Source organism: Nuphar pumila, chromosome 7, assembly GCF_984573655.1.
Source record: "Nuphar pumila chromosome 7, dmNupPumi1.hap1.1, whole genome shotgun sequence".
Lineage (NCBI taxonomy): Eukaryota > Viridiplantae > Streptophyta > Magnoliopsida > Nymphaeales > Nymphaeaceae > Nuphar > Nuphar pumila.
Genome location: NC_143255.1, coordinates 10424949 through 10569127, shown reverse-complemented (window position 1 = coordinate 10569127; position 144179 = coordinate 10424949). Strand labels below are relative to the sequence as shown.

Here is a 144179-nt window from a genome sequence, read left to right as displayed (position 1 = left end):
GGTGTAGTGTAGTCAATCAGTACAAATCTGACCAAGACTATATGTCTTTGATAGATGCATCTAGCCCAATGTTGTCAAATTCGTATCAGACATCCAATTGGTAGGCCAACGATTAAGTGAAGATCATGCGATTCCGACTCAGGCATGAAATCAATCTAAATCGGCCTACTTTTAACCAGCAGTTTACATGTGCCATAAAAATATAAAAACAATATTACAAAATATTAAAAACTATTTTTCAGCATTTTTTGATTTAATTGAAAAAATCCGAATTGGGCCAGCTGTGAATCGATTTTACACCAATCAGGCCGATTTGCAATGATACTGACAACATTGATCGAGCGAGAGTGGTTTCAGGGAGCGGGTATATGCCACGGCTATACGCGTACCAGCTTGCCACATGTATCATTTTTTATGATGGAAAATGGGGAGAATTCATCCCCATTTTGCCCTTTTTACATTTAAAAAAAATGAGAAACTCTCTCAGTTGATTTAATGTAACCGATCGGTTCCCTGCTAGCTGGTATTCTGGCAATGCACTCAAAGCGATTCTCGCCACCGAATTTTCTGGTAGGAAGAGCCTCTCAGAGAGGAGGACACCATAGGTAGCGATGGGTAGTACAAGACGTAGTATGTTGGTCATACATGACCATAGTGGTCTAGTTTCATGCATGGTTTCATGCGTTGAGGGGAGAGGTGGGCTGACTCTCTCTCCAATGCTTGAAACCGCCGGATAGAGCGCTTTATTTAAATGAAACACATTTGAATGTTCTTCATTTCGATAAGCACTTGGTGAAACTGTTTACCGATTTTCTTTCCTTAGAGAGAAAATTGATAGGTCTCAAAAAGCTGGGTAACAGCGATCCAGAAGGGTGAAACCACCAACATATATCTCTCCCTTATAAGGGAGAAGGTTCACTCAAAATCACATACGAAAAGTGAAAGAGCATACCCTTTCCTGAAGAAGGCCTATTATGACCATACCTCTTTGCTCTTCTTTCCTCCATCTATACATTTAAGGTACTCAGATCCCTTCAGTGGTATCAGAGCACATGTTCTTATTGTGTGCAGTCCTCCTCCACCTCACTATTCGGAGTCGTCGATCATCGATTACTATTTGACGCTCAAAGCATCAATGATCACCAAAAAACAAGCATGAGAAAGGTTAGTGCTTGTCTGTTCTTTTGGAAGGATTGTTTTTTATGCACCTAACCAAGTCTGGTCAGATTTTCAACCTTAAACAGTGGAAATTCAGCAGTTTGACAACACATAAAAAAAATAATGGGTATTTTTCATTAACCGTATCATTTTTTTTAAGTTTGATAGGTCACCAAATTTCGGCAACCTACCCCACTAAAATAAAATAAAATAAAATAAAATAGCAAGCCCCTGCAACAAAACCCTGTGGATTTTTTTTTACATTGCTTTAAAAAAAATAAAAATAAAAAGAAGGAAGAACACATACCCTAGATCGAGGTTTGCGTTAAGTCGCTAAAGGGACATCGAAAAAGAAAAACCAATGACCCCTAAAGTTAAAAACCTCCATTTTTTTGTTGTCCCCTGAGAAAAAAAAGTGGTTTGCTTCCTTTTTCATTTTGATTAACAAGAAAAGTTTTTTTTTTTTGCAAAGGGTCGCGAGTATCCGACGACCTCTCTTCATTGATTTTTTTTTTTTTTGAAAAAAGGGGGTTTTGCAGAGGGTCGTTGGTATCCATCAACCTCTGTAATATCATGTGTTTTTTTTTTATACTATGTTAAGTTCTAAAATTTCAAAAAAATTAGTTGTGTTATAGAAAAAATGATAACTACTCAATATTATGTGGCGTTAATTGAATCTTTGTCCGGCCCAAGTCTCATTGGCCTTTAAAATCAAGTAAAATTCAAGCAAAAATTAGGTTAAATTCAAGCAAAATTCGGAGGCAAAATGCAAGTTATACATCATTATATGTGCCTCAAAATTCTAAATTCAATAATATTTTATTTTCCTAAATTTCGGCTACGGTTGACCCAAAAATTGCTTTCTTTAACAAAAGCCTATCTCGATGGGATCGGGTCTGGGTTGGATTGGACTGGATCTGATCCGTATGAGCTAAGATAATACACATCTGGACTTAGTCGAAGACCCATATTAATTAGGATCTGATCCAGTTCAAGATTCATATGGATATGGGATATGGATTTGGATCTTGGATCCATATCCAATTTCAAAATTCAGGTCCAATAAAATTAAATTTTTAAATTCAGTATAAGGGTTTAATTTAAGGAAATTTAAAGTTAAAAAGGTTCTCAGAGGGGTAAGACACCCTCTATTTTTTTAGATATTTATTAGTTAACAAATAATTAACAATTAATTAATTAATATTAATATTAACAAATAATTAATATTAAATTAATATTAATTTTTAGATATTAAATTAATATTTATTTCAGTCATATATGGTAGTTACCAAATAGTTGGGGTCTCTAGAAAAGCCCAATTTGGTTGAGTAAAAAAAAGTAAGTAAAGAAAAAGGTAAATAAATAAAAAAGTGAAAAAAGTCAACAAAAGGAAATTTGAAAGGGAGGGTTGGAGATAGAGTCTCATATGGGAAAACTCTATCTCCCTACCCATATGGGAATCTAGGGGGGGGGGGAGGTCACCCTCTAGAGCCCCCCCTCTATTACAAAAACTCAAAAAAAAGAGAGAGAGGGAGAGGCAAAGAAAAAGAGAGAGAAGGAAAAATTGTGGGAGAGGAGAAAGAGAGAAAAAAGAGAAGAAGGAGAAGAAGATCATCTTCCTCTCTGATCGTTCGATCATTTTCAAACTTCAACAAAGGTACGGGTTTCTCTCTCAATTCGAATGGAAAGAACTAGCGTAAATTTCATGTAATGTTTTTGATGGATAGGAAGAAGAAGAAAAAAGGAAAAAACAAAAATCTGACACATATATATATATATATATATATATATATATATGTGTGTGTGTGTGTGTGTGTGTGTGATTACCTTTCTTTTTCAGTCACTATATATATACATATATGCATATGTGCGTATATATATAATGATAAATCAGTCAATAAATTTTACTTTGACATGTGAATACTGTTTCAATTTATGTGCATCAGTCTCACTGTTCACAAGGACAAATCTGTCCCACCATGTGTGAAGATAGATCTGGACAGATCTGCTAACTACAATGGTGGACAGATCTGCTGAGCATTGCAGATGCGCAAATCTGGTCCAAATCTACGAATCTAAATGACAATATAAGTATGCTCAAATGGTCCCCTTTTCCCAAGCCCGTCGCTGTAAATTTTTATCAGGTCATTTGTGTTTTATTCATGTATAAATATATATGTACATGAATACATATATATGTATTTGTGTACATGAATCAACCCTCCTTTTGAAAATCACAGACATGATTTGGGGTTAGATCTGACCCAAACAAGGAATGTTGCAGTATATATATATGTGTATGTGTGTGTGTACGCGTGTGTGTGTGGATTTCGAATTCCTTTTTAGATATTTGTATAGTTTCTGCTATGCATATTCAGATCTGATATATATAGAGTCTTTGCTTTTTATATTTTGCTTTTTAATTAAATAGGCATATTTAGATTCAATACATATGCAGTTTTGTATGAAGTCCGAACTTCAAATTATGTGACAACTTTTCAAACAGTCACAAGACTGTTTTCTGGACTGTCAAACAATTATTTTTGCACTGTCAAATGACTAGTTATCGGACTGTCAAATGGCTGAATTTCATACTGTTATAAGTCTAATGTTCGGATTGTTATAAATATGATGTTTTGGACTATTATAAATCTAAAAATCGGACTGTTATAAGTCTGATTTTTGGATTCTTATAAGCCTGGATTTTTGGACAGCCATATGACTATTATTTGAGACTATATATATGACAGTTTTTCAGATTGTCATATAATTGTTTATTGGACTAACATATGTCTGTTTTTTGGACTGTCATATGCTTGTTTGTATATAACTGATGTGCTTTATAAAGTGTCACTAAGTTCATGATATTATGTGACTATTATGCTTTATTAGGTATAACTGAAAGGCATGCCGCATACAATTGTTCATGTTTATTAAATGTCACCAAATAATTATGTTAGATATGACTACTTATGTTTATAAAGTGTTACGGGAAATCATATTATATAAGATTGGTTCATACTTTATAGTGTGTCACTAACATACATATTCGTGTGATAGTATGCACACTTTTATTGGACTGCCATGCTTTATGAGTGTTATAAAAATATATGTCATGTGATTGATTATACATGCTTCTATGTGATTGTTCCTGTGTTCTAAAATGTCACCAAAAAAATTTTATGTTTTAGTGTTGTAAAGAATCATCACATACAAGCAAAAAATGAACTAAGACTTTATATGGTCATCAGATGAGTCAAGATTGTTTTGTCTAAGCCTAGCCGATTGCCAATAGAGTCTTAGTGTTGTTCCATGTGTGGGCAGCATAGCCTCAGAATTGGTACTCATATTTTGAATCCTGAGCATGCCCGAATTTGGAAAAAATGTTGTTGTTTACATATATTCGTGAAATCTAACATTATGTTGGTATAAATATACATATTATGAACATAAGAATTTTGAAATTGTATTGTTATTGCATTAACATGATCATGTGCATGTTTGAATGTTATGCATAAAATGAATCATGAAAAATGCATGTTGTAAGCATTTGTTTATATGCAGATATAATTTGTTTTACATATACATTCATATTGTGTGTGATTGAATTTTCATGTGTGGACATGTTGAATGATCACATAGTTACATGTTCAATATGGTTTTTGCATGAGGTGTATCAGTGGTTTGAATGTGAACCACTTTAGGCCATATGGGTCACGAGCACGTGTTGCTCTAAGTCATATTATATGCATTGTAAAATCCATTTGAAACTTAGTTTTTATTTTTGAATTAATCGCATTGTTGAATTTTTGTAACAAGCCAAGGTCCCGTGTTGTGTTTTGCATATTGATTTGCAAAACCAATCTTTTGTAAAGAATTTGTCTTTTGATAAAAAGATAAAAGAGATAAAATAATGTAATTAATGTTGTTCTTCCTAGATATCCCTTTCACAATGTAAAAATCCTGAATGGTAGTTTTGGAGAACCGTGAAGATACTAAAACTTCATGTGTTATTGTACCCCTGAACCCGATATGGTGATTCACCTCTCAGCTACGATTTTAGGGAGTTTCTATCACTTTGCCTAGGGGTGGTGTATAGACACAGTTGTTGTTATATGTATACCAAGAAAGTGGCATCTGTGGATGTTGATTTTTTTGTTGTCCCAACATTAAATATTGATTTCTAATATTTCGTTGGATGGTATTGATTTTTTATATCAGTCAAGGGCCAAGTGTGAAACCTAGTAATAAAATACAAATTTGTGTATTAAGCTACAACTAAGAACCTATATTCAACTTCGAGAATTGTTGTGCCCATTTTGAGTATTCACGGATTTTAAAGAAAAGTGAAACTAAATTTGTGTCCATTTAATAGGGACATGAATATAAAAGAAAACTCTTATAATAATTTAATAAGCTACGCATGCATATACACTGATATCATGCATATTTATTATTCTGCATTAGTTCATGCAATTTTACTTATTTATTTCCCTATTAGCTATTGTTATGCATAATATTTAATCTTGAATTCCTGAATAGCTATTCAGTTGTGAGAATGCTATAGTTATGTTTCTCTAAAAATATTGTATGAATTTGATTTATTCCTTTCCTATTTGGATCTTTAGAGGAATTCCTATGCAAGATCTTGATTTTGACCTTGTGCCCTTTATGTTTTTCACAGACTATGAAGCCCAATGATGAGAACATCTTCTATATGGAGCTTACGAGCCTGCATTACTACTTTTTGATATTTTTTTTGTGACAACGTGGCTCCATTATTATTGACATTTATTTGATTATGTTCTTAAACTTTAATTATTGATGAATAAAGTTAATTAGTTGAATGTTGGGTTAATGTAGCATCCCTTATGGTTTGGATTGTGTTATGTCTGTAAGGCCCCAAATCTCTGGGTATGGTTTTCGTAATTTTTTTAAAAAAATCACTTTTCAATGGGGATGAGTTGGGGTTGTTACAACCTCTCTTCACTGAAAAAAAAAGCAAAACCGAAAAAAAGTTTTTATAGAGGGTCACAAGTATTTGACGACCTCTCTTCACTGAAAAAAAAAGGTTTTTGCAGAAGGTCGCCAGTATCATGATTTCTCTTCACTGAAAAAGGTTTTTTTTTTTTTTGCAGAGGGTCACCGATATTCAATGACCTCTCTTCACTAAAAAGAAAACAAAAACAAAAAAAACAAAACTGTAAAAAGAGGCAGATTGCCTATAAATTTTTTTCCTTCTTTTTCATCGTTGACTCATCATCACTGATGTTGTCATTTGTGTTTTTCTGGCTACCCAACCGACAAGCCGAATGGGCTGCCTGTAGAAGTAGATTAAACCCTCATCGCCCTTTGATGGAGAAAAAAATTGCAGACCTTCACAGACCTGATTTTTTTTCTCTCAAAGTCTCTGTTTCTCGAAGGATCAAATGGTTTTATACAGATTAGTACATAAAATTACTTAATCGTCCCTGATCTTTTCTGATAATATCGGTCAAGTCCTTGCTTGGTTCATTTACATTTTAGCCTTTGTTCTTTTATGTTATTGCCTGTTATATTTTGCTGCAATAAAGTTACATTCTGTCCCTATTATTTTTATATTTTTGATGTCTATATCCCTCACTTTACAAAAAAGGTCCTTAATTTTTGGTAATTTATAATAAAAAAAATCTGAACTCTGACATATATCCAAAATGATCTTATATTTTTTATGTTTTGCAGAAAACCCCTTAGTTTTTTTTAAAGTCCTATTTTGGGGGTTTTGTTTTTTTTCTCTTCAGTACTCACCTCTGACTTTTCTAAAATTATAGAAAAGTACTCAGAGTTTGTAGTTTACGTCATTGATTTTTGTTTTAGTTGAAATAAGAAGAAATTGTTTGTCTTCTTCTATTTTTTTTTTGGTATTTGCATAAAAAAATAAGTTTGATATCATAAATTTACTAATTTTGAACATGATATTTTATGAGTTCATGGATAATATTGTTTTATTTATCTTTTTGTTGAATGTTACAACATATCTTTATCATGTTTTTCCATAATAAAATACTTAAATTTAAAAAAATTGACTAGTAGAGTTTGTGCAAATGAATTGGCCACAACTGATAAATTAAATGGAATCAATTTTCATATTTGGAAGAGGAAGATTCCTCTCATTTTGACATTAGAGGCCATCGATAATGCCCTGACTATTGAAATGAGAGATCTGGTGACAAAACTACCGAGGTAGACAAAACTGATTTTCTCAACTATAAAAGTGATAACATGTTGTCTAGAACCCTTATGCTCACTTACATAGATGACGATCTAATTAAGGCGTTCGAAAATTACCCTACAACAAAGTCTATGTTTGATGTTATTTCAAAAAAAAATTATACCACCTTTGAAACTCACATTCAATTGCTCTTAAAGCAATATAATTTATGTCAGATGAAAGAAATTGACAATATAGTTAATCACGTGAACAAAATGCTAGTAATAGCAAAAGAATTGACAATTGTTGAGAATGTGATTGTTGATCGATGTAGATATCCACTATTTTGCATAGTCTCCCATCTTTATGGAAGATGGTGCAAACTGCTGTTAAACTGAACTTGAAAAATCCAACCTTGGAAGAGATTCCTCCTCAACTTAAAACTGAGTAACGACATATGCAAGAAGACAAGAAAAGTGAATTACATTTCACAAAAGATGCTCCAAACCACAATGATAGCCTTTCTAGACACCCATATTTTAAGACAGTTTTTTAAAGGTAATGACAAATTTGATAAGAGTAAATGTCTAAGATTTTACAAGCCGCAAGAGCTGCCTCCCAAATAAATTGCTTCAAGTGTTGAAATCTCGAACACTTGGAATCAGGCAAACAATAATAATAGTAGGAACAACAAAAATAGCTAGCAAAATGGCAGGCATAATATAATTTGTGTGATATCGAAATGCACTTATGTAGACCAAGTTCTTTTTTGGATGGTGGGTGGACTCTGGGGTGACATGTCATATAGCCATGAGCAAGAAAGAGATGGTGTATATGAACAAGTATAAAGCCGGTGACTATCGGCTGTACATGGGAAACATGTATTCTGATGTTATGGGTGTTGGGATTTATCGTATTAAAACTTTTAGAAATAATATTTGGTTGTCAAATGTCTTGTTTGTACCGTTCATGAGACATAATCTAGTATCAGTTTTGGCATTAGTTGCAAAGAGTTTTGAAGTTAGATTTTTATTAGAAAAGGTTATTATGGGAAAACATAGTCGAGTCCTATTTGATGTGGTCTTTGATAAACAATATGGTCTGTTCAAAATTTATGATTCTTAGATGAATAAAATTCATTCGATTTTTGCTTATATTGACAATGTCTTTAATGTGGATGTAAATGTCTGACACCAAAAACTTAGATATGTTAATTTATAGAAAATGAAGAAACTTGTTAAACTAAATCTAATACCTGACTTTAATGAATCTTTGTTTCACATATGTGAATCTTGTATTTATGAAAAAATGACAAGAAAACCGTTATCATATAATGCAATTAGAGCATCTGAATTATTGAAAATCATACACATTAACATTTGTGATCCTTTTAAGACTCAAACTCATAAATGAATGAAATATTTTATATCTTTTATTGATGACTTTTCACAATATAGTTATGTATACCTTATAACTTATAAATTAGAGTAAATTTGTCATTCTCTCACTATATGTAGGTGATATTCTTTTGACTGAAAACAACAATGATATGATTGTCAAAACTAAGTCATGGCTAAATTCTTAATTTACGATGAAAGACATAGGTGAGACATCCTATATTCTTGGAATTAAAATCACTTGATATAGAAATTCTAAACTTTTAAGTATGAGTAAAGAAAGGTATATAAATCATATACTTAAGAAATTTAAAATAAGTGATAGCAAGCTTGTTAGAACACGTGGTAAAAGATATCAAATTGAGTAAGAATAATAGTCCTGGTGATGGACAAGAAAGACTGAATGTCCCTTATGCACAAGTTGTTAGAAGCTTGATGTATATTATGTTATGCACAAGGTCTAATATTAGATGTTTTGTTAGCCTCATTAGTCGATACCAAAGTAATCCTGGTTGGCCTCACTAGCAAGCAGTAAAAAAAATATTTTAATATTTAAAATGGACTATAAACTTGAAATTATGTTTTCAAGATGATGCTTTAGAATTAACTAGATGTTCTGATATTGTCTTTGCAAGCAGCAGAGATGATAGTAAGTTCACTTCTAAATATGTTTTATTTTTCTCGGAGGAAGAACAATTTTCTAGTCTTGTAAGAAATAAGGCTGCATAGCTTAACATACTTAGAAAGCAAAATATATTGCATACAATGCAACAACCACAATTATTGTTTGGATAAGTCGCTTCATTAATGATTTGAAGCAGGATATAACCAATGGGGCAGTTCAAATTTATTGTGATAACTAAGTTGCCATCTCTTTTATGAAGAGTAGAGCGAATAATTATAAAAGTAAACATATAATGGTAAAATATCATTATATTCATGACATGATTGAAAGAAATAAAATCAAAGTCAGTTACTTACCTACATCTGATATGATTGTTGATCCCTTAACAAAGGACATATTAGAAAAAATATTCTTGAAACATGTATCTTGTATATTTGGCTGGATGAGTAGGTAAAGAATATAGCTCATTCTAGAAACATTGACGCAAGTGAAATGCTCAAATAGTGGGAGGTAAAATCATGCATCGTGATTATTCTCACATGGCCAAGTGAGAGATGTTGTTCATACATGATCATAGTGGCCATGTTTCATGTACAGTTTCATGCATTGAGAATATAAGTGGGCTCACTCTCTCTCCAATGACTGAAACTGCCCAATAGAGAGTCTTATCCAAATTAAGCACATTTAAATGTGCTCATTTGGATAAGCACTTGGTGAATTTGTTTAATGATTTTCTCTCCTTAAAGAAAAAATCGATAAGTCACAAAAAATTGGGTAAAGGGAGTGAAGCCACCAGCATATATTTTTCCCTTATAAGAGAGAGGACTCACTCAGAAACACATACAAAAAGTGAGTGCAGACCCCTTCCTAAAGAAGGCTTGTTACGACTATACCTTTCTGTTCTTCTTTCCTTTATTTTCGCACATCAGGTACTTAGATCCCTTCATATACTACAACAAAGCAGTAGATTAGCAGTCTCCTGAAACTTGTTGGTGGATCCAATGGCACTTGGGGTTGGCGCAGCCGATGAGGCGGGTGGAGGAGTTGGACTTGGGGATGAAGGAGGGCACTCCGACATCAACGAAGGGGCAGTTTTGGCACCGAAAGTTGTGGGTGCAAGGGAACTAGACGAGATTGCTCCCCATGTCGACAACAAAGGAGATGGGATGAAGAGGGGTGTCAAACATTAGGGTGAGGTAGTACTCACTGGAGCTGCATGAGGCCATCAGAGCAGTCACCTCTAAGGCGCCATCAAACAGGATGGGCTTGGGCAGGTGTTAGTGATGCTTTACGTAGTGGGCTCGGGCGATGGAGGAGGTCGCAAGCTCGGAGAGCTTGGCTTAATGTTTCGGGTGTATTGCCAGGGGGCAGGTTATATGTTCCCCCTGAAACACGCACTATCGCCACATGTAGCTACAGTGCGTATTTCGGGGTCCTGACTGAGCATCGTGTGGCGCTTAGTCGGGTGTACGATCACACTTTACATCCTGCAGGCGGGTGTACGGCATGACCGTACACCCGACTGAGCGCCACGCAACGCTCAGTTGGGACCCCAAAACATGTGCGTGTTCTGGGGAGAACACGCAACACCCTCTCCATTGCCAGAATATCGTCTGACAGGGACCAGTCCGGTGGGTCCTAAGAGAGTTTTTCATTTTTTTTTAAATGTGAAAAGGGCAAAATATGAATGAATTATCTCCATTTTTTCATTTAAAAAATGGTACATGTGGCGAGCTGGTACATGTCATGGCATATATCCTCTCTCTGGAGTCGCTCTCTTGATCTAGCGGCCTCAAACTCGACTTGAATCTCACCAAATCTTGGGCTTAATTTTAGGTAAACTGCAAAAGCTGCCTTATGAGATCAATTCAAGAAAATGTGCCATGGTGTATGTTGTTTGTTGATGATATTGTTTTGATTGATGAGTCTAGAGCCGGGGTTAATGCTAAGTTAGAATTATGGAGACAGACATTAAAAGCAAGAGGTTTTAAGTTGAGTAAGAGTAAGACAAAATACATGGAATGTCGGTTTAGTAAGCAACGAAGTAGTGATGAGAGTGTAGTGAAGCTTGGTGAGCAAGAAATACCGGTGAATAATTGTTTCAAATATTTGAGATCTATCATTCAAAAGTATGAAGAAATTGATAGAGATGTAAATCATAGGATAAAGGTTGGGTGGATGAAATGCAAAAGTGCAACTGGAGTGTTGTGCGATCGTAGAATGTTATTGCGGTTGAAGGAAAAGTTTTATAGGACGACTATTAGACCCGCTTTACTATATGGTACAGAATGTTGGGCTGCCAAGAGACATCATATTCAAAAAATGAGTGTAGCTAAGATGCGGATGCTTAGATGGATATGTGGAAATACAATAAAAGATAAGATTCGGAACGAGGAGATACGTAAGAAGGTAGGCGTTGCACCCATTGAAAATAAGATGAGAGAGAATCATTTACGGTGGTTTGAACATATTCGGCGAAGGCCTAATGATGCTCCAGTTAGAAGGATGGAGAAATGGGAAAATATATTAGTTAAAAGAGGTCGGGGTAGGCCTAGGAAGACATGGATGGAGGTGATAGAAAAGGATTTGAATGCTTTGAACCTCACCGAGGACATGGCATTGGATAGAAATGATTGGAGGAGAAGGATTCATGTGGAAGACCCAGAATGATTTTCTTTTTTGGTTCATATCGCCGACCCCAATTGTTTTGGGATGAAAGCGTAGTTGTTGTTGTTGTTGCAAAAGCTGCCTTAACATGTCCCTGGATTTTATACACCATCTGGTTTTTACTTGTTCTGCCACTTAATCCTAAAATTACTTAGATTTTCCTTTTGTTGATAAATGATTCACCAAATTGTTTATGGTGAAAAAGGTACCTTATAAGCATTTTATTGTTTGCAATGGCAAGAAAACTCATGCCAAACTCTTTTGTTTTTTAGTCTTACCCTTTTAATTCAGTATTTGACTGTGCCCTCGAGGACACTGCTTGGGCTTATCTCAGAAAAAAGCTCCTAATCCCGAGTCAAGACTACGTTTTATTCATGCCCTCACGTTTGGCATCGTTGCCTCATAATCCCTCCTGTACAAGCACACAGATTCACACTGATGACAGCCACATAAGCTCAGCTAGACCACCTATGTTTCTGTTTCACAAAGTTGTGACTCCTTTCAGACACCCACTACGGTGGTGGAATAATTGTGGCTCTTTCTCTCTCTGCAGAGAAAAAGAAAGCATTAAAAATAATTAAAGTTTACAAGAAAGGATACAACATAAAGCTAGGCAGCAGGAACCAGCTCTCTCTCTCATGTGTGGGTGTGTGTGCACTGTCCTGCAGTGGTCTGACATCTGGACACAAGCAGAAAAAATGGAGTTTGAACAAGAACCAACTAAGTTAAAAGGCCAAAGATGGAAATGCCAGTAATTTTCAGGCAGCATTCTTTTTTCACTCACATGCTTAGCAGGTCTGTGGTACTGAAAATCACAGTTGGAAAAGCACTGTCCTGAGTTTTAGGTTCAGAGTTAATGGTAGAAGAAATCAAATTAGTGAGACAAGGATTGGTTTCTTTTCTCTTGCTTCCCCACTTCATTTAATGGCTGATCCCAGAAGTGAAATGATGGTGGTGGAGGGATTAGGAGGGAAGAGGATCAGAGAGTACAGGAAAGGCAATTGGACACTTAATGAAACATTGGTTTTGATAGAAGCCAAAAAGATGGATGATGAGAAAAGGATGAGGGGTGGAGAGAGAGAAAGGAAGCAACCAACAGAGCTCAGATGGAAGTGTGTGGAGAACTACTGTTGGAAGAAGGGTTGCTTTAGGAGTCAGAACCAATGCAATGATAAGTGGGATAACTTGCTGAGGGACTACAAAAAGGTGAGGGAGTATGAACTGAGGCTTGTGCAGGGACAGGTCTCTTATTGGGTGATGGAAAGGCATGAGAGGAGAGAGAGGAACCTGCCCAGCAATCTCTTGCCTCAGATTTATGAGGCCTTAGTTGATGTGGTGGGGAAAGGATCCAACATTCCAAGAACTGATCAGCGGTTGCCAGGCATGACTGTTGCTGTGGATAACCAAGTTGGCAGTAGCAGTTTTCAGGCCTTGACATATGGAATAGAGCATCACCACCTTCCAATTTCAAATCCATCACTGCCAACTCTTTCACATGGCCTGCCACCACCTTTGTTAGGTTCTCTCTCTCATATGTTTGGATTCAATGGCATTTTCTTTTTCCTGAGGGACTTGGATTTAATGGTTATTGTTGTGTTGATTATGAACTATTGTGTTAAATTGAAGAAAGTTGATGGGGGGTGCACGTTATTGTGTTATTTCACTGTGAGTTGCTTTTTTTATTTACTAGATCTTTTACTTTTTGTGTGAGAGTTTGGCTTCAACTTCTCCTAATCTCTTTACTGCAAAATGGGTTTCCTTTTCCCACCGACTTTCTGAGAGTTGAGTTGGTTCTTTCTGGTTTCGCAGACATTTCCTTGATGCATATGCTCTCTCTCTCTCTCTCTCTCTCTCTCTCTCTCTCTCTCTCTCTCTCTCTCTCTCGTGACTACTTTATCTTTTCAAAATGGAGGTGATCATTTTTTGCTTATTTCCTTTATCTTTTCAAAATGGAGGTGATCATTTTTGCTTATTTCTTTGTTTTTATAATTGATGCATTTTAGTAATCCAGCTAGTTTCATGGCTATGCTCTCTCTCTCTCTCTGTGTGTGTGTGTGGCTGTTTTGCTCTTATGTTTCTCTTTTGTTTCTCTCCCATCCAATATTCTGTTGGATGTATTTTGGTAATGTTGAATGATGAATGTTCTCTCTCTCTCTCTTGATGGAATGTTTTCCATAAGAACGTAATTTTTCGTTACTGTTGGATTGATGCTATTCATAATGTGTGCCATCTTATTCTTATATGTACACATGATTTTCGCCATCTCGCAAGGATTTTTTACATGCCTAATTGTGATTTTCATTAAATGGGGCCTATCGTTGGGTAGTTTAATATGGGCCTTTGTCTTAACCAAGTTAAGTTAATTATATGCTACTACTTGTAATGCTATCAATTAAATGTCATTGTTTATTTTTAGTATTGATACATGCTTTCTTATGCTACATTGGAGATGTGTGATCGCTCAGATTTTGATGGAAGTGAGCATTCAAACTCCCCTTCAAAGAAGAGAAAAGCTCAAGAAAAGATTGAGAACAATGCATTGGACACATTAAGCTCTGCCATCTCCAGGAGTGCTTCTATGTTTGCAGACACACTTTTGGCATGTGAAGAGAAGGAGGGGAAGAGGCAGAGGGATCTCATGCACTTGGAAGAAAGAAAGCTGAAGCTTAAGGAAGCCAACACAGAGGTCAGCAGACAAGGGATCAATGGCCTCGTAGGGGCTCTCACCAAGCTTGCAAATTCGTTCCATGCATTAATGCCACAAAAGAAACCTGCCGTATAAGGGCACCGGGCATGGTTCTTTAAGAGAATAATCCACTTGTTCTGAAAAAAAAATGGTGTTTTTGGAATTGAATTGGACTCGACAGTGTTTTTATTAATGCAGCCATCTCTCTCTCTCTCTCTCTCTCTCTCTCTCTCTCTCTCTCTCTCTCTCTCTATATATATATATATATATATATATATATATATATATATATATATATATATATATATATAATATATATCACAGTTTGAAGTCTAGGTTTTTGGGGTGTTTTTCAAATCTGATCGTTCAGCATGGTCAATTTTCTGGAAAACGACATTTGGCTCTTGTTTTTTCATAAAAAAAATGTGAATTTTTTACCTTCAATATTTATAAAGTTTCTAGACTGTCGCTTTTCAAACCTTATAAAAACGTACCCATGTGTTTGAACGGGATGATCCAAGAGTCCATTCTTATAAAGTTAAGCGTGTAGAACACATCTATATGGTCAGATTTGAGAAAAATATGAAAAAAAAAACTTCAGAAGCCCCGATAGACCAGCAATAGGCATGGACCGGTGTATTTATATATTGTGTCTTGCAATTGAATTTGGTTTAGACTGTGTTCTTAATCTCTCTCTCTCTCTCTTCGGTAATTGAAGTATGAATTGTATTGCAATTTGACTTGATGATTCATGTGGCAATGTGTCATCCAAGATACTGAGGATGCATTGATCTTCTGAAGTCATAGTTCACTGCCTCTTTCTTTTCTCCTTAGGTCTTGAGGGGGTACCGTCAATGAGGTCCTAAAGAAGCAATCAGAAAATGATTTTGTGTGTGTATATATTCCGGTAATGATGGGGACTATTTACATCTGCTTCTGCTTTTTAACTTTGTGTCTGATTTTGAAAAGCTGCACTTGGGTGCATGATTTCTCAGGTGAACTGGTGCACACTAAACAAGAAAGGCCACCCCAAAGAGCACCTATTTTGCTCAGTAGGGAGATTGACGTTACACTGACACCATGGGTTCTATTAATAGCATGATAGCCGTCCATCTCCCCCGAAAGCAGATGCCTCAATGGAGAGCAGTTACCGTTATATTATACATGACAATATATTTCATCACCACCGCACATCTCACTTGATGGAGAAGTGAATAGGGCTCACTCTCACACATCTCACGGTTTCTAAGTGAGATGTGCAGTGAAGTTTGAATATAACCATCTATTTTTTAATTATTTTTTCGAAAGGCAAGCTGAGGTTAGGCAGATCCCAAACCATTTATACAACTATACCATTGGGTTTTGAACCTGCAATATCCCAACACAAGGTGACTTGGACTAGCTGCTCCTACCAGATAAGCGGAGCCCCTTGGTCAAGTACAAGATAACTATAACTGCTTTTGCTTCAATGTCAAATGTCAAGATAACTGTTACTTCTCGTGTTTTTTCTAAATATGTAATATAAATTTAATTCTTACACTAAAAATCATAAAATTTAAGAACAGTAAATTTTAACTTAGTTTTTATTGGCTTCTAGTTCAATTTTCATATCACTTTCTTTTTATTCTCATTTCTCTTACAAATCGATTCTTCACGTCTTGCTTCCTATAAATTTCAAAATGGCTTGCTTCTTGTATGTATGGTTTACTGCTTCGCTCTCTACACTGTCAACCTTGGACAGGACGCAGTCAATTTTGTGGATCCTTGCGTCCTGCGTATCAAACACAGTCGTATATGATGGTCTGACAACTGCCCATCTCCCAAGAGGCAGATTGTCTTAATGACAGATGGATGGCGATAAATTCACCAGTGCACTAGATTGTCACCTGATTCCGGCATTGCAATTAAGACAAAACAAATGATTTTTGCATGTTAGGCTGAAAGCTTGCAGCCACCCAATTCTTCATGTGATCTGTCTCTTGAGCAGGGCTATCCACTGTCGGATCTTGTCTAACTTTTCTGGATCCAATCCAACAAGAGTGGACTAGGGATCTGAATTCCAGTCAAGCAACATAGTTCTCACTAAACCAATCACATTATAGTGCATTTTCAGGATATAAAACTGGTATTCCTTGGATGTTGGATATGGTCCCATTATCTGATCCGACCAGATGCAGATCTGAGTAAGGATCCTAATTTTCGGACCCTGATCCAACTTGAGTCCGACCCGTTTATACTGGCAGTAATTTCTCCTCTAACTACAGTATTTAGAATAACCTTTGCTTTTGTCGTATTCTTCTCAGCAATTGACCACCGTAGATCTTGGTTGATATGGACTCTACGGTCCGTACCGAATGATTTTTTTGTTTAAAATAATAACTAGGAAGGAATTAAATTGGATCGATCATCATGTTCGGAATACGACAAAAAGATGCCACGAAAATGAAATTCTTAATATACCCTTTGATTCCCTAAAATGATAAAATTGACCGTAGCACTGGCTCACAGTCTAAATCAGTATGCTTACATGGGTCAAGCGGATTCAGGTGCGTTACATCGTGAAAACAATGAAGTAGACTTGCCAAAATGGACCTTGGGCTCCAGCATTTTAGTCCGATTCACTAGGGCTAAATGGCTAGACATGAGTAAAGTATAATTAATTGACAGGAGATAATATGAGCTCAATGTCAAATCCTAATGTCGCAGTGGACATGGTCTCTTTCTTTTGAAACACTGATCGTATCATCAATGAAATCCTTCTTGAAGCAGTAGGCATTTCTAATAAAAAAAATGATTGCAACAAAATTGATGTGTTTTTTGAAAATCTTACAATTTTTTAAAATTTGCTCATCTAAAACCCTAACTTTTTTTTACTCTAAAAGAACCTTTTTTTACCTTTCACATGTGAATTTCCTCTAGATATAAGATATTTTCTCTCAAATATTCAAATATGTGAATTTCTTTATTTATTTATGAATTCTCTCATGCATTTATGAATTTTCTCTCAAAATATGAGAATATCAAATGTCCTCCCAAATATGTGAATGGTATACTGTATTTTATAATTTTCTCTCCAAATATGTGCTTTGAAGCGGCACTAAAGGCATTAACGGTGCTTCTAAAGTATCGCTAAAAGCCCATCACACTTTTGAAGTGTCGCTAAATGCTTATCATGCTTTTGAAGTATCGCTAAAAGATTTAGTAATATTTTTGAAGTGTTGTTAAATGCTCATCATGCTTTTAAAGTGTCAATTTTTTTCAACAAACTCCTTTTGCTAAAAATGACATAAGGAGCATAAGCAGGAGGATGTTCACAAATGTGTAAGAACATTCGTGTGTAAAGGTCAAGATATTCACAAATGTAAAAGCATATAGAATGACATTCACAGATGTGTAAGAACATTCACGTGTGAAGGTTAGGACATTCACAAATATGAAAGCATGCAAGAGGACATTCGTAAATGTATGAGAGGAAATTTGTAAATACAAGAGAAAATTTGCATGTTTGGATATTTGAAAGAGAAGTTCACATATCAGAGAAAATCCGCATGTGCGAGAGTGAAAACATGCTTTTACAATAAAAAATTTATGGTTATAGACAAGGGCATATTTTAAAAAATTAAAGTTTTTTCAAAAAATACATTATTTTTGTTGTACAATAATATTTTTTTTATACACTAACACTGATGACTGTCTCTCAAGCACCAATGCCTTCGTCTATCACCCAAATTTCTTGATACACAGCATTAAGTACTTGAATTTGAGAACTTGTGATAAATTAGTCACACATTGACCAAGCACCAAGTAGTTCACTTGGAACATAGAAACAATCGCGTATGTCGGACATCTTTGTGGACCCAAGATGAACTCATTTGATAGGACCCACTTTCATATAAACATGGATCACAAAGTCTTGATAATGAAAGGACCACTTAACAAGATAATTCCTATCGATAGTAAATTTGTATGTATTAGGTATAAACAGCAAATAGGGTAAGAGAGCATTCAAAAGACATGTAACGATCAACGTAGGATGACCCACTTGATATTTTGGCGCTATCATTATAAAGAAGAGATTTAGATTTTAGTTCCTTCATTTTTTGGTGAAATATTGAATCAAGTGAAGTGTCTAAAAGGTTTCAAATCTTTCTTTTTTATTGCACCGGGCATTGAGAAGGAAAGACGCTTTCAGAGGCGAAAGGCTATGGGGAGATACTGTGTGTAATCCATGGATCTTTCATCGGAAAACCGTATCCAAGCTCCATGGTTAGTCTTTGCTATTTGAACTTTTCAAACTTAACGAACTGAAACATCTAAGTAGCTCAGGAAGAGAAATCAATTGAGACAATGTTAATAGCGGCAAGCAAGAGCGCATTAGGGGAGAAAAAGAAAGGCGAAGACCACTTCAGTAGTGTGAAGCAAAGCATTGAAATAGTTCTTGTTTCATCCTATGTTAGCAATGCAGAATGTAGCCTTCTACTACTATGGATAGACCGAGCTACGCGAAGGTGTGAAGCAATGAAGCTTCATAGACAAAGCACATTTTGTGCGTAAGCACTACACTCACAGCAGTGTAGGGTAGCACAAGCTACTCAGTGTAACAAGTAGGTTTTATTCGATTTGTTGTGGATTGGATGATAGGAAAATCATTGGTCCTATGAAAAGGTTATAAGATCTGGCCAAAGAAGGTGACAGTTCTATAGATTCATTTTCATGGTTTGATCCTTCCCAGTAAAATGCAGTGTGTTTGAATAATGATTGCTTTTACGCGAGAAAAGAGACCACCCTCTAAGCCTAAGTATTCCTCAATGATCGATAGCGTGCAAGTACTGTGAGGGAAAGGTGAAAGGAACCCTATGACGAAAGTGCAATAGAGAACCTAAGATTTGATGCAAACAATCAGTCAAAGGTGCGAAGTTCAGATAGGCACACTCACTCTAATGGCGTATATTTTGCATGATGGGTCAACGAGGAAATAGGAACAACGGCTTAAGCCATTAGGTATAGGCGCTTTTTAGAAGTTGTAGATGATAGTTGTTCCTATTTGACCCGAAATTGATTGATCTAGCCATGAGTTGGTTGAAGAGAACTCTAACAGGCTTTGGAGGACCGAACCCACGTATGTGGCAAAATACAAGGATGACTTGTGGCTAGTGGTGGAAGGCTAACCAAGATCGGGTATAGCTAGTTTTTTGCAAAATCTATTTCAGTAGAAAGTATGATGTTGATGGCGAGGTAGAGCACTCAATGGGCTAGGGTGCTCCTGTTAGAATTGTCCAAATATGATGTGATTCAAGGCAGAGCAGGGCACTCTCCAAACTTGGTCAAGAGGGCGAACGGGATGCTTGGGGCAATTTTGTCATTTAATGAAAATAAGGATTATATCCGTCTCTCTTTCCTGTGGGAAAGGTTTGATTGTCCTTTACCAATTCTGACGTCTGATGTGGGGACAAATACTTCTAACGGATCATCTTGGTTTTTGTTTTTTGTTCTCTGACAGATCTGAGCGTTTGACCAACCTTTGACCTGTACCACCGTGATGTCGCTTTCCATTTCAGCCTGAACACATCATAACCGTCCAATTCTCCCCTCTGATGATGGACCGGATCTCGTGAAAAAACTACCAACACGTCCCTATCTTGGAACCTGTCAAATGGATTGGATATGCCTGACCCTACCCATAAAATTACTTTTAACCCAATTTATGATTTGAGAGAGAGAGAGAGAGATTTCAGTAAAAAAGCAACGTTTCATATGATGGTGTAAACGGATCTTTCAGTAGTTTTTAGACAAATTTTCAAATAAGCAGCAAAGTTTTTATTCTATGTCACAATGACACGGCACAAAGGACATACATTCTGGGGGTTTGGAAGAGAGAAAACTTTCATAGGAAAAGAAAGTTTTGCCTATCAGAGTTTTTGATATAGAAGTTTTTCAAAAAAAAAGTTTTTTTGCTTGTTTGTTTAACATGAGAAAAACAGAGTGTGAAAATGTAAAAAAATAAGAGAGGAGAATGGTGGGTGATAGTGAGATGGATGGTGGTGGCGGTAGTGAGATGGTGGTGGGAGTGTAAAAATAAATTTTCTTTTGGTAGGAAACATTCCTCCACCCCTCTCTCATGGAGGAATGTTTGCTATCAAAAAGTGTACTTTTTAGAAAAAGTTTTTCAATGAAAAAATCTCTCATTTGAAAGGGTCAAAATTTTGTATGGATTTTTTATTTTGCATCACTTTTCCTAATTTTTCTTGCTTCCAAAAGTGCCCTAAAGATAAGATATATAAGAAGATGCGAGGATAAATTGGAGTATCACTTAGACATAGTTTTGATCTTATTCAATCAATCCACTAGTATTCCATTTTTCAAAATATCTCACGTTAAGACATTAACCACGTGAGATGACTCACTGAATTAGCTATTTTTTGTTTTGGATCTTCCAAACCATTCATTCAGGAGATCCAGACCCATTTTTCTGATCCTTGTAAAATGATGTCCTATTATTCCATTTATCACAGATCCAAACAGTAGAACCCTTAAATCTTTGTTGAGGTAACATGTTCGACAAGGCATGAGTTCTAGTACCATAAGTGTGCTCATAAAAACAACCACTAATTTGATCCCTTCCCTTACAGTATCAGTCATGGTCTTACAAACTCTACTGATGCTGCCAACAAATCCGCTTCAATCCTGCTGGATCAGTCTTTTAAGATCTTTGGTCTTTACACGGACCAGATGAAAAAAAAAATTGATCACTTCTTAAGGATTCATTAAGAATGATTTTGATTTAGCTTATGCCCTATTAAAAAGCCTTTTATGAGAGTGTGTGACTTGAAATATTGATTACAGATATATTATCAGCTACATTGGAATTCATAAATAAATGTATTTGGTTTTCATTCATTGCACCCCTGCGAAGCAAGAGGATAAACTAATGAATGGAGGAGGCAACTTTGAAATCATCTACCTTACACTCACCCCCCCAGCATATGCTTAGAATTACATATGGTAGATTGATATGTACTATAACAGCTAAAGAGACTGCCCTAATTGTAGGTGTTATCCCCCTTGCATAAGCCGAAGCTGATGGCTCCTTGGGGTCGAGGGGTGCGCCCAGGGTTACACTCCTCTGGGGTGGTTTCCCCGTCCTTATGAAAAAAAAAATTGTATGAAATAATTGACAAGGAGCAAATGAATCCTTACTTTTGCTACCACTTGCTGTTTATATCTATCTCCCCTTCCCTTCCATCAACTAATTTAATGGTTGATTCTTGGTGGTGGTACTGAGCAAAAATCAACCATTTATATTATGAATTCTCGCATTTTCTATGCATTCTTTTTTTGATTGAATGGAATGAATGAACAAATGTTAGATTAAACTATATCAAATCTGGACCATTCATTTTTATCATAATTAGTATCACTTTATTATCGACATAGGGATAATTTTTTTATCATACCAATCAAATTGCTCATATTTGTTTTGGCCAAAACTTCTGTCCTGACATACAGTAAAGAACCATAGGCAGTCAAGTGAAATCCAATCTACAAACAAATTTGATGCTTCGTACTGCCAAGAAATCATTCGCGAGACATAAAACGGGAGGTCATAAGTGTTTATACCATAAAATCAGGTTTCGATGGGATACAAAAACAACAATTAATCTCCTCTCTACATTAGACAACGATTGATGTTTATTAGGACCATTTGATTTGATTAGTTCTTGATGGAATGATTTTTTGTAAACAGATGCCACAATTGGTGGATTGACAACTAGTTTCTGTATGTTGGTAGATATCATTACCGCTAGAAGAAAAACTACCTGGAGAGGACTTGTCTAATGAATAGGCTCCGACTACTAAAATGTTACTGTCGAGGCTGTTATGTCCATCAGTTCACACAGAGTCCTAGTTGCGCTGGCTTTGCCTGTCGTATTTTAGGGTGCCTGTCTTGGCAGCCTAAAATTTTGTGTGCTTTCCCCTTTGCCCTAGGGAGTACCCATGAGATTTGAACATAGACAGCCTGCCTAGCAGCTTAGGCGCAATCCCATTAGGCCAAACCCCTTTGGGGCAACTTGAAATGCTAAATTAACCAATTTACCCCTATAAAGTAACTACAGCCCATTTCAATTTCAACCTTTTGATTCACATCATTGTCTTGCTTCCCTTGTATTAAGCAGTAAAACTGATCGACAAATAAAAAACCATGTATTTCTCTAGCAAAAATAATTACATGTTGGTACGTACAGAGGTAGAAAATTAAATTTATATAAGCATAAGTAAAATTATAAATGCATTCTTATAGGGGTATCATGATGATTTTGGCTTCATAATCAACACTAACTCAAGATTAAACCATGGGTGGTACAGAAATGGGATATTTGATTAAAGGTGGCAAATTTTGAAGGATATTTGGATGAAAAATTATCATATTGTAGGGCTAATTTGACACGTTTCTCGAAATGCCTTACAAATTTTTATATTTTTTCATGTCCAAAATCACAAATATTTGGGTTTAAAAAGACCTTTTTACCTTTCACACTTGCAAACTTCTTATATATATATATATATATATATATATATATATATATATATATATATATATATATATATATATATATATATATATATATATATATATATGTATATATATATATGTGATTTTTTTTTTGCAGAATCATTTTTCTTCTTAGATCTATATTTCTTTGATCCGACATCATAAACTTATATTTTTATAGTTGTTGAAAAGTTGAGACACAGAACTATAACTTTCATGTTTTGAGTTAGAACCGAAAACCCTTTTAAGGTTTTTATTTTTTATTTTTTAAAACCAGAATAGAAACATGTTATACAGACTGAAACAACCTAAAATCTATTTTTAGATGATGTTTCAACTCATAAAATAAAGGATTCCATAAAAATATAAAAAAGAAAAAAGAAACTAAACAAAAATACATGTTCAACAACACCTGATTTACTAGAAAATAATGAACGTGTGTTGAGATAAAACTCCAACAACGTTCCTAAAACAAGAGATAGATAGGCATGGTTGCACCTTTTCTATATGTTCTATGATATTTTCTGGCTACTTGCATAAAAAATTTAGAAAAACAATAAAAAGAAAAAAGACGGATAGGATGATAGCTTTTCAATGCCACCAAAATTACTTTGTTCTGATGAGTGGTTGGAGAAAAACATCCTCTAAAAGATTGACTATTCAATATAGGCAAGGATGAAGAAGTTTGCATAAAATGAGGAAGTTCGCATAAAGTATATGCGAGGATGAGGAAGTCTACATAAAATATACGTGAGGATGAGAAAGTCTGGATAAAATATACACATAAAATGAGGCAGTCTATATTAAAATAAGTGTGAACGTCCTGTTAAACTCAAACCTCAAAACTTTGCAAATATCTGACAAAGTTTGCATATACCTCATAAGTTCACATAAAAATAGGTGCAAACATCATATTAAACTTAGAAAATCATATGTTTAGGAGAAAAATCACATATATAAGAAGAACTCCACAAATATTTAGGAAAAAAATGCATGTATAGAAGGAACTTCACATATATTTAAAAGAAAATCACAAATTTAAGAGGGACTCCGCATATATATAGGAGAAAAACCACATATATTTAAGAGGAAAATTGCATATATATTTTCCATAGAACACTTTGTTCTCGTATTTGTATCTATTTGATCCAACGTCTAAATCCTATGTTTTTATAGTCGTCGAAAAGCTAAGACACTAGCCTATAATTTTTTTGTTTTGAGTTAGAGTCGAAAACTCCTCCAAGATATCTGTTTTTGAGTTCCAAAACTAGAATAAAACCATGTTTTGCAGACTAGAACAGTTGAACTGTCTATCTTCTAGAGAACGTTTCTCTCTAACCGCTTATCAGATCAAGGTGATCTTAGTAGAATTGAAAATCTAACGTTCTCAATTTTCAACACAGGTGGTCAAAAAATAGCATAGAACATATAAAAAAGATGCAATTGCGTCTGTTCCAGAGTGTGCTTCTATTCTGGTTTTGGAACTCAGAAACGAGAACCCTAGAGGGGTTTTCGGTTCTGACCCAAAACAGAAAAGTTATAGGTCTCTATCTCAGCTTTTCAAAAACTATAAAAATACAAGTTTTTGACATCAGATCGAAGAGATATAGACCTGAAAATAGAGATTGTTGTACATAAAACAATCACATTTGAAAGAAAATTTGCTATATTTAAGAAGTCGACGTGTGGAGGGTAAAAAAAACTTTTTAAAACTGAATATTTGTGATTTTGGACATGAGAGAATAACAAAAATCATGAGGCATTTCGAGAAATGTGTCATATTAGCCATACAATACGATCATTTTCCAATATTTGAAAAATGAAAAAACTGTGTAGATATAATAAATAGGACCAAAAGTTTGATGGGCATTTGTAAATTATCCTGTTTTTTGGACCAAGAAACCTGATGGGATCTGGACATGGGTCTGCCAAATGGATCCGATAGGCTTATCTAGTCATGTCAGAAGAATTTGGGTTACAAGTCCAATTAATATCAGACTTGTGTCTTTGGAACCCTCATCCCAGCTAAATGAGTTTGACTGGATATGGATTTGCCCAAGTGGGTCCTATGGGTTTATCAGTCAAGTTCAATCAAAATGTAGTTTTTAATGATTCCATTTAGTCCGTCAGTGGTAAAACAACTTCTAAAATTGTTGATTTTCTGCCAATTTCCCCAAATCCCAGAATTGAAAAGGTTTTTTTGAGAGAATATGAAGCGTTGGGTGTAAGGATGTCTACGAGTCATATATTATCTGACATCCGACCTGAATCTGAATCCAATTAATCAGATCTAGTAGACAAAGTATTTGATTAATAATCGGATCTGATTTTGATATTGGATTTTGCATCCAAATTCAAGTCTCGGTCTGACTAAGATCCAAATCAAGGTTGTTAAATGCGATGAGGCGAGGCGTTGAGCCTGCGCTTCGCCTCTGAGGCGTACGCCTCTCACAACTGGTATGAAAGTGAAGCGGTGGGAGGGGAGGCAGGGAGCGGCGGTGGAGCAGCTGGCCGGCATGTGGTGGTGGATCCACCGGCACTTGGGGTTAGCACAGCCGACGAATCGGGCGGAGGAGGAAGACTTGGGTATGAAGGAGGGGGTTCTGATCCTCTGGAGGTTGATGAGGGGCAATTTGCGCATCACAGCATGCCTCAGTACCTTGAGCGTGCGCCTCGCCTCTGAGGTGTACGCTTCAGGTACTGAGGCGTACGCCTCTCACAACACTGATCCAAATCTGACTAGAAATCGAATCTGAATACAAGTAAATGTTGGATTTTAAGTTAGTAGGATCCAAATTTGGTTTTAGTTGATCCCGTCCAACTATAAATCCAATCTGAATCTGATTAAGTCAGATCCAATTAGGTAAGACTTGGTATTGCATAGATCTGACCTGAGTCCGACCCATTTACATCCTTATTTGGGTGGAAAAAATGCAATTCCAAAAAAGATCAAAGGAAGCATTGTACGGCACAACTGCGACATAAATTCTATTGCAAAAACGCCACATTTTTAAGATTTGAAGGAGGCTGTTAAAAATACCATAACGATGAATCAGGTCATTACCCAGTTAGACCCCATCTAAACTGGTCCCAACTAGTAGGGATGTAAATGGGTCGGATTTAGCCATTACCGAATCCGACATAATCGGATTCGGATTCAGAGTCAGATGGGATCAGACAAAACCGAATACAGATCCAACTAGCTTAAAATCTGATATATGTAGTCTGATTAGGACTCAGATGCAAAACTCTATACCAAATCCAGATCTGATTATTAATAGGCTCTGAGTTTTGTTACTGAATCTGACTATTCAAGTTGGATATCAGATTACATCTGACCCATTTGACATCCTTGGTCCAAAATAGACAAGACCCATTTGACCAGGAGCTCTGTTGCCGTTCTTTTGCAAGCCCTACCCCCGGATTAATGAAGGAGCTTAGATCCTGGATTAGGACAATTATGAAACTTGACGGAAAACAAATTTCCTTTATGGAGTCGATACGAAACAATTGCAAGGTTGGAACATAATCACAAATCTATGTTGTCAGAAGAAACATCAACAAGGTATTTTCAAATTTTGGTTTTTCTTGGGAAAATCTTAAAGAACACACACACACACAGGAGTATCTTTGAATAGCATAAATGGTATGCATGTCATGTCTACCACACATTCGCCCTTGAAATTACATATCTCTCTCTCTCTCTCTCTGACCGTACGGATGTGGCCTCCATGATTGAAAACTTATAAACAGACTCGGATTACCTTTCTTTGTGCATAGTCAGGATTGTACAAGGATCAAAGTATCAATGCTTTTGAAATTTCTAAGCTATAAAATTCTACACACAAAACCTTTGTTACAAGAGCGTAGGTTTTCAATAATAAATATCACATCCGTACAGTCAGATTTGCCAATATACATATCTAAATATGATTTTTGAAAGTGAGGGCAGGTGGCAGGACCATTTAGTGCGAGGCCCATCCCCCTTCTCATAATGTAAAATATTTATCCAGTTACCTCCTTCCAAGGAATGGAAATTCTAGAAAAGAGACACAAAACTTAATATGTGCAGACGCCAATGAGGATTTCCGTTTTCAAGTACAAACAAATACACGTTTATTTCACCAAAAAAATGGTGAGAAAATGGCCCGCTTTGGTATGAAGATAGGCATTTTCCCACCATGTTTGAGTGCACCCCATCATTTTGGTAGGAAACAATTTGTTTCCTATCAAAACGGCTACATGCATCCCCGTGGAAAGCAGTTTCCCACCATGTTTGAGTGCACCCCATCATTTTGGTAGGAAACAATTTGTTTCCTATCAAAACGGCTACATGCATCCCCGTGGGAAGCAGTTTACCACAAGTTCATGGGATCCTTCGAAGAGTGCGTTCTTTCTTGCAAGTTGAAAGGCACTTCCCTTCTCAGCCCTTGAAACAAACAGGCTCGAACATAAGCTTGACAGAAGTTAGGAAAGGACGCCATCAGTTGTATATGAGAGAAGCCATTTGTTGGAGGGAAAATGAGGGAAACGTATTGAAAGCCGGCTGAACCTACCATTAGAAACATATCCTTGGAAACAAAGGAAAACAAAATTGATATCTTTAGATTGATCAAGGCAGAAAAAGGAAAACAAAATTGATATACAGACCTAATAAAGGATTCCTTCGCAGATGCTTTAAAATGTTTTCTCAGTATGTAAAATAGGCTAACCTTCATACTTCGAGCAGCTAGGAGATTGAAAAAGTAATCTTCACATTCTTGATGACTGTTAAACATCAAATCCTTTACCATCACCTCTTGCCCTCTTGAGCTTCCTTCCTTCTCTGACTTCAGCAGATTTTCCAAGTGACGAAGTTACTTCAACAACTTTCTCTGTTGCACCTTTAGGACTGCTTGAAGACCCACTAACATTAAAATCTTTGATATCAATACTTGCCTTATTCAGCTTGCTTCCTTTCCTCTGTGAAGCAAATTTTCCAATTGAAACAAAAGCAACTTTTTGTTTTGCATCTGTTTTTGGATCCAAAGAACGACTTGTAGATGAATTTACTGCAGAAACAGTTCCTTTAGAAGCAGACTCATTCCTAACAGGATGTTCACCTATTAACCGCACCTTATCTTCCTCCTTTTCAGTAAAATTATCTGACAAAATAATACCTGATTGAAGATCATATTCAACCTTATTATATAGCTCGTTTCTGATAAGGGAAGGCTGATTGTCTGCATGGTGATCCACTGTCGCATTCTCACAACCAAATCTGTCCTCTGAACCTGGAAATGAAATTGGACCGATCTTCCAAAAATCAAAACTGCATAGCCTTTTTAATTAAAAAATAGACTAAATCCTACTAAATGGAGAACCAACAATATCAGGTTGCACACAAGCTAGCATCACAATGCTAATTGCAACATAAAAAACAATGTTCATTGTGTGATGCACCGCTGCAGGTTGGTTTCAAGGACAGAGAAACGTAGTAGGAAAACTTCGCTATGCCAAAATTTAGGATTAGGATGAAATATATAGAATTTCATTATTCTTATACATTATACATCTATGTAGGGTTGCTGAAACAATACTCATATCTTAAACTTCTTAGCATCTCATAGTCGCTACCAGATTAAATCTTCCAAATATTACTAAATTAAAATCCTTCTTTATCTCCTCCCTAAGTCATATCTTTGGAATATCTTGGTGAATTAGACTCTTTTTCTCTCTTTTGTTCACATCTTTTTCTTTTTTTGAATTAGAAGTGACTCATCATAGAGACCAAATTTGCTTTTATGGATATTTTAGATCTTCTCTATTTTAAGGAAAACAGGAAGACTGATGAAATTGTTCATAACTTCCTTTGGAGACGAAATAAAGCTTTGAAAACAGAAGATAGAAATTTGTAATTTGTAATTCCTATAGTCATGTCCACAGATTTACCCACATACCACAGAGATAGAAATTCATAATTCAAAAGAGAAGAATAAAGCTTTGAAAACAAACGGTGTGGCTTCTTTTCCATGACATGTGGTGGACTCGTTTCTAAAAGCAAAGTACAAACTAGAGTTGTCAGTCGGGGAAACAGGAACGGAAAGTGATTCGGGAAGCAGAAGCGGGAAGCGAGGCACTTCTAAAATTTTAGGAAGCGAGGGACAACTTAGAAGCAAACCAGAAATCATCTCCGAAGCGAGAAGAGAAGCGAACCAAAAGCGACCTAGAAAGCGACTTAGAAAGTGAGGGGGAAGCAAAAAAAGAAAAGAAAAAAACAAGAAAAAAAGAAGGGGAAGCGAGCTTCCCATCAATGGGAAAGTGTGCTTCCCATTTAGGGGAAGTATGTTTCCCCTAAATGGGAAGTGTGCTTCCCAAATTTTTTTGGCGCTTTCCAGCACGTTTCGGAAGCACCACGTTTTGCACTTCCGAAACGCGCTTCCGGTAACCCTGGTACAAACTAATTGGATGGCAATATATGTAAATGGAGAATCATAGGAGGAAAAATAATTCTGGGCTATAGACAAATTGTTCAAATATTTAATCAAATTTAAATAACTGATTCAAGTGCAGACTGACAATTCGGACCTTACCGCATTCTAAGGGCATCATTGTGGACCTACTTAAGGAAAGATTCCCATCATTAATTAGTGTTTTCCAGGTTTAAGGATAATGGCTGAGGATAGCTGGAAGGAGTATACCAGCTGAAAAATTACCTTAAGAATGGATCTTAGTGAATGTCAGTTTAGCAAATGGATTGATGCAATGAAGCTGCTGTAATCTTGTAAACTGAGTATAAGCTGTGACTGGCTTGGTTGAAGAAGTTCCAATTCAGACTTTCAAAACTATCAAGTCATGTTATAGGGCATCATCAGAAACTGGGATTCCAGCCTTTCCAAGGAAGCGACTTGGGAGTCTGGCCCTTCTCCTACACTACAGCAGTTATTTCTCCTGGATGATAATCATTAAATCAATGTCCTACATAAATGAAAAAGAGTGTGGCAGAGGTTTCTCGCTGGGAGCTCCATATATGACTGTGATCAAGAGGTCTATTACTCATTTATTTTGAGCATGTCTTTCTTCAAAGCTACGTCACATAGGTGCGGGTGCAGATATGAGTGCGGATGCGGCACTTTAAAAAAACTTGGGTGCAGGGGTGTGGGGGAGGGTATATATATATATATATATATATATTTTTTTTTAAATTTTAAGTTAACACTAATGAAATAAAAACAATTATCATATCATCAATTCATCATGCCATAAATCAAATTAATAATCTACCATTGCTATTCTTCATCAATAAAAAATAACACCACACAGGTGCGGACGTGTGTGTGTGTGTGTGTGTGTGTGTGTGTGTGTGTTTATATATATACACGTGTATGTGTATGCATTTATGTATTTATGTATTTATATATATACTATAAATAAAATTGGAATTTGTTAGGGCTAACTGAATCTACTTTTGGATAGAAATGGACCTCAGTGTGGTTGACTTCACCTGACACAAAGGACGCCGTGTCCAAGTGTCGCACCCGCATGGGTGCGGGCACGACGCGGGTGTGGTGCGTTGTTAGAAGAGTCCGTGTTACATAGCTTCAAAGTGTATGGTTAAATTAAGACTTACCAAACTCTTGTTCAACCATTGGAAGCCTCATCTGACATTTTGGGTGAAACTTACAAGGAAAAACCAGTTTCTAGTGTAGTGTTGGTGGATGTTTCAGGCTTGACAGCGGTTCTGCTAGAGTATATGGTTTTTGAGGATTGTTCAAGTGTCTTCACTGTATTACACTGGAGGGTTCATGGGCTTGAAATTGTATTTGGCAATCTCAATCAGATCTGTGATGGACCGGATTACATAGAGTGGGTCCTTTTGAGTGCTAAGAGTGCATCATTTTGTTTACTTTTGGAGACATTATTTCTCTTTTATTTCAGGAAAACATAAAGACTGTACTAGTTTTATGTGTTTATTTTTATAGCGAATGCAGTATATCTCTTCATTATAAAAGGACAGGAGAGTGAGCAAAAAAATGTGCTTTTCAAGCTTTGTCAAGGAGAGCAAAATCCCCTAGTACATATTAATTCACATACAGACAAGTTTACCTTGGAAGGTACACTAAATACAAAAACATTCCTCAAAACAGGCATGAATGAAATAGAAAACGGAGCAAATGTTTGAAATATCAAAAGTATAAACAACCTACTAAACAAGGACAGGCCAAAAGGCCCAAAACAGTTGGTAGTTTTTGTGTACCCATTCTTGGATGGTTCACAGCAGCAATAAGCATACTGTACAAGTTGAGATCCCTCATATGACTTTTGAAACAGAAAAATGAAACTCAAACACTTCAAAAATGCAGAATAACTAAACATCTTGGCACAGATTTAAGAAACTGCAATTAACAGGGACACTCATTACATTATGCTCTTCTTTTGAACTTGCAAGTACCATAATATTTCAAATATCACCAAAATTAAAACAAGAATAACTGGTGCTTTTCACAAACATGATCATATACAAGATTTTCATGAACAAGAATATCCATGATCATTGCAATCAAACCAAACCAATGGACCATTAGTACACATTCAAATACAGCATCCACCGCAGTTTTGCAACAAGTTTTGTAAATGAATGAAATTCCACATTCAAATCAACCAAGAAATGATCAATACAGGAAAGGACTCCCATAGAACAGTATAATTGGGACAAATATAACAGAAGACAATTTTTTTTATTATATGAAACAACTGCTAGTAGCAACACTAATAATAAACTATTGACCCAATTTAACCTTATCAAGTGTTACTTGGAGACTACCTTCAACTAACGTGCCCATGGTTTCATAGTGTATGTTGGATGCACCATGAAAATTTTCTCTTCCACTACTAGGTTCCTCGTCAGGGCTTTTCCACATGCTTCTATTGGGTCTCTCAAGCAAGCAGAACTTGTCACCTTCCCAAATACATTGCAGTGTAAGATAATCCTCATTTGCCGAATAGAAGTCTCGGAAGACCTACAAAACATGTAATTAAATGAAGAAAAGAGAAGAATGGCATCTTGAAAATATAATAGACAAATCTAATATATCATAGAAAGCAAAAGCTGAAAAAGTATTCACTGTGAAAAACACCATATTTCCATTGGTACTAGCATATACCAATGAACACACCAAATTCAGTTTGGATGTGGGCATTATCAGCCCTATATATATATATATATATATATATATATAGAGAGAGAGAGAGAGAGAGAGAGAATTAGCTTTTTACTCAACCAGAGTCGGGTGTTGGAAAAGATAGCCTAATGTCCAACTCAACATCCTTTACCACATGGTCAGTAAAGCATATCTCATGGAAAATGCATTTCCATTGAATCCAAAATTGAAGTGTTGCATGCAAATGGATTTATAATGTTAGGTTAGCACTTCATGACATCCTTAGTTCTCCAATTGAACATCCTTTACCACAGTTGGTAAAGAATAACTCGTGGAAAATGCATTTCCATGGAATCCAAATTGAAGTGTTTCATGCAAATGGATTGGTAACAACAGGTTAGCACTTCATGAAATCCTTAGCAATTAGGCTATCTAATCTAGAGTAGTTCCATTCATGTTTTTTCTGTTACACATAAAGGTGGCGGAATGGTAATTTGACAGTGGCGAGAGTGGAGAAGTGGAGAGTTTAGGGTGGCGATAGTGGTGGCATTTGAAGGTATAGCAGGTAATGATGATGGTGACATTGGTAATGGTGAACACATTGATCTCATGTTCTCAAATGTAGGGTAAAAGAAGTGTATTATGAAAAGGAATGGAGAAAATTTCACCCAAGATGAAGATTGTGCTGATAATCTATTCCTGTAAAAGTCACAAGAATAGAATTTGTTCCACAAAGGGCAAAGTGTGGGCAAATGTAAGGCACATTCAAATAGGGGATAGTCAAACAATCAAACAACGGAAGAGTGCAGAATTGAGTTACAGTTGACTTCTAAGAGAACTTTTAATAAGCATGTAAAAAGGTAGGAACTGTTGAGGATTCTTTTTTATAAGAATTCACTGAAAAATTCTCAAAGTTCTAAATAAGGGGGATGGTCAAACAATGGAAAAGTGCAGAATGAGTTACATTTGACTATACGAGAAACATTGCATAAGCATGTAAAAAGGTAGAACCTGTTGAAATTTCGCTTTTACTATAACTTTTGAAATTTTCTCACAGTAAAAAAAATACATTTTAAAAGAACTTAAGTTTCAGAAACCATCCAAATACAGTTCATGTAGAAAATCAGTTTGAGGCATATGACATCACCAAAAAAAGGAAAGTTTACTTCTTTTCAATTTGAATATATTGTAAATATCCTGTCATCATTTCAAGTTATCAAGCATGCTAAGTTGCTAACATGCAAGATTTTGCAAAAGGTCATGACCACCATATTATTGACCTAATTACAAAATAACAATAATAAAGCTTTTCTTAAAGCTCATCATAGAAGCATCTTTGTGGAGTCAGCTTTTTAAGTTCCAGGGTAAAGAGTCCTCGTCTAGCCTTGTGAAACTCTAACTTTCCAGCCAACTTAACACTAAGATATATAAAAGATTCCTGGTGCTATTTCACAAATTAGCCTAGAATTTAGGAAATCAAACTTTAGAATCAATCTAAAACTTGAAAAATTATAAAAGCTTACTATTTCACCTGGTGGTCAAATGAAGACTACGAGTACACAACAGGACTTGGTTGAACCTACTTTAACCCTTGTATTTGGTTTAAGTTTTGTTAGGACTCAGGGTGGGCTTGTTAAATTGTATAGGTATATACGCATGTATATACATATATACTTATTTTTTAACTGATTTGTATATCTAATAGGTTATGCCCAATAGGGGCATTTTGGTCTTTTTATTATTATGTAATAGGTAGTGCCTATTAGGTGCATTTTTGTACATTTATTTTTTTCTTTTTATTTTTGTATTTTACTCTTTTGTTCTAGCCATTGGGACTAGCCCAACAGCTAGTTGGCTAGCCCCTCTTGTGTTTTGTATTGCCTCTATAAATATGGGATCTCTCCCATATTATTGTTATGCTTTTCTTAAGCATTATTTATGAATAAATCCATATTTTTTATGTTGTTTTGGTCTCTTGTGTTGGGAGTGTATTTGGAACTGTTGTATTTGCCCTTAAGTGGCTTGTGTATTGTCCCTTGGTGGACTAGTGCTTCCACACATTATTGTGTTTCTTGATTGCCCTTAGTGACCTTAACATTGTACTCTCTCTTGTTTCATTACATGGTATCAGAGCCATAGGCTCTTGAGATCCTATTGTACTTTAACGAAGCGCGTGGTTGCGGTAAAGAAGAGGTCTCCTTCAAATATTAGCTCTTTCCTCTAAAAAATGGCCGAGAAGGAACCCATGATGATGATCACCTTTAAACTCAATGACACAAACTACCTTATGTGGGCTGCAGCCATAGAGAATCACCTCAAAGGAAATAAGCTTTGGGGGTATGTGAGTGGCACTTCTTGTGAGCCACAACTCATACTTACTAAGAAAGAAGAAGATCTTAAGGATACCATTAACTAACTTATGGAGACTCTTCAACAATTCCTTAAATCATCTTCAACTCAATGTCCACATCTTCTCCTCCCGGTACGTGTTTATTGGATACTTGATTTTGGTGCCTCCTTTAGCATGACACCCTTGGATTCCCTTCTACCTGAATGCACTAAACCTTTTTATCTCTCTTGTGTTTCTACCACGGATGGAATCAATTTAGAAATTAAGGCCCTGTTTGGAATCTCGACGTCCATGGTAGCTGGGGAAGGAGGTACGGAATCCACAAATCTAGTGGATTTGATATTTCTCACCTGCTTGTTTGGGAGCACCATCAAAATTCAGGCAAGCACTTACCCAAATCCATTTTGAAGTTGTTTGGGAGGACGTGTGAAATTCATAGTTGCCTTTTCAAATATCAGTTTCCAAACATATATGAGAATATAATATTTTTCTTTTTTGAGAGGTTAAAGGAACGGACCATAAAAAAAATATGGAATATCAAAAAAATAGAAAATAGGAAAACAACAAAAAATATAAAACAGAAAAAAGAAAACAAAATAAATAGATTTAAAAAAAAACATAAAAACAACAAGAAATATAAATCAGAAAAAAAGAAATTAAATTTTCAGAAATAGAATATCAAGAAAATAAAAAACAAAAAAACAGATTTTAAAAATGGAATCTCAAAAAAATATAAAACAGAAAAACAATAAAAAATATAAAACTGAAAAAATTAGATTTTCAGAAATAGAATCTCAAAAAATATAAAACAGAAAATAAAAATACATGTTTTTTTATGATAAACAACCGATAAAAACATAAATATCGCGTCCAAAACATGATGTTTATGTTTCTAATGAAAAAATAATAAAAAATTGAAAATATGCTAGAAAATACCATTTTTAACTTTTAAGTAATTTCTTGTGATAGGGTTTTCATAGCAATTACACTGTGATTTCTTGCATAATTTTGAAATTTAATAATATATTTGAAATGACTAGAAAAACTATAATGTTCTTGAGAAAATAAATATTTTGAAAATTATGATTTTAACCTTAAGTAAATGTTTTTATTATACCATTTTATCTATTGGCATTATAATATTTGGTAGGGCCATTGTGTAATTGCAGTTTTTTTTTACGTTGGCTTTACTCCAAAATGTAATCATGGCAGTCAGTCTTATCATCTCTTCATAATTACAGTTTTAACATTAAAAATAATTTTAATAAGCTCATTTTAATCCACTTGCATTAGATTGTTGGCTGGGCAAATATGTAATTGCAACTTTTTATATTGCCATTCAACGGAGAGATTATGATGACAAATTATTCATTTGATTTTTTTTTTATTTTCTCAAAAAAAGAACAAATAACTCTTGCTTGGTTGCTCTCATTCACTATTCACCTTCTCTGAGCAAGGTGGGAGTCCCCATCGTGGTCTTTATCTTCACTTTGATCTTTACACTCTCTTTTCCTATTCTCCATCAACTTCTTACCACTCTTCTTCTCATTCTTTTCTTTTTTTTCATTTTTACTTTTGCAGACTCATAGGAGGCCCCTTATAGTCAGATCTTGACCACTAGTGGTGGCTTGGTGGGTGATGATTAACGAGCACAGCCTTGGCTGCATAGGCCAAGGTCTCTCTCTCTCTCTCTCTCTCTCTCTCTCTCTCTCTCTCTCTCTCTCTCTCTTCTTTTTTTTCTTCCTCTTTTTTCGTCGCCCTTTGACCAGCAAAATGGGTTGAGAACAAGAGAGGAAAGAGAGAGGCTGGCATGGATAGAGAAGTTTAAACTCCAAGGAATTAAGAAGTCATATAGCACTTTCTCTCTATAGCAATTGAGGGAGGTCTTCATTGTTCTTCATTTTCACAAGTTGGGGTTTTATCATCAAGGGTTTAGACGGTGAGGAGATTGGTAGGTGGAGATTTGAGACATGGTGAGTATTTATCTTGGTGGTTCTGCTCTTGAGCTATAGTGGCTCTATTATGTGCTTAAATGAAGAAGGGTTGGCCCTTTAGGCATTAAAAAACTCCATTAATGATGACCCACATAACGCTACCAGCAATTGGGATTCATCCCACGAGACTCCATGCTCATGGAATGGTGTGACATGCAGAGAAGACAAAGTGGTCTCTCTCAGCATACTAAAGAAGAAGCTCATGGGTTCTTTGCCATCCACTCTGGGCTCTCTAGGCTTCCTTAGGCTGAGTCTTTAGTGTGGTAGATGGGGAGGGTGTCGGAGGCAGCCGAGCCCACTGTAGGGAGTGGAATCGGCATAGGAGTTGTCGACTACCACCTCCCGATGGTGGTAGCCAAAGCGTGGAACTGGTGTCGGCAAATGCCACGCCAATTCCACGATTTACATTTTTTTGCCTCCGTCCTAAACGGAGGAAAACATGTGGATTGCACGAATTCACTCTGGCGCACATGAATCCACTCTGACACCGAGATTCCAAACAGGGCCTAAAAGCATTGAAACTTTTAAAAATATTTCAAAAGATTTTCAATTTCCTAAAGTTAGAGTTGTTCTCAAACTTAATTTAAACTTATTTTTCGTTTCTCAAATTTCAGATTATGGGTATAAGGTCTCCTTATCATCTAAAAAGTGTTGGGTGCAGTATCGTCAATTAGGGAAGCCAATTGGGGAAAGCCATAGGATGGGAGATCACTACTACCTAGATTTTCTTCATATCCCTAAAGAATTTTTTTATAATTTTATAAAAGAAAAATATATTGATTTATTGCACAAAAGATTGGGTCATCCAAATGTATCTAAATTCTCTCTTTTTCCTTTTTTGAAGGATTCTTGTATTAAAAAAGAATTCATATGTAATGATTGTATTCTTGAAAAAATGAAATTTATTCTGTTTGGTTCTAAAACCTGTTTCCCAAAAACCTTTTGAACTTGTGCATTCAAATGTATGGGCACCGGCTCCCGTCATATCAAAAGGAGGTTTCTCTTATTATGTTGTGATTATTGATGACTACACTAGATATATTTGGATTTATTTTCTTAGGCTAAAATATGAAGTATTTTCATCTTTTAAAGAATTTCATAAGCTTGTGAAAAATCAATTTCAAACAAATATTGTCATTTTTCGATCAAACTCAGAAAGAGAGCACTTACCCAATGATTTCAAAAATTATTTGAAAGAAAATTAAATTACCCATCAAAGATCTTTTCCAAACACTCCACAACAAAATGGTTTGCCCAAGAGAAAACATCATCATATCATTAAAACCACGAGAACTTAGATTATTTCAAAAAACTTTTGGGCCGGAGGTACACTAACGGTAGTGTATCTTATAAATTGTATGCCTTCATCTTCTTTACAAAACATCATCACAATTGAAAAACCCTACCAAACCACTCCCGAATTAAGCAAATTAAGAGTTATTTTATGTAAAGGTTTTATACTTATTGAAAGAAAGGATAAGCTCCGCCCTAAAGCCATTGAAAGTGTGTTTCTTGGTTACGCAGAAAACGAAAAAAGGATATTGTTGTTACGATTTGAAAATTGACATTATATGTTTTAAGAAATATAAATTTTCTTGAAAAGAAAAATGGTTTTCGTATAGAAAAGCCTAAGGATGACACCGAGTATTCTTTGTTATTTGATTTGTTACCAAAGAATGATGAAATTATGCATATTGGTGATTCTAGTGATTTGTTAAATGGTGAAATATCGGTTCATGATATTCAAACCTATTCTAGAAGAACGTATGAGAATTCTTCATGTGCACTTGATAGATATACTCAAAACCAATCATGTGAAGAACCTATTATTAAAAAATCCAATCGGCCTTCTAGGCCTCCTGATAGATTTGTATCCTATGAGTCTTTTTCACCTACGTATAGAGTTTGTCTTATGTCTATTCAGTCATTTCATGAGCATTCCTCCTACAATGAGGTCAAAGTTATTTTTGAATGGGTAGATGTCATGAACATAGAATTAGGAGCCCTAGAAAAAGCAAAAACTTGAAAAATACAATCTCTACCCATAGAAAAAAAAACTATAGAATGTAGATGGGTTTATAAGATTAAGACAAAAGGGGACGGGTCCTTAGAAAGATATAAGGCCAGGTTAGTGGCCAAAGATTACTCTAAAAAATATGGTATTGATTACGAGGAAACATTCGCACCCGTAGCACCTATGACTAATGTAATGACTCTTATTGCCTTAGCATTTATTATGAAATGGTATGTCTATCAACTAGATGTTAAGAATGTTTTCTTGAATGGTGACCTAAATGAGGAAGTGTATATATAAAATTGTATATATATATACTTTTTTTTATTTGGTTTGACTTAGTCAACCTAAGTTGACTCAGCCTCCAATGGTTAGATTTCTAGCCATTGGATGGCTAGAAATCTAGTTGTTGGAGAGGTCTCTCTCCTTCTTTCTTTTGTCCCTCTCTCTTTCTTTTTGTTTTCTTTTCTCTCCCTCTTGTGTATATAAATAGGGGTTCTCCCCTCTTTGTAATGTATGCATTTTGCATACTTACGTGATTCAATAAAATACTAATTTTTATATTGTAAGCCTTCTTGTGTGTACCCTTTTGTGGGTATTGTGAGTGTGTTCCTTAGAGAACACTTTTGTATTTGTTCACTCGTTATTAGTGAACACTTTGGTTTGTGATTGAAGGTTTCTTGCATCTTTACATGGTATCAGAGCTTGGTGTGGTGCGTGCTATTTGGTGATCCACTTCAAGAGTTCATATGATTGTGTCACTCTTTTGAATATTGGCTTGGTTCATTTTTCAAGTGCTCGTTGAGATCATTGGATTGTGTGCTTATTCTCTTCTATATCTCTTTCTCTTTCTCTACCATCTTTTTCTATTTTAAAAATGGATGACAAAGAAAGTATCATCATCATGACCTTTAAACTTAGTTATACCAAATATGTAACATGGTCTTCTATTATGAAGCACCACATTTGGGAGAAATACCAAGGTAGAAAACGAAAAGGAAGTTCCTCTTTCAAATGAAGAAAAGACAAAAGCTATAACTAGTGTAAATAATGAAGAATGGGACATGTCTTGACTCATTAATAGTGTGGATATCAAGAAATGCTCAAGTCTTGCAAAGTTTGAGCATGCTAACAAAGCATGAGAATACCTTAAAAATATGTATTCCCTTAAAAATGTTGCACATGTGTGCAATTTATTAGATAAATTTTGGATTATGACCCAAGGAGAGAAAAGTATTAGAAAATACTACAATAAGTTATCCAAGCTTTGGGAAAAGTTGACTCTTCTTGAGCCAAAATAAGATTCTCCCGAGGATATTGAACTTTGTCAAAACAAATTGATGCAGAGCACCATTTATAAATGGTTTGAGAACCGAAATTGAGTCTACCAAATCGGCTCCCCTTCATAGAGGAAATTTTTTCTCTATAATAGATACCATTAAGGAGTTGAGTGTGGAAGAAAATCGTCTAAAGAGACGTATTACCAAGAATTAAGATGATTTTGTTTTGGCCGTTTATAGGCCGGGATCTTACACGAGTGCGTATAAACCACCACACTTTGGGAGACAATTTGTCATTAGTATCATGAACCGGGGCATATTAAACCTGTGCCCTAAGCTAATAAGAAGGGAGGACAAGAGCTACAAGAAAAAGAAGGCTACAGTTGAAACCCCCCAAGAGACTAAGGAGACGGCTACGATTGACAACTCTCAAGACACATCCATTGAAATAGCCAAATCCCTATCTCAATTAGTTGAAGTTCTTCAACCTCTTCTTAGAGCTACAAGAAAAAGAATGTGACAAGTTAAAAAAACCAAAGAGACTAAGGAGACGGCTATGATTGACAACTCTCAAGACACATCCATTGGAATAGCCAAATCCCTATCTCAATTAGTTAAAGCTCTTCAACCTCTTCTTAGAAGATTGTCCTCTTCAATCGGAATCACAATCTCATCCTACTCTAACCCCGATAAATTTCCTTGACTTCATTATTCTGGTACATCTTTTCACATGACCCCAAGTCATGATATTTTATTCAAATGTCATAACAACTCAAGTGTATCAAAAGTTTTTATGGCCGATGGTACATCTCTTGAAATCGAAAGAATAGGAAATTTTGAAAAAGATCTTTCAAACTCAAAAAGGTTCTTTATCCCAAAAAATAGATACATTCCTAAGTTAAATTTAAATCTTTTATCTATCTCTCAAATATCCGATTATGGTTAAATGAATGTTTGATTCAGAATCGTCAGTCAGGGAAGCTGATTGGGCAAGGCCATAGATAAAGATGTCTCTATTGTATGGATGTTTTAGAGATACCCAAACACTTCTTATTGTAATGTCCAAAATTTCGATTTAAATTTATGGCATAGAGGATTAGGACATCCAAATGTATCTAAAACCCAATATTTTTTAAATTTAGAAAAAAATTGCAATATTAATGATTTCACATGTGAAGAAGACTTTGTTCTTGGAAAAATAAAGAGAATACCATTCAATGATAAAATATTTATTTCTACTTGACCTCTTGAGTTGGTTTATTTGGATGTTTGGGGTCCTACGCCAATTTTGTCTAAAGGTGGATATGCATATTATATTATATTTGTGGATGACTTTACTGTAATGAAAAGAGGCGGAAGCACCAATAGGGCAAAAGTCACTCTTTAAGAGTGACTACAAGAGCCAAGAACACAAATACCAAATGTGCACACACAAAAACTTCAAGAATATAGAAAATGACTTAAAGTCATAAGTTGGATTTATTGAAGAAAGGAAGAGAGGGGTGTAAAAACCCATACCATTACAAGGGGGAACCTCCTCCTTTTATAAAGGAGGAGAGCACTTTAGAGGGACCATAAAGGGGGCTCCCTTCTAGTCATTGGGAGCCCCAACGGTCATAAATATGATTGTTGGGGTCCCAACGACTAGATGGGTGGGGCCCCTTTATGGTTCCAAAAAGCAAAAAACAGAAATAAAAAAGGAAAAAGAAAAAGGGGAAAAAAGAAAGAAAAGTAAAAAACAAAAATTACATATGGAATTACCAAAACACCCCTATCGGGTTTTTGGTTTATACAAAACAGGAAAAAGCTATATAATTATGTATATATACATATATATACGTATATATACTTATATATATATACTAATGTATATATATATAAGTATATGTATATATATATATTTATATATACATAATTTAACATGCCCCCTCAAACTTTACGGGGAAAAGACCGAAAGTTTGCCAAGAAGAAACATGAATCGTGGAGTTGGGAGCGCCTTGGTGAAGAAGTCAGCTAGTTGATACTCTGAAGTGACATATGGCAATGTGATGGTCCCTTTGAGATATTCGTCTCGAACATAATGACAATCCATTTCGATATGCTTGGTCCGCTCATGAAAGGTGTGATTGCTGGCAATGTATATCGCACTCGTGTTATCACAACAGAGCTTGGTGGGAGTGGAAATGAGAACGCCCATATCACCAAGAAGACTTTTGAGCCACACAATCTCCATAGTTGTCATTGCCATAGCCCGATATTCAGCTTCAGTAGATGATAAGGAGACCTTCTGCTGCTTCTTGCATCTCCACGAGATAAGAGATTCACCTAAAAAAATGCAAAGACCCGTAATTGAGATCCGATCATTGGGATTTCCTCCCCATTCAGCATCAGTAAAAGCAGTCAATTAAAGAGATGAGGAAGAGGATAAGAAGAGTCCCTTGGATATGGTATTTTTGATATATCGCACAATTCTCATTACGGCCGCCATATGAACTGTAGTAGGAGCGTGCTGAAATTGGCTCGCTGCATGAACCGCATGAGCTATGTCTGGACGTGTGATGGATAGATAGATGAGAGATCCAATTAATTGACGGTAGGGGGTTGGATCTTCAAGAAGAACACCATCTTCAAGTCTTAGTTTCGCATTGATAACTTCAGGAGTCTCCACTTTCTTTTCATCAGATATTCCTGATTTGGTACAAATTTCTGCAGCTAACTTCATTTGAGATAAGATGTACCCACGCGCTGAACAATCCACTTCAATTCCTAAAAAATATCTCAAATAACCAAGGTCAGACATATCAAAAGTATCTTTTAACATAGACTTAACATCATTTACTCCCTTTTTGTCATTCCCAGTGATGATCATATCATCAACATACAGCAGAAGCATAATAATGGAGTCACCTGTCCTTTTGACAAAAAGAGCAGTGTCAGTATAACAAGAAGAAAAACCTAAATTGATTAATACATTACTAAACCTGTCATACCAAGCTTTAGGAGCTTGCTTAAGTCCATATAAAGCCTTTTTTAATTTTAAAACTTTTCCATTTAAATTCATACCTAGAGGTGGTTCCATATAAACTTCTTCATTTAAATTACCATTCAAGAAGGTATTTTTAACATCAAGTTGAAAAATGGGTCATTTTTTAACAGAAGCTATAGCAATAAGGGCTCGAACACTAGTCATTCGAGCAACTGGGGCAAAAGTTTCATCATAGTCTACCCCATACTCTTGGGCATAACCTTTGGCTACCAACCTAGCCTTATATCTTTCTAATAAACCATCACTCTTAGTTTTACTTTAAACACTCATCTACATCCAATGGGTTTCTTGCCATTGGGAGGATCAATGATTTCACAAGTTTGTGCATTTTTAAGGGCATTAAGTTCAAGCTCCATAGCTTCATTCCAATGAGCATATTGTTTAGCATCATTGTAATGAGATGGTTCATGAAAGGAGTGAAGAGCAAGAAGACATGCTCGATAATTGGGGGAAAAAGAGTCATAAGAAACAAATCTATTTGGAATCTTAGGAATGCGATTTGATCTTCTTTGAAAGGTTCTTCTATCGACTCACTTTGAGAAAATCTTTCAAGGGCACAAGGAGGATTTCTTTCATTCCTTCTAGAGTAGACTTGTATTTGTCTTGAAGCATTTTCTTCTAAGTTTTGGTCATTATTTGGATGTTCAATAAGATCTTCATTAAGAGGTTCATTAGGATCAATATGATCATCTATGATGTTTTCTTGAGGTAACAAGTCAAATAAAAAGGAATAGTCAATATTTTCATTTGGTTGATGCGAAAAACCATTTTCTTCTTCGAGGAATGTGACATCTTTTGAGATGTAAAGTTTATTCTTAATTATGTCAAAACATCGATATCCTTTTTGTTTTTCGCCATATCCCAAAAAAAAGCATTCAATAGCCCTAGGAGAAAGTTTATCATTTTTGTGAGTTAAAACAAAACATTTACATCCAAAAATTCTTAATCTTTTATAATCGGGAGACATATTGTAAAGTTTTTCAAATGGAGAAAGATTTTTCAAAGAGGATGAAGGGATTCTATTGATGAGATATGTTGAAGTTAGAACCGCTTCGGCCCAAAAGGATTTTGGGATATTTTTTGAAATCAATAATGTTCTTGTAGTTTCTATTATGTGCCTATGCTTTCTTTCCGCAAGACCATTTTGTTGCGGAGTGTTGGGACAAGAACGTTGATGACAAATTCCATTTTCTTTTAAATAATTTTGAAAATCATTACACATATATTCACCTCCCGAATCGGACCTAAGAATAGATAGATTTCCCAAAAATTGATTTTTAACCATTGCATGAAATTCTTTAAAGAAAGAGAAAACTTCAGATTTGCGAGGAAGTATATCCACGTAAATCTAGTGAAGTCATCAATAAAGACCACATAATACGAAAAACCTCCTTTAGATAAAATTGGGGAAGGTCCCCATACATCGGAATGAACAAGCTCAAATGGCCGAGTGGTAAAATAACTTCTTTGAGGAAACGGAGTAGCTTTAGATTTCCCAAAAATGTAATCTTTACAAGTCATGCGATTGTCTTTACAAGTATTGTTCAAAAAAAGAAAGAGAGACATTTTTACAAAATTTGGATGACCAAGTCTCTCATGCCAAATTCCAATACTTTTGTCTTTAACAAGATTGCAAGATGACTTAGATGGAAGCGTCAAAAAGTCCATAAAATAGAGATCACCCCTTCTATGGCCTTGCCCAATCAGCTTCCCTGACTGGAGATCCTGCACGATGCAATCTTTAGGTGAAAAAGAGACTTGGCATCCATGGTCGGTGATTTGGGAAACGGAAAAGAGATTTAAATTAATTTTTGGAACAACTCTTACTTTAGGAACAAAAAAGTTTTGAGAATTTTTGAAGTCAAGTGTTCCAATACTTTCAATTTTTAATGACGTTCCATCGGCCGTTGAAACATAGGAGGACATGGGTTCGGAAAAAACATTTGAAAGAGAGTTTTTATGAGATGTCATATGAAAAGAAGCACCAAAATCTAGTATCCACATACCTGGAGGTGATGAAGAGTAGGCGATGGCGGCTCCGGATGTTGAAGGAGAAAACTTGAGAAGGTGTTGGAGAACTTCGGAGATATGATTAAGAGTTTCTTTGATATCTCCTTCTTTGGTACTTTCTTCCTTCTTTGGAGAATTTTCTCCAACCGCGGCAACCTTTCCTTTAAGCTTTGGACAAACCGGTCTAATGTGCCCTGGTTCATTACAATAGTGGCATATGATTCCCTTTCTAGGCCCATTGATATTTTTGTTAAAGTGGGGAGGTTTATATGCTTTAACATTTGATTCGGGCCTATTAACGGCCAAAACCTCATCATTCCTAATGCTTAAGCCAAGTCGAGTTTCTTCTTGACATACCTCGGCAAGAGCATCTTCAATAGGTAGGGCTTTGCTTCTATGGAGAAGAGATGCCCTCACTTGTTCAAATTCCGGGCGAAGTCCATGAAGGAATTGAAAAAAGTGCTCCTTTTCAATTTGTTCCCTTCTAAGTTCAATATCTTGTGGAGCAACCCATTTGGGCTCAAGAAGGGCAAGCTCATCCCAAAGAGGGGTTAGAGAGCTAAAATAGTCCCGGACACTCATATCCATTTGTTTGGTGGAACGAATTTTTTCTTGACAAAAGAATTGCAGAGCAAGATCCTTTTGGGTATACATACCCTTAAGGAAAAACCAAGCCTCATTGCCCCTTCTAAACTTGGCAATATTAGCACAATTTTTAAGATCTACATTGTTCATAAACCATGCCAAAATTTTGGCATGGTTACTTTTCCAATCCTCGATTTTGGATTGATGTTCATTAATGGCTTTGATGCACTCATCGCTATCTAAAGCCTTTTCAACTTCATTTTCAATTTTGGTAAGAACAAGAGAGGGTTCGGGAGTAGTTCCCATAACAAAGCCCCAAAGTTTCTTACCTCTTAGATGATTTTTCATAGCGGAGGCCCACATGAGATAGTTGGACCCATTTAGCTTGAAAGAGAGCTCCACTTTAGAGTCACGTTCCATCGGCACCAAATTTACTTTCTTTCTTCAAAACTTTGAAAGGCACGCTTTCCAAGATGACAAAAGAGAAGCCCAATCACCAACCAAGCTCTGATACCATGTAATGAAAAGAGGCGGAAGCACCAATAGGGCAAAAGTCACTCTTTAAGAGTGACTACAAGAGCCAAGAACACAAATACCAAATGTGCACACACAAAAACTTCAAGAATATAGAAAATGACTTAAAGTCATAAGTTGGATTTATTGAAGAAAGGAAGAGAGGGGTGTAAAAACCCATACCATTACAAGGGGGAACCTCCTCCTTTTATAGAGGAGGAGAGCACTTTAGAGGGACCATAAAGGGGGCTCCCTTCTAGTCGTTGGGAGCCCCAACGGTCATAAATATGACTGTTGGGGCCCCAACGACTAGATGGGTGGGGCCCCTTTATGGTTCCAAAAAGCAAAAAACAGAAATAAAAAAAGAAAAAGAAAAAGGGGAAAAAAGAAAGAAAAGTAAAAAACAAAAATTACATATGGAATTACCAAAACACCCCTATCGGGTTTTTGGTTTATACAAAACAGGAAAAAGCTATATAATTATGTATATATACATATATACGTATATATACTTATATATATATATATATATACTAATGTATATATATATAAGTATATGTATATATATATTTATATATACATAATTTAACATTTACTAGATATACTTGGATTTACTTCCTTAAGCATAAATATGAAGTTTTTTCTCACTTTCAAAACTTTCATAAATTGGTTAAAAATATGTTTGAAAATAAAACTTCTATATTTTGTACTGATTCAAGGGAAATAAATTTATCAAAGGAATTTAAAAATTATTTTAACTTAAATGGCATCACACACCAAAGATCTTGTCCACACACACCACAACAAAAAGGCCTACCTGAAAGAAAACATAGGCACAACATTGAAACTTCAAGAACTTTGCTTATTGCTAGTCATGTGCCTAAAGTTTTCTAGGCAGAAGTCGTCTTGACTATTGTTTATCTTCTAAAAAGAATGTCATCCTCTTCTTTACAAAATATTTCACCTGTTGAAAAACTTTTTAGACTTACTCCTGATTATTCAAGATAATGAGTATTTGGTTGCAAATGTTTTATCTTAACCAATATGAATGATAAATTTTCTCCTAGGGCTATCCCTTGTGCCTTTTTTGGCTATGTCGATAATCAAAAGGGATACAGGTGTTATGATTCTAAAAATAAAAAATATAACCTTTTTGGAATAGAATTTTTCTTTTGATAAAGATCAACCTAAGTAACTGAATATTCTTTTTTGTTTGATCCTGTTTCAAAACAAGATGATGATTGTGACTCAGATTGTATGATTTTGAGTATGTTATTGAATCAAGAGATATTAAATCTCTTGATGAATTGTCTCATGATGATCAAACCTGCATTCAATATTCTAGACGAGGAAACCAACATCATTCATGTGCACTTGAAATGTTTTCTAATTTTATTGAAGATGCACTGCAAACTGGGAAATCATCTAGAGTATTAAAACACCCATCAAAATTTGTATTCTATGACTCTTTTTCCTCTAAATACTAAGCATGCATAGCCGTAATTCATTCATATGTTGAACCCTCCTCTTATGCTCAGGCCAAAAAACACTTTGAATGGGTTAAAGCTATAAGGGTTAGAAGCGTTGGAAAAGGCTCAAACTTGGTCTATTCAAAATCTTTTACATGGAAAGAAACTCATAGGTTATAGGTGGGTATATAAGATTAAAACTAAGAGTGATGGGACCCTTGAAGGATATAAAGTTAAGCTACTTGTCAAAGGATATTCGCAAGAATATGCCATAGATTATGAAGAAACTTTTGCACCTGTTGCCCGCATGACCACAGTTAGAACCCTTAATGAGTTGCTTCAATTAAAAAATGGTTCATATATCAAATGGATGTTAAAAATGTTTTTCTAAACAGAAAACTCATAGAAAAAGTTTACATGGAGGCACCTTCTGATACGTGCATTCCTTAAGAAAAGTCCCTTCGCCTACAAAAAGCATTATATGGGTTAAAGCAAGCACTCAAATCTTGGTATGATAGATTTAGCAAAGTTATGCTTGATATTGACTTTAGATTTTGTTTAACTGACACTGCTTTGTTTGTTAAAGATTCTGATGTAGGTATCGTCATTTTGCTTTTTTATGCTGATGATATGATAATCACTGGAGGTGACAAACAAGGAGTTCAAAATATTAAAAAAATTCTTAAAACTAATTTTGAAATGACTGACAAGATTTTTATGATACTTTTCAGGTATAGAAGTTGCTTATTCTCCTAGAGGGTATTTATTATCTCAACCTAAGTTTGCTTCTTATATTATTCTCAGGTCTGAAATCACGGATGACAAGAAGGTTGACACTCCAAAAGAAAGTGACAAATGTCAAGATGAAAATCGTCGATGGAGAGCCTCTGGATGATCCAACCCCTTATCAACAACTTATTGGAGCCTTTTCTTGTCAATTATTATACCTGATATAACACATGTACACACACCTAGTCAATTTCAGCACACTCCTACATCCGTTCACATGAGAGTTGTTTTGTGTATTATTAGATATCTTAAGAATTTTATTTCTAGAGGCCTTTTCATGTCCTCCGCATCTGCATTGGATTTACTTGCATATATTGATGAAGATTTGGGAGGTGATCCTAACAATAGGCACTCAACCACAGGTTTCTGTGTTTTCTTAGGTGAATCCTTAATCTTATGGAGGTGCAAAAAGCAACAGAAAGTCTCTCTTTCCTTAACTAAAGTCAAGTACTGTCATGACCACAATCCCAATGGAGGTGGTTTGGCTAAGAAGATTGCTAAGTGATACGGGAATCCAGATTCAAGGAGCTTTGAATATGTGTTGCAACAATAAGAGTGTTATCTACATTGTCAACAACCATACTTTTCACGAAAGAACAAAGCCTATCAAAATGGATTGCCACTATGTGCGAGAGGAATATCTTCAAGGGATCATTGATATGCCATACGTCACACCAGAGTACTAATTGCCAGATTTCTTCACCAAACCTCTCTTCTCTTAGGTTTCACTTCCTTTTAGGTAAACTTTCAATCATTATACCATAAGTTTGAGGGAGAGTGTTAAATTGTATGTATGTATATATATATATATATATATATATTTCATGTATATATTTATTTATCTATTTATGTATATATAATAATATATACGTATATACATATATGTATTTATATATAAATATATATATATAGACTTTTTTTCTTTTTTTCTTTTTTTCTTTCTTTATTTTTTCTTTGGTTTGACTTAGGTTGACTAAGCCTCCAACGGCTAGATTTCTAGCCATTGGACCTAGTCCAACAGCTAGAAATCTAACCGTTGGAGAGGTCTTTCTCCCACTTTCTTTTATCTCTCTCTCTTTCTTTTTGTCTTCTTTTCTCTCCCTCTAGTGTATATAAATAGGGGTTCTCTCCTCTTTGTAATATATGCTTTTTGCATAATTATGTGATAAATAAAATACTATTTTTTATATTGTGAGACTTCTTGTGTGTGCCCCTTTGTGGGTGTTGTGAGTGTATTCCTTAGAGAACACTTATGTGTTTGTTCACTTGTTATTAGTGAACACTTTGGTTCATGATTGAAGGCTTCTTGCATCTTTACACATGGATCCTCCTCTTGGTCTTAAGATTCGAGAGAAAAAAAGTTATTCGTTTAAGAAAAGTTTTATATGGGCTTAAGGAAGCCCCCAAAACTTGGTATGATAGATTTAGCAAAGTTATTTTGAATTTGGGTTATAAATCTTGTTATACTAAATTTGTGTTTTTTGTCAAAGATACAGGTTATAATGTTGTCATTCTTTTATTGTACGTGGATGATACAATCATCACAGAAAGTGACAAAAAGTGAGTTGATGAAATTAAAATAATTCTTAAAAAACATTGGCATGTTCGATCTTGGTTACTTGAGATATTTTTTAAGTATTGAAGTGACTTACTATCCCAGAGGATATATTTTGTCTCAAATTAAGCAGACATATATTATTGCTAAATCAGGAATATCATATGACAAAAAAGTAGATATGCCAGAGGTTGTCAATGTGAAATTAAGACTGAAAGATGGAACTCTTCTTGAAGATCCAACACCATATCAACAACTAATCGGATCTCTAACTTGTCCATTACAAAACCGAACATTGCTAATGTTGTTCATTCAGCAAGTCAATTTCAGCATACACCAGTGCATATGAGTGTCATTTTGAGGATAGTCAAACACAACAGAAATACTATATCCAAAGGGATTTTCTTATCATCCTCTTCTCCTTTAGAGTTAATTGCTTATACTTGATGCAGATTAAGGAAAAAATCCTAATGATAGAATCTCCACTACTGGATTTTGTGTGTGTTTAAGACTTTAATATCTTGAAGGTGAAAAAAGCAACAGGTCTTATTATCGTCAACGAAAGCTGAATATCGTGTTATGACAACAACAATTATAAAGATTATTTAGATGAAAAGTCTTTTCAAAGATATAGGAGTCGTCATCTCTAGTCCTTTGAAGATGTTATGCAACAAGAGTGATATCTACATTACTAGCAACCACACCTTCCATGAACGAACAAAGCATATAGAGATAGGTTGTCACTATGTTAGAGAAGAATACTTGAGAGGAACAATTGAATTGCCCTACGTGACGTTCGAATGTTAGTTGGTAGACTTTTTTCACTAAGGACTTACCTTCACCTCGTTTTATCTCTTCTTGGCAAACTTTCAGTTATCACACCGTAAGTTTAAGGAGTGTTAAATTCTATAGGTATATACGCATGTATATATATATATATGTGTGTGTGTGTGTGTGTGTGTGTGTGTGTGTGTGTGTGTGTGTGTGTGTGTGTACTTATTTTTTAACTGATTTGCATATGTAATAGGTTATGCCCATTAGGAGAATGTTGGTCTTTTTACTATTATGTAATAGGTGGTGCCCATTAGGGGCATTTTTGAACATTTATTTTTTTTCTTTTTCTTTTTTTATTTTACTCCTTTGTTCTAGCCGTTGGGACTAGTCCCAACAGCTAGTTGGTTAGCCCCTCTTGTGTTGTGTATTGCCTATAAATATGGGATCTCTCCCATATTATTGTTATGCTTTTCTTAAGCATTATTTGTGAATAAATCCATTTTTTTATGTTGTTTTGCTCTCTTCTGCTTGCCCATTAGTGGCTAGTGTATTTGAAACTCTTGTATTTGCCCTTAAGTCACTTGTGTAATGTCCCTTGGTGGACTAGTGCTTGTTCACATTATTGTGTTTCTTGATTGCCCTCTTATTTCATTACAGGCCCTGAGCAAGACAAAAGCAAAACACCTTATAGAATCTAAATACAGCCGATATGTATATGAATGTAAGCTTAGATAGATAAACTCAAACTAAATGAATTGATCATATAGTAGGTGAGGATCCAAGTGGGTATTAGCTGAAACCAGACCAAACTTATTCCTAGATCTATATATAGGTTGGGTTTAACTTTAATCCACATAAGTTCATCTACCAAGGTACCTTCTTTTGGTTATACACATTTAATCAGTAAGAAAGGTAAAAAGGAAAAAGAAAACCTAAAATACATCACCTATATCACCCTTCTAATTAACAATTTGCAGTTGTTGAATCTAAATAATTCATGTGTGTGTGTGTGTGTATAACAGAATATCATGGTTGTTCCACCCATTAATTTTACTATTATTGAAAACTTTGCCCCCGGAATCATGACTTGCACAAGAGTGAGAGACAGAAAATAATAGGTATCAGTCAGCCAAACCGAATGTCCATCTTCGTTCTTGGCTGGGCATCCCTTACATAATGCGGGGGTTTCAACTTGAGTTAAATGCCATTGTACATTGATGCATTTTACAACAATGACCATTGTGCAAAAAATGATAAATACACCGCGGGAGACTTCTAGTCTTAACACTCTCCTATCAAACCGTGCATAGGTAAGAACAAGCTACGGGCAGTTTCTTCTTCAAAAACAGTAATTGAATGGTGGTCAACATCTTGGAGAACAAATTGAACACTTGGTCTTCTCCCCTAGTAAACAATGGTTGCTACTCTTTCTTGAATAAAGTGTTGGTCCAGTTCCATGTATTTTGTCTTTCCATGTTGCATTAGATTAGTAGATGTAGCCATTGACTTCTTTTGTCACAGTATAAGAGTGACCTCTCAATATCCTAAAGGACTGCACTTAAAAGATGGCATATCTATAAAAATCCTGCTATCGCTGCTGCTATTGCTTGATATTCATCCTTCTTGCTTGAGTATGCTACTATTCTTTGCCTCATACTGGATCAAGATATTAAATGAGTTCCCAAGAATACTCCATATCCTGTAACTAACCTTCTGGTGATGGGATCACTTTCCCAATTCAGATCAGAAGATGTTGCCACAAAGAAATTCAGGCTGCTTGCTCATTGGTTATAAACCAAACTCTCAATTATAGTTCCTTTTGTGTATCTAAGAATTCTTAAAACTGTGTCCATATGACTACCTAAATAATGCATAAATGTGAGACCTAATTTACAACATAAACCAAGTTATGTCTATAAAAGGTTAGATATTTCAAGGCCCAGATCAAGCTCTAAAACTTTCTTGGTTCTTCTTGTATAGGGTCATTGACTTGACTCATGTTCAATTAAGTGTTTAATGCAATGAAAATCTTTACTGGTTTACAATCAATCATACCAATGTGATTGAGAAGATCTAGTGCACATTTATGTTGTAATAATACCAATGTGTCCTAATCAACTTCAACTCCTAGGAAATATCTTAGGGAATCTGTCTTTCTTGTGAAGCTTATGATTAAGAATTTGCTTCAACTATGTAATTTTTCTTGAGTTATTTAATTTCCCCTAATAACAATGTTATTAACATAGAGACTGTGTTGATGCCAAATATATCATAATGACCTACAACCACTTCTTTTGGTACAGGGGAAATGTTCAAAATAGCAATTCAAATAGGTTTTACAATTTGATGCCCCTTTCTTACATATCCTAGGCCTTCTGCTAATGTTAGAAAATCAAATAGGTTTTATGATCCAATGTCTACTGCTTCATTATATATATATATATATATATATATATATATATATATACAATAAAACAAACCATAAAGCCATATAATAACTGCTCAAATATGATGTGAATGTGAGAAATTTTGCTAAAATACTAAAAATTAGAAGAAAAAAAACAACAATCACTACCAATCAACAAGTGCAATGATGTTATCAAGTAGTGTATCTTTTACTTGATACGTGAGTTCCAAAGTATAACCAAATTAATGTGGTACTTGGAGATAATTTTATAGAAATAATCATTAAACCTTGACTCCTTCATGAGTAAGCTGAAAGGACTGCGGTTTCTTGGCAAGAACGGACACCATGTTAAATACAGAAACGATATCAAGTAGTATCTGTTAAAAATTAAAACACAAATACTAAGTCAATATGTAATATTTACAGAAAAGGAAACAAAAGAATTCTCCATGGAACACCATTCATGAAATATTAAATTTATTAACCATGAACCTATAAGCACTACTAGAGGGAAAAACCTGCGAGCATAGAACATGACTTTCAAACATGATTAATCCTCATTAAAGGTGCAGCTGGGTCAAATCCGAAATGGATATCCGACCAAACTGAAGGTATTTTGGGCAGATATGCTATTTTGTTTTACAAATGAGCCAGATTTAGAACGAATAATGTAAGGTTTAGCTGGATCTGAGGACGAGGTCAGAACTAAATCTGAATCGACTCATTTTGTCTATTTCACATGAAAACCAACATACTTTAACCATTTTTACAGATTCAGTATCAAAGGGGGTCAGGTCATATCCAGATCCAAAATTCTACCATGTGTTCTTAGTCGGATTCAGATCTGAAACCAAACCTACTCATTGAAGGATCCACTGTTGGGTCAACCCTGACCCAACCCATATCCAGCCTGCTTGTGACTTAATCCTCGTGCTCAAAACAAAAAACATTAAAAAAGGGAAAGGAAAACATTATTTAATCCAACTTCATTTCACCAGTGATGAGAAATAAATAAAAGATATGGTACGAGCCTGTCATGCTTTTGTAACATATCCTGCACAGGAAGAATATTATATAATAAATGTGCAAAATTCGTTGCAGGCTAATTCATGAAAAAGAATTCACCTGATAGCAGTTGCCTATCTTACTCGTAAATGAACTAGTAAGGCTTTTCCTAACCCCAGCTTGACATGCAAAGCAAACAAAGTAAAGAACTGAAGCAATGTTTTCAAAAAAAAAAATGAGCTCTGATCACTTTCACTGCATAAACTAGTTGACAATTCTGATCTGCATGCAGATCAGAGTAGAGGTCTACCAAAATTGAAACTAGAAACCAGTCTCCACATTAAGTTGTGCTATAAAGATTTAGTTTCTAATTTTTTTAAATGAGTTTCAAAATTTATTTAATCAAATTAGGGAAATTCAAAGCAATATAATCATTTTCCTCGTCAAACATTTCTTAACTGAAGAACAAAACATCTAAATAGGCAAGAAAAAGATTCAACGAGATAATTGCTAATTTTTGAAGTTATCAAGTAGTTAATTACTCTTTTGGATAGAAAAGAATAACTTTTATTCTATGTCACAGGGATTCGGCTAGAAGGGTGCCGCACCCGCGTCGACGCGACTCGACGTGGGTGCGGGTGAGGTCAACCCGATCCTGGGTGCGTTGACCGCACCCAGGATCATTTAGGTCCATTTTTTTTTGGATTTTTTCTTTTAAAAAAAAAATTGCCCTATGAAATGGGCTGCGGAATTTTTTTTAAAAAAAATTCTGCTGAAAGCTGCTTGCTGCTGCTGTTGTTTTATAAAGGGGCACTTTTAAAACCATCTAAAATTGAAGAGCCTTTTCAATCCAGATCCTTCTTTTTCGTAAAGGATTTTCTATGTCCATAATAAATGATAATGATGGTGGTAGCCTTGCTGGCTATTAGTATTCACTGTTCTCCTGACGAGATGGGTGCTCTAGTTGTAGCCTTGTATAGACCTCTCTTTTCCACATGTCCAATCCAATAAATTTCTTTTAGCTGTCGTGCAGCTGTATATAAAATGAAATTTGAAGAATCCTATGGTGTGGCAGTGGAGTCGTAGGCCTCATGAAGACTCTCTCTCCAACAAACCACATCAAACCTTGCGCTTATATTTTTTTTCGTGAAGACCAGGGAGTTTCAGACATGATTGAATCATGACAGTCAGCAGAACGCAGCAGGCTGGGTCGATCAGATTGCCAATCCTTTCGTTTCATCAATTTTGTCCCGTTGCCTCAAAGTACACAACAAGCAGAATGTGGGTAACGAGTCTTCAAACAAACACACCAGCAAAAAAAATTGGACCCCTGACCCACGTCGGGGGAACCACCGGACCCCCTTATATATATATATATATATATATATATATATATATATATATATATATATATATATATATATATATATATATATAAATATAATTTTTTTTTTGCCCCTGCCACACCGCCGCACCCGGGTTTTTTGGAAGTGCCGAATCCCCGCACCCGCACCCATGTGACATAGCTTTTATTATTTAAACTTTAATATGAGAGAAGGTATTAATAACCTCAATAAAAGTGGATACTAAAGTTTTCAACAATTTCCTGGCTTAAACATTAACAAATAAACATAAAACAAAATCATTGAATAATAATTCATGAAATATGAATATTTGTCAAAATTTTAACAGCAATTTTGTTTAACAACTTTGACTCAAAAATGCTTAAATTTAGGTTTCATCATAAATGAGAAAATAAAGTATGTAATCTTACACATCTTATAGATCAAAATTTGTATCAACCAAATACTTGAACAATAAAACCCTATATCTGAAAGATGATTATACATGACATAAAAGGTAAATTTCTGCCATGAAACTATTGTAAGGTAGTCAACTTGTTTTGGGTTTGAAATATTCAAATTTAAATTTACTCATAAAAAAAACAAAGTTCAAGATCTTTAAGTCTAATGAAACAAATTTCACCTCAATCATATGTTATAAGTAGCAAGGCTTGACCTCTGAAAGTATACCATATCAGTTAAGGCTATAAGCTTCCATTTGATTTTTGGCACTATGCTCGACTTTTCCAATTCTTGCTTATGATTTGTCATTAAATTACGTAGAAAAAAAAATGTCCACTGGACTTTTATGAGGAAAAAAAAGCACGGTAGATGGAGGTCCATCAACTAGCTTTATCATAATTTAACCGAACACGAGCTTAGTAGCTAAAATCCTGCCTAGTAGTTAAAAATCCCCCATAGGCTGCCTAGGTGACCTACACGCAATCCTACTGCCTAGGAGCACCTAAATTCCAAGGTGAGTGCCTAAGCGAGAGGGCACCAAGGTTGGTATTTTATATTCGGTTTTTTTATATTGTTTATGTTGAAAACATTATATTCATGTTTTTGTTTTTTTATATTGTTGTTTTAGAAAAATAATGGCTAGACCAAATAAATCTTAAAAAACAAATTTGTAACTAGTAACTACTTAGCATCATGAAAATTATGGCTAGACATATAGCCCTCATTGCAGCGAGAACCATGAGTAAATATGTATCTTGGATCACCTAATACCATGTCGTGATTAATTCAGCCATAATTAGCATTGACAAAAGCTCACACTTGATTTGTCCATTCAAGTTGTACCAAATACTTGTAATGAAATGGAGGTCGTCCACAATTGCCCTTGAAACACTCAAAAGAAGTGTCTAAAAGACACTTTAAGCAAAGCCCTTAAAAAGGGTAAAATAGGAACAACACACACATAAATAAATAAATTTTATTTATGTAAAAAGATGCTTGAAAAGCATTACAAGAAGTGAGTTTACAAGAGGGGCTGCACCCCTATTTATACAAGAGCTATTGGGAGAGCTCATAAGGAGCTCTCCCTTCTAATCGTTGGACTAGTTCCAACGACTAGCTTTTTGGTTAAGTTCCAAGTGGAACTTAACCAAACTAGTTATTATCTAGTTCGATACAACACATGCGCGAGGCCTGTGTTGCTTTAGCTCTTATGTCAGCTAACAGTCTTCGAAGCTAAACAATCTCCATTGTGGTAGTTGTCATGGCTCTATATTCGGCTTCAGTGGAGGAAAGAGAAACCTTCTGCTGCTTCTTGCACCTCCACGATATAAGAGATTCACCTAAAAATAGATAAAAACCAATGGTTGAGTGCCTATTATTAGGATTACCTCCCCAATCAGCATCTGTATAAGCAATTAAATCTAAAGATGATGATGCGGACAAAAAGAGTCCTCGTGAAAGAGAATTCTTTAAATATCTAATAATGCGTAAGACTGCTCCCATGTGAACAGAGGTGGGGAGCATGTTGAAATTGACTAGCCGTGTGAATGACATGTGCAATGTTTGGCCGAGTGATAGAAAGGTAGGAAAGAGCTCCAGCAAGTTGTCTAAATGGAGTAGGATCTTCAAGTCGTTCTCCATCATCAATTTTCATCTTAACATTAACTACTTCTGGAGTATCTACTTTCTTTTCATCTGAGATGTCAGCTCTGCAAACAATGTCAAAAGCAAATTTAGATTAAGATATCAAATACCCTTTAGGCGAATAAGCAACTTCTATTCCTAGAAAATATCGTAATAGTCCTATGTCAGACAACTCAAAATGAGTTTTAAGAAGAGTTTTGATATTAGCAACTCCCTGTTTGTCACCTCCAGTGATGATCATATCATCTACATAAAGAAGAAGAATGATGATACCTGCATCAGATTGCTTAATAAACAAGGAAGTGTCAGTCAAACAAGAACGAAAACAAATATCAGTCATAACATGACTAAACCTGTCATACCAGGCTTTTGGTGCCTGTTTAAGACCATAAAGCGCTTTCTCAAGACGAAGAATTTTACCCTTAGGAAGACTAATACCAGGAGGAGCTTTCATGCACACCTCTTCAACAAGACTCATATTTAAGAAGGCATTTTTAACGTCCATTTGAAATATAGGTCATTTCTTAATAGAGGCTAAGGCAATTAAAGTTCGAACTGTGGTCATTCGAGCCACAGGAGAAAAAGTTTCTTCGTAATCAATGTCATACTGTTGAGCATAGCCTTTGGCTACAAGTCATGCCTTAGATCTTTCAAGGGTCCCATCACTTTTGGTTTTGACTTTATAAACCCATCAACAACCTATAAGTTTCTTTCCAAGAGGTAGATCTTGCATGGACAAGTATTAGTTTTTTCTAAAGCATTTAGCTCTAATTTCATAGCTTTAATCCATTCTGCATGATTTTTGGCTTCAAGATATGAGGAAGGTTCAACATATGATTGAATTAAAGCAAGAGTTGCCCTATATGAGGGAGAAAAGGATTCATAAGATACAAACTTCCCGGGGGGTCTAGAGATTCTAGAAGTTCTACAAGGAAGAGCTTCAGAGAATCTTTCTAACACACATGGGGGGCGTTGCTCTCCAATTCTTCGTCTTGAATACTGAAGACTATCATCCCTACTAGTTTGATCTTCAATATCATGTTCATAGCTAGTAGGGCTTTGATCATTGTCAATATTATATTCAAAATTGTCTTCATCGGATTTGGAAGTTAAGTCAATTAAAAAGGAATATTCAGTAATATCCTTGGATTTTTCACTTTCAAAAAAAAAATTTTTTTCAAGGAAGGTCACATTCCTTGACACATATAACTTATTATTTTGAACATCGTAACATCTATACCCTTTTTGGTTTTCGACATATCCTAAAAAGGCACATGGAATAGCACGAGGAGAAAATTTGTCGTTTTTGTCTGTAAATACAAAACATTTGCAACCAAATACTCTTAGTCTGGAGTAATTTGGAGCTAAGGTATAAAGTTTTTCAATCGGAGATATGTTTTCTAAAGAAGAAGATGGCATTCGATTTATGAGATAAGTAGCAGTTAAAGTTGCTTCAGCCCAAAACCCTTTTGGCACTTGGCTTGCTATTAGCAATGTCCGAGTGGTCTCCATAATGGAGTGATCTCCATAATGGAGTGGTCTCCATAATGTGACGATGTTTGCGTTCTGCAAGACCATTCTGTTGCGGGATATTTGGGCAAGATCGTTAATGAATAATGCCATAAGAATTAAGATAGTTTTTAAATTCTCCAGACATAAATTCTCACTTTGAATCAGTGTGAAAATGGAAACATTACTTTGAAATTTGTTTGTGACCATTTTATGAAATATTTGAAAGTGAGTAAAAACTTCGGATTTATGTTTAAGAAAATAAATCCAAGTATGTCTAGTAAAATCATCTACAAAAATGACATAATATATGAAACCACCTTTAGAAATCACTGGTGCGAGTCCCCAAACATCTGAATGTATTAACTCAAGAGGTTTTGAAGAGACAAAAGTTCTACTTGAGAAAAGTAATCTTTTCATTTTTTCAATAATGCAATCTTTACAAGCAAAATTTCCAGATTTACAAAACTTTCCCAAACTTGAAAAATATTGGATTTTAGACATATGAGGATGGCCAAGTCTTCTGTGCCATAAGTGTGTTTCCAATTTCTGATCATTTAAGCAAAAAGCATTCTTGGGTAGTTCCAAAAAATCCATGTAATATAGTCCTCCTTCTCTATGGCCTTCCCCAATCAACTTCCTTGACTGGCGATCATGTATCCAGCAACCATCAGAAGAGAAGGATATATTACATCCATAATCAGAAATTTGAGAAACAGATAAGAGATTCAAATTGAGTTTTGGGATATATCTAACTTATGAAACACAAAAAGTTTTGGTTTTTTCAAAACACCCAACTCCCTTTATTTCAAGAGATGTTCCATCTGCTGTAAAGACTTTTGAAATACTTGAGTTATTTTTAAAACATTCGGATAAGCATTTATAATGTGGGGTCATATAAAATGAGGCGCTAGAATCTAAAAGCCAAGGAAAGTTACCTGGACCGAAAACAGATGCAACTGCCGCTCCAATTGAGGCTTCAGCGGAAGAAGAGGCTGAAGAATCCCCATAAGTTGAGCCATAGAAACAGGTGCATCTTGGTCTTTTGAATTAAATGCAACCTTCTTTTCATCTTTTTTCTTTAATTTTGGACATTGAGGCCTATAGTACCCCGGTTCATGACAGTGATGACAAATCACTTTTCTTTTATCAAACTCGCCATTTTGCCTCCCAAAATGAGGTGGCCTGTAGGTGCGAGTATGATTCTCAGGCCTAGACACAGCTAGGACGGAATCATCATCAGCTTTAGAGGAACCTTTCCGGAGACGATTTTCCTCCATTGTTAATTCTTTAATAGTTTCAACAATGAAAGGGATTTTTCCCCGATGAAGAAGGGCTGATTGGGTGGTTTCAAATTCAGGCCTTAATCCAGTTATAAACTGATAAAAGTGTCCAGCATCTAGTTGCTTTTGGCAAAGTTCGATGTCTTCGGCACAATGTCACTTTGGTTCTAAGAGAGAAAGTTCGTCCCAAAGTTCTGACAACCCATTGTAGTATTCACGAATTGTTTTATCTCCTTGGTTCATTATTCGAACCTTTTCTTGGAGGTTGCACACATGTGCAATATCTTTAAGTGAATACATATTTTTAAGGTATTCCCATGCCTTATCGGCATGATCAAACTTGGCAAGACTTGAGCACTTTTTAATGTCAACGCTATTGATAAGCCATGACATTATTTTTGCATGAGCCATTCTCCACTCTTTCTATTTTTTCTCATAAGAGGCTAGGGCCTTGATTTTCTCCTCTTCTAATAGAGTAACCTCTTTATCTCCCTCTTTTTTGGTAAGAGATAGTTTAGGTTTCGAATCGAAACCATCCACAATCCCCCAAAGACCCTTTCCCCATATATGGTACTTCATGATTGAAGCCCATGTTACATAGTTCGTATCACTTAATTTCATGGGAATGATGGTGACTTTATCATTGTCATCCATCGATTACAAGGGGAGAGAAAGAATAGAGATAGAAGAGAAGAACAATAAAAGAATGAAAAAGAAAGAGATACAAGATGTAAAAGCTCTTCCAAATGAAGTGATAAAACACTTCTCTTCAAGTGGCGAAATGCTTTTGCAAAGGGCACAGAAACTGAGGCAGATTTTCTCAAGATCTAGAATTCCCGTAGCTTTGATACCATGTAATGAAATAGAGGTCGTCCACGACCGCCCTTGAAACACTCAAAAGAAGTGTCTAAAAGACACTTCAAGCAAAGCCCTTAAAAAGTCTAAAATAGGAACAACACACACATAAATAAATAAATTTTATTTATGTAAAAAGATGCTTGAAAAGCATTACAAGAAGTGAGTTTACAAGAGGGGCTGCACCCCTATTTATACAAGAGCTATTGGGAGAGCTCATAAGGAGCTCTCCCTTCTAGTCATAAGGAGCTCATAAGGGACTAGTTCCAACGACTAGCTTTTTGGTTAAGTTTCAAGTGGAACTTAACCAAACTAGTTATTATCTAGTTTGATACGAACTAGATAATATTTATTGTACAAAAAAATAAAAGAAAATAAAAAAATAAAAATGATAAATATGTATAATAATAATATAATAATATTATTATTATACATATATATATATATTACATTTTAACAATACTATGAGTTTTTTCAAATTATCTACTAACCTTTCAAGGTCTCGAGACAACCCGACCTTACTAAAAAGTAAGTGGCGAGTTTCAGCATATGTTTGTGCCAACGTGCCACAATTGTTCTACATTCAAGATTGCACTTCCAATAAACTAATCGTGAATAAGACCCTTTAATCGTTACCTCAAATTGACTAACTCTTATTGCTAAAAATATATACTGCCTCACCCTAGATTAACCTAAGTTCACCTAAAACTCTAGTTATGGGATCGGTTATAGAAGGGCAATACATAAATACTAAGGTCAGAGTGTTGTTATTGAATACTTATATTGCCCTAACAAGCAATCTTGGTCACATCAAATATATGTGTTGACCATCTGATGAGCACATCCTACACGGATAAAAAGTTAGTAAGCACTAAGCATATAATTCATCTATAGACAATAATAAAATTGATTTAATCATGCATGGACACAATATATCATGACAATTTGAATAAATGAATTTATTCATTTATTTCATAGAAATTCATTAAGTCAAAGCATGAAAGGATGCATAAACTAACATTGGCTCCAGACTCCTCTACCTCCTTATCCATCTAGGATGTATCTCAAACCTTAGGTGGACACCAAAACTCATGTCTAATTGAACTGTGACCGAGTTAATTAATCGATCTCCATCTACCTTTCAGCCACAAATCACAAGCAAGATCGAGATAAGTCGGACGTGGTACAAAAAATCAAATCAGAACTCGCAACCTCTAGTAAACTGATACAATACATTTTCAAAAGTCAGATCCTGTTCAGGCATTATTCATTAGATTTGTAAGACCTAAATTTCAATGTTTGAAATCCAAAATAGTTTGGCAAGTTACTGCCAATTTGACTATAAAAATTTAGCCTGTGTATGTATAATCATCTTTCAGAGGTTGGTCATGTTGCTCAAATAACTTACCAAGACAATTCTTGATCCGTTAAATTTATAAGATTACATATTTATTTTGTCTTTTATCATGTGAACCTACATCCGAGCATTTATGGGCCAAAATCAATAAATAAAATCATTGTCAAATTCTTGACAAAACATTGTTGTGTTTCAACAATTTCACAGTTCACACATATTTTATAAGTCACCATGTATATTAAATTTTTAATATTTAGAGCATGAATTTGTTGAGAATTGTTAGTATCCACATTTATAAAGGCTATCAATAATTTTTTTCTCATATTAATTTCTAAATTGACAGTTATCTTGTTCTACCCAAAAAAAGTACCGACTACTTGGCAACTTCGAAAATTTAGCAATTATCCCATTGGATCCATTTTTATCCTGTTGCTGTTTCCTGCTCCTTAAGTTAAGGAATGACTAGTGAAATAGTTGCATTGCTGCTTCGAATTGCCTAATCTGATTAAAATTGAATTCAGTAACATAACGTAATCCCAATAAAAACAACAGAAAAAAGAGAGCATATGATGTCAACCTAAACAAGGACACATCAAGATTTGTCAAAATGGAGTAATGTCGATAATACTGAACTTTATACCATTTATTCTCGAAGCATATCTCAATCGAACCAGTAAGCAACAGCTATTCCACATTAAAAAATGGACCAATTGTAACTTTGTGTGACGCCACAAAATTTTCACGTTGATAATGAGATTCCTAATGCATTCAAGAAAGATAAAAACCTTTCCTTTTCTAGTATTATTTTTGAAACAGTTCACAAGTACATACCTGCTGCAGCAGCACCCGAAGGCGAGCAAGCAAAGCTAGTACTGTCAATGCAAAACCCATAAAAAAGGACATAGCAAGCAAGGATGATATCTCACTGTAGAATGGTTAAGACTTGCAAGTTCTAGGTAGGATTACACTGGCAACAAGAACTTTGAATATATAACAAATTATTATCAAGTATAAAAGCTGTGTGTTCACTAAGCAATGAGAACAATATAAACATATACTGACCCCTTACTGTTAACTACATAATAAGACTACAAATAGATAAATTTAAAAAACAGAAGGCCAAAAGATGTTCCTAAAGAATGGCACAATCTAAACTGTGAGTACACACACGCACGCAAACAAACATACACACATGCACGCATGCAAACAAACACACACACGGCACACACATGTAGGCATGCACACAAATGCACCTGCACACGCATGCATGCACACACCATGCACACATAGAAAGGTTGCAAACAAGTGTACAAAATGGAGTCAATTGTACCTTCATAAAGAAGTTATCAATTTGATTATCAGAGGCCTCCCTTCCTTAGTCGTATATAGAGCAATAATGCCATCAATATACTCTGGGCACATAGTGGCAACAATCATTATACACTTTGTGTGTTCATGGAGTTCAAGGCTATTATCAATGTCAATGGAGTTTGATTGCCACAATATAGTAAAGTGCTATATAACTTCTCCTCCTCCATCTTCTTTTTCACCTCCTTTTCTTCTTTTTTGTACCCCCAGAGAGAGAGGAGTTTTATTCATCTTTTAAAATTTCCGATCACCCCCCCTTATTAATTTTTTACTTACACCCCCTCCTTTATTCAAAATGACATCTCACAACTCCCTCTCTTATTAAAATTTGTTGTTCCTCTTTTACTAAAAATTGTATTGGATCGGACCTACATATATGTGATCCATACAATATATATATATATATATATAGTTGTGTTCTCGTACCCTCATTTTTTGAAATTGTCGTGTCGTACCCTCTATACACGTACCCAAGTGACATAGATACGTACACACACATATCATTGTTCATTGTGTCGTATGCCATAATTGCATACGTACACACACATATCATCATTCGTCGTGCCGTATGCCATAATTGCATACGTACACACACATATCATCACCCCTCTCTACGCAACCTGTATTGAGCAGATACCTTCTAACGCGTGCAACCTATACTATGCAGTTAAATTTCTAATGCATGCTTCCATACATTTTAGCCCTTTCTATGCATCAACAAGTATTCATACGCATGCCGATTGCATACGAACAACTCACATCAAACATACATTCATATATATATATATATATATATATATATATATATATATATATATATATATATATATATATCACAATTGGCATACGTACCCATTTTAACACTCATTCGTACGTATGTCAAACTTATATACACGTATTACATCAGCATTCATACGTATGCCACACTGGCATACGCACACAAACATATCACGCATATGTATCAAACATTTGTACATATGTTTTAATAGCATATGCATGTGCCGCGTATCGACAATCAGTTATATGCAAACCACCCCAATTTTATTTCCCTGTATGTATGCCGCAATTGCATACATACATGTCGCATCACATAAGTCTATGTGTATACTTTAATCACATACACACAAAATTATACACTCGTACGTATGTCATCCTGACACACACACACATACATCATACACTTTCTTACCTGCAAAATATGCAGTTTTATATACAATTTGTATCTTTTAATGTTTAAGATTCATCCTGCAAAACACCAATTCTAACGTTCCGGATTACCCCGATTCTACGATTTTCATCTCTCGTTCGTCAATTTCCCAACTCGGGTTAGTTTAATAAAACAATTATATATTCTTAACCCTAAAATGCCTCTTTTGGGGTCTACATGGCTCGTCGGAAGTCCAACAGAGCTTGCCTTATTCCCGCACAATTATCCTAAAGACGCAATAAAGAACCGTACCTCTAAAGTCATGTCCTTCGTTCGGGGACTTCCCAAACTTTCTAAACTCGGCACGCGCTCCGATGGAGATCGATCATGCGAGAGGGTGCACGACAACGAAGGCATCTGCGACATGGACTCTGCAGAAACACGTACATAGGGCAGTGATGGTGCAGTTCCCAAGGAATCATGAACAAATCCCAAGGTAGTGAGCGGCATGGTTTTCGAGATAGTGTGCATGACTTTCGAGGCAACGTGTGATGCATCTGCGGCAGCGACGATACGGCAACAGAGTTGCCCGATGTCAACGGAGCCCACTCAGCCTAGCGAGATGGCGGTTGGGGCAGCTTAGGCGCAGCAGTTGGTGGCTGCGCACAGGGCGGTGACCCGCTTTTCTCCTTCCTCTTCTTCTTCTTTCTTTTTCCTCTTCTTCCTCTTTTTTCTTTCCAATTCTTCCCTTCTTCCTTCTTTTTCTTTTCCTCTCTTTCCTCTTCCACCTTCACCGTGGAAATAGAGGAGAGAGGGGGGAAAAGGAAGAGAAGAGGAGAGAGAAAGAGAAAAAGAGAGGACAGAGTGGAAAGAGAGAAAAAAAAAGGAAGGAGGGAGAGAGGGGGGCCACATGGCATCTCCCCATGGAGTGGGAGGTCGCATCCATGGGGAGTTTCCAAACTACTCCTCATTGACAAATTTCCTTAATTGCCCAAAGATCCCAAAAATCCTTTGTAGTTGCCCCTTTGGGCTTCGGGTTCTCTGGGTCACTATCCAACCCACTACGAACACAACCCGCTTTGTTAAATGAGTTTTCTGGAGTCTAAGTCGATCCAAATCTAGTTTGGATCGGTACTCTAGAGTTTGCACTACTCTGCCTCCAGTTCAGACCGGATATCGGGTATGGTTCGTTCCAAACCGCATCAAACCTGAAATTGACGGTTTTGGGTTGTTCCCAAATCCAAACTTACATAATCTTACGTAAAAAATGCCAAGTTTATATATTTAAAATTTCTCAGATATTACATCCTTACCCCCTTAAGAAAAGTTTGTCCTCAAAATTTACAAATACGTACTTGACACCAGCTATGAAAAAGAAAAACTTGTGGTGGATGATATGTGTCACTATTGTAAACTTGTAATAATATCTACTCTATGGTCATGCCAAGCATGGTACTACACAAAAAAAATTGAATCAACCATTAAATACAGAATTACTCGAAATGAAATGTGCATGTGCCAGACTGAATGTAAATTATAAACTACTAGCAGCAACTACGCTGAACAAAATTCAAAAAATCACATCAACCTAAATAAAAGTTGGCCATTTGTCAACTGTAAGAGGTTATAGGTTATTAAGAAAAAGAACACAAAATCAAAACAGAAAAGAAGTGCAACACTATTATTCCTGTGTCTAATATGCATAAGTTACTGCACTTTTAGCAATTACAACTGAGAATTTTTGCATTAATCTTCAGATAAAAGATATCAAAAAAAAACTAAAAAAGCTCAGTATAGTACAGCTTAGTCAGCTAATGACAATCTAAACCATCTTAGAGACAAAACAAATGTTTTAGCTTTTCCTCATTCATTATTGTTAATGGGCATCAACTGTTACACCATAGCATATAAAATGCTTTAAATGTGATGATAAACCACAAGTTGGAAAGGATACATGCTCGCTTTCAATATGGGTTCCGCCATCTGCAACAACAAGAAAACATCAATCAAATGGCACTAACAGAAAACAAAATCCTTAGAGAACTGCCTAAGACACCTTAAGAAGTACCACAATTTAACTGAAACTTGGCTCCAAAAATGTCAACAAAATAATTGTTTTAACTTGGGTAAGCATATTTGAGTGTGTGTGTATATATATGGAAAGAATGTGAGATAAGGGAAATTTGATACAGAAAATAAACAAGAAATTGAGATTAGAGATTCACATGTAATTAGTTATTTACTCAAATAAAGCCATTAGCAATTATCATCAAAGAATGTCCTCTGGAATGTATAATGCTACAATCTAACTTAGCAATTGCTTCTAAAAAGATTGAATTGAAAGAAGAAATGCAACAAGAGATTCATAAAATTCTTTATATAACAATGTTTGCAACAACTGATTTCGCACAATTGAAAGAATATTTTTCCCTTTCTTCCCTAGAACAGTATACAGAAGACTTCACACATGAGCACCTGAATTAACAACACACCTCAGCATTGTTCCTCCAAAAGATCATCTCAAGCGCTTAATAATTGCTAACAGGCATAAAATATTGAGTTACAAGTTACAACAAGGTCTCACATAAATGAGACAATAGGTCAAATAGATTGGACAACATGAGAATGAACACAACCTTTTGCATTGACAAACTGTAACAGCTTTCAGCTAAGTCTGAAATTTTTTTTCTGGACTAGAACGCATTAGGCTTTAGAGGGTTGTATTGGTTGCTTCTAATGCCCTAGCACCTAAAACATAAAAACCTTTCATTTGCAAATTCTATTCCAAAATCATGCACCCTGTATCAGTTATTGACCATCAAAAATACATCCTTGGTATTAACTTTAGTAATGTTCAACTAGCAGAAATTACCAAACTAGCCTTAATGAGGAGGCACCTTTGAAAATTTGCTGTTATTTTTGTTAAAATGTATTCTTCAATCATTGTAATCATATATATATATTATATATATATATAAAGGTTGATACATATGCATATATGGTATATATGTATATGTATCTACCTAATTATATATATAAAATATATATTTCTCTATTATTAGCCGTAGGAGTAGTTTAGTCATTTCACTTAATTTTACGCATATTCTATCTAGCGAATATGATTGTAATCCTTATTATTTTTTAATTTTTTATTTTTTTATTTTCGTACTTCTCAAAGTACAATGAGGGGCCCACTCTTAGAGACGTTGGGCCCCTCCAACGGTCACAAATTGTGACCGTTGGAGGGGCTCCAACGTCTATAAGAGGAGCCCCTCCTTGCTTCTCTTGTGTGTTATAAATAGGGGACTTCTCCTTGTATTTTAGATATTCTTGAGGGAGCTTTAGCTCCATTGTAAAAGGGTTTTTCCCTATTTCTCATAATAAAGAAATGTTCTTTTAGCCTTTTGGCTTAACCCCTTTGTGGGTTTACGGGTTTAGCACTTTATGTGCTTTTGGTTGCCCCTTAGTGGGTTTGTGTATTTGCACCTTAAGTGTGCATTTATGGGTTCATTATCGAACCCTTTGTTTTCTTACAATTTTTGCCAAAGAAAAACCACCAAAGCACCCTTTTGTTATGCTTTAAGAATCTCACTTTACTTTTTTTTCCTCCAAACAAAAATTAGGTTGCACATAAAGGTAACATGAATTTAAAAAATGATACTCTTTAGGGATGATTTGGTAAGTTTATGCCAATTGGAACAACAACAAACAACAACAACAACAACTACGCCTTCATCCCAAAACAATTGGGGTCAGCGATATGATTTATGCCAATTGGAAACTCAAAGTTAATACAATACCCCGACACACACTCCAGTGACTACTCCATATGAACTTTTTCCTTTAGACCACCATGCAAGAATAAACTTTTACCATTCATTTGATTTAGGACTCAATCATGAACAAAGCTCAACTCGTGTAGCCCAACAACGGTCAGATTTATAAGGGCCCAACCCAAACCCAACAAATGTTAAGTCAGGTTTTTGATGGGTCAGGGACGGGGTCGTGTCTAATGGGCTTTACCAGGAAATAAGTCGAGCTAAGATGTGCTCGCTCGATGTCCACCCTTGATTTAGAGGAGAAAATTATGGAAGTTTTAATATCTCATATATTTTCCATGATTTCTGAGCCCGAAAATATATTTTTAAATTATATACTTATATTTAAATTGATAAAAATCATGGAAAATATGCATATGTATGGGGTAACATCAACTGGGTCTAGGCTTGGTCCAGAGCTCACTGACAAAATCTATATAAGTTAAGTAAAATCTGAGAAATCATTTGTTTTTAACCTTTAAATTCAAGCAAAATTCAGGTTAAATTAAGGCGAAATCCGAAAGTGAAATTTAACTAGGACCATCGTTAGATCTGCCTCGGAATGTAGATCTCGTAGGAGATCTGTTTTCTCGAAATCAGATTACGGTTGGCCTGAAAAATGCATTTTTCTAAAATGACCGACCTCTATTTTTTAGTCTTTTCTGGTTTGGATCGGACTTGACCTGCTCCATTGGACCCAAGTCAATATGGATCTGGACCTAGTTCAGGATTCATATTTGACTAAGATCCGGTCTGGGTTGGGATCCAATTGGATTTTGGATGTGGATTTGGATCGTGAATCCAATCTAGATCCATAATCCATCCATGTCAATTTAAAACAAAAATGAATTTAAAGTTTTAAAAACAAAACTTTATTTTCAAAACTAATGATGAGGTAGAGTTATAGCTGGGGTAGAACTCGACCCCATATGGACGTCTAGAAGGAGGCGACCCCCCTAGAATATTTCAAGCTATGTCACATGGGTGCGGGTGCGGGTGCGGGTGCGGGTGCGGGTGCGGGTGCGACACGGGTGCAGCGCAATTTCAAAAATTTTGGACACGGGGACTCGGCTATATATATATATTAAAAATAAATAAATAAAATATATATATATAAGACTCGGTCAAAGTTGTGCCCATTAGGGGACAGGTGATGAGTTGTGAAGGCATTCTGTACACTTTCTTCATACAAGAATAATTCACTTTTGGGCACTTTCTTCATACACTGTAATAATTCACTTTCTTCGTATAGGAAAAAACCACAAAAACTTGAGTTGTGCCCATTCTGTACTTAAAACTTGAAAGTGTACAGGTTTTTTAGTTGTGATGGGTTTTTTTCCTTACAGTTGTAGCCCAGAAAATTTAAAAAAAAAATTCAAAAAAAAAAAATCCAAAAAATGGACCAAAATGACCCTGGGTGCGTTGACCACACCCAGGGTCGGGTTGACCGAGTCCGAGCCGCACCCGTGTCGGTGCGTGTCGACGCGGGTGCGGCGACCTTGGAGCCGAGTCTGTGTGACATAGATTTCAAGTATATAAAAATAATAAAATAATTAAAAATCTAGGAGGATAAGAGATAAGGAGGTAGAATCTACACATTGTAGAACTCTATCCTTAAAGGGGGATCTAGAAGAGGGTGTCACCTTCCCTATAGAAGATTTTAAATATAAAAGAGGGCTAGAACCCCTCCCTCTCAAGAATTCATTTTCTAGAGAGAGGAAGAAAAGAGAGAGAGGAAAAAATATGAGGTAGGGAGAGAGAAGAAAAAATATGAGCTAGGAAGAAAGAGAAGAAAAGAGGGAAAAGAAAAAAGGAGAGAAAAGAGAAGAAGAAGCATCTACGATTTTCATCCTCTAGTCTTTTTCGTAACTTCGAATTAAGGTATGGGTTTCTCTCTTAATTCGCACGGGTAAGGAATTGGTATAAATCGATTTGAGTATGGGTTTAGAGAGGAAAAGGGAAATCTAATCATAAAAATATATTTTTTTAGGTTTTACCAATTTTATGTATGAATCTGATATATATATATATATATATAAGTCACATGGGTGCGGGTGCGGGTGCGGGTGCGGGTGCGGGGGTGCGGCACTTTCAAAAAACCTGGGTGCGGCGGTGCGGCAAAAATATAATATATATATATATATATATATATATATATATATATATATATATATATATATATATATATATATATAAAGTCCAGAAGTTGGACATAAATGACCCTAGGTGCATTGACTGCACCCAGGGTCAGGTTGACTGCATTGGGTGAGGGTGTGACACGGATGCGGCACCTAGTTGGAGAATCCCTGTGACATATAGGGCAAAAATAATTTCTTGGTAAATTTTTTTTTAAGTCTGAAAATTAGACCAAAATGACCCTGGGTGCGTTGACCGCACCCAGGGTCGGGTTGACCGCACCCGCATCGCGTCGTGTCCATGCGGGTGCGGCACCCTGCTAGCTGAATCCCTGTGACATATATATATATATATATATATATATATATATATATATATATATATATATATATATATATTCAGATCTACTGATTTTTTGTTCATGTATTCGAAATATATACATATATTTCAGTTCTGCCGATTTCATGGTCATGCATATGGAACACGTTTTCTTTTAATCTGCTGATTTCAATTACATGTACATGGCATAATTATTTCTTTCAGTAAGCCGATTTCATGAGCATGAACCATGTACATATATGCATTTAAATCTTAGTATGATGATTTTATGAGTTTGAATCACATATGTACATGCATTTATTTTCATATTGTTGATCAATGATGGATCTAACTTTATATATATATATATATATATATATATATATATATATGTGTGTATATTTCAGATCATGTTTGTGAATCTAAAATATGTATATATATGTTAGTCGATTCATATGCATGAAGTTGATCATATATATGAATCTGATCAGCACCTATATATTTTTTGATTCGTGTACATGAATCTTATCAGCCTTTATATACTTCTGATCTGCTAATTCATGTACATGAAGTTGATCATATACATTAATCTGATCAGCACACGTATTTTCTGAGCAGTCAATTCATGTACATCAATCTGATCAGCATATTTTTATTTTTTTTATTTGTCAATTCATGTACATGAAGCTGATCAGCACATGTTTACTTTCTGATTGGTCGATCCATGTACATGAAGCTGATCAGCACATGTTTACTTTCTTATTGGTCGATCCATGTACATGAAGTTGATCATGTACATGAATCTGATCAACACTTGATATATTTTCTGGTCAGTCGATTCATGTACATGAAGTTGATCATGTACATGAATCTGATCAGCCTTTATATATTTCTGATCTATCGATCCATGTCCATGAATTTGATAAGGACGCATATTTTCTGAGCAACTGATTCATGCGTACATGAATCTGATCAGCATACTTTTATTTTTCTGATTTGCGAATTCATGTTCATGAAGCTGATCATGCACATGAATATGATCAGTATATGTTTACTTTTTTATTAGTCGATCCATGTACATGAAGCTGATCATGTACATGAATCTGATCAGCACATGTTTACTTTTTGATTGGCCGATCCATGTACATGAATCTATTCAGCACAAGTTTACTTTCTGATTGGCCGATCCATGTACATGAATCTGATCAGCACATGTATATTTTTTGTTGGTCGACCCATGTACATGAAGTTGTTCATGTACATGAATCTGAAACACTTAAGTATTTTTTGTTAGTTGATTCATGTACATGAGGCTGATCATGTACATAAATCTGTTCAGCACAAATATATGTCCATGTCAGTTGATCATGTACATGAAGTTGATTGCACATGTGCAGTTTGCAGTCACCTGATCATGTACATGAATCTGATCAAGAATTATGTATCTACTTCTGTTAGCCGATTCGTGTAAATGAAGTTGATCGTGTGCATGTTTGCAATCAGATATGTTTGCAATCAGCTGGTCATTACATGAATCTGATTGCAATATATATTTTTTGAATAGGTACAAAAATCTGATACTAAACAGATCAGTTTGCAGTTTTTGTAATATACGCATGAATTTGGTTATAATTAGATGTTTGCATGACTATGATCATATGTATTTTTGTTGATCGTATGTATAAATTTAAACATGAATAGTATGGTCTACTATATGCATTTGTATGTGCTTGGATAAATATGCATTCTTTTTGTGTTATGAATGTGCATTGTGAACATAAATTGTGAAACTTTGTGTGTTTTATATTTACTAAAATTTTGCAATTTGCATAAATCACTTTGTGAGGTATATTAAATGGTTGTGTGAACCACTGCGAGACTATGTAGGCCAAGAGCACGTGTTGGTCATATGTTAATGAATTGCCTATGCAATGCAAAATGATTTCTGAAAATTATTGTCTTAACAAAATTAATTACACTGTTAAATTTTGAAGGTCAGGACTTGAAATTGTTATTGCATATTGATTTGTAAAACGGTTATTGTGTAAAGAACTTGAAATTGATTTAAATGGTAAAAGAAACCAAAACAGTGCAATTAAGTTCTTCCTTGATGTCCCTTCTATAGTGTGGAAATCTTGGATGGCGATCATGAAGGACCGTGAAGATACTAAAATTTCATGTGCAATTGTGCCCCAGAACTCGATATGAGGTTCACTTCCCAGCCACGGTTTCAGGAAGCTTTCAATCAATTTGCCTAGAGGTGGTGTTGTCGACTCAGCTGTAATTATTGGTATACCAAGAAAGTGGCATCAATTGTAATAACATTATTTTTACTTCAGTTAATTGAGAAATTTTTTTATAATACGTAAATGGGCCTGAGATCTACATTCCGGATCCAAGACCCAGATAGGATCTTTATGTATATAGGTATAATAGAAGATCCGAGAAAAATTCAAAGAATTGATTTTTTCGATTTTTTGAAAAATAGAAGATCTGGGATCAGAATTGGATCCGGATATCCGATTTGGATCTGAAATTGGATCAGATGTAAAATTTGAATTTGGATTCCAGTGAATCCGAAAAATAAATGGAATTTTGATTAGAAATTGACCTGATTTATTCAGAGGATGGGGCCATGGGCAAAAAGGGAATTTTTAGGATTTTTTGAAAAATTTAAGGTGTTCACAAATACTTTATATATATAGATACATTACACAAGTATATCAGGGGATCCACGATTGGATCCATTGGATCCAATTCGTGGATCCATACTGCATGGGTGGTGCGGGTCCAAAACCGCGATCGGGCTTGGTTCCTGAGTCTCAGACCCGGACTTAGCCCGCACACTCGAAAAAAAAACAAGGGTAAAAAGGCAACCCGATATGGGTTGCCCGATAAAACAGAAAACAAAAGTTAGGGTTCAGAGTGATAACCCTAACTGAAATCGCATGGGAGGAAGTGGGAAGGAGCGCAGCCACCGGAGTGAGGGTAACAACCTTCTCTTTTCTCAGGAGGCCACCTTCCTTCTAAAAGGGGGATCCCAAACCCTTTTTCTCTCTCACCCCCGTGCTCTCTTCCCCTCATCTCTCATCTCTCGTTCTCCTGTTTCCTCTCTGTTTCCCCAAATCTCTCCCTGTCTCTTTCTCTCTCGCGCGTGACGTGAAGGGGTGACGTTGGGGACGCGACCCCTTGTTCGGCAGAAAAGTCACCGGAGGTGGCGACATCAACTCCTCACAGTAGCAGCCCCAAGCATCAGAAGAGGTATGGTTCTTTTTGTGAATCTAGGTGAGGGATCGAATATCGGTTCGATTCCGTGTGATGTTTTGAGATGAGAATCCATGGAAAAAAAAACTTTAGATGGTTGATTTTTTCTCTAAGAACCACGGATCGTTCTCTATGGCCCGAGTTCTTGTTTTCTTTTTCGTCTTCTTTCCTCTTTCTTCTTAAGAAAAAGATTTACGTATATCCATGAGCCTAAACGAACTTATATCCTTCTTTGTTAAGAATCTCAGTTTTTGTGTAAACGACTTCCATTGTTTCAACTCGGGCATCGTGTTTCTTGGATTGGATACGTGTTCTTCGACTGGATTCACGTTCTTGGAGTCGATTCACATTCTTGAATTAGATTCACATCAGGGGCGTAAATCTTTAATCGTGTTTCCTTACCGAAAAAGGGGTTCACATTGATTTTTTGTTCCATCGAGGGGAGAGTGAATGTGTACCTAAGTCAAACTCCCCTTTCCCAGTCCAACTCGTTTTCTGTGTAGAATGTAAACTGGGCATATTTGTCATGTTGGCCTGCGTGCTTCTTTTTGTTTTCTGGGGTTCAACTCCCGTTGAACTGATAGCCTATAGTCTATGTCCCTATTTGAATGAGGTTTCACGCTGAGTGAAGCCAGATTCGGGTGGATTTGCATATATGATCATAACAAGACTGTTTTTACACCTTCAGAAGTGACACTAAGGCTGGGATTAAACCTGCGTATACACCGCCATAATCAACCGGGTGTTGGCTGGACATAGGATGGGTGTCAACTTCCTTATAAACAGAATTTTTCTTTAAAACATACATATGTATGTTAATGATAGCCACGTACAGACATGCATAGATCAGATCAAATTATGCAACAGCAAGTATGCTCTTATTAAGAATTTTGCATTCGACAGTCATGTAGTACTATAGTAATTGTGTTGATGTGCCTATGTTTATTGCAAACAAACTCATTGCATTGCCAGTTACACACACATGAAAACAAATATGCATTGATGTTTCTTTTAATGAAAAACATGCATTTACAAGTAGGTGTGCACATGATGGAAACATGTAGTGATATGCATATGCAATGTTTGTTGAGATTATGCAACCAACATGAATAGGCACACAGTTTGGGAATATGTATGCACATAAGTAAGCTAACATAAAAGAAAACATGCATCGACTTGAGTATGCATATGGTGAAACTCTGAAATTTGCTATGGTTATGCGTAAGGAATAAGAGCTTGCAATTGACTTGAAAATGTGCAATTTTAAAGTACGTGATTTTCTTCACATATAACATGTTATGGTTTATGCATATGGGGCATCAATGATCGAAATGAATCATCGAGGGCTTGGTAGGCTCGAGCTGTGGGTTGCTCTTCCTTATTCATCTCAATGGATCGCAAAAATCATATTTTATTACTATTTCATTTTTATGCACTGTTCTATATGTTTCCACGGGCTGGAATCCTGTGATGGCTCTCGTGGGGTATGTGCGAGCTTCTGCCTTTGTTTTTGCATGCTGAATTGCAAAACTCAAGAATTAACTTTTAAATAAAAAGAAAATAACTAAAAACGGTGTAATATACGTTCTGGGATCTCCCATTTGAACAATGGAGATCTTAAAGGTTCGGTCTTGGGGAGACTGTGAGGATATAAAAACTCCGTGGGCTTTAATTTTGTCCCCTGAATCCGATATTGAGGTTTCTTCTCCTTGCCACGGTTTTAGGGAAAGTCTGTCACTTGACCTGGGGGTGATATGTTTTGACACAGCTGTTATTTTTGGTAATAAGAAAGTGACACTTGTGGGCGTGGGGTGTCCCTTGTGTCTCCGACATTAGATGTGGAAGTCTAATGTACCGAAGGTGATTCGGTCGATGGCTAAGTTTGAAACCCAGTAATAAAATGCAAATTGTGTGTTAAGCTACCATAGAAACTTAACTTGACGTCAGGGATTGTACCAATTTGGTGTATCCGTGGACAACGGTAATTAAAAAGAGAAACTTAAAGTTGTATAAATTTAATAAGAGCATGCATATGGAAAAACGAAAAACTTAAATGAAAGATAACAAAAGAATTCATGCATTGCACAGAAATCATGCATTTTTCTGTTATACATTAGATCATGCATATTTTAATTATTCCCTCAATCATTACATGATGGTGTATGTAATGTTTACTTCTTATTGCATGTTGAAGTTTTGTTTCTTGTTACTACTTAAATGCTATGTCACAGGGATTCGGCTAGAAGGGTGCCGCACCCGCGTCGACGCGACTCAACGCGGGTGCGAGTGCGGGTGCGGTACCGGGTGCGGTCAAATGATCCTGTGTGCGTTGACCGCACCCAGGATCATTTAAGTCCATTTTTTTTTTGGATTTTTTTTTTTAAAAAATTTGCCCTATCACCTATGCTGCGATTTTTTTTTTTAAAAGAAACTGTTGACAGCAGCTGACAGCAGCTGACAGCAGCTGTCTGTCAACTGTGACAGCAGCTGTCAGCTGGCTGACAGCAGCTGTGACAGCAGCTGCCAGCTGCTATTCTTTTTTTTAAAAAGTAGCTCTGTCAGCTGGCTGACAGCAGCTGGATTCTTTTTTTTAAAAAGCAACTATGTCAGCTGGCTGACAGCAGCTGGCTGACAGCTGCTCTATTTTTTTTAAAAAAAAGCAGCAGATAGCTGCTTTTTTAAAAAAAAAAATCGATTCGTAAGGGAGGGGAACCCCGACCCCGTATATATATATATATATATATATATATATATATATATATATATATATATATATATATATATATATATATATATTGACATTTTTTCCCCTGCCGCACCACCGCACCCGGGTTTTTTGGAAGTGCTGAATCCCCGCACCCGCACCCGCGCCCGCACCCGCACCCATGTGACATAGCTTAAATGTTGATGCATACTTAGCACTTATAACTATTGCATTAAAATTTCTTAAATGTTATATAATGTCAGGTTGCATTTTCCTCAGATTATTGCATTAAAATTTATCTATATTTTTTTTCTCACATCTTTCTCTAAAAGTAGTTGTGCTCAAGATTTCGATTCTAACACCCTACTTTATTGGTTTTTAATAGGTTCAGGTGATCAGTGAAATTGACAGCTATTGGGAGTGCACGAGAGTCACACTTGGTTCAGCTTCACTAGTAGACAGAGTGACTCTTTTGTCTTTATTCTACTATTCTTTTCAGTTCTTTTGTTTCAGTCAGTTGTTTCGTTACTTTCTGTTGAGTAAACATTGTTTCTGAAATTGATTCTTAATTCATAAATAAAGAGGTTGTTTTGGTTCTTATGAATGATTATTGTAAGTCCCTTTGTGGTGATTGACTATCCAGTTGAAATTGAAAATGTGAGGACCCCGGATCTCTGAGAAGTTTTCTGCACTAGTTTTTTTTTTTAATCGCAATTTCAAGGGGTATGAGTTGGGGTCATTAACGACCCCAACTCAAAACTCTTGAAAATGCAGATTTTTTTTTAAACAGTGCAAAAAACATCTCCTAGACCTGAGGTCCACATAATTTCAATTCCAACTAAATAGCCAAACAACACAAAGAGAACCAAGGCAACCCTCTTTATTTATGAATCAAATCCATCTCAAGAGACAATGTTATACTCAACAGGAAAATAAAACATCTAATTGAAACAAAAGAAACTGAAAAAAACAGTAAAACTGAAAGGCAAAAAGATAGAATCACACTATCCACTAGTGAAGCTGTCAAGAACCAAGTATGACTCTTATGCTCTCCTAGTAGCTAGCCAAACCTCATTGATCACATGTTCTTATGAAAAACCAATAAAGTAGGGTGCTATAACCGAAATTCTGAGCATAACTACTTCTAGTAAAATAGGTGTGGCAAAGAATATAGATAAGATTTCATGTAATAGTTTGAGTGAATTCAGATATATCAATTTACAACATTTACGTAATCATTCATGCAACAGGTCACATAAACTAGGCATGAAGTAACCTTAAAGCAGTAGCAAGTAACAAGCCTTCAACATATAATAGGAAGTAAACATCACTCATTCACTATCATGTAATGATTAAGGGAACAATTGAAATATGCATGATCTAATGCATAGCAGAAGGATGCATGATTTATGTAAAATGCATGAATCATTTTATTATCTTTCATTTAAGTTTCCCTTTTTCCATATGCATGCCCTATTAAATGTATACAACTTTAAGTTCCTCTTTTTAATTATCGTTGCCCGCGGATACACCAAACGGGTACAATCCCCGATGATAAGTTAGGTTTTAAGGGTCGCTTAGCACACAATTTGTATTGTCGCGTGGCGGATTCTCCATAAAACCGTGGTCAGAAGAAGGAACATCTAACTTGTAGCTTAGCACACAATTTGTATTTTATTACTGAGTTTCAAACTTAGCTCTCGACCGAATCACCTTTGGAACATTAGACTTCCACATCTAATGTCGAGGACACAAGGCACACCTCACGTCCATAGGTGCCACTTTCTTGGTACCAAAACAACAGTTGTGTTGAATACACCACCCCCAGGTCAAGTGGCGGACTCTTCCTAAAATTGTGGCTAGAAAAAGAAACCTCAATATCAAGTTAAGGGAACAAAATAAGCCCACGAAGTTTTTGTATCCTCACAGTCTGCCCAAGACCAGATCTTTAAGATCCCCATTCTCTAGATGGGAGATCCCAGAACGTATATTACACTGTTCTTAATTATTATCCTTTGTTGTTAAAAATCAATTCTTTAAGCTTTGCAACACCATATGCAAAAGTAAAGGTAAAAGCTCGCATCCACCCCTGCGAGAAACCTTACGGGACTCCAGCCCATGAGGACAACAATAACAGTGTGGTAGTGTGCAGTACCAACCTGTGTGGTTTAGGTGATGCAATTAAACATATATGAAAAACAACCCAGCTCACGGCTCTCCAAGTCGGTGATGGTCCATTTAGGTCATTGATGCATCACATATCAAAACCCGAGTAATGTATTATTTATAACACCAAACTAATATGTCAAATGCATATGCATCCATGCAAAACAAAGTCAATCATAAGCACGTAATTTCTCAAATCATATGTATCTTTTCCATGTGTATCCTTGCATCAATATACATGTATCTGTGTCAATGCATACTCCCTTGAGTGTGTGTGTGAGTACATAGAATGCATATTCTCATCAAGTGTGCATGCTCATGTCGATTACATGATCTTAACAAACATTGCATAAGCATATCACTACATGTTCCCATCATGTGCACAATACTTGTCAATGCATGTTTTTCATTGGAAGAAACGTCAAATGCACATTTTCTTTCAAGTGTGTGCAACTATCAATGCAATGGTTCGGTTTGGAAATGCCATATGCCCATCAACACAAATTTCTATCAAGCTCCACCTGACTGTCAATGAAAAAATTTATTAAGTGCATGCCTAACTTTTGCATAATTTGGTCAAGTATAAATACCGATTCTTAACACATATATTTATATATATTTATAAATGTATTTAAAGAACAAAGGTCTCTCTTCATCAAGAGGTTAACACCCAGCCGACCCAATCGGCTGGGGTCCCAACCAGGCCCAGCCGACACCAGTCAGCTGGGTCGGGTCTGGCAAATAGGCTGGATAACTGAGCCAACCCAACCGACCCCGTCGACTGGGGCCTGAAAGCACCTGCACTGGCCCAGCTTGGGCTTGTGCGTGCTGTCAAGGCTGGACAGTTACCCACCCATTAATGTATAGGTGGATTTTTAAAGAAACAATTACACGATCATATATCTGATAGGATGCATGATTATTGAGCAAGTATGCAGCTAAACATTCAACAATTAAGAAACAGTTACACACCTACACAGGAAAAAATTTTACATATATAAATTAAGAAAACCTGTGAAAGAATTTTGAATCAACATATATGCACACCATGTATTTTGGTGTGGCTACTTATCTCCATGTTTTTCTCTACTAAACCATCCAACCCATACCCAACCGAACACCCGGCTGGGTCTAACAGCATAACACAGGCCCGATCGGAGCCTGTGTATGCTGTCAAAACTAAACAGCACACCATTGTATAAGTGGAAAATGTACTTATATTATTCTTTTTTTTCTTTTCTTTTATTCCATTCCATTCCCAGGTCGGTCGGTCGGCCGACTGGGTCTGGCAGCGATTGCACAGGCCCGGATGCTGTCAGGAACCAAACAGCAAGCAATAACAAAAATATAGACAGTTCATTTTAAATTTTATATATTTTTTTTTGTTTGTTGTTTCTCTCTTTCCTTTGATTCACTTCTCTTTTTTTTGTGTATCACCTATACCACAGGCCAGCAAAAGCAAGTCATTCTTCACATGAAACAGAAATTATTTGAAATTCACAACACAGTCACGTAAGGACATAGACATGACAATTATGATCCAAATACTAAAGACTCTAGGTTCATTAGTGAGCCGTTTATTTACATTTTGGTTAACAATGCTTGACTACAAATTCTTTCTAATTTAACTATGCCATGAATACATTATTTCAGTAATATTCAATCATATGTAAAAAGAATAAAAGAAGCAAAAGCGTGAAAGAATAACATGACCTCAAGCTCATCTCAAGTGAGAGGGATAGCTTATTAATTTCAATGATTTATCATACCCCTCTTAGGGATGATCATTCCACTAAAGTGGATTAGATCAAATGAATCATGATAGTGTAGAATGTACAATTATGCCATAATATGGATAACTAACATTTATATTTTGCTTTATTGGAGTGATGACAATGCTGATATCATTGCATGTATATGAACATTGAATGGATCAAGTATTAAACCATGCTGATGTTCAAATGAATGCTCTCCTTATCTCAGAGGAGTATGTGCAACTCTAGTTGAACTGACATACACCTACACTGATTGACCAGGAAAGTAGTCTCAAGGTCCCGAGGACGATGAAGTCAGGTCCATATTAAAGTTATCAAGATTCTCAACAAAGGAGGAAAATTAGTTCGTTACGTTAATCGATATACATAAATCCCCTTTTTTTTTGGATTCTCACTTCAAGCACTACACGGAATCAAACCGATATTCAATTCCTCACCTGATATCAGGAAGAAGATGCACCCATAGCTGACATCACATCAAGAGCCCTTTCGAGACAAGATGAAACTAAATCGAGCAACTTTGCAAACGAAAAAGAAATAAAATTGTGTTGCACCCGAATCAAACATCACATGTGCAAAGTGTTCAGCAACTAAGAAGATACCTTCGATCAGATCATTCTAATCGCCCTGGGAGGCTGTTGTCACTCCGTAGACCCGCCCATTGGTCTTCCGCTGACCCTGCTGCTGCTGATTTCTCTGCAGCCACTCGAGATTCCGAAGTGGAAATGGGATGATATCTCAATGGATTTCATCGTAGGGTTGCCTAAGACCCGATGGCAGCGAGATGCCATTTGCGTGATTGTGGATCGCTTGACAAAGAGTGCTCATTTTCTTCCGATCAGGATCAGTCAAAGCTTGGAAAGTTTGGCCGATCTCTACGTTAATGAGATTGTTAGACTTCATGGAGTGCCCCGTTAGATAGTGTCAGATCAAGATCCGAGGTTCACATCTCGATTTTGGTAGCAGCTTCAAAAGACCCTTGGTACTACCTTGAAGTTCAGTACCGCTTTCCACCCACAGACAGTCGAAACGTAAGATTCAGAGGATATGTTGAGACCGTGTGCGTTGGATTGGGCTGGTGATTGGGACAAGCATGTGAAGCTTGCAGAGTTTTCATACAACAATAGCTTTCATGCTAGTATTGGTATAGCGTCGTACAAAGCTTTGTACGGTCGGCCATGTAGGTCTCCCGTGTGATAGGATGAAGTCGGAGTGAGAGCAGTGGAATCTCCAAAAATCATCCAGCACTATGCGGATCAGGTGCGTTTAATCCGACAAAGGTTGATTGTTGCGCAAAGTAAGCAGAAGTGCTATGCTGATCGACGGCAAAGAGAGCTCCGTTTTGAGGTTGGCGATCACGTGTTTGTTCGAATCTCGCCTACGAAAAGTATATTTCGGTTTGGAAAGAAAGGAAAGTTGAGTCCTAGGTATGTTGGACCATTCGAAGTCCTTGGACGTGTCGAAGAGACTGCATACCGGGTAATACTTCCTCAGTTTTCGCAGATTCACGATGTGTTCCATGTCTCGATGTTGAAAAAGTGCGTACCTGACCCCTCACACATGATTCACTATGAGGCGATCGAGGTACAACCTAACTTAACTACGGACGAAAAGTCGATAGAGTGTGGAACGCTAGGAAAAGTTGCTATGCAGTAGGACGATTCCGTTCGTGAAGGTGCGTTGGCAGCACCATGGGCTAGATGAATGCACTTGGGAGCCTGAGGCAGACATGCGTCAACACTACCCACACTTGTTTGGTACATTCTAATTTTGTGGACGAAATTCTTTTAAGGGAGTAAGGATTTAATAACCATATTTTTACCTTAGTTAATTGAGAAATTTTTTTTAAATAGGTAAATGGGCCTGGGATCTACATTCCGGATCCAAGACCCAGATAGGATCTTTATGTATATAGGTATAATACCTTATATATATAAATGATGAAATATATATATATATATATACTTTACACAAGTATATCAGGGGATCCACGATTGGATCCATACGGATCAAATTTGTGGATCCATACTGCGTGGGTGGTGCGAGTCCAAAACCGCAACCGGACTTGGCCCGCACACTCCAAAAAAAAAGGGTAAAAAGGCAACCCGATATGGGTTGCCCGATAAACAGAAAACAAAAGTTAGGGTTCAGAGAGAGAACCATAACTGAAATTGCATGGGAGGGGGTGGGCAGGAGCGCAGCCAACGGAGTGAGGGTAACGACCTCCTCTTTTCTCGGAGGCCACCTTCCTTCTAAAAGGGGGATCCCGAACCCTTTTTCTCCCTCACCCTCGTGCTCGCTTCCCCTTATCTCTCATCTCTCGTTCTCTCGTTTCCTCTCTGTTTCCCCAAATCTCCCCCTATCTCTTTCTCACTCGTGCGCGACGTGAAGGGGTGACGCTGGGGACACGACCCCTTGTTCGGCAGCAGAGTCACCGCAGGCGGCGACATCAACTCCTCACGGTAGCAGCCCCAAGCATCAAAAGAGGTACGGTTCTTCTTGTGAACCTAGGTGAGGGATCAAATATCGGTTCGATCCCGTGTGATGTTTTGAGATGAGAATCTATGGAAAAAAAAACTTTAGACGGCTGATTTTTTCTCTAAAAACCATGGATCGTTCTCCATGGTCCGAGTTCTTGTTTTCTTTTTCATCTTCTTTCCTCTTTCTTTTTAAGAAAAATATTTACGTATATCGATGAGCCTAAACGAACTGATTTCCTTCTTTGTTAAGAATCTCAATTTTTGTGTAAATTACTTCCATTGTTTCAACTCGAGCATCGTGTTTCTTGGATTGGATATGTGTTCTTGGACTGGATTCACGTTCGTGGAGTGGATTCAAATTCTTGAATTAGATTCGCATCAGGAGCGTAAATCTTTAATCGTGTTTCCTTACCGAAAAAGGGGTTCACATTGATTTTTTGTTCCATCGAGGGGAGAGTGAATGTGTACCTAAGTCAAACTCCCCTTTCATGGTCCAACTCGTTTTCTGTGTAGAATGTAAACTGGGCATATTTGTCATGTTGGCCTGCGTGCTTCTTTTTGTTTTCTGGGGTTCAACTCCCGTTGAACTGATAGCCTATAGTTTGTGTCCCTATTTGAATGAGGTTTCACGCCGAGTGAAGCCAGATTCGGGTGGATTTGCATATATGATCATAACAAGACTGTTTTTACACCTTCAGAAGTGACACTAAGATTGGGATTAAACCTGCGTATACGCCGCCATAATCAACCGGGTGTTGGCTGGACATGGGATGGGTGTCAACTTCCTTATAAACAGAATTTTTCTTTAAAACATACATATGTGTGTTAATGATAGCCACGTACAGACATGTATAGATCAGATCAAATTATGCAACAGCAAGTATGGTCTTATTAAGAATTTTGCATTCGACAGTCATGTAGTACTATAGTAATTGTGTTGATGTGCCCATGTTTATTGCAAACAAACTCATTGCATTGCTAGTTACACACGTGAAAACAAATATGCATTGATGTTTCTTTTAATGAAAAACATGTATTTACAAGTAGGTGTGCACGTGATGGAAACATGTAGTGATATGCATATGCAATGTTTGTTGAGATTATGCAACCAACATGAATAGCCACACAGTTTGGGAATATGTATGCACATAAGTAAGCTCACTTAAAAGAAAACATGCATCGACTTGAGTATGCATATGGTTATGTGTAAGGAATAAGAGCTTGCAATCGACTTGAAAATGTGCAATTTTAAAGTATGTGATTTTCTTCACATATAACATATTATGGTTTATGCATATGGGGCATCGATGATCGAAATGAATCATCGAGGGCTTGGTAGGCCCGAGCTGTGGGTTGTTTTTCCTTATTCATCTCAATGGATCGCAAAAATCATATTTTATTACTATTTCATTTTATTGCATTGTTCTATATGTTTCCATGGGTTGGAGTCCTGTTGTAACGCCCCAAAATTTCAAACTTTCGAACCTTTCAGAAAACAGGCAAGAGACTAGAAAAAAATATTTGTCCCTTAGAGTTTGTTTATGAAATCAGCGGAAGACTATTCTTTTGTTAAATTTAGAAAAGCAAGCTGACAACTTTGGGCACGCTAGCTAAAAGAACCAAAACACACAATCCATGCTACTTGCAAAACACTTGGAAAAGTCACTTTCATTAAAAGAAGTTTTCAAATAGTACAAAATTCGGATATCCCAAAGAAAATTTGTTACAAAACCCAAAAACGTCCAGGACGCGAGCTAAGAGCAAGAAGAGAAAATCATGAAGTCATCTTGCAATAGCGTTATCGCCCGTGATGTACCTAATCATTACCTGTACCCATAGAATTGGTTAGTTTCGCGAAAAACTGGTCGGTGCACAAGAGAAACTACAAGAAACTAAATTAAGAGCATTTAATTCAGCATGCTAAACAGTTTAAAGCAGTTCAAAGCAAGTAAACAATGCAATTGTCAAAACGTAGCATGACGATTCATTTGATCATAAGTTGTGAACTACCAAGCAACTAGCAGTTTACGTTCCTTAAACGGGGTCTCTACATTTAATCATTATCAAGCCATCATTTGTCGCTCTCACTACTTCTAACAAACTCTTTGTCCTGAACAACCTTAATTTATTCTCATCTCTCAATACCTTATGCGGTCAACTGTCACCTGTTATGGCTCACTTAAGGCATCATACTTTCACAGAAAAACCCACCCTTTCATAGAAGGTCCAAAACATGATCTTGATCTTAAATCACTAAAGATCTGATTCTCACATTTGGGTTCAGCATATAATCTTTCTAAAACAAAAAGCCAAAACTATAGATTTATAACTGGATATCCCAATAAATCTCAGAAGATCATCACAGTTCACCATAACTTTTTATGGTAATCAAAATCACAAGTTTCACGTCGGATCGCTTGGTCTGGAAAATGTACGACCTCACAAGGAATTACCGCCCTAGATGGTATATCTGGTCTTAGACCATACACTTCCTCACAGGAGTTCACTATCTTTGCGGCTACCCGCTCTTGGACAGTGTACATCCTCACAAAGAATCTACCACTCTAGCCGGTTACCAAATCTTGATCATACATAACCTCACAGAGAATCCATTGGGAACCCGATCCTCAACAAATGCCAAATTCAATGAAAATCATTGTGATACACGCATTAACACAAATGACCGCTCTTAGGGTCGATAGTCACTATTATAATTAATAGGATCAACGTCGGATCACCTGGTTTGGGAAATGTACAAACTCACAAGGAATTACCGCCCTTGATGGTATACCTGGTCTTGGATCATACACTTCCTCACAGGAGTTCAACGTATTTGCGGCTATCCGCTCATGGACAGTGTACGTTCTCATAGAGAATCTACCACCCTAGTTGGGTCACCTGGTCTTGATCATAGACGCCCTCGCAGATAATCCTTTGGAGATTAGGTCCTCCACAGATACTGTACTCAATGATACATGCATCAATACAATCGACTGCTCCGAACAATTGACCGCTCTTAGGGTCAGTAACCACCAATATGGGCACAAGCATGAATACCGGCAATATGCATCGTATCACTTCACATGGTAAAATAAATCACAAGATCACAAATTCCTCCAATAACCATGAACCATGAACCATGAACCATGAACCATGAACCATGAACATTTATCGCATGCTTTCAACATTTCTTATCACGTGGCATTTCAATTACATCATACAAAAGCATATAATACTACGCATTGTATTATTGCCACAAGGAACATAGCATTCCTCAAATAGGACCTCAAAGCATGCGTAAACAACACATGAGAACACGCAGATTACATAATATGAATCAACTAAACAACATATATAATTCCTACGTAGTTCAATAAATTCACAGGATTCAAGTTATATATGCATGAAAATTCATATCATTGCATCATCATATGCATTCACAATTCTTATCTCAAAGCACATCGCATTCGACCTTTCTAGCATGTAACTCACGCACATATCTTCAAGACATTTTAATCAAATTAAAGATACTTATCAATCATGTTATACAGGTATGCTATATTCACTTAGACAATCATAACACAATTCTCTGCAATAAAACTATGTAGGCGTGATATATTATTCACCTAAATAGTCTAAACTAATCATTTGTTGGTGTGACATGTCATTCGCCTATATGCTAACATAAGCATCATAATCATAAGAATCTCGGGGACACACAAAGTCATACGTAATTTCATCGATAAGCTTTTATTTGACAAAAATACGTATCCAAAACACATGAAAGTCTTACGACCCATCAACCAGTGTGAAAAGATTGATGTGCCTGCAGGTACCCGCAGACAAAACGTAGAAACAACTGAAACTAGTACGGGCGACTGTTATTCTATGTATTTTCAATAACCCGAATAGCTAGTTGAGTCCGCTCTTAAGGGGACGACTTTAGCCAAGAAAGGATTCCCCAAAGGGAGGTACTTGGCAACGAATGCATCCAACTTCTGCAGAAGTCCATGGGATCTACCACCTAGGATAATGTTTGGTAGTCTCTTCCCCTAACTCCAATGATTGGGAAGACCGGAGCTTTCCCCGTGGGGTGGTTGTTAACAACCTGTACACTAGAGTTTTTTACCGCTCTGTCCTCTCCCTTGAGAGACAACAAGAAGCGAATGGGTGCGTTAGGTGTTGTTTAACTAACGACCCATTCTATGTTGTGGTCTTTCAACCACTCGAGCATCTAGCCTGTGAAGACGATCAGTCAACAATTTATGTGATTACAGTATTATGCATTTAGCACTATTCGAGGCCGCACGACCGTCTCATCCGATCATCGCAGTACTAGCGTGTAGTGCACGACAACAAGTACTCTAGGATGAAAGGGGTGTAGTTTCTCACTAAAAACCTCAACAAAAAGTGTTTTGCAAAGATGTAATGTTTCTCAAACTTTACTTTCGACATTCTTTATCTTTTGAAACAACCAACAACTTGTGCCAACATTTGGCATGCGATTTTCTAGAATCTCATCCGCTATCGGGGTATCTACAAGCCTCGCATGACTCGATACCGGCCTAGATGAACGGGATACGGGTTTCTCAACAGAACCCCACTAAGAAGCTTGCTCAAGCCCCAATTCAGGGTTACCCGAGATATGTCGAATAGACGAGCAGAATCAACCAATCACATCCTTCCAAATACTTCAATTTGGGCAGTCTGATGCTTTTGCGCAGCTCCCTAAATTCTCAAGTCAACTTTACAGGACTGCGTACTCAAAGAGCTAGGATCCCTCTCCTTAGACAAAGATGTATCGCTAAGCTCCTGACTCAACTCTTGTCGCAAGAGGGAGAGCGGTAAATGCCTCTTGCATCGTCCATGAGGATGCCTTTATAGCACATGCAAAGAGCGAAAACTTGAGTGTCATCTGCAATAGCAAGGCAATAACAAAACATTTGCAAAAGCAAGAGCATGGGCACAAAGCGCGACGGCAAAGGAAAGACATGACAAAAAGTAAAGGACAAGGATTGTGAAACCGCATCCTTGAGTTAAATGCGTACAGAAAGCAAGAGCATGGGCACAAACCGCATCCTTGAGTTATATATATATATATATATATATATATATATATATATATATATATATATATATATATATTTTATTTATTTATTTATTTATTTAATTGTCCTTTTTAGTTAATTGAACTCAATTCAATTGTCCAAGTCCTTCGTGCAATCTTCTCCTACCTTGGGGAGTTGCAAGTTTGTTGGCGCCTGCAGGTGTAAACGATTGAGGGCTCGGGTCACGAAGCGCGAGCGGGATTCGTCGTATGAGCTGCAAAAGTGACAGTCTTAGCAAGCTAACATCAAAAATAGAAGATCAGGGGCACTGTCGCTGACCTGACGTAAAAGAAGCAGAGGCAGAGGCAGGGGCATCGTGCCCTTACGTACCTGCTATCAGCGCAAGAAGCAGGGGCAGCAAGGCAGCTGGAACAGTAAAGGGCCCCTGTCAGGGCCTAATAGATGCGGGCGACAAACGATGGCAAAGGCAGAGAGGCCTGCTCCCAGACATCAAAGATGCAGAGGCACTGCACCCTGCCTGCAAGGGTGCAGGAGGTAGGGGCCTCACTCTTGCTGACAAAAAGCGACAGAGGCAGGGAGCTCATGCTCCCTGCCTGCCAGGACAAAAAAGGCAGGGGAGGGAGCAGAGGCTCCCTGCCGAACCTGCCTCAACAGGAAACAAGATAGGGGGCACAACCCCCTACTGGAAACGAGACAGGCAAGGGGCCTTGCTCCCCTCATGCCGAACAACAGAGAGCGCTATGGGGCACGGCCTTCTGCCATTTCTGCGAAAAGTATAGCGGCGACAACGGCTTTGACATGTCCTGAAAGAAGAAACAGAGACAGGGGACGCGCCCCTATTTGCAAAGCAAAACGCAGGAAAAGAAAAAAAGAGAGGAACAGGGGGTGGAGCCCCCTGTCAACCAGAGGTGACGGCAGGGGGCTTCGACCCCCTGTCGACGGAACAAGGCAAGAGACAGGGGAGAGAGACCTCCTGCCGACAAGAGACGATGACAGGGGACTCCGCTCCCCTGTCGGTCGAACCAAAGAGAGAGACAGGGGGGGGAGTCCCCCTACCAAAGAGAGCCAGCGGCAGGGGGAGGCAGAGCCTCTTACCGACAAGACAAACGGCAGGGGGGGCAGAGCCCCCTGCCGGCAAAACAAGAGAGACAAGGGGAGCGGAGCCCCTGTCGACAAGACGAACGGCAGGAGGGCGGAGCCCCCTGCCGGCAAAATAAGAGGGACAAGGGGAACGGAGCCCCCTGTCAACAAGACAAATGGCAGGGAGGCAGAGCCCCCCTGTCGACAAGGCAAACGGCAGAGGGCGGAGCCCCCTCCCGACAAGGCAAGCGGTAGGGGGCGGAGGCTCGGAGCCCCCTACCGAAAAAAACTGAGCAACAGGGGGCGGAGCCCCCTGCCGAAAAGGAAAACGAGAAGGAAGAGAGGGGGGGTTTACCTGAGGAAAAGAACGACGGCAACGACTCTGATGTCACCGGAAAACACAGAGGAAAAACGGAGATGATCGGAGGGGTTGACAACAACACCGAGGAGGATGGCGGTTGAAGGTCGTCACCGTGGTCGCCAGAGGTTGCCGGTCGCAACAAAGAAGAGGGAGAAGGTGGTGGTCGGCGGCTTCGGTCGCCGGCAACTGTGGGCGTCGATGGGCAGAAACGAGGAGTGGGAGAGGCGGTCGGGGGAGAGAGAGCAGTGGGAAAGGGGGGTTTCGAGAAACCTCACCCCTTTGTTGTTGCGTGCTTTTATAAGCACGCAACCTACTTATCACTTGAGTTGGATCCGGGTTCAGATCCGGTCCGGATCCAAACAAAATTTTTTACCAGGTTTTACACCTGTGATGGCTCTCGTGGGGAATATGCAAGCTTCTGCCTTTGTTTTTGCATGCTGAATTGCGAAACTCAAGAATTGACTTTTAAATAAAAAGAAAATAACTAAGAACAGTGTAATATACGTTCTGGGATCTCCCATATGAAGAATGGAGATCTTAGAGGTCCGGTCTTGGAGAGACTATGAAAATACAAAAACTTTGTGGGCTTTACTTTTATCCCTTAAACCCGATATTGAGGTTCTTTCTCCTGGCCACGGTTTTAGAGAGAGTCTGTCACTTGACCTGGAGGTGGTGTGCTTTGACACAGCTGTTGTTTTTTTTACTAAGAAAGTGACACTTGTGGGCGTGGGGTGTCTCTTGTGTCTCCGACATTAGATGTAGAGGTCTAATGTACCGAAGGTGATTCGGTCGAAGACTAAGCTTGGAACCCAGTAATAAAATGCATATTGTGTGCTAAGCTACCTTGGGAACCTACCTTGACCTCGAGGATTGTACCCGTTTGGTATATCTGCGGGCAACGGTAATTAAAAAGATAAACTTAAAGTTGTATGCATTTAATAAGGCATGCATATGGAAAATAGGAGAACTTAAATGAAAGATAACAAAATGATTCATGTATTGCACAAAAATCATGTATTTTCCTGTTATGCATTAAATCATGCATATTTTAATTATTCCCTTAATCATTACATGATGGTGAGTGTGCAATGTTTACTTTTTATTACATGTTGAAGTTTTGTTTCTTACTACTGCTTAAATGTTGATGCATGCTTAGCACTTATAACTGTTGCATGAAAATTTTCTTAAATGTTATATAATGTCAGGTTGCATTTCCCTCAGATTATTGCATGAAAACTTATCTATATTCTTTTTCTCACATGTTTCACTAGAAGTAGTTGAGATCAGGATTTCGGTTCTGACACCCTATTTTATTAGTTTTTCACAAGATCAGGTGATCAGTAAAGTGGGCAGCTACTGAGACGGCAAAAGAGTCACACTTGGTTCTTGACAGCTTCACTAGTTGACAAAGTGACTCTTTCTTTTTATCTTTAGTTCTACTGTTCTTTTTAGTTCTTTTGTTTCAGTCAGTTGTTTTGTTACTTTTTGTTGAGTAAACATTGTCTCTGAAATTTATTCTTGATTCATAAATAAAGAGGTTGTTTTGGTTCTTATGAATGATGTTTGTAAGTTCCTTTGTAGTGGTTGGCTATCCAGTTGGAATTGAAACTGTGAGAACCCCAGGTCTCGGAGAAGTTTTTCGCACTGGTTTTTTTTTTTAAAAAATGTATTTTCAAGGAGTATAAATTGGGGTTGTTACATCAATGGATGTTGATTTTCTTGATGTTCCGACAATAGGTGTTGATTCATAATGTTCTGATTGATGGTGTTGATTCTTGATATCGGTCCAGAAACAAGTATAGAATCTAGTAATTAAAATACAAAGTGTCTTAAGTTATAACTGAGATTTAACTTGAACCTCAGGAATTGTGCCCATTTTGAGTATCCGCGGGTTTTAAAAAAGTAAAAATTAAAAAAAATTGTGCATTTAATAGGAACATGCATGCAAAAGCAACTCTTATAAATAACTTAAGCATTGAATCATGCATCTTTTACTGTTCAGCATTAGTTTCATGCATTTCTGCATATTTGATTTGGCATGATATCTCTTGAATGCTTGAATGGTAAGTTATTTCTTGTGATTTCCTCTTAAATTTATGTATGAGTTAATTTATATTATTTTCTTTATTGTTGAATTTTTAGAGGAGTTCGTACGAAGACTTCGTTTCTTACCCATTTTTCTAAAATTGTTTTACAAGCACAGATGCTCAGTGATTAGGACTGATTGGCTGGAGGACGCAAGACTTGTGACTTGGTGCTTGGTGCTTGGGTTCTGACCAGAGTACAGGATTTTTGATAGAGTCGATTTTTTATATTTTGGCATCCGACTTATTGATTAATTATATGAAGTTCAATTTATTACTTCCTATTGATTCAATGTGTGAAATGGTTTGTGGTATGGTTATATTAAATTTGTGATGAACCTCATGTCATTTGGAGGTTTTCCGCAATTGTTTAAAAAAAAAATCCACCATTTTTCGAAGGTCAGTTGGGGTCGTTAGAGAGGTGGCTGTAGTCCAATCACCCTCCTTAGTTTTCCTACCATTCAAAAACTCTAGAGAATTGGATCAAATCCAACCAAGTGAAACATGAGATTAAACTCTCTAGAAAAGGAAGAATTGGCCTATTGAACAGGTAGATATATCAACCAAAGGCACAATCGCTAATCAGCTAACCCCTCACTAAGATTAGTACTAGAGTTCCTGAAGACAACAAAGCTCAACAACATCAGCAATCGTCCATATAGGTCCAATGTTAAAGGGATTAGATAGTGCATTATGAGACTGATTTGGGTTCAGACCTGTACTGTAGGGTTGTTTTTCTCCTAGATGAGAACAAGGAACGAGACAAGAATAAAAGAGAGTGAAGCAGGTACCAGACTAACAAAGGTGTAAAAACAAGAATGTAGAAACAAAAGACTAAGAGATTAGAAATGATAAGAAAGATGGAGAAATGAGGATTAATAAGAGAGAGAGAGAGAGATTATCAAGCACTTACCTAGATTTTTATGGCTCTGATGTCATCAAAGAAAATAAGAGAGTAGAATATAAGGAGTCGCATTGGAGGTGAACTACTTGCAAATTTTTCTGTCGCACATCTAATCTTCTTAATCCTTTTATGGTGTAACATACACTAACCAAAATACCCTTACATGCAAATCATATTTACAACTTAATGAAAACATGTGACAATTACAAAATTTCCACTATTTAGCATCTTCTAACTTGAATGACCCTTACGCTCGAGGTTACTTCCTATCAATATATATGTGTTAGGTAATATATGGAAGCTAAGGCCTGATGGTTCAGCTAAAAGACTGATTTTTATATAACTGAAGGAATAGCTATATTCCATGGCCAAAATGAATACCTTACACAGCCAATTCAGCATCTGCAACCAAGAACTGATTCATGAATATATCTTATTTCAAGTTTCTCCATGAGAACCTTAAAATGGAACCTGAACATGAGACAATTAGCACTGAAAACAAAGGGACAACCAGCTAGGCAAGTTAATCTGGCATAAAACATGGACTCAGGCTCATGGATCACAGGTTACAGGACGTTAGGTGATAAGCTGCAGCTCCCACGTATCCAGAGCCCCAGCGTATTCCAAACCATGAACCATTTTTCAGAAGAATTAATTTGATGAGTACCATGATCCATTCTTGTCATAAGTATTTGATCTGCAAAAATTAAAGGAGTTAAAAGGCAAAGATATATAGTTGGAAATTTTCAGGACTTCCAAAGTTCATATAACGCACAGCTTGTCAGATGGCATGATGTGCACAGGAGACAAGCTACTCAAAGCTGTTTGGCATTTAAATGAAGAGGCTAATTGATACAATTAGACTTACATAAACTAGTTGGTCTAGGGATTGAGATGGATAACCGTAGCAGTTGGGAAATTAATACGCAGAAGTTCCAATTCCCATCCCTAAAGGCACCTATTGTCCTTGCTAACTTTCAGCAACACTCTTGAGGCATTTATGAATTCAAATGTTCCTTACAGATGAATGCACAGTGCAACGTTAATACTAATGCCCGAAAGAGAACCATAGAAAAAGAACAAGAATATTGTCACATACTCTTTAAGTTTCTAGTGGTATGCAGAAATCATTTCCTAAACTTATTTAGAAACAACATAGAACATCAAAATTTATTATCCCTATATGTTGATAATTTACTCAAAAGGGCATTAATGCATGCAGTGTAACACTATATTTCAGTATGCATACAACAGATTTATGGTCAACTTTATTGTTTTATATTAGTTGTCCAGGGTAATTATCATCTATTAGATCATCATCATAATAATGTTGGCAAATATTGGACCTACGACTTAGTAAGATGGATGACTGGATTCATTTGCTGGCAATCTTAACCATGGAAAGATGATAATAAGAAAAATATTGTGCACTTTGATTTCTCAATAATCGAGAACCTACTTGGATTAAGTGAACAAACGAATACTTCTTTTTTCTTTAACCAAGGAAATCATATTAATTAAGAGGTTGGATGAGACATCACCTAACAGAGTAGCAGAATAAACAGGCACTTCTTGTTGTTTGAAGTTTTTAAGTTTTAATTTCACAAAGTATCATAGGTAAAAGAACATATAGCCAGTAAATATGTCCATCTTATGGCAATAGATAAAGATATTTTGTCTTTAATGCACCATAAAACCATAGAAAAGCAATGAAAAAGATAAAGATGTTTTGCCTTTAACGCACCATAAAACCATAAAAGAGCAATGAGAAAAACATTCAAACAAGTGAAATAGCAGGAAGAATAAAAGCATAACCTGTGATAGTAAGCGAGCAACTCCATGTAGCTTGTCAAGAAAATTATGCTTCCCATGGCAATCCGCATTATGTTTCAATCTGTAAAAAGATACAGTTCACCAAAATGCTCCTACAGTCTTAAAAAATCCAATGATCAGACTAATGAAGCTGTGATTTTTTATTACTTTTTTCTCCAAAGGTCAATTATATTTGAGACAACAAGTTTGTAAGCAACATGGTGAGACATGGCAAGTGACCCACATGGTCATTCGAGTCACCAGTTACAGGTTAAAGGATGCAAGATCATGGTCTGGTAGATAGATGGAACCTTGGTAAATTGGTGCAGTGCACGTGTTTGGGTTGCAGGCCTGAATGCATCATGTATATATGTATATATGAACACATGTATGAGTATAAATATAGGTGGGATGAAATAGATGAATCTTTATACTCATTTTACTTCTCAAAAAAGGAAAAACAAAAGCCCTGTGTGTGAAAAATATTTAATCAACTTTGTTGCAGTGTCACCAGACAACAAGAATGACCTAATCATTATATGACCCACCAGGTGCCCTCATTCAATGAAGGCAAACATAGGGTACGGACACATTTCTCCAGATTCATCTTTGGTCACTTTCTAACAGCGATGAGCAACTGGAAATTGGCATTCACCACATTGTCCATGGAAGCCTGTGCAGTCTTGTGCTGGCAACAGCATTTATCACAAAATTTATCAAAACTGGTTCCTCCACAAGCTCTAAAATAAGTAGTGATACACATGGACTCATGCACATGTATATAGAGACACGCACACACACAGACACACATATAGAGATTAGGAGCCAGTAAGGAACCAAATGAATTCCAGTTAAATAAAGATATAAATATCACGGACATCTTGCATTCCAAATTCTCTTTGTCAGGATGGTTGGGTGCACTGAAAGCAGCAAATCAGTAGTTGGTAAAACAGCACCCGAAAAGACTGAATTCCTGGGGGATCAGATGCATGCTCAACTCTAAGTGCACAGTCCCCTCTCATGAACACAAACACTAGGGAAAACAAGAAGGAGCCTTAGAAACATCAATTCCCCATGTGTCCAGACTACTGATTACCAAATAAGTTTCAAAAAAGAGAGGTACATTGATCCAGAAGCTTGTTTCTGTATGGCATGGACAAATTATTTGCAAAATTAGTACAGACACAACTTCAGAGACTAATATTGTCATGGAAAAAGCTTTTACTCCTTTGTTTGTAGTGTAGTATAAAAAGTATTAGAAACCAGAAGCAATTTCTTCACATAAAGTTCATGACAGAAGTTAGACATTGGTTGATAAAAGAATCAGAACGATATAAATATTCTTGAAGCTGCACAAGCTTAAGCCTTTCAGAACGATCACAGAAAGCCTATTGCCGTACTGGATCTTAGACATTTTTCATGCTTCTTACCTGTTGCAAGTGGTGTGACGACTTAGAATTTTGGCATCTAAACACCCAATATGAACACGAAGAGTTGGTTTTACACAAACCCTAATTGTTTAAAGCGATAATTTGAGTGCTGTGTGTATGTGTGTGCACGTGTGAGTTGGTTTTTGGTGGGGTGGAAGGGGCACGCTGCTGTCCATGTGCATGTGTAGAGTAGACATGATCCAGCGCAACATTTCACCTAAACGCATAGATAGTCATGATTCGGAAAACTAGATCCCAGTAAACAGAATATTGAGAATTACTTTACACATAATCCTGAATTATGGATTGGAAGCAGTAGAAACTCCTATAAGAGAGAAATGCCCTCAGAAGCATTATACCAATACCAGATTCACCTCTAGTTTTACCCTACTCCTGGAACGCCAGGACAATCACATGGACCAAAAACTAATAAAGATTTACATTATCCACGATTAATGATACTAATCTCCCAAAAAAACACTTTAAAATGCTTGAAAGAATCCACTAAAAAGCAACTTGATCATTATTTATTCACCACAAATTACCACCACCTAAAGGTATAATGCGGCATTACAGCTGCTAACAACTATATAAACTAACCAAGGTGCTGAATTTCACGTCTCTAAAATCTTCGAGTGACAACCAATTTCTATCAGATTCTAAAAAGTGGGCTCTACGAATCCACAATATACGAGCTTTCCATCAAAAATCATTCCAAAACAATTAGTGGTGCCGCTTATAGAGCTCTAAAGCTTCCCTTTCACTAAAAGTTGCAATTTTTCAGTATATATCTCCACACGAACATCCCTAGAAAAGGCGTCCCGCTTCAAATATTCAAACAAACAACAAACTCATCACTCATCGAGTCAAAACAAACAAAAAAGAGAGTTTTCAACAATCCCAACCAACACCCTACGTCCCCAACCAAACTTCCCGCCTCGGAGTCGAAACAAATGAAAGATGGTCATCGAATTCAAGCCACTAAACGGAACAAAAGCAAACATAATGCTTCTGTTTCGGTTTATCCATCTGTTTACCTCTCTAGAATGTATATCTTTTGCTTGGGATTCTTCCCTCGGATAGCCTGAAACGCGACTTTGAGAATCTCCTCCAACCGCGCCGACTTCAAGAGGTGCAAATCCCTCCTCACCTGCACCAAATTCACTCGTTCACCCATCGAAATCATGCAGAATAACAACCCCACTATTCCCTCCATTAAGAGAAAAAAAAGAAGGAAAACACGGTAAAGAAGAGAGGAGACCTTGAGGAGGCGCCGGAAGTAGGGGGTCCGGCGGTGCTGGTTCTTGTTCTTGTAGACGATCCGATCGAAGACGCCGGATTCCGTCCGCAGTTGGGAGAGGCGAGACCTCAATCCCTCCTCGTCGAGTCCTCCTTCGCTCTCCGAATCCATCCCTTCGATTCGTGTCGCGTCGAGCAGAAAACAAGAGAAGAGAAGCAGGCAAGCACGAGCTGCACGACACAGGGAACAAGTATATAAACGGCTCTTCGGGTCCATATTGTTTCGGATCTAGGTTCGGATGGGTCCTACTTAATCAGATCTTGTTGCTGATAGAGAGCAAGATTCGAATCCGTTCAATTTTATTTGAGGATCTGGATTTTTTTTGGATCTTTGGATCGTATTTGCATATTGGATTTATATGTTTTTTTTTTTATATTGAAGGAACTCTCTCTGAGAACTGGGTCACATAATGGCCCCAACTCCCTTCAATGTAAAACTTAGGGTGCTCCAACCGTGATAAAGCAATGACAGCCCTCATCTGCTACTAGGATTCAATCCTAAGCTTTACATAGAAACCCTAACCAGATGGGTGTGGATATGATAGATATCATATTAAAATGGGTTTTTTAAAAAAGGTAAAATCAGATTTGTGAAAATTATGAGTGCTCACATTTCCTTTTCTAGTGGCAAGGGATCAGCTAAAACAGGACCTCCGCTTCGTTGCTTGGTTCTTTATGTATCCTGAGCTCATTACCTCTTTTTGATCTCTTAAAATGACAAGCAATACTTTTATGGTGTTAGGCACCACCAAAGCTCATGAAAAATGTGAGAAAAAACAAAGGCAAAATATGACACGTTAGACAAGCCAATTTTTAAAGCAATAAATGAAATGAAACAAGAAAAATAAAATAAAGAAAGAAAAAGAGTTTACCATGGGCTTAAGTAGCAATCCTAGATGATTTGGCAAGGGCAAGGAGAATCCGACGGAGCATCTGTTGGGTTGAGGCATTGTGGGTTTGAGTTCGGCAAAGTGGGCCTAGTAGGCTCGAGTGGTTGACCTAGAACTAGTTTGATTGAGCTAGATGGTTTGGCAGAATAGGGTTGACCTTGGCTAAGGTGGGCTCTCGATGCAGCAGGATCTCATTAATCCAGTTCTATATGGAGGAATGAGATGGAAAGGACTTATTTATAGAGTTCTAAATGAATTTTAAATCGATACAAATAGAATTTTTTGGTCTAATTATGTAGATCTACTGCACAGTAGCTTCAATCTAATTGCCTGAGACTGTATGGCTTATCCTAAAAGGCTTGGTTAAGGGCTAAGCTATGAGACTTAGATAAGTTGATAGGCTTAATCAAAGATTTTGGAAAGCTTAAACTCAAAAATCCTTGGTTGAGGTAAGTGAGTTTGGGGTAAATCACTTTTTTTTAGGCTAAACAAGTCTAAAATGGCAGGTTTTGGACAGCTTTGCTTGTTTTTATCATATCTTCTAAAACGTAAGTCATTTTAACGTGAATGTCTTTTTTAAATAATACATTTATCTTCAACTTTTATTTTAATCTTAAGACCCAAAAACTTAATTTGATAGGTCAAAAATGTGTTTTAAGTGGAGCCCAACCAAAAATTAAGGTATGTCTTAGACAAGTTAGACTAATTTGAGTATAATTCCTGCCTGAGGTGTCCAAATCAACTAATTTCTTTTATTTTGAATATGACACAAACTAAAATGTTTAACCCTTTTGATGAAATCTTAAAAATGTCATCTTGTAGGTCAAAATCATGTTGCAAGCCAATGATGCCTTGTTTTGGACTTAAAACAACCCGTTTAAGAAATCCTTCGGTTTACCCAATATCCAAATGGGTTAAAATTAGGGTATCTACAGTGGGCAACCACCAAGGTGGTGGATATTGGATTTATATTTTGATTCATATTTTAGATTTAGGTTTTAGAGTAGGGGAGCATCAAGCTGGCTGGGCTCGACACATGCCCATATGATGAAGCTTGGCCTATCCGACTTTGAGCATGACCTGACCCATTTAGTAATGGATCGGGTTTAGGCCCGGCTCTTACTGGACCGTGCTTGAAAAGCAACCCATGACCTGTTTCATTGGGCACAATGGGGCAATGTTCATTGGGTCGGTTCAGCTTGACCCAAACCTGATTGAAAGTTATTTTGAATTAAGTTAAATTCTATATGATAAAGCTACAATGAATTAAATGGAAAAACGTAAATTTTAAATCAAAAGTACAAAGCACCGACTAATTATCTTTCTATTTTCCATGTAATTAATGCAACTAATTAACTAAATGGTGACACAAAAATAACTATGCATCTGACTAAATATTTTTAGTTTTCATATCATTAGGGCAACTAATTATATAGGTCCGGCCCATCCGATCTATCCGGTAGCCTGTGAGCTGACCCAGACCCAGTTCATTCATATAATGGCCCATGTTTCGTCTAATAACTAATGGGCTAAGGCCTAAAACCCTAACCCAAACCTATCGCATGATGGGTCGGTCGGCTTGGCCTGTTGGGCCACCCGACCCTTTCCCCACTCCTATTTTAGAGCATCTCCTCTATAAATTAGTAGAGTCATTTAGGGAAAGTTTTCTAGATGATGAATTGTTACGATTATTTGCTTGTTTTCTGCTATTTCTTAATTTCTTAGTCAATTATATTATTATTCAAATTGAACTTTAATTTTTTTTATGATTTGTCACATGTGATGGCACAAGATATCTGAGCTTCAAGAACGATCTTTGTAGGGTTGCATCACCTCTAAACTGTAGTTAGCAAAACTCCATTAGAAGCCTGTGTTTTAATAGAACTTGAAACACTAAAAAAATGGAAAAATATTAGCAAAGAAACTGGTTCTATGATAGATGTTTAAAGCACACAATTTATTATTTTGATCATAAAACTTGTTTTTCCTTAATTTCATCATGAGTATTGTTTTACCCACTCAGAAAACCCAAAGATCCCTAAAGAGTGTTATGAATTTGAGATTGTTTGCCAATAGTGGTTCCTAAAATCCATCTAAATGGATTTGGATCAGCTTGATACCATCCCCAAACTTGTATTAATTGTGTTGTTTCCATAGCTGAACTGGGTATCAAAGTGCTATAAAATCAGGTCAAACAATGTCAGATTTTCAGCTAAACTCATCTAAACTGTTAAATCACACATATGGTCAGCTTATTTGACCCTTGAGGCTAGGGATCCAAACGTGTCGATTCCAGGAAATTGTTGGTCACATATTTACACTTGTAACCAACTTTCACATGTTAAAAGGTCTCGATTTCTACAGTTGACATTTCAAAATCATGCGCTATACCTTTTTCTTGTTTGTGTAGTTTGTGATTCTTGTGTGATTGTGACCAAGAATCACATATAGTTGAGAAAGTTCAAGAATCATATGGCAAGGCAAATATGCCCGACATGTATAAGAAAATTATGGATGGTTATTAAGTGTACATCTGAATATTGCATCAGTAAATTCAATTCTAATTGTACAAATGAAATCCACATAGTTCATAAATACAATTTGCTATTTTTGGCTTTATCCTAGTTATCCTAAAAGCGGAAGCAAGGTATCAAGTGCAAAAAATTGGGATGCTTTATAACTTTTTTCTATTGACATTCTTGTCATGCCAGTTGAGAATGTAATTAAAATTTGTATAGCCATTTGCATGGAGTTTTCATGAAAAATGAAGTGTTACATGACACATCGTAATTTTCTAAAACATTACAAGGAGTTACTATTTATAGCACCCCTCCCTCTCTCTCTCTCTAACGGCCATAAAATAAAGAAACTCTCTCTTACTCTCTCTCTCATACTTATATATATATATATATATATATATATATATATATATATATATATATATATTTATTTATTTATTTGTTTATTTGTTTAACTAATGAATTACCATTGGTAGCGGTTGAAGCTAATTGGTTTCAACATCTTTCTCTTTTCAAAATCTCTCTCTCTCTCTCTGTATTTTCTATTAATAGTCATAGTAAAATAAGAAACAATAAAACTCTCTCTCTCTCATGTCCATGTTTCTGATGTCTGTGGGTGTGGAGAAGCAGCTGACACATCTATTGGCAGGCTTTCTTTTGTCTGGGCATCATCTCAAGGGTAAGCACCACCTAGTTGGCTGGTGTTCTATCATCTTGCAGCGATCTATCATCCAATTATGGTGCTTACATGTCTTTTCCCATTACACATGTAATTGCTATATTTAATTCAATGTATTGATCCTTTTGAACAATTGGCACAAGCAAAAAATCTATGCAATTCTCATGTTTAATTCAATTCAATGTATTGGTCTTTTTCAACAATTGGAACTAGTCAAACAGGCTAAAGTGAAAAGAATTTCAGGAATGGTCATATATATATGAATTATCTTATAAAGCATGCCCATATGAGAGTAAATGACAAGCCTTATTGCCCATAAGGGTTTGGCTAAGTCGATTAAGGCATTCAAGTTGAAAGATGTCACAAGTTTGATACCTAGTGTGTACATCTTTTGCCACAAATCAAAGCAGCAGACTCCCTAGTAGGCAAGGGGGCAGTTGAAAAAAGCTCAGGTGCCATGTGATTGCACACTTTTAGTGTGCTGCTGCACCTGATCACCCTCCATTATTTCCCCCAAGAAATGATAGAGGGTGATCAGGTGCAGCGGCACACATGGCACCTGATCCTGGCTCGGGGCAGTAGAGGGGGTTTAACTGCTTGGGGGTAGTTCACACGGCAGCGCATCAATCTCTCATAGGCCCCACCACCTGAATCGGGTTTTCCCTTCATAAATATCCAAGAAAATACAAAGAAAAAACACCTCTTCTATACGTATATATTTTGGTGCAACTTGAACCATTCATTATTAACTTCATATAAAATATATCTTATTATTTAAATTCATTGATACTGGATATATTCTCAAGTAAATTAATCATGAGTGGTCAGATTTTGCTTAATAATAAGCAATGAGATTGTTCCCTTGCAACTTACAGTGTACAGTTGCGCTAGAGTCTGTTTTGCTTTTGTTGAGTCTGATGTAAGCTGCCCGGTTCAGGTGAATCAATACCCCGAAGGGGCAGCCCGTATACTTGAACTGTAATAGCCTGCGGGCAAAATTGTGAATGAATTAAATGCGTTGAGCTTTCTTTTGTTCACCCTCGTTGTGATTGCTTCTTGTGATTGCAACTTCTCTCCCTCTATTCTCTCTTGCTCTCTTGCACTCTGATCATAAGCTTCCGCGACCGGCAAGCGAGCTGACGAGTAGGCTTGCGGCGGTAAGGAAGGACCGTCGCACCGCGCTGGCCCATTGAAGGAAATAGGCCCGTGACAAGTGGTACCAGAGCCCGTTCTCGTGCTGGGGAAGGGACTCCGGAGTCGGTGTCGACAGACACGCCGATAGGCTGCGATTTGTGAGCAAGACATCGTGGCGCCTTATCAACACTTGCGCAACACCAGAGGCAAGGCAGTTGCCGAAGCTGAGGAGATGGGTTCACCTCGGGGCCAAGAAGAGTTGGCTGCAACTGTTAACAAGTTGGTGGAAGATGTGACTTCGCATGATGAAGCGATTTCACGCGCATGTGAATCATTCAATGGATTGAATGATGTGGTGGCGAGCCTGCAAGAGCAGGTGAACTTACTAATGGGGCAGGTCACTTCGTTGACGACTACAGTGACCGATCTTGAGTTGAGGAACCGTACGTTGCAGCGGACGGTGACCCTGAATGGCGGAAATGGTGAGAGACCATCAAGGATTGATGTACCTAGACCCGCAAAATTCAATGGTTCTCGCGACAGCAAGGCCATTGAGAACTTCTTGTTCCAAGTAGAAGACTACTTGGATATCCAAAATGTGACCCTTGAAGATCTGAGGATCAAGGCTGCAGCGGCCTTACTTGATGGTGATGCTATCGCTTGGTGGAGGCGGAAGCGCAATGACATGGAGATGGGTCAATGTGTGATAGACACCTTTGACGACTTCAAAGTAGAGTTGCGCAACTACTTCCTGCCAAGAAATGCGCAGAGACAGGCTTACCGGATGGTTCGTGAACTCAAACATACTGGTTCGTTGCAAGACTATGTCCGAACGTTCCAGAAGCTTATACTGGAGATACCTAACATGCCAGAAGACGACATGCTCAACTGGTTCATTGTGGGACTTCAACCATGGGCACAGTTCGAAGTGGAAAGGAGCAACCCCCGTATTTTGGAAGATGCATATGTGGCGGCTGAGCGCTTAGTTGATACTCAGCGCAAACCTTTCACCCCATCAACCAAAGTTGGGAAGAAGCCTGACCACGGAGGCAAGAAAGATGAGCAGCGCAACGATAAAGGTGAGGCGTCGACACGCCATCAATCCGAAAAGAAACAGAACTACACAAAGCATAACAACAGCAACAAGGGTGTGGTTGTGACATGTTGGTTCTGTGGTGATAGACATATCGCCCGGCAATGCCCAAAGCGCCTTGTAAAGGACGACGGGCAAGCCAATGCTGCACAGGAAGAATGCAGCGATACTGAAGGCAGTGACACTGAGACCATGCAACCGAGGATGGGCGCCATGCGATCGATTAACGCAGCTAGAAGTTGCGCAGCTAAGAACATGCAGGTCAGTAAGGAACTTATGTACGTAGAAGTCATTATGAATGGAAAGTCTACTTCGGCAATGGTAGACTCCGGGGCCACACACAACTTTGTCTCGCGAGAAGAGGCAGAGCGATTGGGCTTGAAAACAGGGCCAAAGCAGAGGACTATCAAAACAGTAAACTCTGAGGCCAAGCCCATTCTTGGTGAAGCAAGAGATGTGGCTACTCAAGTGGGGAGTTGGGTCGGCAAAGCCAACTTCTCTGTGGTGCCCCTGGACGATTTCAAGGTGATTCTGGGTATGGAGTTTCTGCGAAGCCAGAATGTGATGATGCTGCCAAAGTTTAACACGTTGACGATCATGGGATCAGACCTGTCCCACACAGTGCAGTGCCTTACGCAGAAAGGCAAGTCTTCAGTGTTATCAGCAATGCAACTGAAGAAGGGTGTCAAGCATGGGGAGCAGACATTCTTAGTTGCAGTGCGTGCAGATGAAGGGAAGGTAGAAGTAGCAGTGCCGCCGACCCTAGCCCCTCTATTGGAGGAGTTTCGGGGGGTGATGCCTCCGGAATTGCCAAAGCGTCTTCCGCCAAGATGCGAGGTCGACCACAAGATTGAGTTGACCCCGAGAGCAAAGCCTCCCGCAATGGTTCCATACCGTATGGGGCCAACAGAGTTGAAGGAGCTGCGCAGGCAGCTAGACGAGATGTTGGACGCAGGCATTGTTCGTCCATCAAAAGCCCCATTTGGTGCCCCGGTCCTTTTTCAGATGAAACATGATGGCTCTAAACGGTTATGTGTGGATTACCGGGCCTTGAACAAGGTCACAGTGAAGAACAAGTACCCATTGCCATTGATAGCAGACTTGTTCGATCAGCTAGGCAGTGCCCGTATCTTTTCCAAGCTAGATCTGCGATCGGGTTACTGGCAGGTGAGGATTGCCGAAGGTGATGAGCCGAAAACAACTTGTGTCACCCGCTATGGTGCTTACGAATTTCTAGTAATGCCATTCAGGTTGACAAATGCTCCAGCCACGTTCACGACTTTAATGAACCAGATTTTCTACCCTTACTTAGACAAGTTTGTGGTAGTCTACCTGGATGATATCGTGATCTACAGCAGTAACATGGAGGAACATGTCGGGCACTTGCGAACAGTGTTTCAGGTGCTGAAGGAGAATGACCTTTGTGTTAAACGAGAGAAGTGTCTCTTCGGGCAGGAGGAGATCAGCTTCCTTGGCCACGTTGTGGGGCGTGGTGTGCTGCGTATGGATGGACAAAAGATAAGGGCCATCCAGGAATGGGTTCCGCCAAGCAAAGTGCCAGAATTGCGGTTATTCCTCGGCTTGGCAAATTATTATCGGCGTTTCATCGAAGGTTATTCCCTCATTGCTGCGCCCCTCACAGATTTGTTGAAGAAGAATCGGGTATGGCTCTGGACAGGAGCGTGCCAAGATGCCTTCGAGGGCTTAAAGAAAGCCTTAGTGAGAGAGCCAGTGTTGCGACTGCCTGTTCATTCGAGACCCTTCGAAATCCACACCGATGCCTCAGACTTTGCCATTGGCAGAGTTATTATGCAAGACGGGCATCCGATCGCATATGAGAGTCGTAAGCTGAAGGATGCAGAGAGGCGGTACACAGTGCACGAACGTGAGATGACCGCCATTGTGTATTGCCTCAGGACCTGGCGGCACTACCTTTTGGGTGCCGAGTTCATCGTCAAGACGGACAATGTGGCCACGAGCTATTTTCAGACGCAAAAGAAGTTGACGCCCAAGCAAGCTCGATGGCAGATGTTTTTGGCTGAGTTCGACTTTGCCTTAGAGTACAAGGTTGGAAAAACCAATGTTGTGGCGGATGCCCTGAGCCGTAGGGCTGAATTAGCTGCTGCGCGCACAGAGCCTTCTGAAGTGCATTTGGAGGGTGCATTGCTGAGCCGCATCCGTGAGGGTACACAGCAGGATCCGACCGCACAACACCTTGTTTCTCTGGTGCAGGCAGGGAAGACTCGGCGATTTTGGCTACAGGATGGCCTACTTGTAACAAAAGGGGGACGCATCTTTGTACCACGGTGGGGAAGCCTTCGTCGAGAGCTACTCAAGGGGTGCCATGATACACTATGGGCCGGCCATCCTGGTCAGGAGCGGACCTTAGCACTCCTTGAGCGCGGCTACTATTGGCCGCAGATGAGAGACGATGTTGAGGGGTATGTGCGGACATGCCTCATCTGCCAGCAAGATAAGGGGACAAACCAGAAGGCTGCCGGTCTCCTTGAGCCTCTACCAATTCCAGAACGTCCTTGGGAAAGCATCTCTATGGACTTTATTGTTAGTCTGCCAAAGGTAGAGGGCCTCAGTTCTATTTTAGTCGTGGTGGATCGTTTCTCAAAGTATGCCACCTTCATCTCAGCTTCCAAGGAGTGCCCTGCAGAGAAGACTGCAGAGTTGTTCGTAAAGCATGTGGTGAAGCATTGGGGCATACCAAAGAGCATTGTGAGCGATCGCGATGCTCGCTTCACGGGCAAGTTCTGGCGTGAAGTATTTCGGTTACTTGGCTCTGATTTGCTGTTTTCAACAAGCTTCCATCCGCAGACAGATGGGCAGACAGAGCGCATCAACGGGATACTGGAGCAGTACCTTAGGCACTTTGTTAGTGCCAATCAGAAAAATTGGGTGAAGCTCCTTGATGTGGAACAGTTTTGTTATAATCTGCAGAAGAGCGAATCTTCAGGCCACAGCCCATTTGAGATAGCCACGGGGCAGCAGCCACTGACCCCGCACACTCTTGCCGCACAAGAAAAGGGAAGGCCATCATTCGCCTATCAGTTTGTTCGCGACTGGCACGAGCAGAATGAGTTGGCGAAAGCATTCTTACACAACGCGGCGAAGAGAATGAAGAAGTGGGCGGACAAACACCGTCGGCCCGCAGGGTTCCAGGTTGGGGACCAAGTGTTGGTGAAATTATATCCTGGTCGCACAGGCATCTTCCGCGGGCGGCACCGCGGACTACTCAGAAAGTATGAGGGACCCTTCACCATCACAAAGAAGGTGGGCAAGCTGGCATATAAGCTGGAGTTGCCCCCAGACTTTAAGGTGCACCCGGTGTTCCACGTGTGCAACCTCAAATAGTTCCATCCAGATGATGGAGACCCGGAACGCAATGTGCCGCAACGCGCTCCCATCATGCAGAGGGCCCCGACAGCACAACGGGCCGAGAAGCACCTCAGTCAGATCCTTCGCCACAAGGTCAACTACTTGGGGCAAGCGAAGAAATACTTGGTGCAGTGGGAGGAAACAGCGGAACCAACGTGGGAGCCTACATTTCGAATGAACAGTCGCTACCCGGCTGAAGTCAGGGCTTACCACGAAACAGATGGCGCCGAGGACGGCGCATGATTTGAAAGGGGGAGCATGTTCCCTTGCAACTTACAATGTACAATTGCGCTAGAGTCTGTTTTGCTTTTGTTGAGTCTGATGTAAGCTGCCCGGTTCAGGTGAATCAATACCCCGAAGGGGCAGCCCGTATACTTGAACTGTAATAGCCTGCGGGCAAAATTGTGAATGAATTAAATGCGTTGAGCTTTCTTTTGTTCACCCTCGTTGTGATTGCAACTTCTCTCCCTCTATTCTCTCTTGCTCTCTTGCACTCTGATCATAAGCTTCCGCGACCGGCAAGCGAGCTGACGAGTAGGCTTGCGGCGGTAAGGAAGGACCGTCGCGCCGCGCTGGCCCATTGAAGGAAATAGGCCCGTGACAGAGATATTGATACCAAATAAGCTGTTGCATGTCCATACCAAAGAATTGCCTAAAATCCAACAGGGGCTCCGCTTGTCTGGCAGGAGCCGTTAGTGCACGTCACCTTGTATTGGGACGTTGCAAGTTTGAATCTTAATGGTACAGTTGTTTAACTGGTAGGGTCTGCGTAACCCTAACTTTCTCTGTCTAAAGAAAAAGAATTGTCCAAAAGAAAGACATAATAACAATAGAGGCACTTCATGCTAGCATGCAGCTCCACTACTGCTGACCATCCATCTCAACGTTTCTCAAGAAGGAGAACACACTTATCTTGAGAAATGCCAAGATAGATGGTTCAGGCAATGTCTGCATGCCTGACTCATTCTCTATGTTCAATCATTATGTTCAACAAGCTTCTTTAGTGCAAAGGCGATGCTAATAGAACACTTAGCATTTGCTGAAGAATCTCTTGTACTAAATGCTAAAATCCGGAGTGAAAAGCTTTGTAAGATGTAAAATAATAAGATTCAGGTTGGATGTGACTGGTATGAACTTATAATCACGGAGTCGACTCCATCATCATATTATAAGTTCATTCCATACCCTTCGGAACAAAAAGAATCAAAACCCTCCATTCCCCGGATGTTGGTTGAATTTAATTTTGGTTTGGAATGGCTAAGTGCTCACACAAAATCTGGGTTTTACATGTAGATGGGTTCAAATATCCATCAAATCTTAATATTTGCTAGAATTGGTAGCAAAATCTCTCTCTCTCTCTCTCTCTCTCTCTCTCTATATATATATATATATATATATATATATATATATATATATATATATATATATATATAAAGTGTTTTACATTAATATGGAATATTTATCTATTGTTTATTGAATTTATTTCTTTTTCCTATTAAGTGCTTATGAAAACATTTTATATCAATTTAATATAATTAATATATAAGAGTTTAAGCAACCACTTACAAGAGGGTTTACATTGTCCCACTCTCTTTCTATGACAAATTTTCTTTCCGAGGCAGATCGATACTGATTCCAGGAATGGACAGACAACAGAAGACGATTGCGACAGGACCTACTGCGAGTCCAGTACAACTAAGCGAGAAGATCTAGTTTAAACCGATTATTGGACAAATGACAGAGAGATTCGAGATGAGCTGCTAAAAGAAGGAAGGGCGATAGAAAGAGGTGGAAGGAAGACAGCCTATAATGCATTACCAGAAGGAGACAGCGCTAATAGCTAGAGGACCTAGAACTCCAGAACGTCAGTCAGTGATTGCGCCATAACAGAGTGCTAGAGGGCCGGAGAGATATTGATTAATGAAATTCATAGGGATTGCGACACACATTCTTTCTCTCAGCCAAGTGATCTAAGGCATTAAATTTTGCCCGAATTTTCTACAAGTTCCACAAAAATTGAGCATTTGTCCGCGTAAATTGGTCTTTCATCTCCCTTGTTTTCCCTTTTTTCCTACTATTTTTATGTTTTCTTTGTTTTTAGATTGGGGAATTAAGTTTTTTAGTGAAATTATTTTTTATTGATTTAGGCAGAGCTTTCACATGATAGCGAACGTTACTCAAAACGACATTATTTCATATTTGCATCATTATATGGAGGGGATCCACGTTTGGACCAGGGTGCGCACGTGCCCACCCTAACCCACAAGATCCCTCTGACTCCAATAGGTTTTATTTCGTGAGTCATGAATGAATGCTTGACAGGGATTTGATTGTAGAATTTTTTTTTTCAATGTTGGTATAGTTGATTGGTAGTTATTTTTCCTTTTTACTGTGTGTTTGTGCCCACCCTAATTTTGATTCCTGGCTCCATCTTTCTGTATTTCAGATTGTTGGTTGGTTTCGTTTGGAATTTGACTAGATTTTGATCCAATTTGGGGTTAGATAGATCCAAAGGGCCAAGGTGAATGTGGGTGCTATGTGGTGGTTTGCATATTATGTGATATCCAAGCATTTGTTGATCCCAACCACTTTTATGGAACAAGCGGACTGCCACGACATACATGACCAAGTTTATGACAAACCTTTCTGCCCTTGTGCCCTTTTATATGAGCTTTTGAGGTAATATTTGGTTCAGGTTGCCATGACAATGTGTTTTTTATTTTTATTTTTGTTTTTCATGAAACTAACCTTGCAGATATATTATCTGCATGGTTTCGTTAGTGTGTATCAGCTCTTGGATCATATCCAATTATGGCAGAGGTTTTTAAACATAAAAAGGCTTCTGTTTTTATAAGGGAAAACCAAGTTTTCCTTTGAAAAATGAGTTTCTGATGAAGTTTCGGAAGCGCATAAAAGTGTGCTTGCTTCGGTTATAAGAAAGAAGGAAATGGTTCATCACTAGAAGCACCTATGGAGCTAATGATGCCCAAAACATGACACTACCTTTGTTACTCTAAAATGAAGACGCTGCAAGGGCGAGTCCAACTTACAATTGTTCGGATTCTGATCCAAACTCAAGTACAATAATACTTTTTTCTGATCTGTCCCAGACCCAGACACTAGAACAAGTGATGAATACACTCCAAATTTCCAATCCCCACGAGTTATATCCAGCAAAAATCGGAACATTCGAGCCCTCTTGTCCAACACATCAAAATGCCCACTAAAATTAGCATATCTGACCCGGTTCGTCATTTTTTGGAAACTGGCAGCTGGAATGGGAGTTTATGTGTTTGGTAGATACATGATCAAACTATCTTAGTGACGAGTGTCTGGAAACTGGCAGCTGGGATGGGAGTTTATGGATTTGGTAGATACATGATTAAACTATCTTGGTGGTGGGTGTTTGGAAACTGGTAGCTAGGATGAGAGTTATGCTTTGGGAGAGGAAGTGAGACTGCCTCCCCTTTATATTTGCAATTAAGAGTGGATTTTGGCAGCTACAACTTTTCCAAATGCATAAACTCCCTCTGAATACCAGTTTCCAAACAGAGCCTTAGAAGGCTTGGATATGAGTTGGATCATAGCGGTTCTGAATATCTGAATCTTAAATAGCAAGTTTGAATCCAAGTTTACACCCAAACTGGATAAAATACAGTAGAGTCAAATCCAAATCTGAATTTCATAAGTTGGTATTAGATCTGGTTAAAAAAAGGGGGTTCAGAAACGGGGATTTTACATGTAAAAAAAATACAAATTGATTGCCTACAGGGTGTGCTATTTTCGTTGCTCAAGCAAAAAAAAAAAAAGATAAAATCTGATGTGAATCAGAAGTACGGATCTGAAAGTTGTCAATCCAAATCTGAAAAGCTTGATCATACAAATCTGTTTTTAAGGTTCATATACTAGATTGCGTCAGATTTGAAGATTGAATGTCAGACCCATAGCTACAAATATCAGCATTCTTTTGAATTTACCGCAAAATAAAACAAATTTCAAGAAAAATAAATAATTCCAATAAAATTGCTATATATTAAATATCTCACTGAAATCAAATATCTTGAATATTCATCATGATTTTTTTTAAATTGAGACAAAAATGCTGCCTTGATCAAATTTTTTGCCACTTTTTTTTATTTTCAAAAAAGCACTAAATGTGCCTTTTTAGTTTCACAAAAAATATATTAAAAGTGCACCCGCATGATATGGGCAGGCATCTTGGAATTGTTAAGGAGGGAGGCCTTCTTTTTCATAAGATGTAGGAGGAAGGTCCTCCCTATGAGACTAACCCCATAACATGGCGTTTTCACTCCCCAACCCTGCATAATGCACATCTCTCTCTCTCTCTCTCTCTCTCTCTCTCTCTCTCTCTCTCTCTCTCTCTCTCTCTCCGACCCAAAAAATGCCAAACAGAGAATCACAAAGCAGATCGAAAGGGACGACTATCAAAATTATTCATTCATTGCAAGCACAAAAAAGTAGACTTGAAAAGAAAGAATCCAGTGATGCAGACAGACCACAAAATAATATCATGCATATCTTCTCAATATAAGGGATGTCAAAAAAGTTGAAGCCATGAATCCAGCAGAAGTTTCAAGCTGGTGAAACTGCAAGCAGTAAACATACTGTATTTTGGAAGGGTGTCCACTTCAACAACTACTCCATCAGCATCGATTTCAACTCGCCACTCTGTTGAAGTTCCAACACAATGTCGCAACCACCAATCAACTCTCCATTGTGGTAAAGCTGAGGATAAGTTGGCCAGTTGGAGAAGGTCTTGAGCCCCTGTCTGACTTCATCATCAGTTAGAATGTCAAAGGATCCAAAGCTCACACCTTCTGACCTAAGAGCCTGAACGACCTTGGAGCTGAAGCCACAACGAGGGGCATCTGGTGTGCCCTTCATAAACAGCAATGTCTGTGATGAAGATATTAGCTTCTTCAGGCGATCTTCTAGAGATTCTTTTGGAATAATCCCTTTCTCATACAAAACTTTTTTCAGTTCACCACTCTTCTGCATCTCCAGCATGATGTCCGATCCTCCAATCAGTTCCCCCTTTATGTATACCTGCGGATAGCTGGACCAATTGGATAATATTTTCAGCCCTTGACGGACTTCATCATCAGCTAAGACATCAAAGCTACCAAACTCAACCTTCTCTTCCCGAAGAATTTCAACAACTTTGCGGCTGAAACCACAATTGGGCTCATCAGGCTTCCCTTTCATAAACAACATTACAGGATTTGAATTTATCAAGCTCTCCAGCAAAGAAGTCAGCGCTTCATTTAGGCCACTTGATTCAGTTACACCGCCACTCATTCTCGTTGCCGAAACATCAAATGAAGCTGGGTTACTCGGCAATTCTGTGCCCACTTGGACACTTGAACCGGTTACTGGAAGAATGCCATGATCTCTGAAAACCTCTTTAAGTTCACCACTCTGATGCATTTCTGTTACAATATCACAACCACCGAGAAGCTCACCCTTGCAAAAGATCTGAGGGTAGGTGGGCCAATTAGAGTACTTCTTCATCCCTTCACGAACCTCATTATCCGTGAGAATATCAAAACTTCCATACTTGACGCCTTCCTCCTTTAAAACATCCACCACCTTTTGACTGAATCCACACTTGGGCTGCTCAGGGCTTCCTTTCATGAACAAAAACACTTTATGTGAATCCACGAGTTGCTGCAATCGCTTCTTCAAGGAGTCACTAAGGTCAGATGGAGGCTGGCTTGCCTGTGAACTGTCATTTTCTTTAGCCAACTCTTTAACCGTTTCAAGCACAGAAGGACCGGCTGCCATGCCAAGACTTGCAGGTGCAGCAGATTTAGCATGGTCAATAGATCCTGCAACTTTTGCAACTTTATTGGCCAAATTGGAAGGATTTGCACCCTCCAATGTATCAACCGTTTTACCATCCTGGAAAAGAGAACCACCATTGATTAATGATGGTGCATCTTTAAAGTCAAGAAACAGATGGTGACCGAATAAGAATGGAAATAAAAATCAACGAAGAGATCCACTTAAGATTTTTCAAAGACAATTAACAGAATTTTAGGAGGCAGCAAGGTAGTTGACCCATCTTGGAAATTAAAATCAAACAAGGATGTCAAATTTAAAAAAAAAACATTCTAATTTGTACAGCAGTAAATGGGGAATAGAGAGAGAAATCAAGAGGAAGATACTCATATGCTTAAAGGAGAGAATGCAACTGTTCATTGTTTATCAAAATCATCCCAACGTCTTAGGTTTTATAAGGGAAAACCACAACTAAATAAGACCTCAAATACAAAAACAGTGTAATCATTAAATAGAATGATATGATTACCATTTAATTGATATTCTAAGTTGCATCCTAATGTGAACTAATCAAAGGAAAAATTCAAAACCTTAAAGTTCTGATAACCTTCCTTTTGGATGCTATAAAAAAATGTTCACCTCAACAGTGATGAACGTGTGAAATTGGAGAGAGAGAAAGAGATAGAGGTTGAAGATGATGGAATTGTTAGGGCTCAATTTCGAAGGGGTGTTCCTCCAGAAACTTCTCAATTTTATTCAAAAACTTCCTTGATTACAAAACAGAATTGCCTATTTATTTCCCAACGGAATAGAAAACTGACAATTTCCCTAATGGCCCTCTTCTAAAAGGATCCCACCAACCTGCTCCATATCCATTTACAGTTATTCAAAACCCAAACCCAGAGTTCAATCAACTAATATCAACAATTTCGTTAAAATGTTCTGCTATCAAGTTCACAACTAATAAGTGGTTTGATTTGAGGCCAAAAGAAATAGACGAATCATCATAGCACATGTAAGATACTCATCATTGATCTAGCAGAGTTCTCAATGACAATGAAACAAGCTAGAACAACAAGAACAGATCAATAATGAAAAATTATGGCCATCCTATTTGTTAGATCAAAAGCAAACACCAGGAATGAAGGACAAAGATTTGTATGTCTACTGATAAACAGACCAACACATTAGAACAAAATAACTCCACCTCACATAGCATCATCCCAAAATCAAGAGTATCAAAACCAAAAACAGTAATTTAATGGCACGGGAAAGTTTAATGACTTAAACTTCAAGTTTCAACTTCAAAAAGTTCAAAATAGGAAATAAGTTAGAAAGAACAAGAAATTTTAAACAAAATTCAACAAAAGGGAGAAAATTTTGGGAAATTCATTAGAAACATGAAGTTGGTGACAATAGATTAGTATTGTAGTTGCAGTATCACAATTGGAGATGATAATGACACGTTTTGTTCCCAAAATCAATTAAAAATCACCATAAAGTAAGATGATGGTGGCATGAAGCCTCTAATCTACTGGGAAGTTAAGATTTAGGATTATTTACAAAAAGCATACCCAATTTTTTTTTAATAATTCAGGTTTCATACCCAAAAAAATTGATAATTCAAATGCATACTTCCTTTACTTTATGGTTAATCAAAATAATACCTGGCTTTTATTCCTAAAGTGACAGTTCATATTTTTACTTCAATCTTCATTTCACCCTTGTCATTATTTGAAAGGTCAGTTTTACAATTGATAAATGTTTCCTAACTTCTCCCATGTCCTTTGTCCTTTTTTGTTTTTCCTTTTTTCAACTTTTGAAATCCCACAACCCATCTTATCTATGTAATGTATGGAAGGCATTACAAACCATATTCACCTGTTTCCATGGAACCTGTGTAGCTATTTCTTATGCAAATCAAAATGCTTTGCATGCTTTCAACAGATCCAATGCGAAGGATGGAAATGGATCAGACATGAGTTGGGTCAAGTTTAATTTGACACTAGATGTGGATTTCAAAATGGATCTGGTTGTTGATCAAGATTTAGTATAGATTTCACTTTCATAGTAGAAACCCATATTCAAATGTGATCTAATAGATTGGAGAATCATGTGATGTATGGATTGGAATGCATTACAAATACTTTAATATCCGGTTTGATGATAAGGTTCAGATCCGGTTTGGCAGTGGGTCAGAATGAGGATTGATTGGTACCAATTTATTGAGTCTTAACCATTAGAAGCTGGATACTTACCACAGACATCCTTTTCAATAACTGAAGATAAAACTAGGTATAGATTTGAATTACCAATATTTTTGGGTAGGAATCTAAAATATAAAAAATCTGGGTATGTTTTTTGTAAATAATAGTATATTTTTGTAAATAACCCTTCGGATTTAAAAATAAAATATATCATGGTGGAAATAGAAAACTAATGAATGGCACAATGTAGGCCTTAAAATATGGGTAAAACAACTTCAATTAGAGGCCTTCCATTGTGCTACAGAAAACCGTGAAATCTTACATCTACATGCCCACATTTTACATCATTTTCTCCAGATAATGACATCAGAAAATCTTATCAACTGTTGATGCTAGTACTATAAAAAAAGTTCTGAAGACAAGAAATTGACTTTCAGAATTCAGATCAGTAAAAGAAAATACATTTTCAGCCCCTGATTCACACATTATGTTAAGACTAGACATTTGAATTCTCAATGAGATGGCTGAGGTAAACCATCAGCACCAAGCAAATATACATAAAATTAAATATCCCTTAATATTAAGAACAATGAACTACACAGGGTGGAAAAATTTTCACGTGTGCATTCAGCACATGTAGCATCCCATACTAAACATTATTAAAAAAGCTACGATTGGGAATGTTGTCTCGGTTTCTCTTCAATCATGAAATATTTGAGCTGCATTATTGTGTTAATTTTGTTGGTTTTCTACTGGCAATTTTAAGCTAGAGAGCTGGAGAGATGTGGGATACAGGATACTTTCAATTCCTTAATGGTTTCGTCTTCGGTTCAAATCTACAAGGGTTATCCCCAGCTTGCTATGAAAAAGAGGGAAAAAAGAAATCCTTTGCACTTGAGAGCCAGAGAGGTGCAATCCAGGATAATTTCAAATTCTTCAAGGTTTCTTCTAATTGTTATAAGTAATTCCATGTGTCCACTATTCATCCTAGTCTACCTAATTGATTTTGTCAATCTATTGTTACAACTTTCGCTTGATTGTGTCACTGACTAGTGTAAAAATGTATAGTACAGCAATATAGTATAATCACTTTAGGGATGTTTTTTGACAATTTCTTTTCATGACCTCTTTCTGCAATTTTGAGAATTGGATTTTGTGAGCAGCTACCAGGAATATTCACACTTCAAATAAAGGTCTGTCAACAATTTCCATCTTTATCTCCGTGCTATACACAATGATGTGATCAGCAAATTTCCATCTTTATATTTGTGGTATACTTGATTAAAGCTTTGAATATATTATAAGGGTGTGAACTACCATGGCGTTTTGCAAACCAATTATCGTTACTTTGGTGACAATGGTGAAGAAATGCATGGGAAGCTGTGGCTGCAATATCAGACCAACTTAAACTTTTTTGAGTTCGCATATGCAAATCTGATGTTATCAATTGCAATTGTTCAGAAACATACTCCATTCTCTGATACATGGCCCAACTTTTTGAAGACCTATTCTGAAATCTGATATTGCATACACTGACTGAGAGTTCCTTTGCATTTACATTTTGAGAAATAAATAGATTTTAAAAATTAACACCAAAGATCTATTTTGAGAAGTTTACATATGCAAATCTGCTGTCAATAATTGCAATTTCCCAGAAGCATTCAACATTCTGCAATAAATAGCTCAATTTTTTTTTTGAAATCCAATATTGCAAGCACTATTTTGACTGACATTATTCTTTGCATCTACATTTTGAGAAATAGATAGAGATTCTGTAAATGTCACCAAGGATCTGATTATGTTTCTTCTCTTCAAATTTGAAACTCAGAATACTATGTTGCCATATTGGCTAGGTTGTTCTTTAGAGTTTTTTTTTTCTGGGGTAGACGCAGTTTTTATTTGATGACATCAGGATATCGAAATTACATCTTTTTTGAAGATAGTTTCTCCTTTTTATCTTATTGTTTTTGGTATCAGTAGAGACGAAAAAACTTAATGCTTAATACTAACTTAATGTCCTCATATTTTTTCAATCAACATTATTTAACAATGCACACGCTTTAAGAATTTGCACAATGTGGGATGCAGGAAATAGTTGATAGACCAGTAGACAAGAATGTTGCAAGATCCAAGTTGGTTTACAAAATAAAGTACAAGTCAGATGGTAGAATAGAAAGATATAAGGTGAGGTTACAGACTAAGGGTTATACTCAAGAATATGGCCATAATGGCTTGGGTTATGACATACCTTTGGCCATTTTGTTAAGATGGGTACCACTCATATTGCTTTGTCATTAACTAAAGGAATGAAGGGGATATTGAGCAGCTTGATGTTAAAAATTCATTCCTGAATGGAGACCTTCACAAAGAAGTGTAAACAAAGTAGCCAATTGGTTATAATGAAGAGAATCCTTTCTAAAAGTATGCAAGTTGAAGAAACAAGCCTTACAAGTTGGATACAAATCTTAGTGGTATAGTCTGAAATCGTGGATTTTATAGCAATCAGCTCGACCACCCTTTTATTTATGTTTAGAGATGGAAGTCAAGTGATTCCTTTATGAAAGGTTTAACATGAAAGAGTTTGACCCTAAGATATTTTTTGAGGATAAAGTGGATCCTAGGTGGATTGTTTGGTATTATCTCAACATATTATGCACGAGACCTACTTCAAAAATCAGGCATGAAGAATTGTAAACCCACTTGTACGCTTGCTCCCGTGAATAAACATTTATCAGAGGATGAACAGTTGATTCTGCATAAAAAATGACAGTGCTCTTCCGGCATTGGGATATTCATTGTTTACAAATAACAAAGTCATTGTAGTTAAGCTTTTCAGATCATGCATACACTAAGATCATCACATTTAGAAGCTGTTAAGAAGGCTTGAGATACATCAAAGCAACAACAGTGGATGAGTTAATATATAAGGTACACAAAAAATTTATTTGCAATACGATTGAATATAGTGACCTCTCAAGATGCAGATTGGATTAGAGATCTCAATAATACACAATCTAGATCGGGCCATTGTATTTACTTAAGGAAACACTTGACTTCGTTTAGAAGCAAGAAGCAAAAGATAGTTGTACACTCCAGCATTGAGTATAACTATAAGGCAATGACAGCAATCAAAGAAAAACTTCTTTAGACAAAAAAATTGCTTACTGTACTGAGATTATAAATTTCTAAATCAATCATGTATTTGATGGCAAGAATGCATTGGCAATGTCATTGAATCCAATGGAGCTTAATAGCATTAAGCACATTGAACTTGACAACCATTTTGGTTGTGAGAAGACAGAAGCAGGAGAACTAAACTTTGTTCATATATGTCAAAGATAAGTTGCTGAATGCTTTAGCAATAGCCAGGTACTGAAAACTGAATATCAAACTATCCACAGTTCTCATCTACATATAGTTTGAGAGAGGGTGTTACACCGACTACTCAAGGACAATCTTGTACTTTTACATGACGGGATACATGTACCACTTGTCTATTACTTAGGTATTTAAATATTATTTTTAACAGTGATAATATTATAATTTGAGACATACTAGATATACAAAAGCCATAGAGGTTGTCCGCAGCCTCCACTACACTGGATGGACATTACCTAAATGTTCCTCCTCTATTTCCTTCTATCTTCCCTCATCTTATTTATAATTCAAACTTTTATCTTAACCAGCCTTTCAAGAAAATATTCAGAAACAAGAAAAAGGACTTGAATAAAAAGTTAATAAAGAGAAGAATTGTTGCTTCTAAAACCATTTCCGTGCCATGACTAGTTCTATCTGGGGCACACACGATCAGCCATCTTGGTTGCCATAACTTGATGGTTATACAAATACTTTTAATTCAATTAAAATATTCTATCCCACCAGTAGGCTCCAGTTGAGGTAAGAATCGGATGCACGTAGAGGTGAGTAGCTCACATTTGGCCAAATGAGAGTGGTATTTTTGAGCCAAGTTAGAAGTGATCAAGTCAAAGCTTATTTAACCTAAGCCAGGTTAGATCAATCTCAATTTACTTGACCTGAGGTAGGTCTCAGTAAGATTTAGCTTATGTTATTACCAGTATATCAACCTAATTTCACCTTGACCAAGGTTTTGGTTGCCATATGACATTTTCATTCAAGGAATATTATCCTAGATATAAAATTATAAATCATCTTGACTATTATACTAAGACAAAATAAGGTACTTTATAGTGTTGCTCTGAAAGCATATTATGATACACCAAGAGCAAGTTTTGACAATGTAAACAATAACAAACATCAATCTAATTTGTACAAGATCATTAAACACTATGTGATACGGTCCGAATTCTGAAGGACCCTGCTACGGATCCATTGCCTCAATCAATCGAAGCGGATCCCAGTGTGGAAAACCTCAACCCACATCCATTGGCCCAAATAGATTTAAACCTTGTACAGGTTGTGGAGAACCAGAAATCCAAGTTCCATCTGAAGCAAGCCACCTCAGCTAAGTGGGACCCAAGCCAAGTGTCGCCACATCACCTATGCAAGCCACATCATCTTAAGCACCAAGTTGGACCAGCGGGACCACTTCAAGGGCGCCACCTCGTTGCAGCCTTGAAAGAAGAAATTTGGACCTGGATCCAATAAGGCGAACGAATCTGAATCCGGATCAAAGGAGGCGAACTGATCCGATCCCAAATCCACCCCTAAGGTCGGCTGGCCCTTGTGGGGCCCACCTAGAGAGGTCGATCTCCCCTCTTGAAGGCTTAGATGGGCGTGATTGGGGTGTTAATAGGAAGCTTAGGTGTTATCTAGGCCAAGGTAGGTGTTACCTCTTACATGTAGTATGGGGAATCCCAAGGGGGTAACCTAGGTTTATCTTAAATTAGCCTTTCATTTATGAGAACCTTGTAACTTGTGAGGTGTTGTTAATAGCCTCCTTTGAGCCTATATATAGAGGTTCTTTTATAGTTCAAACATGACATGCAAATGAATATTGAGGTTCTCTCACTCTCCCTCTCAAGTTTGTCCCCCTCTCCCTCTCTCTAAGTGACGCCTCTCTCTCTTCTCTCTTGGTCCCTAGGCTCTCTCACTCTCTTCAGCTCTAAGGCTCTAGCCATTGAGCTCAAACCTCTAGTAGGTCAACCCATCAAAGGGACTTAGTTGTAGCCTAAGTCTAAGCCCGTCACACTCAAGCAAACCAACGGTTGGGACCTTACCTCAGCAACTCGGCCTTCAGTGGACCTTCCCAAGTTAAGGACCTATAGTAGACCTTCTCACAAGCCTAATTGTACACATGGTAAGTCGACCAAGCCCAGACCCTAAACCTAACTTACTTTTAAAGCCTACCCGAAACTTTGAACTTAGCCTAAGGTTCAATATTCTGTTGCTGTGAAGTGCAGAATCTGACCCAACTTGCCTTAATCATATCTCCCCAACCCGACCTAATTCAAGTCTGAAAATTTAACCCTAAGTCAACCCACGTGTCCTTAACTAACCCACCAAAAAATAGGTTTTTTCTCAATCCCAGTAAAGAGAAATAAATCTGACACCCAGACCTGTTTTTTTTAGACCCAAACCTATTTTTTCTATTCCCACATTTTTACCTCCCAACCTCTGACAAAACCAGACCATGTTTCCAACCTAGCCAACCTACCTAAACCTAAGCTTGAACCCAGACCTACCCCGTGGGCCCAAGGACATACCAAATTGGTATCATAGTGAACGATCCTTCTTTCCTCAAATTTTTTCGAAAATGAATTCTGCATCCATCAAATCTGCCAAGAATTGGGGCAACACCAATCTTGTTCGAACGAGAAACCACATGACCGAAGTCGCAACTAGCCTCCAACCAATGTTGGACCTACTGCAGCAAGCCCTGAAGGAAGCTCGGGTCACGTGACAACAACTCTGATCTGCTAGCCAAGGAATTGATGATTTCAAGAAGCATGTCAAATTTTTGACATGCGAATCAACCCCATTTGCGCAACATGTCGGCCAAACCGACACGAACGGTCTTGTCATCGTCCCTGCAGCCGACACGGTTCCCAAAGAGTAGACACAATCAATCCCAAGAGCGCAAGATCATGAGGTTTCACATCAGCAAGCGATGAAAGCACTTTTCCCTACTTCCATGGGAGAAAATTTGCATGAAGAAATACGTAATATAACAAAGTGATGTATGAGCCAAATGAATGCCCGCAAAAGTAGACTAGGGTCCATAGCTCAATGGTGACAACAATGTATCAAACCCCATGCACTAGTTGCTAGGTTTTCATGCTTGTATGACCAATCGAAGGCATGTAATTTGTGCCCCTTCAACGAGCTTATGCATGGTGTGGTGAAGCCGCCATACGAGCTTGCCCTTGCTTGTTTTGGGCTGGTTCTGAAACCCGTCATGGACCGTGGTCCGTGAGATGAACAAGTAGGAAGCGGAAGAACCCACTCTATCGTGTGCAAGAGAGAGCTTTTTCTGCCAAAACATCGCACAAAAAGGGGTCTACATGTGGTGGAGTCATTGATGCCATATGAAATGACCAATAAAGTCAATTCCCCAGATGGTTTTGGGATGTGTGCAAATGTTGCAGTGATGTCAGTCCAACTCACTCATGATGAAGAGGCCCACCTTTTCAAATCTATGCTAGGCCGGCTGACCCAAGGGCTAGTCGTTGTTGGTCATGACCATTATGACAGCAGCCCCAAGGTTGGCGCAAAGGCCATTTTGCCCATGTTTCTTGTCATTTGCCACGCGAGGAATAACATGATGGAAAGTCCCCTCTATATTACAAAATGTCCTCATGCAATGGCTTGGGCAGACTGCTTAGCGACACCAAGGTGATCGTGACATTAGGCAATTCTCTTGCCAAGCCACTACAACAACCCTAGACTCATGGCTGCAAGCATACACTCCATTAAGAGTGCGAAGGTACGATAGTTGCAAAGATATTCGCATGCAGCCCATTGATGCAACAATTTTTTTTGAAGTGGTTGCATCTGAAAGAATTAGACAATGTCGCAAAAGGGATAGACATAGGATAGATCCTAGAATTAAGTGGTGGGCACTGAAAGGAGCTAAACAAGGAATGTTTGTAGAGCAGGTAGTTAAGGAAGCTGATTGGTGTCTCAAGGAGGATTCAGAATCAATGTGGAATAAGATAGCGGGTGGCATGAGAAAAGTGGCTAAGGAGGTATTGGGTGAGTCTAAAGGCGGTGCACCACTAGGTAAGGATACATCATGGTGGAACGAGGATGTCAAATTAGCTATTAAGGTTAAAAGAGAGTGTTATAGAAATCTAAGTAAGAGTCGTGATAATGAGAATTTGGAGAAGTATATGATAGCAAAGAAGGAAGCTAAAAAAGTTGTTCGAAACGCGAGGGCTAAGGTATATAAGGAGGTTTATGACAAGTTGGATACCAAAGAAGGCGAGAAGGATATTTATAGGCTTGCAAAGATGAGAGATAGGAAATCGAAGGATTTGGGTATGGTTAGATGTATCAAAGATGAAACGCAAAGGGTTTTAGTCAAAGATGAGGAGATTAAGGAGAGATGGAAAGATTATTTTGATAAGCTATTTAATGATAGTCATGCTCAAGATCTTGGAGACTTCTCCATTCCTTTTCATGAGATAAATCGTGACTTCATGCGCAAGATTCAAAAGAAAGAAATTGCAGAGGCTTTGAAGAAAATGAAATCAAGAAGGGCAGTTGGCCCAGATGGTATACCTATCGAGGCTTGGAAATGCTTGGGAGAGAAAGGTTTAGAATGGTTGACAAATCTTTTTCATTTGATTTGGCGAACAAATAAGATGCCTAATGAGTGGAGGAAGAGTACTTTGGTGCCTTTATATAAGAATAAGGGTGATATACAAGATTGCACAAACTATCGGGGTATAAAACTCATGAGTCATACTATGAAACTTTGGGAGAGGGTGATTGAGTCTAGGTTGAGGAAGGTTGTCACGATATCGGAGAATCAATTTGGTTTTATGCCTGGAAGATCAACTATGGAAGCTATACATCTTCTTAGACAACTTATTGAAAGATATAGAGAGAGGAACAAAGATTTGCATATGGTTTTTATTGATTTAGAGAAGGCATACGATAGAGTACCTAGGGACGTTCTCTGGTGGACAATGATGAAGAAATGTGTTTCTCTCAAGTACATTAGTATAATTAAAGATATGTATGAAGGAGTAGTAACCAATGTCCGCACTTGTGGAGGAGTGACAACCAATTTTCCGATAACGGTTGGGTTACATCAAGGATCTACTTTAAGCCTTTTCCTATTTGCGATAGTGATGGATGAGCTTACGAGATCAATTCAAGAAAATGTACCATGGTGTATGTTGTTTGCTGATGATATTGTTTTGATTGATGAGTCTAGAGCTGGGGTTAATGCTAAGTTAGAATTATGGAGACAGACATTGGAAGCTAGAGGTTTTAAGTTGAGTAAGAGTAAGACTGAATATATGGAATGTCGGTTTAGTAAGCAACGAAGTAGTGAAGGGAGTGTAGTGAAGCTTGGTGAGCAAGAAATACCGGTGAATGATTATTTCAAATATTTGGGATCCATTATTCAAAAGTATGGAGAAATTGATGGAGATGTAAATCATAGGATAAAGGTTGGGTGGATGAAATGGAAAAGTGCTACTGGAGTGTTGTGCGATCGTAGAATGCCATTGCGGTTGAAGGGAAAGTTTTATAGGACGACTATTAGACCCGCTTTACTATATGGTACGGAATGTTGGGCTGCCAAGAGACATCATATTCAAAAAATGAGTGTAGCTGAGATGCGGATGCTTAGATGGATGTGTGGAAATACAATAAAAGATAAGATTCGGAACGAGGAGATACATAAGAAGGTAGGTGTTGCACCCATTGAAAATAAGATGCGAGAGAATCGTTTACGGTGGTTTGGACATATTCGGTGAAGTCCTAATGATGCTCCAGTTAGAAGGTTGGAGAAATGGGAAAATATATTAGTTAAAAGAGGTCGGGGTAGGCCTAGGAAGACTTGGATGGAGATGATAGGAAAGGATATGAATGCTTTGAACCTCACCGAGGACATGGCATTGGATAGAAATGATTGGAGGAAAAGGATTCATGTGGAAGACCCAAAATGAATTTCTTTTTTGGTTCATATCGCTGACCCCAATTGTTTTGGGATGAAGGCGTAGTTGTTGTTGTTGTTGTTGTTGCATCTGAAAGAAGTGTTGCGAACCATGCACTTGCTCACATGGCCTGGACGTCTTCTAGGGGATGTGATAAGGGGCAATTGTGCTTAACTATTGTCCCTTGCAACGTTGGAGCTAGGTCTATAAGGTCGCCCAATTGGAGACTATCCCAACCATCCTATCGATTAGGGTGGAGCAGGCTCGGGCGCATAAGCATAGGGCAGCCTTGCCTTCTGAGCCCATTAGCCCCTGTCGAACTTGGCACTCGTACTATTCAGTTGAAGAAAACAAGCTCGACCATGCAACATCACTTCCGTGACTGCTTACTTGGTTGTCCATCGATCCCACCATTGAGATCTGTTGTTTAATATGTGAAACCCCTTCCAAAAATCTGAATTCAAGAGAGCAACAAAGGTGCCCTCAGTCTGAGTTGGTGGCAACCCAACTATGGCACAATCTCACCTTAATCGAGGCCGAGAGTGTGAATCGAGATGTGTTTGCTCATTGCACAAGTGGTCTCCTCAATATAGTGGTTCACAAGCAGGACCACTTAGGCATCATACAAACATTAACCAGCCTTTTTGTGGATCCAACTTGTGGAAACACATTGACTGGCACAGGTGCCTTGAGTCCACATCTCAATGAAAGCACCAACAACAAGGACAACTTAAGGGTGTGGCTCATAGTGTTTGGATTAAACCCATTCACTAGTTTTGATCCCAATGGAATTTGCAAATAGATCCACCAGCGGCGAAGTGAGCTTCCCCCTCTAGAAGCTCATGAATGCAAACAGCTCGTGTGTTGGAAGAACGCATGGGTGCCACGTGGTGTTTAAGTTTGGAAGACATTTTGCCAAAGAATACGAAGAGGTATGCAAACATTCGTGTTCAATTGCGGTCTTCAAAGCAGATCCTTGCCTAGTGGACTAGGAAATTCTCAAGGGAGAGGGGATGATATGGTTTGAATTATGAAGGATCCTACTTGGATCCATTGCCCCAGTCAATCGAAGTGGATCCCAGTGTTGAAGACCTCAACCCACATCCATTAGCCCAAATGGATCAAAACCTTGTACAAGTTGTGGAGAACCCGAGATGCAAGTTTCAATTGAAGCAAGCCACCTTAGCTAAGTGGTGTAAGAAAATTGATATGTAAATGTTTTGGATTGGGTCTAGACAGACCCGGTCCATTCTTACAGGCAATGGAACTATTCACGTAGGAAAAGCTTATCTCTCTAGCAGTCCTCAACCTCTAATCTTGTCTAACAGGTTTCTTATCTCGGGCCTCAAGCATAATCTTGTGTCAGTTTCTCAACTTTGTCAACAAAACAATTCTTCTGTTATTTTTACTCATGTTTGTGTGAAGGGAATGAATTCGAAATAAACATACGCTAAAGGGGAAAAAGACATGAACTTATATGTGATAAAAGAGGCCTCAAAGTTTCTGCTGCTCCCTTTTGAGTCTCGGTCTACTTCCAAACCATCAGTTGATCTTTGGCATCGTCATTTGACCCATTTTGGCCAACCTTTTTTGCAATCCCTAGTCAGTTCTGGTTTAGTGTCTGGTTCTCTTTGTAATAAAAAGTTTGTGACAAAGAGTCTATGTCCTAGTTGTCAGTTACGTAAAAGTCATAAACTCCCTTTTCAAGTTATCAATAAAAGGGCTTATTTTACTTTCGAAATCATTTATTCTGATGTTTGGAGCACAACTCGTCTCCTCTTATTCATCGAGCAAGTATTATATGACATTCATAGATGGGTATAGTCGATATACATGGATCTTTATTATGAAGCAAAAATCTGAAGTGTTTGGCTTATTTTGTTGTTTCCATGCCTTTGTCAAAAATCAGTTTAGGCAAAACATTACATATCTCCACAATAATGGCGGAGGTGAATATAGTTTCAATGTTTTTAAAGAATATTTACAAACTCATGGCATAGTACATCATAAAGTGTGCCCTCATACACCTGAACAGAATGGCATAGCTGAAAGGAAGCATCAACATATAGTTGAGAGTGCTATGACTACAATTCATGCGAGCTATGCTTGTTTGGGTTTGCTTGAATGAATTGAAAGCTTGGTGTTGTGTTTGTTATGTTCACGTTGATAATTCTCAGCATAATAAATTTCTCCCAAAGGCATCAATATGCAAATTTGTCGGGTATGATGATGAATACAGGGGGGTACCGCTGCTAAAAGCCTAAAACCCTGTAAAATGTTGCATAACTATATCCAGGCATGTCATTTTGTATGAAAACAATTTTGTTTTTACAGAACAAGGCTCCAATGCAGATAAAGCTTCTTTGCTTTCTAAGTATAACTATGATCTGCAAGGCTGGTTGAATATTTCCATGCAGCAGGACATTAACATGTGTTGTCATGAGAACCATATTGTTGACTTGGGAAACAATAGTCCATGTGCAGATATGCAGCAAGAAAATGCAGTTGATTCTGCGTCCCAGCATGTTTCTTCTAATGATAAACATAATATTGCAGCAACAGATCCTCTTTCAGCAACTCCCTCTATTCTCAATGATAAATGGTATAGACATGTTTATCATAGAAGAGCAAAGGAAATGGCAGACAATTTTGTTCAGTAGGAAACAATACAGCATGCTCGTGCAAACGTTGAATTAAATGCTGACATGAGCCAGTAATAAATACAAGCTGAAAAGTGCAGACCTACCCAAGAGCAACATCCCATTGACAGGTGAGTGAGTTATGATGCCTTTAGTGCTGATTATAAGGTATATTTTGACACAATGATGGAGATCCAAAAACCTAAATATTACTTAGCGCAACAAAAGATTATCGCTGGATCGAGGCCATGAACGAAGAGATGTGTGCACTACATGTGTGTCGAACATGGAGGATAGTTGACAGGCCTATTGGCAAAAATGTGGCTGGCAACAAATGGGTGTATAAGGTGAAGCAGAAGGCAGACGAAAGTATAAAAGATACAAAACTCGGCTTGTAGTGAAAGGATATACACAGGAACATAGTCTAGACTATGATAACACTTTTAGCCCTGTGATCAAAATGGGAACCATACAATTGGTATTTTGTCTAGCTATGATGTATAATTGGATAAGGTATCAGATGGATGTAAAGAACGTTTTCTTTCACAGAGAGCTTAAAGAAGAGATTTATATGGAACAACCTCCGGGATTTGCAGAAGAAGATCTGACGAGAAAAGTGCGCCCTTTGCAAGAATCGATATATGGACTTAAACATGCCTCAAGAGCCTGGTTCTAGAGATTTTTCGATGAAATCCATAGGTACAGTTTTCAGAGAAGTCAGGTAGATTATTCTCTCTTTACTTGCATTGGAAAGCATAGAATTACTATCATGTTAGTGTTAGAAAGTATGTGAAAATGAATTACAAGAATGCATAATGCATTCATAAGGTCCAACATTGGACAAACACAACCCTATAATGGGGAATAACACAATAGACCACTAAGGGACACCACAAGAAGCCTACGAAGAGGCATAAGTTACATAAACTTTATAGAATGAGGGCCTAAAAAGCCATACCATACATGGGAGAATACCCCTCTATTTATACACAAAGAAGTGAGAGAAAGAGTGAGAGAGAGAACATTGTGAGGCCCAAAAGGGGACTCGTTGGGTCCCCAACGGTCACATTTGTGACCGTTGGGGTTCCAACGACTCCTTTGGTTGGGACCCCCAATGCAATGCATTAAATGCATTTTACAATAAATGAAAAATAAAAAGGAAAAAGAAAATGTAAAATAAAATACATGTAAAAGATGTAAAAAGACTAAAATGCCCCTTAATTGGCAGAATTACAAAAATACCCTTTATCGGGTATGATGAGATAAATACATATATATGTATATATGATTACATATATTTTAACACCCCCCCCCCCCCTCAAACTTTGTGTGGGGATAACGAGAAGTTTGAAGATACAAAATGAGGGTTCCAGTCTTCAAAAAAAATCTTCAATGAAAGTCACCAACATTATAGCACATGAAAGAACTTTGCATATGTCAGCCTTTAACTGTCTTTGATGATCATCCCCAAGCTCCTTTCACGATGTATCATAGATACTTCATTCATCCCATCTTAAGATCTTGTGGAACAAGCCAAAAGAACTCCAAGTAAAAAGTACCTTTGTAACTTAATCAAATAAGAGATATCAAAAAATGAATAATAGACCATAACATTGATTAAGAAGGACAATGATTCAAAAGATAATTTATGCATTTTGATTGAGTATTTATGCAAAACACGAATTAACCTTAAACATTGATAAAACACACTAAGTTCTTGAAGAAAGATAAGTGCACAAAGGCCGCACTAAGAACATTTGACCAAAAATATCTCCAAGAACCATGTAAAAATGCCTTTAAAGATGTCTACTTCAAGCACCAACACCTCAAAGAAATACATGTGCAAAGACACACCAAGAACACTGAAATAAAAGTACTCAAAGGTACAAAGGGGACACCCACACATGCAAAAGATTGAATTTCTTAGAATAGGTGAGTACTAAGGCTCACAAAATCATTCTTACAAAGGGTTTTATCAATATTTGGAAGTAAGGAGTGTGTGCACGGAGAACACTTATAAGTGCACAACGACACACAAAATATGAGATTTGTATTAAGATCATGTAAAAATTTCATGTATTAGAAATATATCTAAGAAGACAATAAGAACAAATTGCTCGTAAGGGAAGTGTACAAGAGCATACGAAAGAAAGCATGTTTAACACACATAGATCACTAATAAGAAGACATTTTATCAACAAAAGATGAGTTAATGATTTCTCTCACATCTTAGAAAGAAGAAATTTTATGTCAAACAAATGCCATATGTGAACTTGCAAAAAAAGTTCACCCAAGAATCAAGAGTGAAAGATATTTGAGTAGAAAGCCTTACACATTGAGGAAATTCTTACTCAAATATTTGCAAATACAAAAACTCATTAGGTGACCGAAAAATAAAATAAAAAAAATACTTAATATATAGGTTAAATGCCAAAATATTAAATTGGTTTCCAAATATACATATTAATGATATGATCCACTAGAATATCTTAAAACACAAGTTATGAATGAAATTTTGCAAATTTCAATAATAGTTCATCCACTACAAGCAACTACCTCATTAGTCCTCCAAAACCCATAAATCAAGTGTATAAGCTACTAGATCAAGAACATAAATATAATGTCATTAAAGGCCAAAGACACACACAAAGGTGTGTAAAAATACATCTTGTCTACATATAATAATACTTGAAATGAGTGCATCAACGACAAGAACAAGAGAATACACGCCAACATGGACCAAAAACATCTCTTGTCTACGTAAAAAGACACTCAAAATCAAATATTTCAGCTACTAGAATAAGAGTAGCAAGTCAACCATGGGCTAAAACACAATACATCTCTTGTCTACATAAAATGACACTTGAAATGAGTGAAAGAAACCAACCATAGGCATACATCTCAACGACTAGAAAAAGGACACAAATGCCAACATGGACTAAAATCACACACCATGGTGTGAATCAACGTGTCTTGTCTACATATAATAACACTCAAGACAAGTGTGTTCAACTACTAGACCAAGAAAACAAAGCCAACAAAGGGCTACCAACACACAAAGGTGTAATAAAAGTCTTGTCTAAATATGATGACACTTAGATAAGAGGTATAAAAGGAAAAGACTTTTGAGACAATAAGACTTGTAATGACAAACATTTAACAAATAAAACATTAATATACCTTAAAACATTTAAGGTTTCAAACTTCATACATCCATCACAAGTACACATAATTAAGAGCATCCATAAAATTAATGGACAAAAAGAAAACAAGTGCCACACTCACAATTAGAGATCACATAACAAGTCATTTTAGAGTCAAACTACAAATTGACAATCTAAAATGACATAACACGAGGTGCACATAACTCACCTCAACAAACATCTCTAATATCACAATAACAAGGTCGTATAAATGATACATTAAATAACAACTTGTGATGGATAAATATAAATGTCATAAAAAGGCAATTAATTTCCAAATAGGTGATTTTATAAAGAGGGCCGATTTGAAAAAATTAAATCAAAGGTCAATCACAACAATATGCTTTATAACAACGATTATGCATAAACACAAATTATGCTTTATCATGATCAATTCTTCAAAGAAGCTATTTATACCAAAAAGGTTTATTATACAACATGAAATATTAAGCAACATCATGTGTAAGAACTGATTTGGAATAATCCAAGAGTCAAATCAAACCTTAACTACTCATGTAAAAGTATTTTCAATAAGATACCAAGAACAATATTACAATATTCTTGGAAACAAATGTGAGCACACACGCACAACAAGAACACTTGTGTACAAAGAGCACAATACAAACTCGCAAATACGCAAATGCGAACCCAAAAGTCATAAGTTTCACTAACAGAGCTTGGGCTATAATCCCACAAGCTTTAACCATGATAGATATAAAGTGAAATTATATGCACACCAAATGATAATAGATGCAATCTTTATGTAATATAAGATATCGAATGACAATATAACAAATTTAGTTTAATATAGGCATTCTTTAATAGATGCAGTAAAATTTGGAAAAACTCATGCGGAAAAATTCACAAAAAGAACAAGTTTGTAAAACTTGCAATATTAGTAGAAAATCAAAAACTAAAGAACCAATCTTGTAGAAAGAATTGAACTTCTACAATTAGACCTTCAAATGCCCACAACAAAACTTCCCAAAAGAATAATCCCTTTAAGACCAAAACTTTAAAGGTTTTTTCACAAGAACAAACACTCTTCTTACAAGAACTGTGGAAGTCTCACACATAGTATTCACCAATAAGAACCACACAACACTAAAAAACGAGTATGTAAAGAAAAGAAGAAAAAAACTTAACTCCAAATGGAAGAAAACCATACGTCAAGAGTTACTAGAGGTATTCATACATCACTACATGAGGAATCTCTAATTACAAAAAAATGCACTAAGACACATGATTTGAAATCATTTTTGAGATTCTTAAAACATATCACTACATGAGAAATCTCTAATAAACATCACTACTCATAATATATGATAGCAAGTGTGTAGAAAAGAATGTGAATTATCACAAGCTTTTATATGTTAAAGAATTTCAATCTCAACTCAACTTTTCTTTAAAAAACTTCTCACATATAATTTATGCTTTTAAGCAAACATGCAAGAGATAACTTCAAAGTACCGAAGTTATTAGATAAAAAGTTAAATTGAAGGAGTCAAAGATGTCCATCAATATAAAGCTTTTAAATCATATGTAGGATTTGAAAAACAACAATAAGATCACAAAGACTCCTAAAACCATACACACGAGTTCAACATTGACATCAACTTATGCTTGAAAGATAAGCACGATTAACGACCCTATTAAAGGAAGTTTTAAGCAATGGCAAAAAAGTTCACCGATTTAACTAATTATCTTTTAAGAGATTTTAAAAATGTGATATACACAAAAGCAAAGGCTCAATGAAGAACCGAAAAAACACAAGTACTAAAAAACAAAAAACACATACATATAGATTATTAAGGAAGTAGATATTTCTTTATAATGCATGATACTAAACGAAAAAGAATACATACCAAATAACTTTAAGAAAGAAAAGAGAGAGAACAAGAAAACTTCGCCATTTTTCTTAATATTTCTTGAATAACACGCTTTCTGATGCACCAAAGAGCAACTCGGTCACAACCTTGCTTTGATACCATGTTAGAAAGTATGCGGAAATGAATTACAAGAATGCATAATGCATTCATAAGGTCCAACATTGGACAAACACAACCCCATAATGGGGAATAACACAATGGTCCACTAAGGGATACCACAAGAAGCCTACGAAGAGGCATAAGTTACATAAACTTTATTGAATGAGGGCCTAAAAGGTCATACCTTACATGGGGGAATACCCCTCTATTTATACACAAAGAAGTGAGAGAAAGAGTGAGAGAGAGAAAACATTGGGAGGCCCAAAAGGGGACTCGTTGGGCCCCCAACGGTCACATTTGTGACCGTTGGGGGTCCAACGACTCCTTTGGTTGGGACCCCCAATGCAATGCATTAAATGCATTTTACAATAAATGAAAAATAAAAAGGAAAAAGAAAATGTAAAATAAAATACATGTAAAAGATGTAAAAAGACTAAAATGCCCCTAATGGGCAGAATTACAAAAATATCCTTTATCGGGTATGATGAGATAAATACATATATATGTATATATATACATATATATGTATATATACATATATATGTATATATGATTACATATATTTTAACAGTTAGTATACGTGGATGGATGATATTGTGATTATTGAAAGTTCCAATCAGCATGTGGCAAAATTAAAGGAATATTTAAAAGGGAGTTTTCAGATGAAGGATTTGGGGGACTTGAAATATTTTCTAGGAGTAAAGATTGATTGAACTACAGACCTATGTTGTCAAAAGCGCTAGGCGGGGCTAGTCGGTGGACCTTCGAAAAAGCCTAGGCTGACTAGGCGGGGCCTAGGCGGGCAAAAAAAATTAAGAACAAACAATGTAGAAAAAGATAAACTACACAATATTGAGATAAATAAAGCATGTATAAAGCATAACAATTAATATTAAAGGGTCAAAACATAAGAGTGAATGACATTAAACATCGAACAGGAGTCGTTACAAAAGTCTTAAAAGTAAGACATTAAGTGCATGATATTACAATTCATGTTCTTAAGACAAAAGTGTAGCTACACATGAAATAATATACACAATTCAACTTCTGATGCATAAGTCGATTTCTCTTCTTGGTGTGGAGCTACACATGAAATAATATACGCAAAATTAACATAAAGATAAAGTAAAAGCATATCAAATACTTGAAAATATTATTAATTACCGCCTCAAATGTACTCCAATTGCGCTCACAACTAGAAGCACTACATGTAAGACCTAATCTTCGAATTGCAAAATTTTGAAGCTCAGGGCAGCCAATGCATATACTGAACCGTATACATATGCTGAACAATATATGTATATGATGAACAGCATATACTGAACCATATACATATACTGAACAATATATTTATATGTTGAACAGCATATACTGAACCGTATACATATACTGAACAGTATACCAAGAAGAAGAAGAAGAAGAAGAAGAAGAGGAAGAAGAAGAAGAGCGGAGGAAGAAGAAGAAGACCGGAGGAAGAAGAAGAAAAAAAAAGACTTACCGACAGGTAGCTCACCTAGTCGAGCTGGGTGGCGCCTAGGCGTGCCTTTGACAACATAGCTACAGACCGGATGTTCCTCTCCCAACAAAAATATGCAATAGATCTGCTCAACAAGACCGGAATGAAGAATTGTAAACCGATCTCCATGCCTGTGCATGTTAATGAGAAGTTGAGAATTGATGAGGGTCAACCCATTCAAGATGTGATGACCTATAGGAGCATAGTGGGAGTGCTACAATATCTGAGTTTCACTCGTCCAGATATTGCTTATGCAGTCAACCAAGTGCCACAATTTATGCATGATCCTAGAGAAGGGCATATGAAAGTAGTAAAGTGTATTCTAAGATATATTAAGGGCACACTCAGTAATGGTTTGCGATATCTCCCAAACAAATGGAATCCTTTAATTATTTTTGGCTTCACGGAAGCAGATCGGGCAAGAGATCTTGATATGAGGGGGTATGTATCAGGATATTGTGTTTTCTTGGGAAGTAATCTAATATCTTGGAGTAGCAAGAAGCAATGCACTATAGTCAGATCAAGTGCAAAAGCAGAATATCGTTCTATGGCATCTCTCGCTGCTGAAATTAGTTGGATTCATCATAGTTTGACTATTTTAAATCAGAAAGTTGGATGCTATGTTATATATTGCGATAATCAAAGTGCTATTCAAATTTAGTTGAATCCTATTCATCATGGCAGAATGAAGCACATCCAATTAGATCAACATTTTATTCAGGAGAAAATTGAGGATAGAGATTGAGGCAAATTATGTTGATTATAATAATCAAGTGACTAATATTCTCACCAAGGGGCTTACGAGAGCAAGGTTCTGGTTCCTAAAGAGCAAGGTGTCCATGATCCAATCTACATGTACAGCTTAAGCGAGGCTATAAGAAAATTGATATGTAAATGTTTTGGATTGGGTCTGAACAAACCCGTTCCATTTTGTAAAACGTTATGTAAGATGTATTTGTATTAAGAGTATTATGGTAAAATACCAAACCCTAATGTTCCATACAAATACTAATGAAATAAGAGGGAGCCACATAGCAAAATCGTGGACTGCTCCTTTATTCCAATTGTGTCTTCTTCCTCTTCTCACACCTTACTGCAAGATTTCAAAAGGGTCCAGATTTCTTACAAGTGGGACCTAAGCCAAGTTCGCCACATCATCCATGCAAGCCACATCATCTTAGGCGCCAAAGTTGGACCAATGGGACCCGCTTTAAGGGTGACACCTCATTGTAGCCATGAAAGAACAAATCTGGACCCAGATCCATTGAAGCAGACAAATATGAATCTGGAACTAAGGAGGTGGGCTGATTCGAACACAGATCCACCCCTAAGGTCGGCTGGCCCTTGAGGGGCCCACCTAGGGAGGTCGACCACCCCTCTTAAAGGACTAGATGGACATGATTGGGGAGTTAATAGGAAGCTTAGGTGTTATTTAGGCCAAGGTAGGTGTTACCTCTTAAATGTATGAGGAATCTTAAGGGGGTAACCTAGGTTTATCTCAAATTAGCCTTTTATTTATGAGAACCTTGTAACTTGTGAGGTGTTGTAAATAGCTTCCCTTGAGCCTATATATAAAGGCTCTTTTGTAGTTCAAACAGGATATGCAAATGAATATTGAGGTTCCCTCACTCTCCCTCTCTCTAAGTGATGCCTTTATCTCTCTTCTCTCCTGGCCCCTAGGGTCTCTCACTATCTTCTGCTCTAAGGCTCCAGCCATTGAGCCCAGACCTTTAATAGGTCAACCCATCCAAGGGACTTAGTTGCAGCCTAAGTCCAAGTTTGTGTGGCACACTCAAGCAAACAGTCGGTTGGGACCTTGCCTCGGCAACTCAGCCTTCAGTGGACTTTCCCAAGTTGTGCACCTGTAGTAGACCTTCTCACAAGCCTAACTGTACCCCTGGAAAGTTGACCAAGCCCAAACCCTGAACCCAACTCACTTTTAAAGCCAACCTGAATCGTTGAACTTAGCCTAAGGTTCAGTACTCAGTTGTTGTGAAGTGCAGAATCTGACCTGAATGCCTTAATCATATCTCCCCAACCCAACCTAGTTCAAGCTTGAAAATTTAACCTTAAGTCAAGCCACGTGTACTTAACTAACCCACCAAAACTCAGATTTTTTCTCAATCCCAGTAAGAAGAAATAAATCTGACACTCACACTTTTTTTTGCCAAATCCCAGCCTAGACCCAGACTCGTTTTTCTTGTTCCCGTATTTTTATCTCCCAAACCCTGAGGAGTCGAACCCTCAAATTTTACCAGAACCTTCCTCTACCTATCCCCTAAGACTTCTCCTAAATTCTCATAATTTTTTGTACAATATTTTGAGAGAACTAATTTTTCTCCCAAGGTCTGCCAAAAAACCCCAAAACTTGAACTGTCCGTATCTCCCAGAATAGCAAACCTAAAATCTTGAGATTTTAACCCAAGTTAGTCCAATGTGTGTAGAAACTACTCCCAAATTTTCAGCATTTTATCTGCTGTAATTTCGGAGATCCGAATTTTTTCCAAACCTTGTCAGAATCCAATAGAACCAGACCATGTTTCTAACCTAGCCAACCTACCTAAACCTAGGCTTGAACCCAGACCTACCCTGTGGGCCCAGGAACATACCACTATATTTGACTGCAAATAAACACACACAAATTTTGACATTCTCGTTAAAAGGACCTAAAAAATAGTATGCGGGGAAAAAGAATGAAGAATGATAATAACAAGAATTCTTCAATGTATTAGATGTGATCTTATGGAAAGTGATGATGGTAATGTTGGGAAACAACTATGGTTACCATGGTCAGAATGATGTTCATAGCATGGAAATGTTAGTGTCGGCAATAAAAATACAAGAGAATGATGATGGCTACATCTGCAAAAGTATTCGATCACTACTACAGTGCATATAGGTGCAACACTCCCTGGCTTGCCTTTAGTAACTATATGCAAATATAAAAGCAGAAAACACAAAATCACTGTCATCATGATCAACAACATTATTGTCATCTACATGGAATTGGCTTCATAAGTCTGATTTCTCTATTAGTTCCTCTCTGATGCTAAGCTACAGGAGCTAAAAAATAGCAATAAGAATAACAATTGCCAAAGTTCACACACCAACCTTAAAGAAGATGAAGTAAGGCACCGCGGAGATAGAATATGCCTCTGAAATTTCTGGCTGCTCTTCTGCTTCAACCTGCAGTCATCCCCAAGTACAATAGACGATAATCAACATATCAAGTAGGTCAAATGGCCATATATTCTTTAGAACTAATAAAAAAATGGTCATATCTTCTTTAAAACTAAAAACACAATATGAATCATAAAAGAGATCAAAGAAGGAGAGGAATGGATTAGAAACCAAAGAGGGTCTGAAGAGATGATATGAGAGGATGAAAACCCAGCAAGGTTTTTAAGAGAGGAGAAGGAGAGCAGTGTAGAGGTGACAAACCCTATAAAAACAAGCATGAGGGAAGTCTGCAGAGAGGTGAGAGAAGACTTGGTCCATCTGCTTCGATGCCTCGCACCATGATGCCCAGAAATGGATGATGGTGGGTAGCCCTTCTTTGATAGCATTGTCGAAATCGAACTTGGTTCCCAAATCCTTCACAGAGCCACCCATCTCTCTCTCTTTCTCTATTTATTCTGTCTCCTGGCTAAAGGCTCATCTTGTAAAGACAATAAGTTAGCGCATGTTTGAGTGACTGGTTGAAACCCGGTTTCTGAAAACCAGGTTTCTAAACCACCCTGAAAACCTAGTTTTGCAGTTTAATGACAACTGCTAACCTGTATGTATAACCTGGTTATTAAAAATCTCTGTTTGGAGGACAGTAAACTTGGTTTTACAATTTTTCACCAGAAATCCTTAAAACAAGTAATGTTCATGTAAAAATTAATATTTTCATGAGTAAAATAAAGGATAATTCACACAAGAAAACCCAGTTCATCATGTCATTATAACAAACATAGTTTAGAAGCATTTAAACACTCAACACCATCATAATATCCAATTATATAAGATAGTCATAACGAGAGAGAGAGGGAGCAGACCTTCTACTAGTATCTATCTGAATACTAAATTTTCAAGGATTGTGAACACTCATATAGTCTGATTTACTGAATTAAAATGTCAACAATAAACAAAATGAAAACAACCCAGGCTGGGCTGATCCACTACAACTGCAATATGTGGTATGAACATAGGCCTAGAAAGCACAGAGACAGCCAATGAAGAAAAAGATCCACATCCCGCTCTAAGAAGATCTTAAAATCCACAAGGAAATAAAGCATATCCAAAATATTTTTTATCTAAAAATCAAATTAATTAAATCAATTATATACTATTAAGAAACATAGCCAATGGTAGAACTATAAACCTTGTCAGTGAAGACTGTAGTAGACAGTAAACTTCTCAATATTAAAAAAAAAATCATCAAAACTAAACATCGAAGCTTCAAAATTAAATCTGTCCCCTAGAGTAATAGAATCGTGCGACTTTCCTTTTTCTAAATTATCTGAAGTATCTTAACACTAACAAGTAAACTTTCTAGCATATCAGTAATAATCTCAACAATATCAAAGTTACCTTAATCGAAATTAACCTTCGACCATTTCTTATCTGGATTCGTCTTCTTTTTAGTGCACGCTAAGGCTGCTAAATAACATCAAACTGAACCTAACCATAACTTCTCTGGTTTTGAAAGGGTTTGCTCATCATTCCAGTTTGATCTCAACAATGAACAAAATGAAAAATAAATGAAGGTGGGAGAAACCATAATAGAAACAGGACATGTAGTGTTCACAAAGGCCATCTCAAACCGCGTACATAAGGGGCAGCAGTTGGAGGCCCTTTCCCGTCCAGAGAAAGCTGGTTCGAAAAGCCGCATCCGACGCCCTTTTCCAGCAAAAAACAGAGAGAGAGAGAAGAGCCAGCCAGAGGCCCTTGCCTGGCCAGAGAAATCCGGCGAGATTCCAGCATGAAGCATATAGAGTGAGAGATTACCGGCGATGGAGGAGGACGTCTCCAGAGGGTAGGGACACGCAAGGAGCGCAGCGGCGAGGGTGTGAGGAACTCAGCAGAAGCGGGGAAGGAAGGAGATGGGCTCGAAGGTTCGGGTGAGGAGCATCAACCCTTGCAAGAATATTACCTTTTAAGGGGTCCATGATGCTGACATTTCTTTCTATCTTTTTTTTTTCATTTTCTTTCTGTCTGAAGATAGTAGTGCTCATTAGCTTCCATTTGGGGATGTTGACTTCAAATATAAGAACCACATACATGTTTTTCAATCGTGTTAAGGCTCTAAAGATTCCCAAAGGACCAGCATTGGATGGATAAGCATTTAAAAAAACATCACTGTTAGTTGACATTTTGTTTATTTTTTCCTTGGGGGTAGTGATTATTAGTTGCAATATTGGGATGTTGACTTCAATTTAAAGAACCAAGAAAAAAAAAAGATGCAATTATATTTGACAAATAACATGCACATGTTGGAAATGAAAAAAAAATGATCCTCATCTTTCACCTGTCAAAAATGATGAAAACAGAATTATCTATTGTCTTAGAGGTACTTGTAAAACCCATGAGATATCGCCATTGCTAGAGATGTTTAAGTTTGATGTATGGAAGCTCAAGTTTGTGAAATGTGTCATGTAGTTTAATTGTTATAAGTAGCACATATGGAACCTCAGCTAAAAAGTCAACCCTTGCTTAAACGTAAGATCATTGCTGGCCAAGAACCTAAATTTTCATATGTAAGACATACTTCAATTCATTAGAGAAATTTATAATTTCAAGGGAATGCCTTTCATGAATTTATAACTCCGCCTGTGTAGTTATACACTGCCGGTCCCAAGCCCGGATAAAGGAGGAGGGTTGCGGTAGGCCTGTGACAGCCAGCATAAAAACTTTGTCATATCCTATGAAAATGAACCAATATAAGAATTTCGTTGGGGCGTTCCCTACTGAGCGATGCGTTGTACTCTCTAGGCCCGGAGGCAGTGATAAATGTGCAAGGGTTGCTAGGTCGTCGCCCAGAAGCGACGCGTCACACCGGCGCCCGGGTGTGGTGTCAAATAGGCAAGGGTTCCCTCACTTTGTTGGACGGGTGGGGGTAAAGAAGTTAGTCCAAGACCATAAAATTAGGTTAGCCACTTGGAACATAGGGTCTTTAACTGGTAAGTTGGTAGAGTTAGTAGATGTTATGTGTAGGAGAAAGATTGATATTTTATGTCTTCAAGAGACCAAATGGGTAGGTGAGAAAGCTAAAATGATAGAACCTTGGGGATATAAGATTTGGTATACAGGAATAAATAGGAATAGGAATGGAGTAGGGATTGTTATGAGTCGTCAGTTTATAGATAATGTAGTTGAGGTCCGTAGGAAGGGTGATAGAATTTTACTTATTAAATTAGTATTAGGTACGGATATTATTAATATTATTAGTGTTTATGCACCTCAAGTAGGTTTAGATGATTCCATTAAGCATCAATTTTGGGAAGATTTAGATGGAGTAGTACAAGAGACATCTTATGGAGAAAAGCTTTTCATCGGCGGTGACCTTAATGGACATGTAGGCATTAGTAGGGATGGATTTGAGAATATCCATGGAGGCTATGGTATAGGAGAAAGAAATGAAAGTGGAGAAAGGATTTTAGATTTTTGTTTGTCCTATGATATGATCTTAGCAAACACTTGGTTTAGGAAGAGGGAGTCTCACCTAGTAACATTTAAAAGTGGGGTTAATACGAGTCAGATAGATTTAATCCTACTTAGAAAGAGAGATAGGGGTTGTTGCATCGATTGTAAGGTTATACCAGGAGAAAGTGTAGCTACACAACATAGAGTCTTAATTTTAGATCTTAGAATTAGACAATGCCGCAAAAGGGATAGACATAGGATAGATCCTAGAATTAAGTGGTGGGCACTGAAAGGAGCTAAACAAGGAATGTTTGTAGAGCAGGTAGTTAAGGAAGTTGATTGGTGTCTCGAGGAGGATTCAGAATCAATGTGGAATAAGATAGCGGGTGGTATGAGAAAAGTAGCTAAGGAGGTATTGGGTGAGTCTAAAGGCGGTGCACCACTAGGTAAGGATACATCATGGTGGAACGAGGATGTCAAATTAGCTATTAAGGTTAAAAGAGAGTGTTATAGAAATCTAAGTAAGAGTCGTGATAATGAGAATTTGGAGAAGTATATGATAGCAAAGAAGGAAGCTAAAAAAGTTGTTCGAAACGGGAGGGCTAAGGTATATAAGGAGGTTTATGACAAGTTGGATACCAAAGAAGGCGAGAAGGATATTTATAGGCTTGCAAAGATGAGAGATAGGAAATCGAAGGATTTGGGTATGGTTAGATGTATCAAAGATGAAACGCAAAGGGTTTTAGTCAAAGATGAGGAGATTAAGGAGAGATGGAAAGATTATTTTGATAAGCTATTTAATGATAGTCATGCTCAAGATCTTGGAGACTTCTCCATTCTTTTTCATGAGATAAATCGTGACTTCATGCGCAAGATTCAAAAGAAAGAAATTGCAGAGGCTTTGAAGAAAATGAAATCAAGAAGGGCAGTTGGCCCAGATGGTATACCTATCGAGGCTTGGAAATGCTTGGGAGAGAAAGGTTTAGAATGGTTGACAAATCTTTTTAACTTGATTTGGCGAACAAATAAGATGCCTAATGAGTGGAGGAAGAGTACTTTGGTGCCTTTATATAAGAATAAGGGTGATATACAAGATTGCACAAACTATCGTGGTATAAAACTCATGAGTCATACTATGAAACTTTGGGAGAGGGTGATTGAGTCTAGGTTGAGGAAGGTTGTCATGATATCGGAGAATCAATTTGGTTTTATGCCTGGAAGATCAACTATGGAAGCTATACATCTTCTTATACAACTTATTGAAAGATATAGAGAGAGGAACAAAGATTTGCATATGGTTTTTATTGATTTAGAGAAGGCATACGATAGAGTACCTAGGAACGTTCTCTGGTGGACAATGATGAAGAAAGGTGTTTCTCTCAAGTACATTAGTATAATTAAAGATATGTATGAAGGAGTAGTAACCAATGTCTGCACTTGTGGAGGGGTGACAACCAATTTTCCGATAACGGTTGGGTTACATCAAGGATCTGCTTTAAGCCCTTTCCTATTTGCGATAGTGATGGATGAGCTTACGAGATCAATTCAAGAAAATGTACCGTGGTGTATGTTGTTTGCTGATGATATTGTTTTGATTGATGAGTCTAGAGCTGGGGTTAATGCTAAGTTAGAATTATGGAGACAGACATTGGAAGCTAGAGGTTTTAAGTTGAGTAAGAGTAAGACTGAATATATGGAATGTCGGTTTAGTAAGCAACGAAGTAGTGATGGGAGTGTAGTGAAGCTTGGTGAGCAAGATATACCGGTGAATGATTATTTCAAATATTTGGGATCCATCATTCAAAAGTATGGAGAAATTGATGGAGATGTAAATCATAGGATAAAGGTTGGGTGGATGAAATGGAAAAGTGCTACTGGAGTGATGTGCGATCGTAGAATGCCATTGCGGTTGATGGGAAAATTTTATAGGACGACTATTAGACCCGCTTTACTATATGGTACGGAATGTTGGGCTGCCAAGAGACATCATATTCAAAAAATGAGTGTAGCTGAGATGCAGATGCTTAGATGGATGTATGGAAATACAATAAAAGATAAGATTCGGAACGAAGAGATACGTAAGAAGGTAGGTGTTGCACCCATTGAAAATAAGATGCGAGAGAATCGTTTACGGTGGTTTGGACATATTCGGCGAAGGCCTAATGATGCTCCAGTTAGAAGGTTGGAGAAATGGGAAAATATATTAGTTAAAAGAGGTCGGGGTAGGCCTAGGAAGACTTGGATGGAGATGATAGGAAAGGATATGAATGCTTTGAACCTCACCGAGGACATGGCGTTGGATAGAAATGATTGGAGGAAAAGGATTCATGTGGAAGACCCAAAATGAATTTCTTTTTTGGTTCATATCGCTGACCCCAATTGTTTTGGGATGAAGGCGTAGTTGTTGTTGTTGTTGTTGTTGCCTTTCATGAATTTATAATCTCCACGTCTGATATTGAATAGTTTAAAAGTTGACATTGTTTTCCCATATAATTTTAACAATATGAAACATCATGGTTCAAGACATATGAACATAGTTATACTTATTTTACAACCTATATCATATTTTAGCTCCCTCAAACCGCCTATGATTTCTATGTGATATTACTTTTATTTTTTTCATTTAGGGTGGGGGTGGGGGGGGGATATGGTTCTTACAAATTGAGATACGTGACATACAAACTGGCATTGGCCCTCCAATCTTACTCAAATGAAAAAACCAAAAATACTGTCATATTTCTTTGTCCTTTTTCTGATGGATGTGTTATTGACCTCTCTCTCTCTCTCTCTATATATATATATATATGTATATATATAGAGAGAGAGAGAGAGAGAGCTTCGTCCATTGCCATACAACCTTAACCTGTGCATGTATATTGTTGCATCGACTGCCACTGCCTAGTTGTCTCCATGTTGACTCCATTACCAAACCTCTACACAATCCATCATCCGACCACTGCTCTGTGCCACTCCCTCCCATCATTAATGTTGGCATTAACCTTCTTAGATCATTGACACCAAGCTCAAGCCTGAAAAGGACCACATGTCTCATTCTCTCTATGTCTCACCTAATTATAATAATGTTAAAGGTAAACAATGAGGACAATGGTATTTGTAAGTTTGTTTGAACTGGAAAACAATTCTTGCGATAGGGAAAATAGTTGAGTTCTCTCCAAAACTTATAATTTTAACTCTAAGACTTATAAGGAGAACCGATTTTGATTATGAAATTTGTTGTTGCATGTTAAATGTAACCAATTATGCAAAATGAGAAAAAAGTCCCCTTTTCTTTTATTTGATTGTGCACAAACTATATACAATATTTAAATGAAAATTTATCATTTTGGATGGCTAATTTGATGCAATTTTCTAAAAACTATAGTTTTTTATATTCTTTTAATGTTCAAAATCATAAATATGACATCATTATAATATTTTTACCCTTCACAACTGCAAATTTATATATTTTTGCAATAAAATTGTATCACCCATCAACTATGTCCAACACCCACTTAAATCCAGAATCATAGTTT

At 37.3% G+C, this 144179-nt stretch overlaps 3 protein-coding genes across 7 annotated transcripts; 1 reads left to right on the top strand and 2 right to left on the bottom strand.

Annotated features, from left to right (window-relative positions):
- Positions 1-12985: 12985 nt before the first annotated feature.
- Positions 12986-14819, top strand: LOC149831113 (uncharacterized). The gene is made up of 2 exons (XM_090012935.1): positions 12986-13556; positions 14503-14819. The coding sequence occupies exons 1-2, from the start codon at positions 12986-12988 to the stop codon at positions 14817-14819; spliced, it is 888 nt and encodes a 295-aa protein (XP_089869061.1).
- Positions 14820-27846: 13027 nt separating this feature from the next.
- Positions 27847-98036, bottom strand: LOC149831112 (uncharacterized). 3 transcript variants are annotated; one of them, XM_090011980.1, is made up of 9 exons: positions 97836-98035; positions 97612-97724; positions 95148-95226; positions 67128-67156; positions 63490-63583; positions 53488-53577; positions 32078-32273; positions 28434-28547; positions 27847-28325 (listed from the first exon to the last, which is right to left on the bottom strand). In XM_090011980.1, the coding sequence occupies exons 1-9, from the start codon at positions 97983-97985 to the stop codon at positions 28045-28047; spliced, it is 1146 nt and encodes a 381-aa protein (XP_089868106.1). In that variant the 5' UTR covers positions 97986-98035; the 3' UTR covers positions 27847-28044. The 3 variants fall into 3 exon arrangements, with proteins under 3 accessions (XP_089868106.1, XP_089868105.1, XP_089868107.1); XM_090011979.1 differs by having other exon boundaries at positions 27847-28547; positions 97836-98036; XM_090011981.1 differs by lacking the exons at positions 95148-95226; positions 97612-97724; positions 97836-98035 and adding an exon at positions 93714-93806 and having other exon boundaries at positions 27847-28547.
- A 13970-nt stretch (positions 98037-112006) lies between these two features.
- Positions 112007-139145, bottom strand: LOC149831111 (monothiol glutaredoxin-S17-like). 3 transcript variants are annotated; one of them, XM_090013669.1, is made up of 4 exons: positions 139012-139145; positions 137461-137665; positions 137131-137205; positions 112007-113497 (listed from the first exon to the last, which is right to left on the bottom strand). In XM_090013669.1, exons 2-4 carry the CDS (start codon positions 137629-137631, stop codon positions 112232-112234), a joined length of 1512 nt encoding a protein of 503 aa, XP_089869795.1. In that variant the 5' UTR covers positions 137632-137665; positions 139012-139145; the 3' UTR covers positions 112007-112231. The 3 variants fall into 3 exon arrangements, with proteins under 3 accessions (XP_089869795.1, XP_089869797.1, XP_089869796.1); XM_090013671.1 differs by having other exon boundaries at positions 137461-137672; positions 139012-139142; XM_090013670.1 differs by having other exon boundaries at positions 137461-137677; positions 139012-139117.
- Positions 139146-144179: the final 5034 nt, after the last annotated feature.

What these genes read in the sequence shown, in the direction of transcription:
- LOC149831113 (XM_090012935.1), top strand. Translation starts at nt 12,986, where the DNA reads ATGGTGGTGGAGGGATTAGGAGGGAAGAGGATCAGAGAGTACAGGAAA. An exon ending in CCTGCCACCACCTTTGTTAG is followed by an intron (nt 13,557 to 14,502) that starts GTTCTCTCTCTC and finishes GTGATCGCTCAG; the next exon opens with ATTTTGATGGAAGTGAGCAT.
- LOC149831112 (XM_090011979.1), bottom strand. Translation starts at nt 97,985, where the DNA reads ATGGATTCGGAGAGCGAAGGAGGACTCGACGAGGAGGGATTGAGGTCT. An exon ending in ACTTCCGGCGCCTCCTCAAG is followed by an intron (nt 97,725 to 97,835) that starts GTCTCCTCTCTT and finishes AATTTGGTGCAG; the next exon opens with GTGAGGAGGGATTTGCACCT. An exon ending in TTACTCATGAAGGAGTCAAG is followed by an intron (nt 32,274 to 53,487) that starts GTTTAATGATTA and finishes CATGTTTTGTAG; the next exon opens with GTCTTCCGAGACTTCTATTC.
- LOC149831111 (XM_090013669.1), bottom strand. Translation starts at nt 137,631, where the DNA reads ATGGGTGGCTCTGTGAAGGATTTGGGAACCAAGTTCGATTTCGACAAT. An exon ending in CTCATGCTTGTTTTTATAGG is followed by an intron (nt 137,206 to 137,460) that starts GTTTGTCACCTC and finishes GGATGACTGCAG; the next exon opens with GTTGAAGCAGAAGAGCAGCC. An exon ending in CTTACTTCATCTTCTTTAAG is followed by an intron (nt 113,498 to 137,130) that starts GTTGGTGTGTGA and finishes TCTCTTTTCCAG; the next exon opens with GATGGTAAAACGGTTGATAC.